Source organism: Amaranthus tricolor, chromosome 17 (assembly GCF_026212465.1).
Source record: "Amaranthus tricolor cultivar Red isolate AtriRed21 chromosome 17, ASM2621246v1, whole genome shotgun sequence".
Taxonomy (NCBI): domain Eukaryota; kingdom Viridiplantae; phylum Streptophyta; class Magnoliopsida; order Caryophyllales; family Amaranthaceae; genus Amaranthus; species Amaranthus tricolor.
In genome coordinates, this window is record NC_080063.1 from 9,358,432 (window position 1) to 9,488,431 (window position 130,000).

The following is a 130,000-nucleotide window of genomic DNA, read 5'->3' on the forward strand; positions in this document are numbered from 1 at the left end:
GTGTTGAACTTTGTATGATTGTTATTGAATCTTGTTATGAGTGAGAATTGGATTGACGATTTGAATGTACTTATGAATTAGGTTTTAGAAATACGAATAAAAAGTGTTGAGCTTTGTATAATTTTCATGGAATCTTTTTGTGGGTAAGACTATGTTTAATGAATTGAAAATATTTATGACTTAGAGTTTGAAGTATGAATGAAAATAATGGTTGTGTGCTATTTTTATGGTGTCTTAGTACATGAGTAACTTTATTTGTGTTGAATGTGGGAGTTTTGTTAGGCATGGTAGTCTTAATTGGCCTTGTTGAAGTAAAAGAAATTATTAATTTGGATTACAAAATACTCTCGTTAGGTTATCGAAGTTATAATTAAATGATATTAGTAAGGCTATGAACATAGTGTCAACTTGTTGAGAATTATTAAAGTTACTTGTATGACGTCTTGATTTTAGTTCTTTCTAACCTTGGTAAATATAATAAATGATATTGCGATGTGATAACTTTAAGACTCGTCCTTGTCGTCATATTAGCAGTACATCAACATTAAGTGTGAATCGTCGCTTTGTATTAAGATGATGTGAACCGTTATAACTCAAAGTTAGTTGGTGTAACGAAACAGTCGAAGTAATCCTTTTATTCTTTGCCAATGGAAAAACTTGTGTTATTGTTGAATTGACGATTATGTTTGGTGTTGAATGAGATGCGTACGTGCTAGAAGTAATTGAAAACTTGTCGTGAATGGATGATAGTGGTTACCTTGGTTTCTAGCTGGTATGACAAAGTAGTTAAGAGAACTTATAAGTTCTATTCCTAACTTGTATAGGTTCCCAGTTTATAAGAGGAAAGTAGACCCTTAGTTGGGTGATTTTTGTAACTTGTGATCGTGCAATGACGCTTGCAGGTACGTACACGCAGTGATTTATTATCATGTTTATCGTTACAAAGTATTATCAATATTTCATGAATTATATACATCGTATTAGAATTATAGAGCGCCAGAAAGTAAACTATGTTAGCGTATAGTCATAATAGTGATATACGCAAGTAGAATGAAAACATTAGGAGACTATGAGAACAAATTTCTAAATAGTAGAGAATGCACCATGGTTGTGTGTGGTATCGAAATGATTTCCTACTTATTGAGCCTTGATTTATGATTAGTTGGCGTGACTTAACTAGATTATGTCCGGTTGATTTAATAGTCCCTTAGGTGAGGTTCGACGGGACCACCGTAAGGGGGGTATGAGCATGCTTGGGTCATTGGGCGCCGGGTGGCCGATACCGCCCTTGACCGAGGTGATACCATGCGGGCCTTGCAAACCCCAATATGGTGGCCTCTTCACTAGTTTAGTACCCCAGTGTGTTAGTTTTTTTCCCGAAGGTAGGACCCGAGAAGGTCAGCTGGAGGGGGCATGAGCTCATACTTTGCCATGGGCGCCGGGTGGCCGATAACGCCCATGGTCGTGTCACTATGCCATGAATAGAGAAAAGATCCACTACCCTTGAATATACATCGAGAGATTAGTAATTTGAAAGAGAAAATTATGAGTAAATAGAGGTGTTTAAATAGAGGAGTAGACTCGCTATTGTCATACTATATCATTGTCCATAGTTTTGTTCAATGACTCTAATTGTTATAAGTTCATTAATTACTGACGTGTATGTGTTTGTTGTTGTTTGCTCATGACTCTCTATGATGTTCCTGCTATGACACATTTGACTATAGTCATTATGTTGAGCAGCAGGGGGATCATAGCTTGACATGACAGGTATAGGAGCTTCTTTTGCGTTGCATTGGGGAAAAGAGCGGAGTACGATCGTAACAATTGTGCATAAATTGTCTAATGCTTGTAGCTTCTATAATACTTGTAAAGTTTTCATTTGGGATTGCATAATTTCTTTTCTATGGAGCCATGTGACTCCTCGTATGATCCATAGATCCGCTGCGTAGTTTTTGGATGTATAGTGTTGAGAATACTCCTTTAGTATCCGGCAGATCGATGCGTTAACACTGGAACAACAATCCTCATTAGAGTTGATGAATTGAGAAGCCGACGATGATTCTTTCCGTCGTGACATATTCTTGAAGGCATTAAAGGCCTTAGATTATTATAGTTATGTTATCCAATTATATATTCTTGTCACATCCTCAGTTTTCAGCAGAGATGCTGCCGAAATTTCCACTTACTCACCTTTTCGATTAATCTTTAGCGTTTATTTTAATTATTGTTCTATTTTCTTTTTGTGTAACACCTGAATTTCCTCCCTTCCTTCACGATTCTGGTTTCGTTTAAGGGGTTGGAAATTCTGGGGTGTTATATATATCCTGAGGGAAATCCATGAAGGGGTTTGTAGTTATCACCAGGGCGCCAGATCTTTGGCCCATAGAGCTTTTAGGGCGGGGTGTTACTGGCCAAACACCCTTTCCGATGCAAAAAGCGTAAAATGTGAAAAATGCCAAAAGTTCGGCCCCAACATCGACACAGCTTCTGATGAGCTAAATTCATCCATAACCCTATTCCTTTGGCTCAATGGGGTCTTGACCTCTTGGGACCATTTCCTGTAGCCCCAGTAGGGGTCAAATTCCTTATAGTGGGTGTGTATTATTTTACCAAATGGGTCAAGGCTGAACCCCTGGCTACAATCACTTGTAGGAAGGGGAGCAAATTCATATGGCAGCACATCATAACCAGGTTTTGGTTACTCATTGTCTTAAGAATAGATAATGGAAAGCTGTTTGACTGTAACACCCAAAGAGAATATCTCAATGTCTTCAAGATCAATGTTGCACACTCCTCAGTTTGTAATCCTTAATGCAATGGCAAAGCCGAGGCAACTAACAAGTAAATCCTAAATGGGTTAAAGAGAAAACTTGATGAAGCAAAAGGTAGATGGTTAGATGTCCTGTAAGATGTAATATGGGCACTCAGAACTACTCCTAAAGAAGCGATAGGACAAACCCCATTCATATTGGTGTATGGAACAAAAGCCCTACTCCCAATAGAGATTGGAATTCCAACCCTGCGCAATCAGTGCTATGAGGAGGCTGAAAACAAAACAGTCAAGGCTGTTGGACCTAGAAATTATTGAAGAAACGCGAGAAGAAGTCGCCCTGAAAATGGCAGCCTATCAAAATAGAGTGGCCATACTCTACAACAGGAATGTCCGAGAAAGAACCTTTCAAGTAGGAGATCTGGTCCTGCGACACGCCCAAGCTGCCGAGATCCTAGATCACGGAAAACTTTCTGAAACATGGGAGGGGTCCTACATTGTAACCCAAGTTTTAGGCCATGGAGCTTATATATTAAAAAAGCCCGGTCAAAAAGAATTCAGACACAATTGGAACTTTAGAGTCTTAAGGAAATACTATGTATAATCCTGATGTAATCTAGATTTTCTTCATATAATGAACGTGATCTTTTAATGAAATAAATCGATTTCCAGCATGTTTAATCTTGTATAAATTGTATTGAGAATACCAACTCGACCTGCAGATCCACCTTAACACTGAAAGTCTAGGGATAAAAGTCCAACAAGAGACCCATGCTAATAAAATTTATTACCTTAACCTTGTAAACAAAAGCCTTTCAGTTAAGAGAGATACTAAGGTCCTGAATGTTATCCAAAAGAGGAGTTAGACCATCTCAACGCCAAAAGTTCAAGGTAATTCTGACTTATCTTCCTTGGGGCGAGCACTTAACAGGAAAGTTACCTATTACCCTAATAAGATTGTTTCCTACCCCAAACAGGCTTTCGGTATCCTTGGGCCAAGCATCTCTGCAGGAAAGTTATCTTTACTCCCTTGAAGAGAATGTTTTAGGGTACAAACAGTAGAGGCCAATAATCCTTGGGTCAACACTCTTTAGGGCGGACCATTTACACCCTCAAGAGACTGTTCTAGATCCCAAACAGACAGATGCGATTCCCAACACCTTACACTTCTAAAGTAACTACAAATTTTTACAAGTCAAAGAATTCTAAAATAGGGAATCACACGCTGATTCAACCTGCCTAGATTACAATCGCACAAACTCCAGTTAATCAATCAAGGTTATACCTCCTAAAGGAGATAGTAAATATGAATAATTATCTACCAGCTCATATCCTTTAGCCTAACCCCTAAAGCACATGAGCTAGGAGGCACACAGGGGCATTGGAATAATATTTCCTACAAGGCTATAACAACATAAGCAAAAGAATGGAAAATTTGAAGACAGTATGAAGACAGTATAATGCAAAAATAAGACAAAGAGACCAAAAATCTGAAATGTCTTCTCATTCCTTCAAAAGTTACAACTAAAGCAATGTACAAATTTAAAAAAATGAGATACACATTGCTAGATAAAAAAAATAATATCTACAAAGTATACAACGCAAAATACAGTAAGGGAAAAGTTAGACGCTGAAGCACCAGGAGACCCATCACTTAGAAGGCGGAGCAGAGGAAGGGCTTGAGGAGGCTGGCTTTTGAGACGAAGGCTCTCCTCCCGGGTTTTGGAGAAGAGGGTTGCTCTTCCTTAGCAGATTTACTTTGCGCTCAATCTTGGGCCTATCAGAGCTCCAGTCAAAGTCATGGTAACGGATGAAGCAGGCATTCAACATCATAACCCTGGCCTTAATAGCAGTGTCTTGCTGTTAGAAGGACGCAACCTTAGCGATCTTCTCCTTATGATTTTTATGTGCAAGATCGAGCTGCAGCAAGTTCCTCCTATCACCATCTAGCTCAAGTTGTAGACTTTTAGCATGGAGAGTAAATTCATTCATTTGAAGCTAGGACACCTGAAGATCCTTGTCCACTTAGAAAGACGAAGTTGATGCCCCTTCTCAGCCTGATAAGCCCTTGCAAGAGCATCTTTGAAAAATGGAGCTTGAAGTCCGAATGCACGCAGGGATAGAAGAGAAAGACCCACCCGCAGGAGGAGACCCAATGGTCTTCACCAAGCCCTGCACAACCTTGAGTTGATATTGTAGCTGATCTTTGAGCTCAATAATAGTTTTTGCCTTTACTACAAGCTGGCTCACTTGCCTCCTTGGCTTTGGCAGACAGAAAGGAGGAAGACTCCTGTAACTGCCTATGCAAGGCTGCAAGCTGGGACTCAAAGGCTACCTAACCCCACTTTCGGTCAGACAGTTCGTTAGTCAAGTGCTGCACCTTTGCCTTGAGACTTCCTAACTCTGCCTCATGCCTCTCCTTCTGCTGGCTCACCTCCAGTCTAAGTTGGGAACAAACCTCTTCAAAATGACCACACCTGCTCACCTATTGTTCCTTCTCTTTGAGTGCGTCTTCTAAGAGAGATGCATCTTTAAGGTGAATAGCGTGCAGGGCCTCCATCTCAAAACTTAGCTTTGCATAAGACTCATCCAAATACATCCTCTCTGAGAAATGGAGGTCGACGTAAGGAAAATAACTCCTATAGAAAGCATTATCAAAATAAGACTAAACTACGCACCTGAACGAAGAGGAGAGGGAATTGAAGCAGGTACCGACCTTTGCTCCGCCCCAGTCAAAACCCCTTATCTCGTCGGCGTGTAGTACAAACACAGAAGCAGGAGTCTCAAAAACAACCTGCAGCGCAAAGGCTTCAGGGGGAGCCACCACGGTTTCAGTGGTAACAGCTTCAAAAGCTATGTCATCCACCGCAGGCTCCACTAATCCAGCAGCTGGCTCGGCTATAGAAATAGGAACTGTACAACCATACAAAAAAGGATTCAGATTTAAATATATTAGAAGCTAATAAAGTAAGCTTGAACCCGTCACACAATTTACAAACCTGCAATAGCTAGATCAGGGTACAGGAACCCTTCGCCGTCGTCATCAGACACATCGACGAAGGAATTGAAGTTGGCAAACTCGTCCCCAAGGAAGATGCACTTCCTTGAATCAAAAACATCAACCAAGAGGACCCCACCCTTGGTCTGGGCGTCAGGTGTTGCCACCAAGGAAGTCGATTCCTCCCCTGGGAGGGGGGGGGGGGGGACTGAATCAACAGGAGTCTCAGTCGCACCTACCGCCACATTAGTTACCTATGTAAAAGAAAAAGAAATACTGAGGAGGGAGCAAATTTCTTACCATACCAAATCGAAGGACTAAAAGATATGATAAACAAGTAAGGGTAAACCTGTAAAAACCATGTTACCTAAAGAGGCAGGATCGGATGCAGCAGTTGTAGGGTGGTCACGCCTCTGCTTAACGCGGCGCTCCTGGGAAGGAACTGTAGGAGGAAGAGACGAAACTAATGCTGGGGGAGGGTTTTCCCTCTGTTTCCTCTTCCTCCTCGCCCCTACCGAGGGCAGGCCATTGAGAGGGGCCACCTCAGCCGATACCGAGGCCATGGACAAAAGAGCCCCGGAAGAGGAGGACACTCTCGTATCCTCACTAGGCGGAGGGTGAGGGAGAGCCGGAACAACCGCGACAAGTGACCTTAACCCTTCTCTTTCTAGTTTTGTGTGAAACTCTTGAGAAAGAAGGTTGAAGTCAGGATGTACCCAGCCAGGCACATCGTTGAACCTGCTCTGGAAGTAGAGAACCCTTCCCACTCCACAGAGCTGACAGTGCCTACCAGGAGGTACCCCCTAATCTATATCAAAGGAGGCAACATCCATGTTGCCCATTAAAGGATCTTAGTAGTAGTCATCAACAAGACGGTGATGGAAATCCGCCACGGTCACTTGAGCTGGGGCCTTGGAGATCTGGTCCCAGAGTTGGTAGTCGTTTGACGACCTCCTCTTTCCATCTCCAGGGCAATCGGGAGGACCGGGCCTGAAGAAATCCTCTGAAGGGGTTATATCCAGGTTGGTATAATGAACCTGACCCCCAAATTCTGCTGGAAAATAATAGGGAGAAGGACTGAGTAAAGATACAAAAACATTGGAAACGCACTCAAGCAAAGTTAATCATGATTACTAGAGGTAGAAAAATCGACATCCCTACTAGGGACAAAGCAGGCTCCCTGCGCAAAATAGCTTTGTGGCAAAGCCACTTGTGATCGTACTCCAGCCCGGTGAAATCATTCGTTCACTTCTGAAAATGGAGAAAGGCATACCTTTCCAAGCGAGTCAACTTCCTGACTTCATCCATTGTTAGAGGGGGATGAAGTATAGGGGTGGTCTAGTAAACTAGAGGGTTGTAGCGGTAAGGATGGTCAGTTGTAAGGGAGACCCTCATCCATATTACCACTTTTGCCGAGTAATATGGCTTGTTACTCCCCTGTTCGATCTTGAACAAAGACCTTAATAAATCCAACGTTAAGGGGTAGCCCATAAACTCATAGTGCCAAATGAAAGAAATGATTTTCCTCACATCTTGAGGCATCAAATGATTTAAAGACAGTTGGTAGAATCACAGTACCTTCTGAAGGAACCAATGCATGGGGAAACGAAGCCCAAAAATAAAACAATACAAATTTACAAGGAGAAGTAGTAACAATAACTTTGTGCGCCGGCATGCCAGGTTCTCCTAGGCGGCACCAGTATCCTTATTCACGGGATAGACGAAACCTATCCTAAACAAAAAACTGTAATAGTCCCTCCACCATGATATCCAAGATTTTCTAAGAAAGTGAAGACTGGAGCAACTTACCCTCAGACTCATCTACATCTAGAATGCCAAAGGTCATAGAGGCCTCAGTAGAAAGGTCCAAAGACGCTGAAGCTAGGAAAGCATCATCCCAACACAAGTGCTCCCACTCAGCGCGTACCTAACAAGGAGGAGCCCTATCTAGGTCCCCAACCCTATTTGCCAGAGGAAATGGGTGACGAACTTGATTGTCCGATTTATTCAAATGAAAGTCAAAAGTCAGGTCAGTAACTGTAGCCATTTTCTTCCTACCCATATTTTCAATGAAAAAGTAAGAATAAAGAAAGTCAACGAAGCAATACGATCCAAGAGCATCACAAATATAGTAAAATCACGAACAACAAAAATTCAAGAGCATACATGAAGAAGAAAAAGAAGTTCAAGAGTCGAGAAAGTTTTCAAAGCGGAAAACCAAAGGGTATTTATAGATTTCTCAATAAATGCGTCTACTACAACAATCAAGAAGATGAACGACCATGATTAAAAGAATTTTAAAATTGTTGAAATAAAGAAAAACAAATGGGCAGGAAAATGAAATAGTACAACGCAAGTGGCACCACGCGTCCATACGAGATTCAATTTGCAGAAAATCAAAGGAAATCCACCAAATGCGTGTTGAAACTTCTCCAATAAGCCGAAACTCACGTCGCAAGTTAAATTACGAAAGGGAGGAAAATTAAAAACTTTCACATCTATACCCTCATCTCTTAAGATAAATATTACCAAAGCTAAGTAGCCTGAATTTTCTACAAACCATGACACAATGGTCATATAGCGCTACAAATATCGTTCTGAGATATAACACCCTGAAAACCTCGCCTAGAACGGTCAAAGAAAAAAAAAAGGAAGAGAAACAGAAATACATGAAGAGCTCACCCTGAAGAAGCAAAATCAGGACAAATATGAGCAAGTACGATCCATGTCCTTTAGCATATCTGCTAAAACACACGGACTAGGGGGCATGTATAGGGATAGTACCATCACACACCTCATAAAGAACGAGTAAAGAAATGGAAATTTTCTTTCAAAAAACCTACAGAAACAGACACCCCAACTCTGAAGAGCACCCAAAAGAAGAACATAAACCAGAATTAGACCAGTTGACTCTATCTACCATGACTCAACAGGCCTGAGGGGAAAATTTTACGTGCTGGAACATGTCCTTAGTCCTAAGACCCTGAGAGAATAAAAAAAACCTAACCCAGGATAGCAAGATAACCAGCCAACAGTCCCTAAAAGAGGAGAAATCCTAATCACCACCATAAATGGAAGGCCGGACGAAACAACCAAGATCCCTTCAAAGGTCCCAGCTCCCTGGGAAAGACAACTTTGCTCCCTGGAGGACCAACCTTATTCCTCAGCTAAGCCTAAGGATGACAGGACTCACAGAAGCAGTAGGGTCATACCAAAAGTACCCTGACAGAAAGTAAAGAACCTCAATACTTGCAGGATGGTTGCAACGAAAATGATGACGTGTCAAGGGACAACTGTAGCCATATGCAGAAAACTGCAAATACTCGCATAAGGCAAGGCACCACACCTACCGCGTACCCTACCAATGTAGGTATACTAAAAGACAAAGAGGGGAGACCGTAGTGTAAGAATTAGCAAATCACCAAACCCGACGTAGACTTAAGTGATATCCCATTTCCCTTTCTACTGGTCCCAAGAAAGATTCTATCAAGGTAAAAGTCTGAATTGCCATTAGGGTTTTGGGAGACCCCTCTTAATGCCCACTATTATAAATATATGATGTCATGCATCACCAAAGGTAGGATATTTTTTTGCATAAAATACCAAGCATTCTTCTATCAGAAAAAGATAACTCTAAATCTTCAAAAGTAGTATCAGTGGTTCTATCACAATCTCTACTGACTTTATCATCGGAGAAGGACCCTTCTCTGGCCCTCGTTTGCTACCTTGTGCAGGATATGGAGTGAAGCAGCCGGAAAAACAACTCAATCCTCCCCAGTTGTTCATAACCATTGTGAACCTTGAAAGACATTCTCTTCAACTTTACTGAGGGTGTTGATTGTTCTCTTCGCAACCAAAACATCAGGTATATAATATCATATCATCCTATATGTGACCATTCGACTATAAGATAGACCACATAAGTAGTGAAATCTGTAATTAATTATTATAAAATTATATCTTTAGACATTAAATGAACATGGGTGAGCCCAATAAAGATACTATCACCATAAAACCATTGTTCATGTCTAGGATTGGATACAATTAATTAATGAATTAATACAGCATTAACTCTTCAGATTTTATCTTCAGAAAGATGATGCTGGATGTTTGAAGGTTTGTCTTTGCTATCAGCCAATCTTGCAATAAAGTCACCTTGAATGTTACGGAGTCCTGCATAAGTAATAGAAGGGACCGAAATGTGATTCCAAGGACCTTCTCCGATGCTTAAGTCAGTAAATGTCCCAAGTGGTCGCCTGATTAACTCTTACCTAAGTGCATAGTGGCTTTTAGCTTGGAGAATTAATGTCAGGACTTCTTTGTGGCATGAGGCCTAAATTCTTTAAAGTAGAAGTTTGTCTTATAGAATAAATGTTATCAATTCTATACAACTGATGTTCTTGTAATTAATTCCCTTCAATAAATGTTGTTCAAGTTCAATAAAAATGAGAGTAAATATGTTTGCAGTATTGAAGATTAGATACCTCCTATGTGAAGCTTGACTTAACATTTATATTCTGAGTTTTTCTCTTCTCTTTCCTCTTTTTGCCCTTGTGATAATATTGTAATTTTATTTTACATATTCCCTTAGGTTTTCGTGTGAAAAAGGACTACACAAGTCCACGTGGCTTTCTTGAAAAGGTGAGTCATTTCCAATTCTACGTGGCTGCGTTTGTTAGAAAAGTGATGATTATAGTAGATTCATCCCAAAACACTGTGTTGTCTCTACTTTTCATTAATTGCACAAATCCCTGCAAATCTTCCCATATCTTTTGATATTTTCAATTATGCTAGACACTTCAATTTCTATTCTTGCTCCCAATATATCAACCCTTTCCCTCCTGGTAATCCTTGTCCAGATTTCCAATATACTGGGTGAACCTTCCCAAATAAGTTCATTTCCCAGGTGATAAGATTTTAGGCGTTACCCGTACAACCGTCTCAATAAAGAATTTTTGATCTAATATAATAGTTGGATTTATTAAAAAAAGTCAATAGTTGAATCGAGTTTTGAGCGAATTAGCTTTATTTTTGTCTGTCTTGTTTATATTTTTCCTTTTATTCGCGCTCTTATTTTGTTGCTCATATCATAAAAGTAAGGATATTTTGTTTTGTTTCATGAAGGATTATTTTGAGGATGTTAGATTGAATAGATTGCAAGCCTAAAGCTTCTAAAATGGTTGATTATAATTGAGCTTTTATAGAATGGAAAATATATTATTGTATATGTTGGCTGAATCATATTAGAAATGAGTTTTAGTAGCTTTCTAATGAAAATTAACTATACTAAGAAAAAGCAACTCAAATCATCATCGATATTTACAATAGGGTTGAATATGAAAACCAATGCTATTAGGTATGTCCACTACTGTTGTGTTTGCTCCCTTTTTGTCATGTGAAGGAAGAAGTATAATAAAACCATCATTTAAACATGAAGTTTGTTATGGCGTAAAGGACGAAATAAACTGGGTCACGGGAAGAAGGTTGGTGGCTGAATAGGAAAGGGCTTGGAGGCTGTGTTAAAGGATGAGGTGTTTTTCCAAAAGAGAAAAAGGTCGCTGGAACAAAAAGGGATGGCGGTCGTCGGGAAAGGAGGATGGGTATTGTGTTTTTATAATTATTTTTTGAACTTTTATCGACAAATAACTTTTAAAACAGGACATAATTTACTAGGTTACCAATGACGAAATCAACACCTAAAATTCGAATTATTCATTGTTAATTAAAAGCATTAAAAGAAAGTTTCATATTGACTATAAATTCAACAGACTACACAGATAGTCAAGAGAATAATCAGCTGATTAATAGCAATTAAGAAGAAAAATAGAAACAAAATCATATTACTTGCTTTTCAAAAACATAGTTTACACTTTTTTAGATCAACATATCACTTGATAGTTACTAACATCATGTTTAATTCGATAAGAGAATCACATACTTCATGATTTCCAACACATTATAAGTAATCATTGCTATTATAACACTGCTGAAAAACACCCCATATTCAAAAGGCAAGCAGAAAAAAATTGCTGCTATAATTGTTTCAAATTGGAGCCAAGTGACGAATCAAACCAAGCAATAATCCCTAAAGAACCAAGATATTCTTGTTTGACTAACAAGCAGAAACTATACAACTCCAAATATAAGGGTAGCACCAGAGTTCTCCCAGAATAAAAAGCATCAAGCATCAAACATTAATCGACTCTTCTACACAGCTATCAAGGTGAAGTTAGACAAGCTGTCGAGAAATTATTTCAACCAAGGTCAGTTAGCAACGGCTGAAGCAGATCTGCTAGATTCACCTGTCACATTTACAGTCATCGCCTTCACAGATGAGCATTCACCTGAAGAAACTGGTTCCTCAGGGTGTTCAATATCCAATGCATCCGGAAGACTATCAGCCGACTGCAGACCAAAAAAAACCAATGGCAAAAGTCAAAGTCAATAACAGTTATACTGCTTGTGAAAATTAGATGTAATGCTAGTAGTGTGGCATCAGAGAGCAAAGAGAAAGATGATGTTGCAGATGTATTGTACCATATGGCTAGATCTTCAAGTAAACAAAAGAGATTTACCTCCAAGTCAGTCAGCATGTCAACTGCAGAATCCAAGTCTCCCAGATTGACTGCATAGACATCAGCAAGAGACTGATCAGAAACGCCAGGAAACATCATTTGGAGATAAGCTAGATCCATTTCTGAATCTTCATCCATATATTTATTGTCCCTTTCTATAAATTCTTCTGAAGACAAACCATCAGCAGCATCAGCCTGTTGACCCTTTAGCTTGTCGTCATTTACAGTAAGATGTGAATCAGAGACAGCAACTTTCCCTAACATGGTCTTAGAGTACTTATCCTCATTAATGACTTCTCTTTTAAAGAGAGGTACATATGATGCTGCATTTGGATTCAAGGTTGATGTGCTGGAATTCATTATGGTGTGTAACAAACACTGCAGAGAAAGTAAAAACCATCAACCAAGGCCACTAATTCCCAATATACAAAACTGACTAAAATGGTTTCACTTTCACATATTAAAGATAAGGTTCCAAATATCACACCAAACAAACAAAAAGTTTATTTCACGCAGTTGATTGCTAATGACTACAATTGCAAGTTCTGAAGGAAGGAAAAGGGTTACATTATTTTAAGATCCCGATACAAATTCTTATGTTAAGAAAAATGGGATGAGTAGACAGTTACATGACTATAAATTCCTATTTACAACTAGCAAGCAAACCCATAACTCTCTAAAGCCAAAAAAGAGTCTAGACTTTCAGTAACTCAATTTCTTTCTATCCACAATATACACCATCCTCAATCATCAATGTAAACAATGCAATGTCATATCAACTACCATTACACAATCCAAATACATAATTTTGAAGCAAAAGCGAAAGCGACTAACAATTGATATAAGAGACAGTGGATCATAGAAGGAAATAGGCAAATTCATATATTATCTAACAAAAACATCATTCAAATCAAATACTTTTATAAGGTCCATGAAACTTAGACACTCTACAAGGGGTGAAACTGTAACTCGTGGATATTTTTCATCAAATAGCCAAATATATACTTGGACACATAGCCATGTCTAACATAGTACCCAAGAATAATCAACAAAACTATACTATTCAATATATCAACGCAAAAACAAATGGAACATGACCTTCATGTTTTCACAATAAGCATATTTTAAGAACAAAGAGTAAACAAGAAACATATAGTCAATAGGTAATGGGGTGTGGCAAACGGCTAATAGCTGATAGCTAGTAGTTAATTGAGGTGGTAGATTAGAGCAGCTGATTTTATTAACTGGTTTGACCAACTGATTTTGAATCCGCCACTATAAGTAGCTTATTCAAAAAATATTTTTATTTAAAATAATAAGATATTTCAACTAGCTAATTCACGAAACACTAGAATTAGATTTTTTAACCAATCAACCCTCAATTTGTACTAAAATTATCCAATTTGTATTTTTCAAAACATCCAAAATATATTCGATGAGGTATGTATAAATAGAGCCACGTGACTTTTATGCCAAATAACACTACATGGCCTTTAAAAATAATAAACTTACGAAAATGGCTCCTTCATCTTCATATACAATAGGCATTGTATCGTCAATTTATGTGTTTTTTGTGCCGAAAGATGTGATCACTAAAAATGGTACAATTACACACCTTTTTAACGATTTACAGGCGTATATGATCCAATAAAATTAGGTCGGAGTAAAAATTCAAGGTTATCAGGTGAAATTTAACAACAAAAATTTGTATAAAATTCCTTTTTTTCACCAAATTAAATAAAAGTAGAGAAGCCAACATCAACAACTACAAACCTATATTCAAAAAGCACAATTTTCGGTCACGAAATCTCATTTAATAGTCAATTTTCTATGAAATTTTAAAACAAAACAGAGTTGTAATCATCAAGAGAACAGATAATAGATGATAAGCAATCATACAGCCAAGAGAAAAGATCAAAGAGGAAAACATTATTCGCCAAGTGTATAAATTAGAAAAACTCAAAAAACTACATATAAAAAAAAAACTCATTTGAAGTCAAACTCATACATAACAGACGATAAAAGAGAATGAAAATCATCGAAGAGAACCGCAAACAATAGTTTAACAGCAATCATACAACCAAAAGAAATGATCAACAATCAAAACATCATTCATCAAGTTATTAAAATGAAAGAATACATTAGAATCATAATATTTCAAACAAAAACTCATAAATTACAATTCCAAAAATTATCAATTGTCAAATTGATCAAATCACAAAAAAATAAATAAAAATATCGAAAAGTATGAAAGAAGAAAAAAAGAATTGCGAGAAATACCAAGGAGAGAAAACCCTAAAAAGGAGCAAAGAAGGTGATTGATAATGGCGATGAGAAATAAAAAGTTCGAAGGTCTACGAGAGAGAAAGAAAAAAAAAAAGCTTAAAGAGAGAAGGTCCTGAAATAATTTGATGTATAGATGTCACGTAAGGTTATATAAGGTTAATCCTCGTACCCCGCCTTTATAGAAGGGGTAGATTTTCTGATTTGTGAATCGTTCAATAAACGATTGCGGGTAAAGAGGAAGAATAGGTAAACAACATTATAAAAGAAAGTAGTAAATTAGTTTTATTTATCCTTTTAATAGAAACACTTTAAAGATTTTATTTTATTTTATTTTATTTATAGTATTATTTTTTTTTTTGTTATTCCTAAATAATCACTATTTAGAAAATTTTTTAGCGTGTAAATACACAATTAATCATGATTTTGCTGCTCCATTATTTCCTCATATCGTTTAATATTTAGAATATAAAAAGATCTTAAATAAAGATTCCTTATTTTGTGTATAATTCACATTTTCATTTTCAGCATTGTCATTGTGACTATCACTAGGCATATCCTTACGGACTTCATGTGTATTTATATTATGCGATACAAATTTATTCATAGCACCTCTTTCTTTCTCCAAAAGTTCTTTGGTTCGTTGTTTTTTTTTTTTTTGTTTTCCACCTCCAAATAAATACTTTTTAAACATCATCTTATCCAAATTTTTACGATCCAAAAACAAACGAGTGATTTGGATCGTTGATAGAATCTTTCGATTCTGATTACAAATAAAAATTGGTAGAGGTAGAATCATAATACGATTTTACGATCCTACAATTTTTATTAATTTTTCTTATGTATCATCTTTCATTAATTTTTCGTTCGATTCAAATATTCAACATCATAATTTAAAAAAAATAAATCTCTTCATCGATATGAAGATTCAAATAACCATTAACTGTTTTTCCATTTCATTCTTAAAAATCAATTGAATGAAACTTTAATACGTAAACTTAAACTTTTGGAATGAATAATTGTGACTAAATAGAAAATTTAGGTTAATCGTAGAATTGTGGAACCTCACGATCCTACAATTCGATTCTACGAATTCGATTCTACCTCTTTAAACGATTATAATTAAGATGTCAATTTTAACAACTATAATCTTATCTACTTCGTATTAATTCAACAAATCAAATAAAAATTACACACAATAGTTATACTCACAAAAGTTTACTTAAATTACTAATAAACAAAAAAAACTCAACAATACATCTAAAATAAGAAAAAAAAAAACTAATTAGGGCTAAAAACAATACCCACAACACTTAAACATCAACAGTGTAACGCACAAAATCAAAAAAAATAAAGGGCATTATTATTTATCGCCATCCTTTTTATTTTATCTTCATTTTTTTCATTTTCTCGCTATCCTTATTTTATTGAAATGACCAAACTGCTCTTAAACTTAAAATTTGTATAACACACTTCAATCTCACTCAATAACACTTTTTATCACTCTAAAAAGCACTAAATTAAAACGTAAAATTTGTGGAGCTAAAGCTAAGCAAAACAAAACGTGAAGAACAAATTGAAGTAATTTTTAATCGAATTTCTTATGTAAATTTAAAAAAAACACGAAGAAGCTCCAGTCGCACGTTTTGTGCGACTTGCATTTTCAATTTTTTTAAATATTAATATTTATGTTATTATTAGTAATAATTAATATTTATGTTAATAAATTATATTTGTAATAATAATTAATTTAATAGTTTTTTTTATTAATAATAATTAATGTTTATGTTCATAAATTATGTTTGTTAATTATTATTATTATTATTATTATTATTATTATTATTATTATTATTATTTTATATTAATTATAATGATAATAATAATAGAATTATATTAATAATTATTAAATAATACAATATATTGATTAAATGTTTGTTAATTTAACTTATTAATTTCATAAATATTGTTATTATTTGTAATAATAAACATTTAACAAAATAATAACAAATAAAAATTATTACAAATAATAAACACTTAAAAATAAGTTAAATTAACAAACAATTAATTAATATATTATATCATTTAATAATTATTAATATAATTTTATTATTATTATCATTATAATTAATTTTTAAAAAATTGTAATGATAATAATTAATTAACAAACATAATTTATGAACAGAAACATTAATTATTATTAATAAAAATAATATTAAATTAATTTTTATTACAAATATAATTTATTAACATAAATATTAATTATTGCTAATTAATAACATAAATATTAATATTTAAAAAAAAATTAAAAATGCAAGTCGCACAAAACGTGCGACTGGTTCTTTTTTTTTTTTTTTTTTTTTTTAATTTTCATAAGAAATTCGATTAAAAATTACTTCGATTTGTTCTTCACGTTTTGTTTTCCTTAGCTTTAACTCCACAAATTTTACGTTTGAATTTAGTGCTTTTAGAGTGATAAAAGTGTTATTGAGTGAGATTGAAGTGTGTTACACAAATTTTAAGTCTAGGGGCATTTTCGTCATTTCATTAAAATAGGGGTGGCGATAAAATGAAAAGGGTGGCTAAGTTTAAGGATTGAGAAAATAAATTGTAAGTAAATGTTAAGGGATTCCAATAAGATTAGGGCTCACAACCGGTCAACCCCAGAAAACCATCCTTTGCATTAAGTATCAACAAAACAAATGTATATTACAGATTTTAATAATTTAATAATGAAATTCTAAATATGGTGATGAATTATAATCTATAAATTAGGGATTATCAAGTGAATACAATGGAAAATCAAAATAGTAATTAAACAAAAAATACCTGTTGAATTCCGATTAGAATTTAAGGGCAAGCGGTAGCAAAGCAACGTTCTAACTTCTGGTGTTAGGAGGCGGTAACGATTGGTCGGTGGCGTAGGAAGCAATGCTGGTTGTTGTTCTCAACGGCATGAGTGGTGGCGAGGTTTGAGGAAGCAAAAATGTAACACCCGATGGGTCGGAAATTCAGGGGTGTTACAAAAAAGTCAGACGTGTGATATTCTACTTCCTTTGTTCCGTTTTAGTTACAACATTGGAAGTGCCGTTATGGGTGCTAATTAACAACAATACCCCATTCATATGGGTTGAATTTTTTAATTGTCAATACAAATACACTTTATAAAAGTAGAGATAATTGTTCAAATACAACAACTACTGCAGGTACACTTTGGAAAAAAAAAGATCAAAATTTACATAGTTTCCCACTAAAATTAACAACAGTTTGGGAGGCAAAATTAAGTTTCCTACAAAAATCAAAATACTTATTTTGTAGTCTATATAAACACTTCACTTCTTCCCCACACCATCTTCTATTCTTAGGGAATTTACTTCAATCACAAGCTTTAGGGTCTAACCCGATTTTAATCACAATTCTGAAAACCAAGAACCATAACAATGGTTAAATTAAGTAATTGGGGGGAGGATAACTAATTCATACAATTCACACACATGCACAAATTTCATTCAAGTGTTGAAGATTTACTAAAGCAAGGAAGATGGATGAAAATGCAAACCTTGATGAGAATTTCGACCACATGGAGGTATTCATTTCTTACTTTGAAAACCTTGGTATATTGAATAATTATGATATTTATGAAGAGTACACAAGTGAAACATATGGGAGTATAGATGTCAGTTAAAACTTGGGTGTAACAACAAGAACAATAACTTAATGAACAAGCACTAGTGGAAAAAAACGTATTTGCTGCTAATCATTTGCTGCGGTTTATGTGTATACGCAGCAATAAGTAGGAAAAAGAATTAGAAAAAAAAATAGAAAACATTAATTGCTGCGGTTTTATGTTTGACCGCAGCAAAAACCCACATTTAATTGCTCCGGTTCTTTATTAACCGCAGCAAATACTCCCATCTTCACTTAATTGCTGCGGTTAGTGCTTTGCCCGCAGCACTTGTTGTTTCAAAAACCCGCCATTCTAACATTAAAACCTAAACCCATGCACGCACGAAATGCTTTCATTTTTTACATATTACACGACTGTTGCACTTCTTCATTCACTCATCTCTGAAACTGCCGGTTTTCTTCATCATAATTTGTTCGATTATTGTCTTCAATCTTTCTTCTTCATCATCTTTTTGTTCTTGTTCTTCTTTGATCATCATTCTTGCTCTTCTTATTGCTTTTCTTCATCATAATCAAACTTCAAAACTGCATCTGTATACACATTGTTGTTGCTCTTCAAACCCACGAAATTTCGACTTATAATTAGTTCTTGCTCTTCTTCAAGGTATAATTTTTTAAAGCTTATTAGTTCTCAAACCCATTATTGTTCAAGCTTGTGTACGTTTAGGGTACGGTGCTTAGTTTTTTTTATACTAATTTTTATTTTCATTGTATAGGTTATACACTAACCCACCAAAACCCACGACAGTTTAAGGTATTTTTTTCATTTTGAAATATCTCATTGATTTTAATTTCTTTTTATATATGATTGTAAACTGTGGTATGTAATGGATTTGTTCAAACTAATACATATTGTTTGATTTTTTTTATATATGGTTGACTTTAAATAATGGGTTTTGGGACTGTTGTGTAGTTTGGCAAGGTGATAGTGACATTTGGCTTTTGTCATTTTTAGATTATTAGGGGTTGTGGACTGTAAGGGGAGGTAACACATCCGAGTTAGGTTGTTTTGAGATTGTGTATGGAAAGATGATAATGATTTTGGTATTTTGATGAATTGAATATGAAACTGGAATAATAATTTTGATTTTGAATGTGATATTGTGACTTTGTTTGTGATTTTAATGGTATGAATTGATTATGAATAAGGAAGTTTTTAGTGATGTCTAAACTCAATTTTAGTGTTGGAGTTCATTGATAAGCCACTAGACCGGATTTTAAGGATGAATTGGACTTATGCTTATTTGTACTCTACGTCTAGTTTGTAGTATCATAAATTTTCAAATAAGATCACTATTATTAGGTTATATAATTTGATGTATATTAAAGTCAATTATAACTTTAAATTTTATTTTTTTAAAAATTTTTAGAAAGATTATTATAATCAAAGAGTTTAATTAAGTACCTTCAAATAATTTGTAGCAATTCTAAAGTGACCAATAATTATAGTTATAAAGTAATCACCTACAAGTTTAAAATGATCAATTTTTATAGTATAATTGAAGTCATCATTAACAATCTTAAAAAACATTATTAATTATTAATTTTTATTGTTTTTATATGAATATTATTAATTATTGTTTTGTTTTGAATCAATTAATCACACTAATTAGGATGACAAACGATCGTTCTTGGATGTATGGAAGCATTGAATCGTCGGAATTTATTGATGGCGTATTAGAATTTTGTAGTATTGCGGTTGAACATCAAGTTAGGACGGGGGGAGTTGGTTTTTATTGCCCATGTGTCAGTTGTGGCAATGTATCAAAGGTAGATAGTGTTGATATCCTTAGGGAGCACATACTTCGACGTGGGTTTAGGCCTCAATATCATGTTTGGGTTTGGCATGGTGAGGAGGGAGTTTACAAAGAGAAAAGTGTTGTTGAGGACGTCAATAATGTGGCCGATGTCAAGGAGGATGTAGTAGATCATGTTGATGGGTATGAGACAGATGAAGAGAATGTCGATGAGGATGTGGATCGTGTTGATGAGATGATGGAGGGAGTCGAGGATGAGTTAGGAAAACGTCCTCGTGTTTTTGACTTGTTGACAGAGGCTTCTCAAAAGCCTTTGTAACCTGGATGTACAAAGTTCACCAAACTAACAGCAGTGTTGACAATTTTCAACATTAAGTCAAAGTTCAATTGGAGTGACGCTAGTTTCACAATGTTATTAGAAGCGTTAGGTGAGTTGCTTCCTGAGGGAAATGAACTTCCAAAGTCGACATATTATGCCAAAAAGCTCATGTGTCCTTTCGGCTTAGAGTACCAGAAGATTCATGCGTGTCCGAATGATTGTGTGTTGTATCGGAATAAAAACGAGAACTTAGAAGAGTGTCCTAGGTGTGGGTTATCGCGCTACAAGCGTAAAGGGGCTCGGGATGCTAAAGGGCCCCCGGCTAAGGTATTGTGGTATCTTCCAATAATACCTAGATTCAAGCGCTTGTTTTCTATAAAGAAAGATGCGTTAAATTTGAGGTGGCATGCAGATAGGGTGAAGAAAGGTCACTTGCTCACACATCCATCTGATTCTCCGGAGTGGAAGAGTATTGATAGGTTGCATAAGACTTTTGGGGATGAGGTTCGTAATTTAAGGCTCGGACTGTGTACGGATGGAATGAACCCGTTCGGCAATCTTAGTTCTCAACATAGTACTTGGCCGGTACTTTTAGTGATCTATAATTTGCCACCTTGGTTGTGTATGAAGCGTAAGTACATAATGCTTTCGCTTCTTATCTCGGGTCCTAAACAACCTGGCAATGACATAGATGTGTATCTTGCACCTCTCGTTGAGGATTTGAGAAAGATGTGGGATGAAGGCGTTTCAGTGTTTGATGCATATGCTAATGAGGAGTTCACCTTGCGTGCAATGCTTTTATGCACCGTTAATGATTTTCCGGCATATGGCAACTTATCGGGGTATAAGAACAAAGGGAAGAAAGCATGCCCGATATGTATCGATGACATGGAATCCACGTGGATTCCTAAGTGCAAACACGTATTCATGCACCATCGAAAGTTCCTCCTACGAGACCACCAATATCGTAAGAAGAAGAAGTTGTTCAATGGGGAGGTTGAGGACCGTGTAGCTCGTCGACCGTTGACCGGTTATGAGGTTTATGAACAGGTTAAGGGAGTTGAGACTGTATTTGGTAAAACGGGGCAAGTGCAAGGAGGTGAAGGCCGATTATGGAAAAAAGAATCAATCTTTTGGAAGCTTCCATATTGGAGAGATCTACAGGTTAGGCATTGTCTTGACGTTATGCATATAGAGAAAAATGTATGCGATGCCATACTCGGGACTCTCATGAACATTCCGGGTAAGACAAAAGATGTTAGGGCCGTGCGAGATTGGTTTGAATGTAAGGGTCTTCGTCCGGAGTTGTGGGCACATGTTAAGGTGAGTAAGAAAAGAAATAGAGCTGATGATGAAGTTGGTGACAATAAGAAGAAGATGCTTAATGACAAAGTTTATTTGCCTCCAGCTTGCTACACATTGTCCAAAGCAGAGAAGTGGACATTTTGTGAGTGTTTGTATGGCATTAAGGTTCCGTCTGGGTACTCATCCAACATGAAGAGATTTGTTAGCCTAAATGGTGAGCTGAAGTTGGGAAGCATGAAATCTCACGATTGCCATGTAATGATGCAAGTGTTCTTACCAATTGCAATCCGTGGAATACTGCCAAAACATGTGAGATATGCTATTACCGAACTATGTTCGTTCTTCAACACAATTTGTAGTAAAGTTCTTGATCCCTTTAAACTTGATGCACTTCAACTCGACGTGATTGTAACTTTATGCAAGTTTGAGATGTATTTTCCACCTTCTTTCTTTGACATAATGGTTCATCTTATTGTCCATCTCGTTCGTGAGATCAAACTTTTGGGTCCAGTTTTTTTAAGGTGGTGTTATCCTTTTGAAAGACACATGGGTGTTTTACAAAACAAGGTGAGGAATCCAGCACAACCCGAGGGGAGTATGATTCAAGGCACTGTGAGCGATGAGATTAGTAACTTTATAGCCGAGTATTTGGCCATGGCAAAGCCTATTGGACTTCCCACCTCTAGACATGAAGGAAGGCTTGAGGGAAAAGGAACAATTGGCTCCAAATCGGTCACACCTCCTCGAGAAAGCCTTCTACAAGCACACTTGTATGTGTTGCATCATATTCCGGAAGTTCATCCTTTTTTGAGTGAGCATTTTGATATATTGCGCGCAAAACATCCTTCTAAAGGGGATAGGGCATTGATGCAGTTGCATAACAAGACGTTTATTAATTGGTTTCATAATCGAGTAATATCCGAAGAACTCAAGGGTGTATCCGAAATTGTTAAGTGGTTAGCTTTTGGTCCTCGTGATGATGTCAACAAATATGAGGGTTACGATGTCAATGGCTTCACATTTTGGACTGAGGGTCAAGACAAGAAGTCATCGTATCTACAGAATAGTGGGGTTTCTATTTTGGCGTCATCTACATTTTACGCGAGTGCGAAGGATCAAGCGCCGGTTGATGCTAAATTGGTATACTACGGGCGGGTACATGAAATATGGGAGCTTGACTACTCTACTTTCAATATTGGTCTTTTCAAATGTAAGTGGGTAGATAATAATCGACGATGCATAAAAAATGACGACCCTTGTGGATTCACTCTTGTAGACTTAGCTCGTTTGCGTGATAGTGAGGAGCCATTCATACTAGCCACACAAGCCAAGCAAGTATTCTACATTGTAGACCCGTCTGATAAAAAATGGTCTATTGTTGTACCGGGAAAAAGAAGCATTCTTGGTATAGGTGATGTTGAGGATGAGGAAGAATATGAAGCTTTTGAAGACTCCCCTCCCTTTATCAATCCAATATCAGTGGATCAAGATGATGTAGATGATGTAGATGTTGGTTATATGCGTGTAGATCACACGGAAGGAATACATTTGAATTAAGTGATTCACAAGGTATGAATTTAAAGCTTTTAAAAGTTTTTTTGGCACTTGGTTTGTTTTGCATGAAACTTTACACAGAACACTTATTTGTTATATATTATTGTGTTGAACATACGTATTAGAATTGTAAATCATAGTCATATTCTTAATATTACTTAGCTTATGTTCTAATATATTTCTATTCATACTCTTTCAGGTACTGATATATAATGCATCTATTCAGAGACGAAATTGTCCCCGAGATTGAGACCTCGGATAATGAGCATCGTAGTTACGACAGTGAAGAGGACCAAATTGTGAGATTCGAGCGTATGGCTGAAGACGCTCCACCTCTAGACAATGATTTTGAGACTGAAGACGCCCCACTAGTGGATGCTCCCACTACCAGTAAGAAAAGAAAAGGGCGAGGTCCTACGAAAAACCTCAAAGTCACGGAACCAATGCATTTGGAATACAATGCATTGGGTCAACCCTGCGGAAAATGGCGTAGGCAATATGGAAAACAAGTGGGCCTATGTATCCGCAAGATTTCCATATTGCACGCATGGAACGAGGTTCCAGAGGGTTTGAAAAACTCTCTATGGAATGATACTGTGGTAAGCAACTTTACTATTTTTACTCATTTAGTTTCATTTTAAAATTAATTTAATTGACAGTAACAAATATAAATTTTTTTTGTAGAATCTTTTCCACATCGAGAGCGATGAGGACAAGAAGAATGTGTTTCTTTCAGCTGTTGCTGAAAGATTCAGAGATTTCAAATCCAAGCTAGTAACTGGCTGGATTACGAAGACCCGTGCCCGTACGACCAAAAAGGTCAAAACGGGAAACGAAGGTGGAGAGCAAGCACCTTCGAAGATGCCCTACGAAATATGGGGTCACATATCGAAGAGGGATTGGGAGGCCTTTGTTGCCAAAAGAACAACTCCCATAGAAGTTGTAAGTATTTCATATTATATTATAGTTTACCAATTTGAATTTAATTCTTTTTATTCAGTCATTAAACTAATACATGACATTCGATTTCTATTGATTAATTAGGAAAAGCGTGGTAAAGCTTCAGATTCTGCAAGCAAAAGGAAGTTTTACCATCGCTTAGGCCAGAAAACGTACGATGAGGTCCGAAAAGAGTGGGTGGATGCGGGTTTATACCCCAATCAAAGTTCATCCACACCCTCATCTACGACTACCTCCGCATCCGTAAATACTCTTGCTGGAGATCGGGTGCGTGATTGGTATTACGGGCTTCATTCCCGAGATGGAAGTGGTAAATTTACCATTAATGATCCGGGAACGAAGAAGGTTGCTGATGCTGTGGTGAGTTTTGAAATTATTAAGTATATTCTTCATTTGTTTTGTATTCTTTGGCTTTGATGTACTTATACTAATTACTATATATGTCACTTTTTATTTGAACAGATGGGCTGGAAGGAAAAAGAAGCTACGGGGGAGTTCATCCCAAAAGGCAATGTTGACGCATTGCATATGGTCTTAGGGAAAGACCACAGTGGGCGGGTAGTCGGAAAAGGAGGCGTCCGCGTGGGGTTACAGAAGGCATTCGGCAAAGAGTGTGTTGCTACTCAATCCCGAACGGCACTGCGGGAAGAAGCAGCAACCCTCCGAGCGGAGATTACGAAGGACGTTCTCGCGAAGTTGGCCACCGTGTTGCAAAAGATGGGTGCACCCATTGTGGACTTGGCAAACCTGATTGTCGAGGATCAGGGAAGTCAACATGGGGATTCTGACGCTTTGGTCGAGCCAACACCCGAGCCCATTACCCCCGTAGCACCCCAGCTCTTTACTAATACCCCCGTTGCTCAAAATCCGGAGCCAACTCCGGTGCCAGTGCTACAGGTACATAGTATTTAAATATATAAGCACTTATTAATTTAAATTGCAACGCGTAATTAAAATTTTATTATGATGCTTATTATACTAAACGACACAATTTTCAGGAGGCGACTCCTTGTTCTCTTTTGCTGCCTCAGTTAGGTGTTGCTAGTGATGGCGACTTAACTGAGGTTGCATATGGTATGGCACAGCCAAATAAAGAGGGCCAAACAGTGCATTCAGTGCCTGTTACAAGTGGCCACATCAGTGTGGCCGTGGAGACTATTGTAAAGGGGTTTGAAGATTTCTCACTCCCAATTCCAATGCCAGCATGGAGCCTTGAGAAACTATCAGACGCCCTAGGTAGTTTCGTCACATGGCCATATGCTTGGGTCCGATTCACTAACACGGTAAGAATCATTTGTACCTTATTTATTTTTATTTTTTAATTGCATGCTCACACTAATTTAATTTTTATTTATAAATTGAAATAGCAAAAGAGTCCAAAGGGATCTTGTAGAGAGGTCGGTTCCTCAGCAAAGGTGTCGACTGGGTCAAAGTCGATGCCAAGCACTCCAATTTTGACTGATGAGGAGCTAAAAGATCTCTCTCAAGATTGCAAATGGCTGCATTATTGTGCATCTCGCATAAGTGAGGAGGACCCAATCATGTTGCCCCTGCTGAAGGAGCAATACTGCTTTTCAGAAGACCCGTATGTAATTATTGGTCCTAGTGACATCGGGCAATTTTTGAGAGGAGAGATGCTGAACGTAGCTCTTTTCCATGTCTACATGAGGTGATGCTCATTATCTTACAAGTTAGGCATTGTTGTTTAATTGTTTTAATGACCGAATTACTAACAAAATTCTCTTATTTGTGAGTTTAGTACGGTTTACGAGGAGGTAAATTCTTGCGAACCTCCAATAAAAATTGGATGGTTTTGTCCGGAGACGATTTCGGGTAGTAAATGTAGAAATGATCCAGATGTCATCAGAGCATACATTGAGACTGCTTTGACTAATTCCCTTGCATGTAAACACACATTCATTCTGGCTCCATATTGGGAAGAGTAAGTTTTATTTTTGAAATTGAACTTATCTTTTGATTTTTAAAGTCACCTAATCTCTAATTTGTTGATTTTAAATTTGTGTTTGTAGTTTGCATTGGATACTTCTGATCATATGTCCTTTAACGAACACCGTGCACGTCTTCGACTCATTACAAAAACCTAACAGCCTACCTCGCAACACAAGATTCAAAGCATTGTTGAATGCGTACGTAATATTAATTATTTTACCAATTTGATTTAATTAAGTGTTATATATATATATAAATGGTATTACTTTTCCCATGCGTTTCAGCGCAATGAAAAGAGTGCGTGGACAAACGGGATCTACATCCAGAGCCACATTTTCAAAATGGATAGCAAGAAAGGTACACAAATTCGATTTTATGGGTTTTGTATAGGTTTGGTCAAATGATCATGAAAAGAACACGAAACAACCACAAACACTTAAACATAATTCTGATCTAGCAAACTGTCGACCAGCCCTCCTTCGGCTCAGCTTCTAGGAGTCCACGGGGATTGTTAGAATGGTTTTAGGACCTTGATAGCTAGATCCAAGTACCAAGATTCCATTTCCACTTTAGCCTAGGTCCTGGATGCATAGTTTTGGTCTCCACGTGTCGTGCAAGGTGGTCTGGTCACTAGTTTGATGCTGTCAATTTCGCGTTTTTATTTGTCAATTTCGCGCGTAAAGTAGGTCAAACATGGTTTGTTATGCACGAAACTTGGCACACAACACTATTTGGCATATATTATTGTGTTGAAATGGTTAGACTTGATAATAATAGTCATATGCTAGAAATTAGAAGTTAAGTTGCGATTTTAAGCGTTTTTAAGCGTTTTTGTCCATTTCGCGCGTAAAGTAGGTCAAACATGGTTTGTTATGCACGAAACTTGGTACACAACACTATTTGGCATATATTATTGTGTTGAAATGGTTATACTTGATAATAATAGTCATATGCTAGAAATTAGAAGTTAAGTTGCGATTTTATGCGTTTTTAAGCGTTTTTGTGAATATCGCGCGTAAAGTACTCAAACATGGTTTTGATGCGAAACCGGGGCTGATTAAGGCCTTGGTTATGCAAGGATTAATGTTGTGCGTAAGCTTTGATTAATGACACAGTCAAAAACTACAAATGATCATGAAAAGAACACGAAACAACCACAAACACTTAAACATAATTCTGATCTAGCAAACTGTCGACCAGCCCTCCTTCGGCTCAGCTTCTAGGAGTCCACGGGGATTGTTAGAATGGTTTTAGGACCTTGATAGCTAGATCCAAGTACCAAGATTCCATTTCCACTTTAGCCTAGGTCCTGGATGCATAGGTTTAGTCTCCACGTGTCGTGCAAGGTGGTCTGGTCACTAGTTTGATGCTGTCAATTTCGCGTTTTTATTTGTCAATTTCGCGTGAAGTAGGTCAAACATGGTTTGTTATGCACGAAACTTGGCACACAACACTATTTGGCATATATTATTGTGTTGAAATGGTTAGACTTGATAATAATAGTCATATGCTAGAAATTAGAAGTTAAGTTGCGATTTTATCCGTTTTTAAGCGTTTTTGTCAATTCTGCGCGTAAAGTAGCTCAAACTTTGTTTGTTTTGCACGAAACTTGGCACACAACACTATTTGGTATATATTATTGTGTAGAAGTTGTTAGAATTGAAAATCATAGTCATATTCTAGAATTTATGTGTTAAGTTGCGATTTTATGCGTTTTTAACCGTTTTTGACACTAACTTCTATTTTCTCTTAGTGCTTTCAACAACCTGCTTCTTCCGTTGACTGCGGCTACTACGCGCTGAAGTTTATGGACGATATTATAAATTCCGTGAAGGAATTTGGAGTCGAAAATATAGATGCCGTAAGTATTTGTTACGTTCTTAATTAAATATATTATTGGTAAAATCTAAATGTTTCTATATTAATAGCTTTTATTTTAATATTATAATATAGGTTTTAAACGACATTCCGAGGGAAACACGTGCTTTGAGAAGTGAAGAGATGCGCGAATTAAAAGACAAGATTGCTGTGTATCTTGCTAATATTTGTCCTTGATAAATTGTAATTAGTATATATATTGATTATTTTTTATAGTTTATTTAATGTATATATATATATATATATATATATATATATATATATATATATATATATATATATATATATATATATATATATATATATATATATATATATATATATGTACGTACATATTATATTATATATATATACGAGCGAGAGTTTATTATTACAAAGAGATTAATGTTGATTATCTGTGATTATCATTGGATTAATCACTGTTATTACATTGTAATATTATTGCATTATTATAAGGATTAAACGGAAAAAGAAAAAAAAAAAGAGACTTATTGCTGCGGTTCTAGACCTGACCGCAGCAAATAATCCTTCCCTTATTGCTGCGGTTTTACCCCCTGACCGCAGCAAATAATGCTTCACTTTTTGCTGCGGTTTTTGCCCATAACCGCAGCAAATAACACCACTTATTGCTGCGGTTTTTAACCGCAGCATTTAAATTAGGACATTTGCTGCTATCACTATTGCTGGGGGCCAAAACCGCAGCAAATAATGGCAAAAAAACCGCAGCAAACAAGGTTTTTTCCACTAGTGAAGATGAATAGCTTAACGAACAACCAGAAGCACAACCAAATGAACAACCTCAACCAACAACATTTCATGAAGCTCAACCAGAATGATAGACCAATGAACAACCTCAAGCAGATTTACAAGAAGCTGAACCAAAACAATCACAAACCCGAAGTAGGAAAATAAGCATTGAAACCAAAAAGTTAATTATACAAAAGTTAACTTGTCTATGTGAACCACCAACTAGAACATTGCCTAAGGGATCTACAAAGGCAACTGCACATGAACAGAATGTTTCATGGTGGACGGTTTGAAGACTTTGGGAGAATGCAAAAAATGCAATGGCCAATGGTAGATTGATGTTAGTAACAAAAAGAGTGTGGGGGGGGGGGGGGGGTAGTAGGAAGGAACAAAATGATTTTAACATGGATACACTCAATGCCATTCCAATTGAAAAAAGAACAACCATTAGGTCAATTGCTAATGAAATGAAAATGGGACATTCACAAGCGTATAGAATGTTAAAAGAGAACCTTAGATCGCACACGAATTCCATTAAACCAAAGCTTTCACATGAACACAAACTTAGTGACTTAACTTCATGTTGTCTCAAATTATTCCGACTACTGTTAACACATTACCGAAATTATGTTTGATGTACAACATTGTACACATAGATGAGAAGTGGTTTTATATGAGTAGAGAGACAAGACGATTTTGCCTATTCACATGGGAAGAAGAAAAGCCATATAGGTGTGTTCTAAACAAGAATTTCATAGAAAAGGTCATGTATGCTCATAATTGTTGTTGCTAGGCCACTTGTTAAAACTAATGGGGATATATTGGGATGGGAAAATAGGTATCTTCCCTTTTACAGAGACACAAATATCAACAAGAAGTTCAGGCATCAGGCCAACAGGTACACTAGAATTGAAAGCAATTACAAGAGTCACAAGTGATGTCATCAACAAAAAGTTAATTACTGAAGTGCTACCAGCAATCAAATCAAAATGGCCAGCAAATGGAGTTAAGAACATATAAATTCAACAAGACAATGCAAGGCCACCCATGTTAATAACTGATCATGCATTTAATGAAGCTACAACACAAGATGGGTTCAATATCAGGCTAGTTTGCCAATCGACTTCTAGTCCTAATATGAACATTTTGGATTTGTGTCTTTTTAATGTTCTTCAGTCAATTCAATTTAGAGAATTTCCTAGAGATTTGTCAGCTTTAATTAAGGCAGTAACTAATGCATATGATACTTTTAATCCAAGACTTTTGAATAACTCATGGATTCAATATCAATGATGCATGCTTGAGGTACTTAAAGTTAGGGGTGGTAATAATTACAAGCAACCAAACATGGTAAAGAAAAGGTTGGACAAGTTGGGTGAATTACCAACTCAACTTGAAGATTGAAGATTGAAATTATAGATTTTGGAACTTATAGATTCGAGTCATCAATATTAATGTCACGGTTTAATTAATCTTAATGTTCTTCCACCTGATGAAGATTGAAATTAATTATCTATAGGAAGTGACTATAGGCTACATGTAAGATAAGCATTTTGTAAAGTATTGAAAGGATACATGTAAGATGAAACATTTTGTAAAGTATTAAAATGAACGCATAACATTTTTTAATCATAAGATCATTCATCATTGATCACATCACTTGACATCTTTTGTTTACACATTTCACCACATAAGTCATTGAGGTGGTTTTAAAAAGATTAATTCAGTTAACATTATTCATCATTGTATACCCAATTTTCACATGTGTCATTTCCCTTAGAAAGAAGGGTTCACATCATTTTTATTAACAAGTAACAAGTTCAGCCTCTTCTCGAGTATAACCACAAGTGGCAATGACACAAAACATATTTAGGGTTTGCCATTATTAAACAGATTACTAACGTTACCATTCGAAAATGAAAAAATCAACAATCTTGTTATGTTGCAACTAAAACAGAACAAATGTATTAATTGAAGTGGCAATGTAATTAAATCACAGTAACTAAAAATGGCATGTGACAAATATATTGCTTATGTATCAGCCTAAATTGTAGTCAAGTCCAAAGTGGCAATGAACATGGTTACTCAATGATGCACTAATTTCATCGGTTTTAAACCCCCCCCCCCCCAATCCCTTCCTCAAATTCCAGTTTCGTCCTATACTCATATTTCTTATGTTTCTCCCAATCGCTTTGCTTCAATCACCACACAATTTAGAAATTCAAGGACTTTTGAGCATGTATCTGCTGTATTTGCTTCAATTGAGGTCAAAATGTTCTTGGTATAGGGTCAATTTTTTTGATTATTTTGTTCCTTTTTTATAAATAATAATGCTACACAAGTTGAACATTGTATGGATTTTCCTTTTTTTTTTTCTGCTCATTTTTGGGTCAATTTTTTTTAATTATTTTGTTTTTATTTTATAAATACTAATGCTACACAAGTTGAACATTTTATGGATTTTTCTTTTTTTGTGCTAATTTTTAGGTCAATTGTTTTGGATTATTTGGGATTTTTATAAATAATAATGCTACACAAGTTGAACATATTTAATATATATTTAATATAAAAAAAAAAAGGTCCTCCAGAACCGCGGGTCCGGGTCTGGGTATTTTTCCCAGATCCGGATCCGACCCGAATCTGACGGGTTCAATTTTTTAGGACCCAGATCCGTGAAAACGAATACGGATCCGGGTCGGGTCCAATACTCATTGCCATCCCTAGCTGTGACTAATAGCGAACAAGCCCTTCCGTTAGACTCGGACAAAAAACGCTTATTTTGAAAATTAAAATTTTACAAACTTAATTATTTAATTTTTCTTAATTATAAAAGCTCTTTGGAAATTCAATCTACAACTTCGTTTTCGATTTTCACCATCATGAATACGAATCCAAACCTAATTAATTTGATTTTTGAATTTTCAATCGAATTCCAAGCCTAATTTAAAAATCATCAAATTATTTTTCTCATTGTGTTTAGATTTTACTCTTAATAACATTCACCCCTAACAGTTGCCAACACAATCTCATAAGAATTAAATGACAATGTTTAGGAGCAAACATAAAATAACTCTTCACTAGCTTGAAAAAGCATATATAAGTAATTAAATGAATGATATATTCATATACACAAAATCAATCACCAACATACAAAATAGTTCATAAGCACTTGTTCATCAGCTGGATAGTGTTACAAATCCTAAGTTCCTAACAAAAATCCAGAAAAGAGAGGAAATGGGGTGGGGGAGCTACAAGGCATCATCTATGAACAAAAGTTTCATTTTGTGTACAAAAAATGGTTCTATGTACAAATTTTAATTCCTACCCGATGCACAATTCTTGATTTTTCGTGGGCTGGAGTGACAAGGGACGCATCAAAAAGTCTCGTAACGACTGAACTTGTATTTCTTACTTCCAGCAGACAATCGAAAACAAACTATTGATAGCCAATGAAGCTTAATCCTGTGATGTGGTAGAATATTCAAAAAGAAGTCGTTTTGATGGTGCAGATTGTAGCAGCACTCTTAAACGGCTAGTAAGCTGGTATATTAAAGTCCACTGCATTGCCATTTCCGATTCCTTCATTTGTCGAACAACTGAAGCCTGAAAAAGCAAAGCATTTCGCAATATTACACAACACGATAAAAATAATTACACAAGACGATCAAATCTCTAAATTTTCTTAGACCCGAAACTCTACCCCCCCTCCCCGCCACACACACACACCAGGAATGTACATTCTTTGTGTTTGCACCAAAAAAATAAATCACTTTTATTAAGGGGTCAATTTAAGAAATCATCAAAAAAAAAAAAAAAAAAGAACTTTTAGTTAAATGTGATTTTGATAACAGCCAACAGGTAATACAGAAAATTTTAAATTTCACTTGCTAACTTGAAACAATTTGTTTATTATTTTGGGACCGCAGAAGAAAATGGAAGGTGACATTTGTAGACGGGCGGAGTAAAAAGGATAGCAAAAACACCTGTAGTCGTTTGCCAAGTTGAACTTCGACTTCAGTGCCAAATGATAAATTGCTGGCCAGAGACTTGAGAGGATCAACGGTGGGATCAACAGACAGCAGACTCGGGATTTGTGGTGCATAAACAAGCCTCCATCTAGCATGCCCAAATTCACCCTTCCCTTCTATTCTTGGCATTAAGGTCGCGAGCGTTGCAGTCGCGAGCTTCTTGAGTGCAAGCTGGCCGTCACCTTCCAAAATTGACTCTGCCAACTGGCTTTCAAAAACTCTAGCAGCCTGCAGAAGGAGGGAATCAGGCATCAATTCTGAAAAATTGGACTGTCCGAGAGATACACGACAAGTAGTTAAACAGAAAAATGCAAGAATCACCTCTGTTGGAGAAAGAACATCCTGTTCAACAGATCGCGTAGATGTCACAACCAACTTTTCATGCCAATTACTAGCCCGACCTTGAATCCTGAATTGCCACTCTGAACCAACCAGAGCAAGGTCCAATGTCGGATCCAATCCATTATCAGGCTCAAATTTGGCAACATTCAAATGCTCTCGTTTAAGCCTAAACTGAAAGTTGAAATGTATATATGAGCAGATTCCGCCGCATACTATAGCCAAATTGACGTTAGAAAAAAAATTGAACTTTACCTGTGTTGCAACAAGATTAACATCACCATTCTCGAAGGTAAGAACTCCTCTAGGTTTAATCAGTTTAGGATGGGCAATACCATTCAGCTCTACCTCCCCGCTCACAGCAAAATCCAATATCAAGGGATAAACCATTTTCAATTCTGGTCCAAGAACAAGTTTTAAGTTGATCAATTGTAGATCTAATTGTGGTTTTTTATTTACTTGCTCAGTTTGCTTCCCAACTTCAGCTTGTTTTCCTGTCAACATAAGAGGTAAGTGAGATACTAGGCTAAAAAAAGAAAAAAATCAAGACGTTTAGGCCTGGGCTTGCTCATGAATTTGATTAAAACTCTGATCAAATGAACATGGTAATAGTTACCTAAGGGTTGCAAGAAGCTTGAAGTTGAGATAACAGGTTCGGCACCAAAAAAACGTGAAACATATCTTGCAGCAACCATTCGATTAAAAGTATCCTTTGGGAGTCTTGTTTGATTGGAGGGCAATCTATTAAACGGAGCAGTTCCGCTACCCTTATCGTGCGGCAAATATGCTTCTCCTTGACTTAGCTTTATATTGCCAGATATACTCGGTTGCAATATAGATCCAGTTATTTGTAACTGAGTATCAACCTGTCCACTATAAGCCAAAACCAAAAGGCCAGTCATCTTCTATTTATGATAATAATTGTTGAAGAACTGATTAGACTTGCATTACAAACAATACTTCACATGAATGTGGAATACTCATCCCCACTTTGAGTTAAAAAAGACAAAAAGCAATGAGGTACAGCTACAGGTACCTACCTCAATATATTTTTGGCCCTAACTTCCAGGACTTCACACTTCAAGTCAATCTTATCATCAGGAGAAGCTTCAGCTGATGTAAGCGGAAGATTTCCTTTGAGTAGTAGCTTTCCTCGTCTACTTACCCTACTTTCCAAAGAGCTGATGCATAGGCGATTGGATTTCACAAGAACTCTACCGCCTAAATTTGTAAGAGGTTTACGAAGTACTGGTGATGATACAGATGCCCTATGGAAAGTTGCAGATCCATCTAGCTCTGGTCGTTCAACAGTGCCTCTCACCTACTTATTCGAAACATATCACTACATTAGAGATGCAATTTAAACTAAATGAGATACGAAAACGAAAGATTGGAGAAACAAACCTGAAGAGTAATTTCTGCATTGCCATGAAGCCAGTCCGCATGAGGAGACAAAGCAGTTAATAACAGCATCCCCCCATCTTTTATGTCAGCATCAACTCTGACTTCTCCAGCATCTAATAAATTCCAGTTCAACCCCTTCAAACTCTCAGCAAGTTGGATGTCCCAACCATCTTCATTTCTGTCCCTTGATGCTTTTTTTTCAGCATCACCGTCGTTAGATTCTCTGCCTCTATTCTTAGCCCAACCTGGAGTCCAGCTTGTTCTGCCACTATTCGTAACTTCGTCTTCTTTTGAAATATTGTTGTTCGCAAAAGTTACTGGAATGCTTCCTTGAACATGAACATGACCATTTTGAACAATAGGTTCAAACTTGGCATTGAAGAGGAAACGACTTCCTGAGGTCAAAGAAGCAACTACTTCCGCTCGACCAAGATCTATACCACCAATAGCGCCATCCAGGAGTCTAACTTGAACATCACACTCTGGTTTCAGGAGATTGCCTCGTAGATCCCCCTCCATGTGAAGTATACCTTTCACTGGAGCTAAGAATTTTCTCAACGAAACAATTGCATTAGTGGTTGAAGATTCAATCACCTGCACAAGCATAGGTACTAGACTAACAGGAAAATTCAAAACGGCAAAATGAAGATTTGTCTTTGGTCCCAACAATGTCCCATCAGCATGAATGGTAGCATTGTCCTTCTGGATAAAAATCTTCTCAAGCCGTAAACCATCATCATTGCTGTATGCACCAATTGCTTGAACACGCTGGGTCTTATAAACTCCCCATTCCCAATCATCCCCATGGAAATCAAATTCTGCCTGTCAAGTACACCAAGTTAGCTACTTATTGAAATGAAATGCCTACAACTCTAGTTGAGAGTCTCGTGAAAATGCAGGCATATATGAATCTAAGAAAAATTCACAAGGTAAGAGAAAAGATAAAATATAACACGAAATATGAAGCAGCCGAAATCAAACTTCAATGGAAGCAACATTTCAAAATATATAACATACCCACCAAATGAAAGAGCAATCATTCTATATACAACTTGGCCCATCTCCACAAAAAGACAAAAATATTGTTGTTCTAGACACTCATCATTCTATTTACGAAGTCGGTGCTAACTTAATTTCAACCCCCCCTTTTTATTTTTGAAATTCAAACTCCAAAATTTTATTTGATTAAGCCTCAAAAATAGAAACTAGCAATGCATGGAAGATGGAACTGAGCAAGATAATTATCAAAAAAACTCAGGAATGGGGTTAGTTCAATAGTTATGTCGATTCTCGATGGTGTTAATGAGTAGCTGTTTCTGGATTTTGCATTATAAAGTACTATATTGAAATAGCTCATTAACTAACATGTACTTGTTGAACTGGCAAATGACGTTGGCTACCAAGGGTCAATCAGAAACAATATATATGTTATCACTAACAAGGTTACGGTTGTGCATCACCAACCCCAATCCAAAAACCCACTCAAGTTAGAGTCACTTGATGAATTATACATTAAAAGAGAAGAATCAAATATTCCTAACCTCAGTAAGGTTTTAACTAATCTTGCAAATGCAAGCTAACAATCATAAAGAACATAGGTTTGAAGATAAATAATTTTAGTTGAAAATAATTGCCAAAACCTATACAATGTTAAGAACTTTGATGAACGATAATAATTTCAATGAACTAACAAATGTTTGATAATGTAAAACTTGCAAAAAGGACACAAAGATCTAAGGAGGTTCACCCAATAATGGCTACGTCCTCCGTTGTGTGTAGTTTCTTGTTTATATTATTTCAATGGAGTAAAACACTCTTATAAATCAAGTATTACAATTGAGTAAGAGATAAAACAATAGGCTATGTGTTTGGCTTAGGGGTTGTGTTTGATGATGCTCTTGGAAGAGTATGAGAACTCTATAGTACTAAGCACACTCAATGATAATTGCTCACTTAATACATGCTTAATGTTGAATAATGAATGAGTTGAAACAGCCCCAAGGATTTGAAAAGACAAAAACATCATCCTAGGCGTATCAAAGGAACCGCTCGACCAGAACAGAGGCTCGCTCGATCGAGCGAGCTACAGGCAGCTTCTGGATACATTCTGTTTGTTCGCTCGACCCACCCAAGAGCTCGCTCGGTCGAGCGACCTTCAGTATCCCTTGACAGTTTCTGCTTGAGCAAAGCATCTTCCAAGACCCTTTGCACTTCTTCATTAAACATCATTAACACCAATAACTCCCATGATTACTTCACCAAAATAAATCACACTTAAACCCTACAAACATTAAGTTACTCACTTTAATTCTCCTATTAACCAATGCCATAGGATTCCATCCCACCAATTCCATTCATGAATGCATACATCAATTTTGTGCACTCAAGTCACACTATTCATAACAATCTCTACCTTTACTTGAGTTCACCCATGTCAAAGCATTCACCAATCCGCTTCATCTTACAAGAATATAAACAAAAATAACATACACACTTCAAATGCCCCAAAGGGCATTTCTTCAAGCAAGGAGCTAGACAAACCAAGTCAACCCACAAACCAAACTTGGTTGTAGGCAATGCCATTGTCATCATGTCGGCCGGGTTTTCTTTAGTATCAATTTTCTTCAAAATCACCCTTTTGTGCTCAACTTCATCCCGGATGAAATTATACATAATGTTAATGTGTTTGGACCTTCTATAAAATGTATTTTGATTTCTAGCCAAGTGAATTGCACTTTGACTATCACAATGCACACTTACCGAACACACCTTACTGCACATCTCACCAACAAGACCTTTGAGCCACTTTGCTTCTTTGAATGACTCGGCAACTCCTATGTACTCCGCTTCGGTTGTTGAAAGAGCAACCACATCTTGTAACGATGATTGCCAACTTACCGCCGAACGATGTGAACACGAATCCACTTGTGGACTTTCTATTATAAAGATCACCTCCATAGTCCAAGTCACAAAACCCGGTTAGCTCGCTTGAATCCTTCTCATACATGAGACAAACATTAGAAGTATTTTTCAAATACCTTAATAACCACTTAAGTGCCTCCCAATGTCCCTTCCCCGGATTAGACATATATCTACTTACCAAACTCACCGCATGAGCTATATCGGGTCTAGAACATACCATGACATACATCACACTACCAACGACACTAGTGTACGGGGTTCTTACCATTTGCTCTTCTTCCGCCTTTGTTTGTGGGCACAACCTTTGGACAATTTGAAATGAGAGGCAAGAGGAGTAGACATACCTTTAGCATCATCCATGGAGAAACGTTGCACAACTTTCTATATGTACTTCCTTTGGCTAAGGTATAAGACACCCTTAGCCCGGTCTCTCAAAATCTCCATTCCAAGAATCTTCTTGGCTTCACCAAGATCTTTCATATCAAATTCACTTGAAAGCAACACTTTCAAGTTCTCCACCTCAAACAAAGAACTACACGCTACCAGCATATCATCAACATATAAGAGCAAATACAACAAAGAACCGTCTTTAAGCTTCTTATGATAAACACAACTATTATAAGAACTTCTAAAAAAATCATGTGAAATCATGAAAGAATCAAACCTCTTGTACCATTGCCTTGGCGATTGCTTCAACCCATACAATGATCTTTTCAATCTACACACATGACCTTCTTTAACGGCGACCTCAAAACCTTTTGGTTGCTTCATAAAAATTTCCTCTTCAAGCTCACCGTGAAGAAACACCGTCTTTACATCCAATTGATGCAACTCCAAATCCTCCATCGCCACCAAAGCAAGTAGTGTCCTTATAGAAGAGTGGTTTACTACCGGTGAAAATACCTCATGAAAATCGACACCCTCAATTTGAGAGTATCTCTTTGCTACTACCCTTGCTTTGTAGATGGGAGGAACTCCACTAGAAGGACCTTCCTTCCTCTTGAATATCCACTTGCACCCAACAATTTTCTTTCTCTTTGGTGCTTCAACGATATCCCAAGTTTCATTCTTTGCAAGTGATTCCATCTCTTGCTTCATGGCTATCGACCATTTGCTTGAGTCATTTGAGGTCATAGCCTCCTTGTACGTACTTGGTTCATGTAACCCTTGAACTTCACTAGCAATGTTGAGAGCATATGCAACATAATCACACTCTTCATTGTACCTCCTTAGAGCCACGATCTTCCTTCTTTGCCTAGTTGTGGACAAAGTAGGAGACCTTTGTTGAACATCATCATCATCATCAATTTTATCTTCATCAATATTGAGAGGTTGAACCTCCACTTGTGCATCATTATTTACAACATTATTAATGGGCTTTTCTAGACTAGAGACTATCATGTTATTTTCATCAAATACAACATCTCTAGAAGTAATTGTTCTTTTTGACTCATTACACCACACCCTATACCTCTTTAGACCCACTCCATATCCCACAAAAATGCATTTTCTAGCCCTAGGTTCTAACTTTCCATCATATACATGAATATAAGCCGGACAACCAAAGACTCTAAGACTAGAATAATTTACCGGAGTGTTGTACCACACTTCTTGTGGTGATTTGAATTTCAAGGCGGTATGAGGTGAGCGGTTGATCAAATAACATGCCGTAGCCACCGCTTCGGCCCAAAATTGCTTTCCCAATCTGGCTTGGTTTAGCATACACCGAGCCCTCTCTAACAATGTTTTGTTTATCCTCTCCACAACACCATTTTGTTAAGGACGCCCTGCACAAGTTCTATGTCTAACAATACCTTCACTAGAACAATATTGAAGAAATTTATTATCAACAAATTCAAGACCATTATCGGTTCTTAAGGTCTTGATGCTCCTACCGGTCTTTTTCTCAATCATTTTCTTCCATTCTAAGAAACATCAAATACTTTATTTTCGTGTTTAATGAAGTAACACCAAACTTTTCTTGAGAAATCATCAATGAAGGTCAACAAATAATTACAACCACTAAGGGAGGGCTTTCTTAAAGGCCCCCACAAATTGGAATGAATATAATCTAGAATTCATTTAGTGTTGTGTATGGCGGGTTTGAAACTAACCCTCCTGTGTTTCCCATAAACACAAGGTTCGCAAAACTTTGCCATCAAATAAACCTTGTTTAGAAATTTCAAACATACCTCTTTCTCCCATGTGACCAAGTCTCAAGTGCCAAAGCTTTGTATCATGATCGGGCATTGTGTTTGGATAGTCGAACCTTCAAGAGCATACAAACTCCCATTCAACTTTCCCTTCATCACCACAAGTGATCCTCTATCAACCTTCACGACTCCACCTTCACAAGTGATTCTACACCCGATTTTATCAAGAGTACCCAAAAGATATGAGATTCTTTTTCAAACTCGGAACATACCTTACATCGGTTAAGGTTTTCACCATCCTATCAAATATTTTCATTTTTACGCTCCCAACACCAACCACCTTGCATGTTGTGTTGTTCCGCATGGTCACATTTTCCACATCAACACTTTCAAACGTTTGGAAGAAAGTTTTGTTAGGAGTCATGTGGAATGTGCACCCCGAGTCAAGAATCCATTCATCACTATCTTTGTACCCATGCGTGGCAACTAATACACCACTATCATCACTATCATTCACGTAACTTGCATCGGCATTGCTAGTTCCGTCCCTAGCCCCATCATCATATGCATTTTTCTTTTTTCATTTCCAACAATCGTACTTGATGTGGCCTTTAAGCTTACAATAGTTGCAAGTCTTAATTTTGCTAGGCCCCCGTGACTTCGATCTCCCTTTACCCTTGTTTCCACCCCCATCATCAAGCTTGACTTCTATGTTTTGTAAATCCATAACAATGGAATAAAACTCATCTAATTGAGGTTTTAAAGGTTTACCTTCCTCCAAGCGTAGATCATAGAGTCTACTTTTCAAAAGTAGCCTATTGGTAACACTCTTGGCCATGTAAAGTGATTTCAATTTCTCCCATATCCCCTTGGTTGTAGTTTCTTTAACAACCTCTCTTAGCACTTCATTGGAAAAGCATAATTGAATTGCCAATAGTGCCTTTGAATCAATCTCTTCCCATTTCGCCGTGGTCATTCCTTCCGACATCTTGTCTACACCATCAATGGCCTTTTGCACACCATTTTGGATCAAAATGGCTTTCATTTTGACTTGCCATAAGCCAAATTCACACTTCTATCAAACTTCTCTATGTCAAGCTTCATTGTAGACATGTTTCACCAACTACAACTTCTAAAACACCGTAATAACAACTTGGCTCTGATACCAATTGAAAATAATTGCCAAAACCGATACGATGTTAAGAACTTTGATGAACGATAATAATTTCAATGAACTATCAAATGTTTGATGATGTAAAACTTGCAAAAAGGACACGAAGATTTAAGGAGGTTCACCCAATGATGGTTACGTCCTTCGTCGTGTGTAGTTTCTTGTTTATATTATTTCAATGGAGTAAAACACTCTTACAAATCAAGTATTACAATTGAGTAAGAGATAAAACAATAGGCTATGTGTTTGGCTTAGGGGTTGTGTTTGATGATGCTCTTGGAAGAGTATGAGAGCTCTATTTATAGTACTAAGTACACTCAATGATAATTGCTCACTTAATACATGCTTAATGCTGAATAATGAATGAGTTGAAACAACCCCAAGGATTTGAAAAGACAAAAACAACATCCTAGGCGTATCAGAGGAATTGCTCGACCCACCCAAGAGCTCGCTCGGTAAAGCGGCTCGGCCAAGCGACCTTCAGTATCCCTTGACAGTTTCTGCTCGAGCAAAGCATCTTCCAAGACCCTTTGCACTTCTTCATTAAACATCATTAACACCAATAACTCCCATGATTACTTCACCAAAATAAATCACACTTAAACCCTACAAACATTAAGTTACTCACTTAATTCTCCTATTAACCAATGCCATAGGATTCCATCCCATCAATTCCATTCATGAATGGACACATCAATTTTGTGTACTCAAGTCACACTATTCATAACATAAGTCTATTGTAACACCCCGGCCCCTCGGACCGCTGGTGACTACTCTTGGAGACTGTAGACTAGCCCCACAAACCAACACAAGTCTTTCCAGCGCACTTTGGCCTCACTCGTGCGCACCCAGGATAACTTCCCAGGAGGTCACCCATCCTAAGATTGCTCTCCACCAAGCACGCTTAACTGTGGAGTTCTTAGCAAATGGGCTCCCACGAAAAGAAGATGCATCTTGTTGATATGAGTAGTCTATTAATCTTTTTTCAAGCTAAATCTGGGGTATTACACTCACCCCCACTTAAGAATACAACGTCCTCGTTGGACCGTAACTTCAGGATCTTTTCCCCCGCTAGGTGCACTGAACACTATCAGCCACGGTCGCAGGGTTGCTCTGATACCATTTGTAACACCCCGGCCCCTCGGACCAGTCTACAGTCTCCAAGAGTAGTCACCAGTTGGTCCGAGGGTCCGGGGTGTTACAAATGGTATCAGAGCAACCCTGCGACCGTGGCTGATAGTGTTCAGTGCACCGAGCGGGGGAAAGATCCTGAAGTTATGGTCCAACGAGGACGTTGTATTCTTAAGTGGGGGTGAGTGTAATACCCCAGATTTAGCTTGAAAAAGGATTGATAGACTACTCATATCAACAAGGTGCATCTTCTTTTCTAGGGAGCTCATTTGCTAAGAACTCCACAGTTAAACGTGCTTGGTGGGGAGCAATCTTAGGATGTGTGACCTCCTGGGAAGTGTTCCCGGGTGCGCACGAGTGAGGCCAAAGTGCGCTGGAAAGACTTGTGTTGGTTTGTGGGGCCAGTCTATAGTCTCCATGAGTAGTCACCAGCGGTCCGAGGGGCCGGGGTGTTACAAATGGTATCAGAGCAACCCTGCGACCGTGGCTGATAGTGTTCAGTGCACCCAGCGGGGGAAAAGATCCTGAAGTTACGGTCCAACGAGGACGTTGTATTCTTAAGTGGGGGTGAGTGTAATACCCCAGATTTAGCTTGAAAAAGGATTGATAGACTACTCATATCAATAAGGTGCATCTTCTTTTCTAGGGAGCTTATTTGCTAAGAACTCCACAGTTAAGCGTGCTTGGTGGGGAGCAATCTTAGGATGGGTGGCCTCCTGGGAAGTGTTCCCGGGTGCGCACGAGTGAGGTCAAAGTGCGCTGGAAAGACTTGTGTTGGTTTGTGGGGCCAGTCTATAGTCTCCATGAGTAGTCACCAGCGGTCCGAGGGGCTGGGGTGTTACATCTATAGTAGGTTATTGGTCATTGGCATGAAGAAAATTTTTTATTTATCCAATCCTAAACGGTATACATCAATACCCACAAATTATCACTTTCTTTGTCAACAACACTAAGGGTCAGGGTCCACGTCTAAATTTATCAAACCAAATTCGACTTTTGACCTTAATAATATGTAGCAAAAGTTTAATTCCTTTAGTTGATACCAAATTAAATTTTACAAAATTTCATCGTGACCCACTTAACATATACTCAATTGTCCCCCTAAGTTTAACTATTCCTAGGGATAGGAATAGTTGGAGACATCGGATTCACACTCTAGACTATTAATAATTTCTTTAGTTGTCTCTTTTGTCCTTATGCCTTAATTAATGACTTGTCCTTTTGAACTTTTTAATCAACGCTTCTATTATATTATCCCATCCCTTGTTTTGCCAAATGTTGTTTTTCTGTAGGTAGTTTTGATCTTGAGGCAACAACGTTAATCACATTCATCTCTATGCAAGACTCTCACCTTTTGGGGGTAAAATCGACCGCTTTCCTCCAGTACTCCCTCTCAAGAAAGTATGGGTATGGATTGTCTGTCACCTTCCCTCACCCAGACCTTGTCTTCGAGCAGGATATTGGGTTGATGATGATGATTTCTCACTATGGATTTTCTTTGGTTTTTTAATTTTAACATTGTACAAAGTTGCGGTAAAAAAAATTTTAATTTAAGTTGTGAAAAAGATATTAGACCCATTTTCAAACCTTGACCCTACATATGTGAATCCACAAATGTTAGGCTTTGGATCTAGGTCTTATGAGATTCGACCCATGACCATCCCTAGAAAAAATTGCACACGATTATTCAGGTAACATACAACAAAGGTTTAGTGTACGCTACCACTGTATCACCATTGCCACCACCACTTGCATCAAGGGATCCATGCCAGTGGCCTTTGAGTTCCGACAATCCAGGTAGACTAATATCTTCAGGTATAACTTCATCAGATGGAGTATAATCCAATCGAATGACCTGAGAGTTCAAACTAGTCCAGCATTAAGTTCTGTTAATAGTTTTACATGATTCCAGAATTATTCAAAATGGACCTACATATGTAAAATGAACACATTATACACTCAAAACATGGACGTTTTTATTGCACCATTACGTTTAAAAACAACACTCAATTTGTGATAAAACATAATCAGATTTATAATGCTTATAAGTCTAAAGTGAAGAGTGTAAGTAAAATAATAAAAATGGCACCATAAAATGTAGATTTTGATACTGAAAGAAAGTATACAAAACAGAACCACAATAGAAAATTCAGCACATGGTACCAAGATTTAAAACCTATAACTAATCTGGCATTCAACGAACTGTATTGCTTTAGCCCAAAAACGAGATCACCTTTAAGCATGATCACTGATTAGTATTTAAAGAAAAAATCATTTATTGACACTAATCTGTATCCAGACCATCTTTTTTAGCTTCAAAAAATGGGCACATGTTTGGAAAAAAAAGAAAAAGAATTACCTCAAGAAGTTCTTGGAGATTTCCAGCACTTAAACCCACTGTTTGCAAGCTTTTCATGAAGAAGTCCTGCAGACACATTTGAAAGAGGGGATTACTTTGGATATGTCAGTGCCTGTGACCGATTTGAAACAGTTCAAACTATGCAAGGTACTGATCTTGGAATTCATGAGGCTAAATAGTCCCAGAAGTTCTAGAATTCGTTGATTATACGACATGTATAAAATAGGAGGAAATCATCTGTTACAAGGGATATGAAAGGACATGATGCATATTTGAGGAGCTTAAAAAAAATACAACTAGATGAAACAAAACATATAGTGGGAACCAACTACAAGGCTAAATACTTCCTTTTCACGAGTGGAGTAATAAGATCGAACATAAAAAGACATCAAGTGGGTGTGAACAACTATTATATCATCACCTAAGCCACGACTAAGACTAATAGCAGTTCAAATTTATGCATGGGGCCGAAATCAACAATACCCTAGAGCCTGTAAACATAAATTACTTGACTTGGTTACAGGTGTTTGGCATAGAAAAAGTTTCCAGTTTGCCAAAATCTAAAAACTTTGCTAAGTGGCAGGCCTAAATTTGGACATGGACAAGAAGACACGCCATTAATTAAAATCTAGACAAGGTGCTCCATTGAGCCCTCGAGTTCAAACAAACACATCCCTTGGAAGATAATTTTTAAAGGAATCTAAGCATTTTTCAATTTTGCAATATATGGTTGTAGAAGATATTATAGGGTCGAATTCCTTCAATAAGTACTCTAAGTCTCAAAGTGCTCAAATGTTTCAAAGAATCATGGTCCAAAAATGCACAATAGAAGGTTACGACGAAAGACATACACCTATTTCCTTTTTACAAGTTGGATCCAGAAACAAAATATAAAATACCACTACCGGATATAAAAATCTCATAACGACACGTTCGGTTTGGAACAAGGAACATGAACGGAACAAAGAATACAACCTAGATTGACTTGGTAACAATTGTGTACGAGATACATAATGTAAATATATTTGAAAAAAAAATTAAACTAAAATGACTTTTGCTTTAATAAATTGTTTTTAAATGGAATTTTTTTTAGTTTTCTAGATTTTATCTCGTTTTTTCCTATCTTCTTTTTTCTTTAATTTGTAAACGAAGGCCAAAAACCTTTTCAAAAAGGTCTTCTACACCGGGACGTCACCATGAGTGATTTGTGGTGATTGGGGACGAACGTTCTTGGATCACGGAACGTGGTACGTTCCATGTTTCATGTAACTAGAATGTAGTGTTACTTCTGAAGCTAAGATAGATGCAAATGGATACCATGTTTCAAATTACCTAATTATTTCCTTCAAGAGGAACCATTTAGGAAAACTTTGAGGAAGAGCAACAAAAACATTACTACACATGTACTGTATTGCCAACCGTAGGCCCAATTAAGCATAGTAAAAGATATTACTACATAGATAAGATACCAAATGATTGTTTGACCTATTTTATAGCTTCAACAACAAATGCCTAGCTTCTATTAGTGTTGTTCATTTCATAGATCAAGAAAAAAAAAAGAACGACCGTATATAGTACGTAATATCAAAAACAAATCTTGTTGAGAAGATAATTCACGAAGTTTGCAGCACTTAAATCAATTACTTTTGTCCCTATAATAAACATGAGAGACAAGTCGTAATCAATTACTTTTTTTTTACACCAAATTTAAGCCTTAAGATTAAAAAAAAATAGCCCATACTCATTACTATGCTTGCTTAAAAGATGATATGGCTAAGACTGGTCCAGGTGTCTTGTGTGCCAACCCTTTTTTCTTCGTTCTCCTAAGCCCTCTATAGTGAGTAGCTTCTAAAATAATCTCATCAATCCATCAATAGTTTCTTTTTATGAAGACACTCCCTTTTTTTCTATCCTTTCTTCACCTTGAATAAATGAAAAAAATAATCAAGACAAAAGGAAAAGCAAAAAAATGTGAAGCATTCAACTCCGTGTATATATGTATATATATCGTAAAAGAGCCTCTAGAACCACTAAATGATTTCCAAACTAATGCAATTTGATTCATTACGGTTACTCTTGATCTCAAAAACACTACAGAGATTTTCAAACAATGTAATCATTACCCCTATGCCCCTTAAAACATTCCTGATCAACCACAAAAGGTAGATAGTAAATATATGTAAACTATCCCTGGAAAAATCCTGATGGTTGTTTCGCATGATCCGTAATCCAAAACAACTCGACCATCTTATTTAAACATAAGGGTAAAAAATGATGATTAATTTATCACAAAATTTTAATTTAGTGTTGTCATGATCCAAAGCTATAAAGTAATGAATCTTTTGGCTTCTTAGAAGTGCACAGGCAACTTTTCTCAAAAACTTATGTTAGAAACCATAGCAATTAGCATAGAACCCAATTATGATTTAAAACAAAAAGTAAGTTTCACTTTAAGAATAAAAGATATAACCTTTGATCTAGAGCGAACAACAGGGTCGGTACTACGGGAAAGGAGCCTTGCAAGTGGAAGCATTTCAGCAGCCTCAGCTCGAGGAACTTCAAGTCTCACTCTCCACCGACCCATTGATGATATAACACTACCCAGATGGCCATCCATTGCCCTACTGAAAAAGTCGCCACTCTGTTCAGAACTGGATTTCCGTTCTCGTGTACCAGGCAACACATATTCACCTTGAAGCTCATATCGGCTATAGCTTTGTTCCAAAACAGTTTTCTCAACAGTAATCTAAAATTAGCCAGAAAATATAACATATTAATTGTATTCCAAGGTATTGCAAAGAGGGAAAAAATAGAGTGCCATTTTGCATTCTATTCACCTATTGCACAATGAACATAACTATTGAAAAAGCTTCCACTTTTCTTGTCAATGTATATAAAAATTCCTGATGAACATAACTCATTATGCCCCCAATTATGCCATATAACATAGTGGTACAAGCATTTATCATGGGCTCATTTAGATCAATGATTTAATTCCTGATGAAGGGGAATAACGGAATACAATAGAGGTTAAAAAAAAAAGAAAAAGAGAATAAAACTAAGGCAACCCACTCCAACTGGAACAAATCCCACAGACGACATACAACGTCTTTAAAGTCCTGATGAATTTTGCATTGAGTTCAAAATACATGCTAAACTGAGAACCAAGAATTTTAATTTTCCAAAGACTCGATGACAAAACATGCCACTCTTATTCTCGGTTGACATTCATTTCTCTGTATCCTCAACAACTATATCTTTGGTAGAAAACCTACATAGATAGCAAGAGGGTCGAACAAGAGAATTTGGGGATTTTACAATTATCCAAAATTTAGCAATCCAAAAGAATAGTCAACTGACCCGGAGACCCTATATGGTGGGGATAAAGGTTTTTCCATTGTTATTAGCAAGAGTGATCAGGAGGTGAATATACACGAGACTGTACACATGTCACAACCTTAGCTTACCAATAGAGGCAGGTTGTTGTTCCTAAAACTCCCCAATGAAGTAATTTTGGGAAAGGAATAGTAACAAAGAGGCGTAAACAAGTAAAATAGCTATGCTTAAATATAAAGAAACAAAAGTAAAATGAAAATAAAAAAAAGAGTAAAAATACCCAAAAACATCCATAAAAGGATTTTACAAAGTGGATCTCAAATACCAAAAGAAAAAAAATAACGTTTGGAGTTTTGTATTCTCGAGTGTTCAGACTGAAATAATACATCTTGTACCATAACTTTTAGCCTTCCCACTTCCAAGCATAAATCCCACCTCATAGTTGTACAAACAAAGGGATTAAAAATGCAGACCTCAAATGCCAAAAGGTAAAATAGCATTCAGAGGATTGTATTCCTTAAGGAAAAATAAGTTCAGACTTCAAAGTATTCAGACACAAATAATCTATTTCTCTAACCTCCAAGAGTTAATCCAACCTTATAATTGTACAATCAAACCAGCAGACCTTTACTTAAAAAAGCTATTTCTTAACTTCATAAAAAAAAAAAAAGAAAGCTATTTCTTCTAAACTATCACTTTTTAACAAGATTCTGGATTTCCAAATTACTAATGTTCTTCACATTTCTACTTTTGTAAAGAAAAGAGATGTAGATTATCATTGCATACCCCTCCCCCAAACATCATCCAACAAAAATGTGAAGAGGAAAAAGAACAAAAATAAAAACATCAAAGAAACTTATTATCACAAAATAAGTAAACAACGCACGTATTAGAGTCTATTGAATACTAAAATATCAGCTATAGAACTCACAACATCTCCACTCCATCTGACAGCAACGTCCAAGGCTTCACCTAAGACTCCACTGAATTTTGGACGTAACATTGAAAGAACTCCGAGGCCCCTTCGTTTTTGAAAATTCAATTGAACTTCTGCCTGAAAGAAAGAAATGCGCAAATCTTTCAATATTTGGAAATGAATTGCAAAATCACAATATAAAAACAGATTACAATGAAAGATTCTTTTTTTAGAACAACGCTTCTTCACCATATAGAGTTTCCTTCTATTGATGTCCTTTTACCGTGTTTCCATGGATTTTTATTCCTATATTAATGTTTATACTTTATATTATATTGTCTTTGTGACAAAAAGTTTGAAAAAGGAAAAAATCAAGTAGATATTTATTCCATGTAGGTCTCACCTACGCGGGATTTAGGGGTCAGATGTACGCAACCCTTAACCTTGTTAGTGATAACAAAAAGGTGATTTTCAATTGACCCTTGTTAGCAAAAATCAATAGCAAATTCACATAAATAAGTGTACATGATTTAATGAGTTATATTAATAAAATCAATCGTAATCCCATAAATCCATTTTAATAAAATCATCAGCAAATTCACAAGGAGACATGCACTTTTAATCAAGTGTGTGTTATTAAGTGTGATATATTGGATATGAGGGTATCATGGGTATTTTATTACTCCCTCCTATTCGCTTTACTTGTCCCATTTGATTTTTCAACACTACTCATCAATCACACTTATTATGTGATTTGTTCTTAATCTATAAGTTACAACATAGTCATGTGGGATCTTGTTTAATTCGTCTTATTGTGAATTTTATTAATATCAACTTTTTATAATTTTTACTCAAGTATAAGTAGAGATATTTAAGATTGAAAATGTACATTGGCAAAATTTGCCAAAACCAAATGGGACAAGTAAAGAGAATAAGAGGGAGTATTAGTTAGTTATAGAGTATATCTGTATAAACATGGATGAAGGGAAGGGAAAAGAGAACAACTATTTTGTATACAAATTTATTTTTTATTCTCATGTCTTGGGAGAGTGCAAGCCGCCTCTTGAAAGCTTGTATATCGAGTATCCATTTATTGCAGTAAAACTCTATAATTCTATTTTAATCTCATTTATAATTTTGTATCCTTCTAATATTCACAACAATGGCGGAATCAGTCTATTACAACGGGTATTAGAGCATATCAATATCTGGTCAACGGCATAATTCTTCATTAATTACTGCCTTTGATTTTGAAGGAAATTTGGAGATAACAGAAGCATCGACATTACAACAATGAGAAACACAACAAGAAACGAAAGCTGCAATTGATACAATTGAAGAGTATTATGAAATACTCAAGGAGTACACAAACAGACGATTGCGTTACACACTCTAGTGAAAAAAACATCCAAAGAGATGAAAGCTGATTTAACGGAGTTTAAAGAGAAAGTTAAAGAAATTTCAAGATTATTGGAAGTCTTCTTTCAAGACGAAAGTGGATCCTAATTATAAAGAACCTGAAAGAGTGGGAGGAAGATCCAGATCGTGAAAAAGGACTATAAAGAAGACCAATGACGACGAAGGGGAAAAGAATAGTATCTGGAAGGTGGTCGAATTCTAGTATGAGGTGGTTAAGGTGAGGAGGGGAAGCTCCGATCAACGGTTGCAAAGCATAAGACAAAGAAGATGAGAAGAGAATTAGAAGAGAATCTTGTGTGTTGTGGGTCCGGGGGAAGACTTGGAATTCTCGTTGCAGGGAATGAATACCAGGATGGAAGGCACAATGCTACTTTGGATTGAGAAACTTTGGTGAGGAAAACTGTTAGACAAAAAGAGAAGAAATGAGTTGGCCCATCAAGAGGTGGTGGCTGAACTTCTTAAATCAGTGGCTGAACATCTTGAGTCAGTGGCAGAATTTCCATGGAATGAGAAGGGTTATGAGGTCCGTGTTGAAGAAATTACAGGGGTTGCCTTGTTCAGTAATGGTTGGAAATGAAGTGAAAAAATTGAGTAAGGAGATAAAGAGACAACTTTTTTAACTCTCCTAAATCCCATATTTCAAATGGTCTTAAGGGGACGCACCCACCTATTGCTCACAATATTCCCTTGCATGCTAGTGAATATACTTTTTGTCCACTTGTAAAGTTGCACTACGTTTTTTTGTAAGCTGTAAAGCTATCAATTGAGAAGGCTTTGGCTGCTACTGCTACTTCTCTTAATGCTCTTAAGGATATGTGCTCTAAATGTTCTAAATGATCACATACAGAATTTTGTATTCTTCTAATATTCACATCAGCGTTATCAGTCTATTACATAAACATTCTTCAAATAGCTAAGTATTGAACTTAATCAACATTTGTGATGGGGAGAACCATTGTGATATGAATGGACTCCTAAATTAAATAAAGAAAAAAAAATACAATGTCAAGCCAAAACTGATGCTCTTTTGCTTCAAGCTCGGTACAAGTGACTCAACTAAATGAAATTGTCTATAGGTTTGAATCATTTATCAATAAGATCTTAATAGAAACACAACCTCATCCATAGGTTTCCTTAAAACATGAAGCTCAAAGACTGTGTTTCTACTTAAGGGGTCACCGTCATTCTTCTAAAATGGAAAAATGGAACCATGGAGTAGGAACACAAAATTTCGTAATCTCAAATGTGTTTTTCTCACTAATTCCCTTTTGTTGAACCCAAATACAGGTTGTTTGAAAAAGAACACGCAATAAATATTGTTGTGTTTAAAAAAGGGAAATGAAGAAATTGTGTATAGACAGCAACGCCTCCCTTCTACAGTTTCATAACTTGTGAGAATTCAGTTTACCTATCAGTTATAAGAAGAAAGTTGAAGATTTCTCAATCAAGTTAACTGCAATGACATTACTTAACTTACCCTCTGCATAGTTCCCCTAAGTGAAGCCAGCTCTAATTCATCCAACGGCAAGTTACGAATCTACACGCCATAACAAACATATACTAATAGCTTAGATTGGCACAACATACTAAAAAAAACATATTTCAGAGCAAAAACAAATGAGAATAGAAACAAAAGGATGAAAAAAAAAATGTACCTCTAAGTTAGCTGAAACTGTCGGTTGATAGCAAATATTTGCTTTCAGTTGTCCTTTTTGAAGAGAAAATGATAACAATTTTCCTAATGATTCTTCAACTGTCTTGTGTAAGAGTCCTACGACCTCCAGAGAAAGACTTTCATCTGGCCTACCTGAGGCATCCAGCTGAATAGCAAAAATATCACTTAGTCAGAAAAGATTTCTTAGTGACTAATTGATAACCCAAGAAAAACACCTTATTGTAGTAACACATTATAAACTGTACGAGAATAAAATTTAATCACTTGAGTTATTGTCGTGTCTTATTGGAAATCATAATAGCTGGTTAAAGGACATCAGGTAGCTACTCAAGAGTCAAAGAGAGGACCACAAATTACGAAGTAAAAAAGTAGTTTCAGCCGTGATTGTGGTAAACAGTGATGCACTTTAACAGGGTGATGCAGCTACCTACCACCAGATATCGCAAAAACCGTGAAATATCCCCTAAACCAGCCCAAAACACGGTTTTTTAATAACTTTACAATGCAAATAAAATTTTGTTAGATTTGACAACACAGCCTATACAATACGAAGCGACCTTGTTTTTGCATTGTGCAGCAAATCAATCCATTTGGTGTCAATCACATGCCAATGAACTGTACATCTATACTATTCACATCTTCAAATATTTGATGCAGTTTGTGTAAGCCATTAGTTCTGAAATTCCTAATGCAACAACTAAAAAGCATAATCCAGGAATAATTGACAAGTGTTTGTCAAGTTCCCTTCCATATCCACTGTTTGGGATGGTAATTGGATATTGCACATGGTTTAGATACAGACAAAAGACAAATGACTTCAGTCTTCACACTAGGCCAAGTAGTTTTGCCACCATGAAACGGAAATCCAACATATTCCGACTACAATTGCAGCCGCCACCACCACCCCCCTCTCATAGCTTATTATATGTATTAGTAATTAGTAATTCCGACTACAATTGCAGCCACTATAGTTCTTGTATTAGTAATTAATTAAGTCTGTAAATTATTGCATTACGTTGTTATACGTATACTAGAAGTCAATCGGATCCCCAAGGTATAATACACGATTTTTCCAACTATGTATTCATTGTATCCATACAAATTCCTTAGAACAAAGATTCCTGTTTTACACGAAAGCAGTCTGTTAGATTCAAAATTAATCATTTATCCTTCCCATTTTTAAGGATATAGGAATTTAGTACTCAATGCAAATTTAATGTACCTAAAATAGGCTGTAAAGAACAACAAATGCACCATGTCTTCCACTGTGTAGTGTGTACCATAACAAGAAAAAGAGCCATTTAAATTTGCGATCTTCACAGATGATGATGATGATGATGATGATGATGATGATGACAGACAAATAATCATGGATACATGTGGAGGGAAAAAAAACTGATACATAAACCATGGAAACAGGGAGGAAATGGGTGGGACAGCAGAAAGGAGGCCTAATTGTTCATGTTATTGCTGAACTGAAACAGAGAGGAGCCGCTTACTTTAATACGATCACGTGAAAAGCTCATATGTCCAGCCAATTGAGGAGCCAGCATTAACTGATTGAGCTTCAGGCCAGAGACTAAAACATCACCATCAAGACTATCAACATTTCTAGGACTAGCATCATGTCCATCAGTAGCAGATTGGCAAGAAACATTTGAAATCTTGGTAACCTGCCCCTGAAACTTGATTCTACCAGTTGCTTTAACATTTACAGGTCTTGGAGAATCAAATGGATAGGACGAAATCATACTAAAAAACTCAAAGCCACGCATGCGTAAGTCTAATTCAAGTCCTTTTACAATAAAGGCTTTTGCAGTCTTCACATCATAATGATCTTCATTCAACCAGTTTTCTTCTGGATAGTACGTCAGGACTTTTGTATACAAATCAAAAGCAACCGATGATGAGTTAACAGCAATATAATCATGGCAGATTATGACATCTCCTCGGGCATCAACAAATGAACCCTCAGCTTTCGGTGCATTCCATTTCACATCAAATCTCCTATATTACCATGGACAACAGGTGAGTAAATATAAAATATGACAGAATATAACCAGCACCTTAACTGATGCTGCTGGAAAATCACATTAATCTCTCTACAACGAATAGTAACGACCAAATTTCCTTGTCAAATGCTCCAAAAGGGTTGGGTAACTAATGATAATTTAAAACATATGATTTACCCAAAAACCACAGAGTTGTTGGCAAAGTAAGATACTCGGACGGAGCTAGAATGCAACGTGAGGTGGGGCCAAATTTGTTGGAAACAACTCCATTTTAGATTTTTGCTCAGTCAAGTACGAAATACCTGACATGAGATTTGAAACCAAGTCCCTTGTGTATTTTTACAACGTTTAACCAATTGAGCTAGTAGATGCATGGAAAAAATATGATGTCGTGGATGCGTTTGAAGAAACGGTCGCATTGTCACTGAAACGGCTATAACAGAGTTATAACACAAAACATAAGGAATGTTTTGAGCTTATAATTGCATTTTTGCTGTAAAACTACTATTATCCTCTTCGTTCTCTTTTGTTCTTTTTCATATTCCTCACATGGATATTTCACAATGTACTTTCCATTTGGAATCATTCTATTTTAGCAAGCAATAGAATTCAAAGACATTATTGAATTACACTAATTCCCAATGTAATTTTATTTTATTTTATTTTATGTAATGAACTTTTTATATACGAAGTGAAATTTGATGACATTACTACACTTACACTTTAATCTATAGAATCTTATTTTTCATATTAGTTTTTATTCATCTCTAATGGCATCTAATGTATAATTATTATTAGTCGTTGTTCCTTCTTAACTTCCAAATAGGAAAATAAAAAAGCACAAGGAGTGTTATGGAATAATATGCTTATAGCTATTATATTTACACTATATGAGGTACTTTTAGTGGATAATTAATTAGTTTGTTAGTTGATTATTTTATTTAATGAATAAAATTTTAAATAACTAGATTTTAGGTCATTAATAAATTTTAATAAGGAAATCTTAGAATATTTTCGAAAATTTAAGGAGATACTAGAAGAAAAATTTCTATAAACTCTTCTCAACAGAGACGTTACACGTTACTGGTCAACGCGGCATCTTGACCGCGAAAATTCATGTCATTATATGACAAGATGTAATGACGCGGCACCTCTCAATCATGTTACATAATGACCGATTTTATTCCACGGGTAGATGAATATGTTGATTATTTAAGAAAATTAAATAAAATCACCGATTAAATCATTGGTTTAATTATAATTTTTATAAAACTAAATATTTAACAATAACCATAATTAAGAGAGTATCAATAACGAAAAATGATGTTCCCTTTGACTTTTTCATCCCAAAAATATGAACTAAAAAGTTAAAAAGAGTTAAAACAAAATTCAAAAATTAAATTCATACGGTTTAAGAAGGGATCCAGAAACTTTAGTCTCGCCCTTCAGTTCCCCCAATGTCATAGGAAGCAAATCCAGAAAACCTGGTAAATATCGGTGTAGAATCTTATTAAAGGATAAACTTCCAGAAAAATTCACATCCAATGCTGTCTCATCCACCTCAGCCTGTTCAAAAAACATGGATCAGGTACATAAAAAGAAACAACATGGGTGTACTAAGAAAAGAAAACTTCAAAGATTCTCATTGTCACATCTACATCTCAACCAAAGTAACGACTACAAAAAAATACTGAAATATCCCGTTATCAATAACAAGGATTTCAAGGCAGCCACTTTACCAATCTGCTTATACTGACATGATAATATATAAGTTATCAACTAACATACACAAAAAATAAGAATATTACCCCCAAGAGACAACTTTTATTAGAATGGTTGCAACGTTGAGTAATTCCTAAAAGTATAAGCAGCTCACTATCAGTGGTCATAAACACAATTATGATCTTCCTTTCAAAGCATTCTCTTTTCTTCCCCTCTTTCACGCCTCCTCCCTGTCTCACTCTGTCTTATGAACAACCTCTTCTAAATTTTTTGTTCTGGTTTACAATAACTTTCTTCATTACCTACTTTCATATATATATATATATATATATATATATATATATATATATATATATATATATACACATATATATATATACATATATATATACATATACATATATATATATATACATATATATACATATATATATATACATATATATATATATATATATATATATATATATATATATTTATATATATATATATATATATATATATATATTGACTATGCAGTGTTAACAATAAGTACCTAGGCAGAATTTCCTCAGTGCTGCAAATGATCTGGACTAAGCATTGACAATAAGGCGCACCCAGAGTGCAAAATCAAGGCAGCATCACTAGATCACAACCATATTGTAAAGGTTTTTGAGTTTACCGCGACCGAAATATAGACTGCTAAATCATCCGTATTGACCGATATATCCGTTTCGCGACTGTGACCAAAACCGTATTTTTGCACTATGAGCACATCGATGGAGAACTGGCTCTAATTTTTAAGTCCACAACCAGGTTTTTTTTCATTTATATTTTTACAAACTGTGCAGTGTTAACAAAATGTATAGGCAAAGTTGCCACAGTGCTAGAAATGACCAGGACTAAATGCTAACAATGAGGCCCACCTATGGAGAATTGCATCCAATTTTTTATGTCAGCAACTATATTTTTTTCATCAAACTTATAATTTATGGATTGCGCCTCATGCTTAGTGATTTTCTCCTACGCTCTAGAACTCCTACTGCATCCGTGCAACTTCAGCGTTCTTAAATCTCATTCCACGATGACTTCAAATTATTTATAATAAGGAAAGGTAACTCATCTATTTATACAGGTACTTAGTTATAACAAGCAAAATTCTTACCCGAGACTACATAAACAGAGTAGGGGTCTATTAGTCATTAGATTAAGAGAATATTATTATTTTTTTGGATTATAGGGTAGGCTGAGGAAAGGAAAAGGGCTAGATGAAAATCGATCCCAAGACCTTAACTGAGGAAGGCGATACTTGCTCCAACTAAAACACATCCGATCCTCAAAGAAAATATTATCAATAAGAATATATTAACAAATTGTAGGAGATATTGTTAGAGGGTTAAAGTTTGTTAGAATCTTCAGCCTATAAATAAGAAGGGACAGGATAATGTAAAGGGAGGGGAATTATTTTGTTATTGAATTTCAACTCATAAAGTGAGAATAAGCCTCTTTAAAGCTTATAATACCTTTTATTTTCTGCCATTAATATCATTTCTCTAACTTTATTCTATATTTCCTATTTTTCATGTATATTCTTGACTACGGCCAACTCAGGTCATATCAATTGGTATCAAAGCGGTCAATTTCCCGATGATCGAAGACATCTCAAAGGTCTTGCAACAAACAATTTGGAGTTTGATGAAGAATTACCGTTTCACATAAGAGAATTTCACGATGGGATCATTATGAAGCACAATACCATCAAGAGTCAAGACTCTTTAATATACAATAAATGCGAGGAAATGAATCATATATTTGCATATTACAACAAGACGGAGGAATATTTAGCCCAAATGAAAGAATCTTCGGTCATATAACACTCTTCTTGAGGAAATAAGAAAGAGGCTTTGGCAACTAAAGGAAGAAACCTTAGAATCTTTCGGTGATATTAGTCTCAAATTGATGAAAGTGGGTAAAAAGGCTACTTGTGTCACGAAAAGCCAAATGGACGAGAAGATTGAAGAAGAATCTGTGCAATAACTTAAAAAAGAAGGTGCAGCGGAATTGGCGTTTGCAGATTATAGGGACGTAATGGCTATGACAATGAATGGTGCCATTCTTAAAAAATTTGAAAATAAGAGAAACAAGATTTTGGTCCAAAAAGTTACTTTTTTGAACACCTTTCTAGGAATGGTTGTAATTTGACTGGAAAAATGGTGATTGTGAGAATTTAAGGATTCGGAAAAAGGGACAAAAGAATAGATTGCATAACTTACTCTTTCTTGTGTTAACAGAAAGAACAAACCAGTGATCCCAGTTTAGCACTACATACTATTAAGCACAAATGTTTTAAATCCCTCAATCGTTATATATTGGGGACACAAGCAATTTAAAGAAACACAAAACCTGCTGCAAAAAAATCAAATTATAATTTCTGATGATGACAATGGATCTCAATAAAAGTTGACATCACAATATCACATGTCTCTACAAAGGAAACTGAACTAGTTAAACATTTTGGGCAATGGATTTGATAACTATTTAATTGGTGTTACTTGTGCAAGGAAGCTGGAGTTGGCTACAATGATGAAGCCAACGTCAACGAGAGAGAAAGATGATTAGGTGGGAGGGAGAGAGGGGGTCACGGGTATTACTATATATTTAGCCATAGAAATTTTTTCCTTTAAAGAAAATTATAAAGAGATTTGCTTCTGCCTTCTATTCAAAGTAAATCTGCAACTGAAAATGTTATTTATCAACATATTTATCAACTAAATAATATATTTACCTCTGGGCAAATCCAAGCATTCCCTGCCCCTCGAATTTCACCACCATCCACAAGGCTAGCTCGAATTCCATATAAATCTGCAATCTGTACATAAAAAGTTTTGTTTCATTTGATTTTGGTTATATCCCAACTATTTGATGACTTGATCAATGTTCATATCTGCTCAGTTAATGGGACCTCATTACCATGACCTATCAACCTTATGTTTACCTATAAAAAGATTATTATGAAAACTAGATTTGATTTTATTAGAAAGACAAATGATACCTTATAAGATACAGCTATCAACTTATAGGCTTTCATTTTGCTGTCAAGGAAGGCTTATAATATAAAATACAAAAAAAAATAAAAAATAAAAAAAAAAAAAAGAAAAAAGAGCAGCTTCAGACACCACTCTTTTACTAGTGATGTCATGAAGCATTGAATCAGAAATTAATGAAAAGGAATTGATTAAAATACTCAAAGGACTACAGGCTAAAGGTAAAATTATCATATGAAAGGTACATCCCTAAAGTGAGACGGCTCAAAGGCCCCAGGGCGTTCAGTAATTATGCTGTTATCTCAGATATACTAGGGTCTTAGGCATGGAAACAAAAGATAACAAATCACACTGCACAACGATCACTAAGTGTAAGTGATAATTATACAGAAATTCCATACGTCTGAAACTTAGCTTTTAGGATCCACTTACACAGTTGTCAGTGTTAAAGGTGAAGTTCGCTGACAAATAAGAAAATGGAATACGATCCATTGCTGCCACAGCACCCACATCTTTGCTTTTTACTACTGCTTCAAAGGCCGATGATGCAATAGTATCAAAAGCTGATGTGCCCATCTTCCTTGTAACCATCCCACTGCCCACAAAAATAGGAGCATCCAGTGGGCCTTGACAGTTGAAGATTGCAGTTACAAATCCCGCCAACTGTAACCACAAACAGCAATTACTTCATCAAAATACTTAAAAATGACTTATAGAAGAAACAAAGATGAAGAGAACTATGAGACAACCGAAATTTTCAGCCAATCACATGATATGCTTCCGACATATGATAAACAGCTGATTTTTAGTCAGTTTGTATGTAGTCTTCTTAAATTGCCATAACTTAATTTGTCCTCCCATTTCAGAAATCAGTAACAGCACTCCACATATATTGATTCATCATTATTTTTATAGAGGCTACAGAGAACTCCAAATCAAGTTTACTTTCAAGTATATCAGACAATAATAAAGCATAGAACATCTCCAAAATAGAAAAGCTTTTGAGGAGCACATTTGAGCTCAATGTTAACTCAGATTAAGAGTAGGAACTTGGAACATAAACTCAACTCTATCAATCCACAAACAAAGATCCAAACATACTATCGAGGCATCAGTTAGTTAGTTATTACAATACCACCTCTAGAAAGTCAAAACCATCTTTACAAACTAGAATTAAGAATATCTGAGCTCCTTTTCAGAAACAGGATCTATTGAGTGCTTAAACCTTGGCTCAAAACCTGATGTACCCATTTTCTGGCCCATTTTCATTTGAACCCGGTGTATCCGCCCCATTGCACAAGCCTAACTTACAAGTCATTTAAAAGCCATTTCTCATTTCAGTGAATCACGTAAAGTATAAAAAAATGACAGAAACAGTTTTAGAAGCAAAATATATTGGACTCACTAACAATGCCACAATTTAGAAAAATCCAATATGAACACCTGTTATATCTTCTTTCCATGAATAGCAACCTAAAGACTAAACCTTCCAAATATTGTCAATAAGACAGGTTTATTTGACACCGTGTCCATCACCTCATATGAGAGACTAATTGACTCCAACAAAACAACAAAAAGAAAGTGTGCAGACAATTAACTTACTGGAAACAATAGAGGCTTCATCTTGAATGTTTTCATAAGAGCATTTACCTCCACACAAGGAACCTGGAAAAGATGCAGTAAATTATCAGAAGTATAGTTTAAATTAATCTTAACCCAAAATAATATAGAAACAAGAATGCATGCTGTAAATCTAAGCACACAGCAAGTCCCTTGATATGCCTTTCCCGTAGACCAGAATACATGCAGTCTTTAAAATGGAGCAGAGGTGATGGTTTAACTTCCCACTTTGTACCTTCTTTGTTAACAACTAGTGCATGTTAAGCGTGTCTAACACTCCAGGATCACTGGATCAATACCTGGCACATTAGATGGAATTCTCCTTCATCGGGATGAATGCCAAAATCTCCAGATGCTTCTAAAGGAGCACTTCCAAACCAACCATTAGCATTGTGCAAAAATACCCTTTGACCACGAAAGCATAAACTGGCTGACATGTCCTGGGAAATAACATTGAACATCAGAAGTCAATTACACTGCACCCAAGATCAGGAAAACATCTAGCATTAGATAAATCATGAGGTTATTCTATATTTCTAGCTTACCATTATTAGAAAAGAACTTAAATTCACCTCCCTCTACAACAAGCATAAGATAAGCAATTCTTATTACTATTTTTGGAATAATCAAGAATTGTGTTTAAGCCAATTGATTTTTCCCTCATTGTCATTTTCTAAATGTTATCCTTTTTTGCAGTGCATCACAACCTTGAACATATGCTATGAATATACGCATTTAAAAGATTATTGAGCCTTTAGTCTCCAGCCACAGTATAGTTAGTTTCTTTATTATAGGCATAGAAGTCTGAAGTTGGTTCCATATAACCACAAAAATTTAAATACTTCGCAATGAGCCTGCTAGTTTTCGAATAAAAATTTCACCAAATAACTCACAAACCATGTGAACCTGCTACGTATACTTATCATGCTTAATGTAACACCCCTCAATTTCAAATGATGACTAATTGACTAACCATAAAAGTTTTAGATTTGGCCCCCATACCAATACAAGTTTTTCTGATACTCGCAAGCGTCCGAAATTTCCGCAGGAGGCCACTCACCCTAAAGACTACTCCACACGAAACACGCTTAGTTGTGAACTTCTTAGAAAATTGGCTTCCTTGTAAAGAAGAGGCACCTAATTAATATGGTCCAATCCTTCCTTTACAATCTGAACTAAGCATATAGACTAAAATGATTTTCCTTTGCTTGTCGTTCCACTAAACCCAGTTGTTGGCAAAGACTGTGAATCAACTTGAGGCCTTTGAATAAATGTTTCCCTTTGTGGCTGCTCAAGTCACAATGGTGGGTGTTTGGAGACCTTATTTAAAATGTAGGCTAGATAGACTCCTTAGCAGTTAGCAACATTGAATAAATGAGAAGTTACCAAATTTAGTACTACTTTCGGGTGATAAAATGGTATGATCAATTTCCTCTTAGTAGAAATCTTGTCCCAATTCAACTAGAATCCTAGACCACTCTATTTTGCGAAAAAGATTAAGAGGTCAATCATTCAGATATTTAAAAACAAGGTTCAATTTTGGCTGGATTTCAGGTTATTAAGATAGTTTATGTTTGCTTAAGAAAAGATTACCTGTTGCTACAATTTCATGTAGCTTGTGGATGTTCAGCAAAGTAAAGCAGTTTTTAGTTAGCTTATGTTATTATCTCTTGCACAGGGAGGGTCAGCCGAGCCATTGATAAGATACTGATAAATAGATTGAGACAATGTGCTAAGTTTCCTATGTTAACCTGAATAGTTTTAGTTAATGTGTTCCAACAAGCAAAAAACCAAGGAGGAAAACAAAACAAAGTGTATTCGACTTACCGTATCAGGTAGCGTTAAGCAATTTATTTTTATTAAAACGCAACTTAATAAATGAATTTTAGTGTGTGGCAGAGTAGCATTTTAAGTAGTGTTTAGCATTTTGGCAGCTGTTTACAAAACGATGATTATTGTAGCGTTTGAAGTAGAGGTAGAAAAAAAAAAAGCAACGTTTATGAAAATAAATATCCAAGATTCAAAAGAAATTCATTATTGTCTCTAACAATAAACAAAAAATTCATTTCTCCGATGCCAATGTTATCCTAGGAAGGGTTTGGAATTCATTTCTCCGATGCCAATGTTATCCTAGGAAGGGTTTGGGACGAGTCAAATGTATACAATGTTATCCTTGTATTAACAAAGAGGTAGCTATTTCTTTATTTCTCCATCGAGAATGGACAGGTTTGAAAAAAAGAAAGGGGGGGGAGACTAACAAAAATGTGAATTAGTAAGAAAAACACAGGTCTCAGCACTGAAATTACAGCAATCACATGTGTACTCAAGCAATGAATAGATACATTCTCCAAGGCAAACTTCACCAAGATCTCATCATTCTGAAGCAGAAAATATACATGATGGTTGAGAATGGTACATACAAGCAAAATATTTTTTTTAAAAAGTTTGCTTTATGGGAAAGAAGATGACGATGATGCCGAACAAAACATAAAATAATTACAAGGTAGACATACTGAAAAACATGAGGGAGCATCCAGTATCTGAAAGCATAAGCCAGTGATATCTAGCTGACCATGAAGATTAGGAAATGTTTCCCCACTTGACATGCAAATGTGAAGCTGCAAAACAAAGAATCTGTCAAAGGAAGGAATGAAAATATGTCAAACCCACATCAACAATCTTGCAAATACAGGGTAACCTAAACCATTGTCCGTGAAAAGATAGACTACACTTTTGAATGAGACTAAGCAACCCACCCTAAAAAAGTCCCAATTAGACTAGTGGTGATATTAGATATGGATACTGTCACCTTTCCTGCTTTGCTCCCCATTTTTTGCCCATACAGTGAGAAGGGGAGCAAAATAAGCAATAAGCAGTTTCACATACCAGAGACAGCATGACATTCATCTCTAAAACATATAACAAGATAAAATAAATGATTAAATTGTGTAGTGCCAATTTTCAGATAAAGTCTTATTAGACATCTTCATGTCAATGCAATTACAGATACATCTATAAAGTTGTAACATTTTCAACTTTACGAGAATGAAGAATCAGCTCGGGCAAGAGTTCGAGACCAAATCAAAAGAGAAGGCATTCTGGTGCCATTAACAGTTTGGTAGATTATCAATAACAAAGAACGAAAGGAGAACGTCGAAATGAGCTTACACTTTCCTTACCGATCTTTCATCTTTCCAAATAAAAAGGCAAGCGAAAATGGGCCCCACCAATTCCTTTCCCCTCTTATTCTCCATATGTATTCAAATAAGGGAAAAAATGTCAATATCCTAGCCTCTCCTTTCTTTCATATTCCTCATCCCAACACACGATTTGAACTCATTCCCCCCGAACATTAGCAACATAGTGGCATGATAAAAAGAATGGACAATTTTGAAAGAGGAAAATAAGCTGACAGAGGCTGGATGTTCAATTTCCTCTGTTGTCAAGTAAAATTTGCAAGACACAAGTACAACCAATTAATAGATTGATGTCTTACTCATGTTAATATCCACCAAATTTTTCCACAGGTGCTTTTAAAAAAAATGCACCACTTTGTTCCACTCTTTCTTATTAAAACAAAAATCATAAAGAAAGTGCCTCATATCAAAAAATGCACCACTTTGTTCCACTCTTTCTTATTAAAACAAAAAGCATAAAGAAAGTGCCTCATATCTCTCATCCCTCCTCTCCTTTTCTGCTCTGTTCACGAAGGCTCTCAAGACATTTCGATGAACAAACAAAGCCATATCAAAATTTGAAATAGTAGACCAGAAAACATACTCTCAACCTATTAGGCCTTAAATCCCAAACATGACAACATACAGTAATTTCCTTCAATTCGATATTATCTTAAGAGGAACACATGAAATATTGTTAATTAATCACTCTTACACGTATAATGCCTAAGAAATCCCATTGTGACATGTGACAAATACTACACAAAAATCCAAAACGTAAGCCTTTCAATAACAATAGTAGTTTTATTTCTCTTGTCAAAATGATCACATTAGAGCACAAAATATCAAACCTGGAAAAACAATTCTACCCCAATCACTCCCCTCCCTAAAACCTCTCCAAAACTGATTAAAACCTAGTCTGCAGTTCAATTTGGTACGTGAAACAAATACTGAAAACTCTTGTTCTATATTTTGCTATTCAGGGTCTTGTTTTGATACAATTTTTGGATTGTAAGTCAACATTAAACTTTACTCCGATTCGCCAACTTTATTTATTATGTAATACTGAGGATTAATACTAATGAGTTACATGAATCAGTTTTTTATGTAGGTGAATTTATAATAGAATTTCCTGATCTTAATGATAACTTTCATATAAACTACTTAAGAAGTGAAATTGTGGAACGCATAGGAAACTAGGACAAGTAAAACTATTAAAGTTAAGTTGTCCTAGCGATGTGGGATTGCGGATTAGTACATCCAAGATCTGCCTGCAGCCACATATTATTAAACCAATGCCAAGCAACTCCCATCTTGACAGGGTACAAAGGTCACGCAACTTTAAACTTGTAATGACAAAGATTTTAATTCTGAAATATATCTTGCTTGCAAGCATTATCTCCAACTTCTCATATATAAGAAGTACAAATGATTTGATGTGTCATTTTACTATAGTTCATTATTTTCCAAAATCAAATAACTATTATAACTCCAATCAATATTAATTATAAGTTATAACAATTAACACATTAGTTCGGCGGGTATCACATCAAGTTCCTTAGTGTCAAAACTAGGTAATACTCCCTCCAATTCACAACTATTGTCGCATTTCCTTATTGGTAAGTTCACCTCAAATGTCCCATTTCTATTAATAATAAGGGAAAATTATTAAATTAAAAAAAAAAAAAAAAAAAAAAAAAAAAAAAAAAACTACCTATATACCACCTTTTGCAAAAAAAACTACATATTCTAATTTTTTTTTGAGAAAAACTACCTTATATGACCCAAACATATGCAAAATACTACCAGGTGACAGAATACGTTTGTTGACCGCTAAATTTTTTTTGACAAAGCACGTTTTTTCCACATGATGTTACTAAATGTACCTTTTCCTCCATATTTGTTCTATTTTTCAATCCAATTTCCTGTTCTTCCGTCTTTTCCCTTCCCTTATTAATTGAGTCCATTTTCCATATTTTGAAGTAGATTTCAGCCTTTGTTATTACCTAACTCTCACATCTTCTTCCTTATTTATTGCATTTAAACCATGCCTTCATCTTCTTCAATAGGAAAATCGAAGGTTGATAAGTGTGGTTGTGGTGCTCCTTTTGCAAAGAAAACTTTGTGGACCAAGGAGAATCCAAGAAGGAGGTTCAAGATATGCAAGTTATTTGACGCGGATACTAAATTGAGGGGCTAAGTAGGTTCATTTGGGTAGATGAACCTAATTGTCTATACTCTGTCTTGTAATTCATAGTCAGAAAAAAATCCCCAAAACCATCTAATATTGATTGGCTTCATTATCTCATAGGTTGAATAATAGTAGCAAAGTTTCTACAATTAAACACACAAAAGAAGCAAAAATCAACAATCAAGATTAAAGATGAGATCAATCAATTAAACCCTAACAAACAATCAAGAAATGTAAGGAAAAAAAATACCCTTGTTTAGTTACCCATTTGAAATCAACTGTAATTCTCTTCACCACTCTTCTCTTTTTAGCTATTATTAACAAATTAAAGAAGAAATTGTGCTGAAGATCTTTGTTATGTGATTAGATTGACAAAATCAGAGAATTTCATGGAGTAAGAAAATGTGAGAAACAGATTATTATACAAATACATGCAGCAGAGAAAAGAAGAAATCATAGGTTGTTGGTTTAATGCAATCAATGAAGAACAATCAACTTATCAATAGATTAGAAGAGTAAATGCAAAATCTTCTTCACCTTGAATGACTTGTTGCATGCATAGGTTAACTCCATGAATAGTGAGAAGCAAATAGAATGGAAGGAATAAGCTATGGAGAGTAGAAAATCGTCACTTAAGTGCAATTAATAACATCACGTGCAAAAAACGTATTTGGTCAAACCAACACTTGACAGTCAACAAACGGATTCTGTCACCAGGTAGTGTTTTGCATGCGTTTGGGTCATATAAAGTAGTTTTTCGCAAAAAAAAATTAGAATAGGTAGTGTTTTGCAAAAGGTGGTATAAAATAGGTAGTTTTTTATAATTTTTCCTAATAATATTGACCATTTTACCCTTAAAATTACAAAAATAACCTCATTTATTTTATTAACCCTTTAAACAACCCATTAATTCCCCCTAATGCCCATCTAATTAACTAGCCCTTCCCTTTATTATATTCCCCTCATCTTCTAGATTTATCTAAGCCCTAACTCCCTCGCTCTTTGCCTCTGTTCTTCATTCCTGTTCTTCATTTCATTTATGTCATTCATCTTATTCGTTCTCACTGAGGCGATGGAACTTCATCTTCTTCATTCTCACTAACGTTGTGTTCTTCATCTTCTTCGTTCCTCATCCTTCATCTATTTTGTCTATCTTCTCTTTTATCTCATAAACCCTAGAATCTTCTAGATCTACTTTCTGGGTAAGAAGTGGCGATTTTGCTGTTAAACCCTATAATTTCGATTATTAGATAATAGCCCTAATTTTTTGATAAAGATGGTGATGGTTTGTTCTTCCTCTTCTTCCTCTTCGTCTTCTTCAAGATCTGAGTGAACATTGATGATTTTGAGAATAATGTTGAAGATTTGTTGTTTATTTTTCATTTTTATCGGTCTTTTGATGAGTGGATATTACTGATTTTGTACCACTCTTGAAGAACTTTTCTGTACTACTTTTCTACCATTTTTGTACCTTGAAGATCTGAGTGAACTTTTCTAATTTTCATGTTTAAATTTTTGTTGGTTGATTTTGTACCACAACTTCAAAGTATGTTAATGATTTTGTTGATTTAGTTTGATTTGAAATATTGTACATGTAATCCTGTACATGTAATTCTTAGTTTAGGTTGAAATTTAGTTTGATTTTCCTCCAAAATGATGCACTCCTTTTGGGTTTGATTATAAATGGAAAGAATGATTAAAATCTTAATTACTTTGATTAATTCCTCTTAATTGCACATGTGATCCACTATTTTGGGTGGTCTCCCCAATTTCTTAATCTTTGAGCCCAAGCAATATGGGACAATAGATGTGAATTGGAAGGCGTATTGTTTATATTGTTAGGCAATTTAGATCACGTGATTGGGAAATCTGTATTATAGAGAAAATAAAGAAAAAGTTCTTGCGCATAGGGAAATCTTCATTATATAACCACAATTACAATACTTATTATACAGAAATAAGGCAAATTTTTGATATCCTACAAAACTTCTACACTCAATTCTGAACGAAAGTATGTATAATGTTCAATTTGATTGAACAAATAGTACGATCTCAAATTCTAAGCAACAAGCTTAATAAGAAATCAGAACATGGGAGGCTAGAATTTAAATGGAGTACTACTAAAACAGTGGTGCCTCTTTAGATGATTTTACTCCTAGAAATAAAACGCAATACATATTAGGATACAATTTAAAGCTAAAAGGAAGATAAGCACCTCACCACTTGCTCTTCCTTTTGACCATGCAATTGGAATTTCTAAGATCCTTTCGAAAAGCTGTAAAACAAAATAACAGAACACATTAACAATGTACACAAGTTTATGCAAACTTACAAATAATCCCCGTCATCACATAAACATCAAAAGATACATTACCGGCACAAAAAGATTATTAATTTTCAGATTGGCGTGCCACTTTTGCTCAATAATATCAACAAAAACATCAGTAGATAACCAACCACCATCATCCATTGTCCTTTCCGACCGCCACATCTGACAATTGCCACTAAGTTGCACATGTACTCGACTATAGTGGTTTTGAAACTTTATATGCCCATCAACATTCTCCATTTCCCTGTAGAATAGGAAAATGAAAGTTAAGATAACAAGTTATACATTATAAATCAAATAGAATGGAGGCGAGAAATCATTTTCTCTATATTCTTCTCTTCACAAGGGTATAGCTAAGTGTATCCAGATTATTGACAGAATAACATCAAATGTTGTAATTCTCGTTCTAATGAAAAATTAAAATTTGGGAATACCAAACAAATTGTCTTTTGTTAAGCATGCAATCTCCGAATTCAACATAGTGAAGGTTGTCAGGAACAGGATTCTACGTAGGATCGAAATCAACTAGTGGGATCGGATCGTAGGATAAGAAGATCCTACAAATTTGCAGAAATAACAAGTTGCATTATGTCTATGTTATTGTTTGATCATTTTCAATAGAAAAAACCATTAAGAACTCCTACATTTTCTTAAGATTTTGCTTCAATTTTAAAAATACATACATATCTTACATTTTTAATGCCGTTTTTTTCTCTGCTGTTATTGAAAGAAAGTGTGAGGAACAGAATACTACTAGAAAGGAACTTAGGAGGTGTTTGGTATAAAAAGTGAAAAGGGAATGAAAAGGGAACTCTTAAGGAGGGGTAAGGGAATGATAAGGGTTATTGTCGTTAGTTGTTTGGTATAATTATATAACGGAAACACTTTTTTACAAAAAGTGTTACCGGAGCTTTGAGAGTGGAAACAAATTGGAGGAATCAATTACCAAAAAGAAACGGAAATGATTATCTAATTATCTTAACAAACACAAAGTAATGAATTTGCTTATCCGTTTGCCTCACTTGATCCAAAAAAATGCATACCAAACACACCATTAATAACATATCTCAACAGGAAGTATGACATCAAACAGACACAATATATGCAATAGAAAGCTTAGAGTCAAACACCACTAAATAATCATTTAGAAACTAACATTGAACAATACAATCTCAAAAGTAATGCAGCCATAATATGGACAATAGAGTATATTAATTAGAAAACATTGTGCACCTGGGTTCTGCATCCCCGTATCCAAGAAGCATTAAAGTTCCTCCTTTAAAATGAACAGAATCAAGAATAACTGGCAGTGTTTTATCGATCCTTTCACTACTGATATCATCCACTTCTACTATATTTGTGGCAACATCCCCAAGTGTGCCATCCACACCATTTTTCAACTTTTGGATTGGATCAGAAACAAAATGAGAGACTTCCTCACCAATGTTTCCTTTAAAGAAGGACGAGTTTGACCTTAAACTTTGGGTCCTTGCAGAATGTGAATTATTGTCTTCAAGTGAAGGTTCTTTATTCGTGAGAGCTTGATCAAATGATTCAGTATTGCCTTGATGAGTAGATGTATTCATAGAGGATTCAAAACCTTGGATATCCTTTTTGTCAGATTCATCTGATACAAGTTCATCTCTGCTTATAACATCAACACCTCCTGAAACTCTGCTACTCTTATTAAAATCCTCCTTGCCAGTGACACCAACACGGTGGAATGAGTCATTGGTCATCTTAGCATCACCTACTTGAGGATTAGATGAATGGAATAAATTGGACCTAGCAGTATTTTCCAGTTTTTGATTCGGAAAAGAAAACAATTGTGGCCAATCATCATCATGTCTTAAATTTCTTGTGCTGTGAGTTGTTGCTTTAGACACCCCATAATCGTCATCTTCCTCGCTTATAACATCAATAACTTCACTGCGATTAGTGGCTGGCCTTATTACATCATTTACATTTCCAAGAGAAGTGTCACTCGGAGATTGGGCAAGTTTTTCATGTCTAATATCCCGGAAGTACAGGGAAGCTGCAGCAGCACTTTGCTCAAGAATCCTTCTTTTAGCAGTCACATCAGACACAGAGAGGTCTTTTCCATTAGCTTTCTTTTTAAACTTGGGCACTGTTGGACCTAATGCAGTTTGGGAAAGTGGCTTGAGCTCTGATCTAGCTAGATAACCAAAAGATTTCTCCAAATCATCATGTTTCACATCATATGGAACACCAGTATCCATGGAATGATGATCTTTCCAATGCATTCCTTCATCTCCGCACAAGTGTGATTGCTCATTCATGGATTCTTCTGAACCATTTTTACTTGCCTCAGCATAGATTTCAGTAGAGTCAGAACCATGGTTAGGCACAATATACCCTGTCTCGGCAGCTCGTCTAGCACCATCATCTCTCTCTCTAGCCCAGCAAGCACCAGCTTCTTCTCTCGCAGCCCTCCTGATCCTTGTACGATTATCGATACCATCTTCTGTAGAAGCATGTTTCTCCAAACCAACCTCTTCAATATAGGGTATCCCCAACCAAGTAAAATCCTTCTTTTGTGCAACCAACAATGTTGGGTGAGACAAAACTGCATCAATCACAACCTTTCCCCTCCTTAAGCTGGCAAAAGGGTGAATCCGGAGCTTTATCGTTGGTGCCTCACCACATGAAAATTCTTCTGAATGAGGCCCAAAAGAACACGACTCCAATGTAATGCTCAACGGTGAGATTCTCCGGACCTTACCAAAATTCGTTTCACGTTCAATGTATTCACTTAGCGCCGAAGAAACTGAAGGCAATAGCTTCAATTCAACATACTCCTTGGCCTTCGCACGGCCATACCATAGCAACAAGCACACCCCAGAAATCACTGCTGCGAAAATCGAGCATCGAAAAAGAAGTAGCCCTTCTTGCCACAATGGGTTAAGAGATTTCACCAGCTCTTTCCCCTGTGAGAGACGCTCCTTCACGTAATTCACCCTCAACCCATTCCTTAATTCAATATCGCCTTTCAGAAATTTCACAATTTTCCCATAAATTTGAGGAAACCATACCCCATTTGGTGGCCAATTACTCTTCTTATAACATTTTAAAAAACTTCTTCTTTCAGGGTGCCTCCATCTTCGTCCAAAATGGACAAGTTTACTATTCTTTCTTCCATCTAAAGAACTACAAATTGGTGTCCCAATAAAAGGGGAATGAAGCTTAATGCTCATTCTTTCTCCCTATCAAAAAGTTCGCCCAATTCATTTGTATGAACGCTGAAGAACTTTGTCAATTATCCCCTTTAAATACAAATTGCTACCCAATTACTAAACAATTCATACCCTACCTCACAACAGAAAACACCCGAGTTTTAAACATCCAAATTTAATAGAAGATTCTACCTTTTACCCTCCAAAGCGAAAACCCACCTCAAGTAAGGCATGATTTCTTAAACCAAACTAAAAGAAAAGATAACCCATATGAGAATACGGAAAATAAAAGTTTTGGGGGTAAGTTGTTCTCTTTAGAACAGTCTAATCTGTAAATATTAAAGCTCAACTGAAGAAAATCCAAATAATTAAATGAAAACGTACATTACAAACAGTAGACAGTATAATTCTGTGATAATCTACCAAACTGGGATTCGTTTCCCCACTATGTTCTACCATGAAAAACAGAATTAAATAGTTGTTGCGCAAGGAGACTGGAGAGAACCATTTCCCTTGGCCTCTTCTTGGCCTTTAATGAACACAAGGGACGAATATTCTTTCACAATTTTTTGTGAGAAACGGTATCTTTCGAGTCTATTGATCCAGTCCATTATATATTCTTTAAAATATTATAAATATGCATTAAGAATAACGTAAGTATTTATTTATAATATTAAAAGTAGATATTAAAAATAATGTAACTATTTATTTAAGATATTGAAAGTAGACATTAAGAATACAATAATTAAACATTAAAGATACTGTAAGTACGCATTAAGAATACGGTAAGTAGACTTTAATGTTTAATAGAATGGGCTTGAAATTTGTATCTCAAAGAGACGGTCTCTCAAAAGACTATCTTTTGTATTTTTGGAAAGGAAATACTATTCATTCATGATTTAAAACATCGAAAATCCATAGAAATTGGAGTATTCGAGAAACCATATATATAGTTCTCCATATATATTGTTGGAAAATTGAGTTTATTGGACCAGTTACTCATGTACACTAACGGTCCGTTTGGTTGATGGTAATGAAGTAATGGGAATGAAATGTTGTAATGGCAATAGTAATGAAGGAATGGATATGAGAATTGGTAATGAAGATTCTTTTGTTTGGTGTGCATGACTAAAGAATGGTAATGGAAGATAATATTCCATTGATTGCATTTGGTTGTTAGTAATAAAAAATGGTAATGACTCTTGTTTCATTATTGTATATTTGTATCTAAAAGCATTATTGTATCTAAATTATTCTATCTAATGATTCTTTTTTTAATAATAATATTTTTTTTGGATTATTACATACATTACCTTTTTTTTCTTCATTATTTTTTTTTTCTTCAGTTCGAAACAACATTACATTATTTTATTACCATAGTAATACTTCATTACCATTATATCCTAATACCAGGTTGTTTGATGGTAATAAAAATGGCCCTTTTTGGTAATTTCATTACCTTATTTTATTACCATCCATTACCATTGAAAGCATTCAAACAACCAAATTTTTTATTACTTAATTTTATTACCATTATCGCCCTCTAGTACCATGTACCAAACGGGCCGTTAAGGCTATAACAACTTGTGTTTACGGTTTGATTTTGATTTTGAATTTTTTTGTTTTGATCAGGTTATGTGTTTAAATATGGATACTTACGGCCTGTTTGGTTGATGGTAATGAAGTAATGGGAATGAAATGTTGTAATGGCAATAGTAATGAAGGAATGGATATGAGAATTGGTAATGAAGATTCTTTTGTTTGGTGTGTATGACTAAAGAATGGTAATAGAAGATAATATTTCATTGATTGCATTTGGTTGTTAGTAAAAAAAAAATGGTAATAACTCTTAGTTTCATTATTGTATATTTGTATCTAAAAGCATTATTGTATCTAAATTATTCTATCTAATGATTTTTTTTAATAATAATATTTTTTTGGATAACTACATACATTACCTTTTTTTCTTCATTTTTTTTCTTCAGCTCGAAACGACATTACCTTATTTTATTACCACAGTAATACTTCATTACCATTACCGCCTGATACCAGGTTGTTTGATGGTAATAAAAATGGCCCTTTTTGGTAATTTTATTACCTTATTTTATTACCATCCATTACCATTGAAGGCATCCAAACAACCAAATTTTTCATTACTTAATTTTATTACCATTACCGCCCTCTAATACCATGTACCAAACGGGCCGTTAGAGTAATGTGACTAGGTTTCTTTTTTTTTTTCAATGAAAGAAAAAAATGGTTCCAATTGATGTTGAGAAATCCAAAGTTGCTATTGTATTCAAATAAGTTGAGCCCAAGTCTGAGTATGAGAGGGCTAATGTATGTGTAGTAAAACTGAAAACTGAAGCGATAATGTAAGTATATAGTATGTGATTATGTTGTTTAATATAGTCGTTTTTACTTATTAAAGTAGTAGTTTATATGTTTTGAGTTTGCGTTTTCAGCTTTTACAATGGGCAATAATAGTAGGTCATTGCTCAAATTGTATCATGCCTTGAGACAGGTGCAAATGTCTCATTGGAATCTTTGTCGAATTGCTAAGAATTTTGACTACAAGTCTTGCTTTATATTTTGAAACAAAATCATTTGGATTAGTCTTGATCATGTAGATCTACTTAATTTTAATGGTTTTTTTTTTAATTGACCACTTTAAGATTGTAAGTGATCACTTTAAGGTTATAAGTAATTACTCTAAAACTATAAAAATAATTACTTTTTATAAGTGAAATATCATCGTATTACCTAGGGCTGTAAATGTGGTCAGAAACCTGTTTTATCGACTTGTTACCGACCGATACCGAACCCGTTTTTGACCGAATACAAGTGACCAGATACCGACCGCTACCGAACCCGAATGGTGACCGAAACCGTTTCCGACCTGTTTTACACATACCGAAACCGACCGGTACCGAACCTGTTTTAAACCGAAAACCGTTTTCGACCTGTTTTTATCATACCGTGACCGACCGATACCGAACCTGTTTTCAGACCGAAACCTGTTTTCGACCCGCTTAATACCCGTTTTTAACCGACCGTTTTTGACCGAATCTATATTGTACCGAACCTGTATTATACCGAACCTGGAACCTGTTTTGTACCGAACCTGTTTTGGACCGAACTTATCTACATAATTCTTCTAAGTTGTCAAAATATAATAAAATTTTATATAAAATAATTAAATTAAACTTAATTATATTATTTCTATATGATAAAAATTAAATTAAATATAAATTTTTATAAAATAAATATATAAATTATAAGTTAATATATATTAACTCAGTAATTTAGTAAAGCCTTTTTCATTTCTAAAAAATTAAGTATAAATTTTACAAAACTCAGAAATTGCAAAATTGCATAAACATAGTTCATACTTTGCAACCAATATAATTACTAAGTTCAGGTTAATTTCCTGACTAATTAATACTGTATTAAAATCAACATATAACAATATAAACCAATACAAAATATTAACCTATGAAATTGATAAACCACTTTCATTTCATTTAATAGTTTAGACGAAATTTAAAATAGATCCATTACATTTTTTTCCCTACCAATAATATAAACATCAATAATCCTAACTACACAAAAAGTCTTTTCCAAATTTTAGTTATGCATAAGAAATTGCAAAACAAAACTAAACATCAATCATCACTTTCATCTTCTTCCTCCTCTTCCATCACCACCTTAGATCTCCTGCTTCTAGTCCTCAATGCGACACCGCCTTTCAATAATCTGTAAGGAACTGCTCCACCAAACTTAGTGTACCTTAAGATCATATAAAAGTAACAACTTTCAGATACTGAGTATTATGATTAAGAGCATGAGATGGAAAAACGACAGAAAATTATAATAAATAAAATAAAAAAAATATAAATTAATTATAAAATATAAATTGGGCGAGTGTTGGATAAGAGGTAGACTGTCCCTTCCAATATTCAAGAACATCAAAACCATCATAATCAACAACAAGAGACATGGCCAAATAAGAGTCCACATCACCTCTCGCCGTCCTAGATGCAGAAATACGAGGAAAATCATGACGTAACTTGCGCATTTGGAACGGACGAGGAGGACCAAGGTTTGACGGAGAGGGTGCAACAGGAGCAGATTGAGTGGTATTCATATAACATTCATATAAAGCAACAAACGCAGCAAGCACATCATTTACCTTTTGTTCAACCGCAGTAGGTACATACAGCATAGAATAATAATCACTAAGGAAAGTCATCTTAAAACGTGGATCAAGTAAAAAGGCAAAAGACAGAACCATAGAATGATCAGACCAATATTTATCAAACATTTCCCACATAGGAGCAGCCATCTTTCTCACAGCATCACTAGGATCTTGGTGGGAATCAGTCAAAATCTTTTCAATACATATTATGCAAGAAAGGTACAAATTTGCAGTGGGATATTTTGAACCAGAAAAAAGCTTGGTAATCTCATAGAATGGCTCAAGAAAATCACAAATATCTTGAAGTGTATCCCACTCATTCTCAGAAATAATATCAACATCCTTCTGTTTTCCAAAAACACATATGACAACAGGAATAAGAAAGTAACTAATAGTAGTAATTCAGTTAAACTTTACAAAATATTGCAAGTGTTTCCAACGCATCTTCAATTTTATCAACAACTCGAAGAAAATTGAAAACAATACAGAAAATCAATACAGCAACAGCAATAAACCAATAAACCAATACAAAAAACAGCAATACAGCAAAAGAATACAGCAACAGCAATAAACCAATAAACCAATACAGCAAATCAGCAATACAGCAACAGCAATACAGCAACAGCAATAAACCAATAAACCAATACAGTAGAAGAATTGAAAACAGAAACAGAATAAGAATTGAAAACGGAACAGAAATCAAAACTTCCTCATTCCTCATTGAAAACAGAACAGTAATCAAAACCAATACAGCAATTCCTCATTAAAACAGAACAGTAATCAAAATTCAGCCATACCCATAAATTGAACCAGTAAAGCAAAATTGAACGAGTAAAGCAAAATTCAGCCTATTGATAAGTTATACCAGTAAAGCAAAATTAATATTAAAATCCACAAAATTGAACCGAATTCATTCTGTATAACTTATCAATATCATTATAAGACCAAAATGAATGAAATAACTGAAAATCAAACCAAAAAATTATCAAAATTCACCATATGAATTCATTCTGTATAACTTATCAATGAACTAAAACTTTACAAGAAAATGATGATTATCATTCTGTAAAACGACACTAATCATATTAAAAAACTGAAACTTGCTCATGAACACAGCTTTCACCAAAACAAAACAACCCACAAACCCAAATCAAGAAATGAACGAATTTCACATTTCAAAACAAAACCATGACAAAAATAGAAGAATATTGTAACCTTTACAAGAAGATGATGATTAAAATAAACTTTAAAAAAAAAGTAAAGACCAAAATGAATGAACTAACCCAGTTTACACCGAAAGAACTAACCTCGGAATTCGGATACACCGAAAGAATGATAGCTTAGAGGATTGGAGAAATGGAGCGAAAATACTTCGGCAGAGAAGGAAGAAGAAGAAAGAGGAAGAAGAAGGCGCGGCGCAGTTCGGGAGAGAAGGAGGAGTTTTTAGGTTTTTAGGGAGAGAATCAGAGAAGGCGCAGTTAAGGAGGAAGAAGAGGAATTACCGAATTAGGTTTTTAGGGTTTTTACTTTTTAGGGAGAGAAGGCGCGGAGCAATTAGCGAAATACACTTGGGCTTATCAACGGTTTAGATTAGATCCCTTGATCTAACGGTTCATATTAGTTTTTTTTTTTTTTTTTTTTTTTTTTTTTTTAAATATATTAGAGTATGTTTAATCAATGGTTTAGATTAATTGATTTCAAAATGAAGGGTTATGATTTATCATGCCTTTTGCCAAGTTGACAATCCATGTATTGAGGTTGTGCACCAATGGGATAATCTTATGTGTTTTTTTTTTTTTTACAACTAAATTTTTTTTTAAAATATGAGTAATTCATTGATTTAATGGTTTCTAAATAAACTTCTTAATTTTAATAAATAAACCTCTTTCTTTCTTATTTCTAAAATATATATATATATACTTCTAATTATGCAACTATTATTTTATTTGCCAAAAAAAAACAATGTTATAATGTTATTGGTATTTATATAATTCTATATTGAAATTGAAAAGTCTATAAATTACACCCAAAAAGATAATCGTTAGAATAATTCACGAGTTGATTTATCAAATAGAAATAATTAACATGATATGATCAAATATATTAATTAATTATAATCGATTTATCAAGTTGAAAAATTAGACTTATGATCAAATAAATTAATTAACTTAAATCGAGTTGATTAGTTTTCGAAAACCTCATTTAAAATCAAACATATCAACGTAGATGGATTTACATGTTAACTTGTCATGATTGACTTAGATAGGACGAAATAGAATGAAAAACCAATCAATTAACTTAGATCGCTGGCAGCTAGATTGATTAGATAGATTGATCACATTAGCTTAAAATAACACACCCATGGGCTAACAAGGGTCAAGTCGATCAATTAACATGTTATGATCTATTAATTAACTTAGACGGAGTTGATTAGTTGAATTTGATGTCATAAAACTCATAACCTAACGACATCTATAAAACTTGATGTGAGGTTCCACCTTCTATATATCATTCCCATCATGGATAAACGCATGATCAATGACATTATGAGGCAACACGATGCGATTTTTTACCAAATTGGAACAGAATAATTGGAACATAATTGAACTGAATTAAATCATGGTTTAAATGAATTGAACTGAACCGATATCAACCAAATTAACCGGAATATCGGTTTAACTGAATTGAACCGAACCGATACCAACCAAAACTGAACTGAACAGAACTGAATCCCGGTTCAACTAAATTGAACTGAACCGATACCGACCAAAACCGACCGATTGTGACCGACCGATTCTGACCCGCATATCGATTGTGACCGACCGATTACCGATTTTGACCGCCCGGTTATGATCTGTATACCGATTACGACCTGCAAAAAACCGTTTTTGACCGACCGAATGTGACTTGTTTCTGGTAATGACCGGACCGATAAATACCGGACCCATACCGACCGACACCCGCCAAGGAAAAAAACCGGATTCGACCGGATACCGAATAAACCGACCGATACCGACCGGTACCGAAAGACTTATACGACCTGCTTTTGACCGACCGTTTTTTACCGAACCTGTTTTTGACCGACCTGTTTCCGACCTTTTAACCCGTTTTTACAGCCCTAGTATTACCATATCATTTGAGAATTTGTGATAAATTACTTATACCCATAGATGAAATGTAGTTGAAATTCACTTTTATTTGGGTCATGTGGCCTGACATCCAGCATTTAGTGCGTCATGAATTCTCCTTTTTTGCCTCTAAAATACACATTTTCACAGGCTTTTCCTCTTCAACAATTATCAAAACACTTCGTTTAATGGTCTTAAGAAGGGAATGCAACTCAGTCCGAGTTCGACGTCATTTTGAATTGATCTGAGAAAATAATTCGATTTGAATCTAAGAAAAAGTCCGACTTGGTGTCGAAGATTGAATTTGAATATATATTTCGACTTCGAGTCAGAATCGAAGTTCAAATTTGAATATATATTTCGACTGTGAGTCAAAGTCGAATCGAAGTTATATATTTTATAAAAAAATTGATAACGTTTCAATTTGACATTCTACTATGAATTTAATTTGTTTTAATATTTGTATCTCTAGTTTATTTTAGATAAATTTGTATTTTTTAGGATTAATATAAACATATAAATGAGCCTATTTCGATTGTTGTTTATGTGGTCATCATTGATAGAAGATTTATTAATGTAACAACCTAATTTTTATATTTATGAAAATGAAATATTATAACATATACGTATTATTCAATGACAACAAAAGATATAAATGAGGTGTTCGCCACACTCAGAGAGTGTAAGGTGCCAAAAACATAATATACGTTAAAACACTCAAAACTTATGATATGTGAAATAAGGTTCTAACAATAATTTATTCTAAATTAAAATGCAATTTTGTTGTTATATCTACGTCGCCCTACCCTCATACATTAGATATGTCAAAAAACTTGTCATTACCTATGGAAAAGAAAAATACGAAATAAGAGTCACAACTCAGTGTATTGTTACTCTAACATGTCAAAAGATTTATACTTTGAAAACATTTCTCTTTAAAATAATACTTTGTCATTTGAAATCCATAAAATCATTATGTAAGTATTTATATATTTAGTATAAATCAAAATATACCACTTGAATTGTCTTACTTTGTAAATTTAATCACAGTGTACATAGTGTCACAAAAATTACACATTACTCTATTTTATAGACTCTTCCCAAAAAGTCGATCCACCAGACTGTAACACCCCTGAATTTCCGACCCCATATACAGAACCAAAACCGTAAAGGACAGAAGAAAATTCGGGTGTTACGTTAAATATTAAATAAAGAAATTAAATATTAAATAAAGAAATAATAATAATAATCTTTTAAAACTGAGAGTAGAAATTTCGACAACATCCTTGCTAAAAATCGAAAATGTCATAAAACAAGTAACACAAGAAAATCTATAACTAATCTAAGGCATCATTGCCATTTAAAAATTTCACACCACAACAGAATGATTCATCGCCGGCTCTTCTAATCAACATGCTAAGCATGGTTCGTGGTTCCAGTGTCGACGCTCGAGTTTTAAAAAAGAAAGAAACACTTTATACAAAACCATAAACTACGCAGCGGAAATATGAATAATACAAAAGGAGGACACAAGGCCTTATACCAAAACCTATACAATTTAGAGTTTACAAAGACATACAGAAGCTATGAAATCAAAATACAAATGCATACTCGATGTTTCGCACTCATTATCATCCCCAATGCAATGCAAAAGAACCTTCAATACCTGTTTCACCTATCTAGGATCCTTCTACTTCTCAATATCAGACCAAACGCTAATGTATCATAGCAGAATAATCATAGAAGGTCATAAATCAATCAAACATAAACACAAACACGTACACGTCAGTAACCAACACCAAATATAATAAGCCCAATATATACCGATGTAAGGATGATTTCATAAAAGCACAAAGCACAACTAGTGACAATTTATTAATCTATACTTCTTAATCTCATTTCTTCCTTTCTAACCCGAACAATGCGTTCCTGGCTGAATGCAACTCCTTTTCTCAAAACATAAACTCTTATAAAACACGCGTAGTATCAACTCGACCAAGGGCATTATCAAACTACCTAACACATGACCTTATGGAGCTTGTCTATCTTAATATAAGTACGATCATAGTCTATCCTTAGGATTGGTAACTCCCATGAGATAACTTAACTTAGGTTCACTTCTCATTAGCATAAACTATTCTATCAATAAATAAATTTTCTATCAATGAGTAAACTTTCTACTAATGTCTAAACTTTCTATCAATAGATAAACTTTCTATAAATGAATAATTTTCAATCAATGGATAAATTTTCTATCAATGAATAGCTTTCAATCGATGAGTAAACTTTTTATTAATGAATAAATTTTCTATCAATGGGTAAACTTTTAATCAATGAGAACCTTGGGGTTTGCAAGACCCAGCGGTAACTCAAATAAACTCTTGCTATAAATGAGAACCATGGGGTTTTCAAAACCCACCGGTAACTCAAATATACTCTTGCTATCAATTAGGACCATGGGGTTTGCAAGGACCACCGGTAACTCAAAATATACACTTGCTATCAATGAGAACAATGGGGTTTGCAAGACCCATCGATAACTCAAATATAATCTTGCTATCAATGAGAACCATGAGGTTTTCATGACCCACCGGTAACTCAAATATACTCTTGCTATCAATGAGAACCATGGGGTTTGCAAGACCCACCGGTAACTCAAATATACTCTGAATTCAACTATAAAGGAATCATTCTGAATCCAAGTAAACATAATGTAATTCTATCAATAGGGGTTTTGTTCTCAACTTCTACTAAAATCTTCGTTCTATGCATCTATACCATTCTAAGTTCAAGAGAATCACAAATAAATAGCTATCCATGTATAACGTTTACATGCTCGGTTTTCATAGTCCTAATACAGTGCATCTAATCACTACTATTGATAATAACTCAAAGCAATAACATATAGTAGTTAGTTACTGCGTGTACGTACCTGTAACTGCAACTGAAAGGAAGTAAGTCAAAACAATCATCAAGGAAAGATTTCTTAGCGCCCTCTTAAAAAGTGGGCACCTATACACGTTTAAAGTAGAATAATAAGCCTACTTAATACTTTTAAGAGATTCTTGAATTAAGAGAAGTCACTCTTTGACCATTTAAATAAGCTTCAACTAATGCTAATACACTTTTAAGTTTTAACCACTCCACACCAACCAATCTATTACTTCCTCTAAAGTTATAACATCAACCCAACTTAACAATGAAACAAGCTTTTCCAATCAATTCAATAACCAAGTATATCAAAGATAGTTGTGTTCGCATGAACCATATTAGAATTGTAATAATTCACCTAACAACATTAATATATTCCGCAAGACTTGAAAGTTATATATTTACCTATATATCCTTACATTATCAAGATACTATGAAATTGGTAAACTTAAGCTTGTACAATGAAATGTACTATACTAAATAAAGATGATAATACTCATTGTATTAATGAATTTCAATCCATTTCGCTACATTCTTTAAGTTTAAAGTAAAAATAAATAAGGGCACAATAACTTACGTGGATAACTCATAACAATAAGTACATATAATTTAGGCCAAGATTATGCAACTTAAACAATAATTAGCCAAATCAACAATGACAATCAACATTAACTTCAACACGCAACCAACGCTCAAACTTAAAACTACCATCATACAACCACAATACCACAACTCTTAACAACACATAAGGTTAATTAAATCCCACGATTGACTAATAACAATGATCAAGAATATTAATACCTAGCTTGAATCCCGTGCCAAGCACAAATAATATTTGACGTATGAGAAAATTTAAACGTATCATTTTATACTTCTATTATCTTGTGTATGTAATATAGTATTATAATAATTACAATTTAATCTTTTGAATATATACTTCTATGTGTATTTTTGTATATAATATAATATCTTAACTTTTTAGACTTATGCATGCTTTTGTGTATTCTTGATGACATAAGACAAGATGTTTCATAAATAATGTTATATTATTATCAATAGATATAGTAGTGTAGGAAAATTTAGTTAATTGAGTAATTTAATAAAACTTATATATGACGATTGGAAATTCTGACACCTTTTAAAGATATTAATTATTCAATATGACATTATATATAGCGTGATAGAATTCAACATTTCATGGAAAAACCCATATTTTTTTAATTTGAGTCAATTATTGAAATAATTTATAGATTATAAGTTTATTTTATATATTCTCTTCCAAAACATATATATATATATATATATATATATATATATATATATATATATATATATATATATATATATATATATATATATATATATATATATATATATATACATATATATATATATATATACATATATATATATATATATATATATATATACATATATATATATATATACATATATATATATATATACATATATATATATATATATACATATATATATATATATATATATATATATATATATATATATATATATATATATATATATATATATATATATATATATATATACACATACATATATATATATATATATATATATATATATATATATATATATATATATATATATATATATATATATATATATATATATATATATATATATATATATATATATATATATATATATATATATATATATATATTTGATTTCTTATGGAGCACTAACATGAAAATAAGAGATCTTTTGAAGAATAATGAAATTAATATTGTTCTTTTTTTACTTAATATACTATTACAAAGATAATTAAATACAACTTTGGTTCAAAAATATATGAGTTATACAACTTTAATATCATATTAAAATCAATTAGTGTAATTTATATGGAAAATAGAAAATCTTATTAGAAAATATAATCGATTTTTACATATAAAATTTTATGATAAATATTGTAGGTATAATTTCTATAGTAAAACTGTATATTCATTAAAAAATATAATATAGAAAATTTTCCTTCTTTGTTTTTTTAGAAAATCCCATATAGCATTTTTATAATTTTGATATTAGACTATTGTAAAAATTATTACGGTATTACTGTTAATATTTTGTTATCATGATTGATAATATTTCAAATTTTATGCAATAAACTTACTTAACCCCAGTTTAGTTTATTCTATTAATTGAGTTTAATGATGCAATTGACTATTATAGGCAGATTCTTTAGGCGGGAAAATTTTCAATCTTAGCTCGACACGTGTCAATAAGATACTTTTTTAGTTTCTGTTTTAGTATATTAGTATAGGTATCAAGTTATCAACCACCATTAACAAAATAACAATCACTAATAGCAATTAGCACTCTTAATCATAACTAGCAATTGTACTACCACCATTCATCAACAATGTACCCATAATTAACAAATTCTTCAACGACAACAATTAACTACCAAAGCAATAACAATGGTCATATCCATCCCATAGACATAATAAAATTAATATTTAACAACTATTAAAAGTAATTAACAACCCTAACCAATTCTAACCATCAATGTCACCACCATTAAACAACAATAACACCTATAAAAAGGTTCTATAAGGTTGTCCCAATACTAAAATATCACCAAAATACACAAACTAGTACATATTACTATTATTTCCATCCCTAATACAAACCCTAATTAATTCATGTTCAATTCACCATTCTAACACTTATCCGTACCAAATTTTATCAAGATTCAATAATTATAACACAAATAACATCATAATTCATGTATTTTGTGTTATTAAAGCCTTAATTTATAAAGGGAAGGAGATGCTCACCAAAAATGGGAAAAAAGAGAGGAGAATCGGGTGCAAAACCATATACAATATTTATAAATTTTCTATTTCTGAAATTTAAATTTATTTTTTTTTCCCACAAAAAAATAGCTGCAAAATGTTTCCAACACCTAGCTTAGCGACAAAAATGATGGCAAGACTCTTTTGTTGTAGATGGCGACAAACCGTTTTGTCATCATTTTGCAATTCCATTTTTAAAAATGGCTACAAAAATTTAATAGGTCAAACTAAATTTATTTGTTATGTTAAATTTGGGCAAATTATAGTTAGATAAAAAATATTATTATTGCGACTTTGTGTATTTGTTAAAGAATTTGATTCTCGAAAACAAGATGTCATGATCTAACTTTGTTGGAGGTCCAAGAGACTGAGTTGGCCAGCGGAAAAAATCTGAGTCTAAGTTTGAGGTAAAACAATGTTTGATTTTTATTCTGAGTAAAATGAGAATATGTATTATCTGATTCGTGATTGCCATCTTCACGTTTAGCCAATTGCTCAAATTTGATTGTGACAATTAAGCATGTCACGATACACCTGTCAAAATGGTCAATTGGGTGGGTTTTAGGACAAATCATATTCAATGGGGACATATTTGGGTTGGATAGATTTGGGGACAGATTTGGGTTGAATAGATTTGGGATTGGGTGAATTTTAGGTCAAGTCATGTTGGATTTGTGACAGAGTTTAGATTAATCAAACAAGTCTGACCATCCTACTAATATCATAGGAGTAATTAAAAAAAAAATTATTAGTTTAATAAGACATAAACCGGATTGAACTGTTAGCAGAACATAAAAAAGAAATGGATATGTTCCATGTAGCCATAGTTCATAAAACATTTTGTGAGTTAAGGTATAAAAAAGTGATCCTTGTCCCTTACCTTGATAAAATGGATGTGCACAAGTTTCAGATGAGATTAGATCATATTGTAATGCAGTACTGAAACAGATGGGTGGGCTGGGCGTTTTCGATAAATAGATGGATTCAAAGCTTAAATATGTATCCTACTGATTAGAGTTCCTTTTCTATGAGATCATGGTTTATGAAGATCAAGGTATGTGTAGGAATGCTAATAGATGATTGAATGCAACAAGAGGGGGGTTGAATTGTTGTGTATTAGGTTTAAGATTTTTGCCTCTAATTTTTGCGGAATTGTATCAAGTAAAGAACAAAACTTAAACTCAAAAACGAAAAGAAAAATAATAAAAGGAGACAAAGATTTTACGTGGAAACCTTCTTGGCCTAATAAGAAGGAAAAACCACGACCCCCCGGGATTTCAAAATTCTCACTATGTTTTAGGCAATCAATTACAATTACATAAAACAAATATGCTTCACTTGAAGCTTCTCTACTCTAGGCCTATTTCTCTTCTCTTCTTTTCTCCTTCTCTTTCTCTTCTCACGCTTCTCTTGAAGCTTCTCTATTCCCCTAGACTTCCATTAAGTCTAGTTACAACAAAAACACTCAATTACCCTTACAAGGCCAATTCTTAAGAAGATTAAAATTAAGTAGTTGCTCAAGAAAAATATAATGAATTAATTGGCATTAAAATAACTTTGAATATTTTTCTTAATTGATCTCCCTTAATGGACACTCTTAATGCATACTTCGCTTGAGCGTAGCTTCCCTCGTTTATAAAGGGAACAACCATCAGTGCACTCAACCCACGATTTCCATGTAGTGCACTCACACCATGACTTCCATTTACTTACTTGCTCCCAAAGAAAATTGGGAAGTTATTGAAAGTCGAGGTGGAAAATGACTGCGGTTCTCTTGTACGGTTAATAGTACATGAGTCACTAGGAAGATCCTAAATTATAGGAGACTTGTTCAAAGTAGAGAATAAATCTCTTGGGTGTCCGAATTTATAGGAGACTAATTCAAAGTGAGGAATAAGTCTTCATATTTTTAGGCGTTTTTTTTAAAAAAAAAAAAAAAAACTTTTTGCCAATTAATAAATTAATTTAATTAAGCAACTAATTAAACTTTTAACCTTTTACATTAACCAAAAACAGAAAACGTAATTTTCGTAACTTCCAGTCAATGTCTTCTTCAGACCTGTATCGTGGGGAACAGCGCACTGTCTCCATATACAACTTTCGTCAGGACTTTAACTCTAGGAACAGTAAACTGACTTCTAAAGCAATTGTCCAACTTCTTGGATATTTGAGACATGTACAACTTCCACGAACCAAGTCATAGGCTTCATCAACGATTAACAAAATCGGATATTCACCTACAAAACAATCTCTAAAACATGTTTGTTTATTTAGAAGTGAGGTCATCATCAAAACCTAAGAGGCCAACAGTATGTAATAAGCATTTTTTTAAAAAAATTTCAAGTAATAAGGAAACTTAATCCCAAAAATAAAATAAGCACATGTTGCTCAAAAACTAGGAATTAAATTCCCTGAAGCTTATTATTTGATTTTTGGAATTAACTTTTTCCGAAGCTTATTATTTGATTTTTGAAATTAAGTTTTCCCGAAGCTCATTATATGATTTTTGAAATTAAGTTCCTCGAAGCTCATTATTTGATTTTTTTTTTTGTAAAAAATGCTTTTTTGTTTCAAATTTTCAGCTTTTGCTAGTGATAAATTTGTTATTGAGCTTATATAAAACAAACATGCAAAAGAGGAGGATTGACTGCATACAAATCCGATGAGGTTCTATTTTAGATCAACTGGTAATAGAGGACTAGCCCATTAAGTTTTTATTATAATCAATCTCTTATTTTTCGATGTGGTACTGGTATGTACATGCGAGTTAAATTTAGAGGTGTTCAAAACATCCCTGACGACCTGATATTTACCGACCATATAAACGAACCCGACTTGACCTGAATTCAAAATTAATTTAAAATTATATAAAAATCAATTAAGACACAAAATTCGATTTTGAACCGACACGTAACACCTATCTCAAAATCAACTTGTGAGTTATTTTTCCAATAACTTGAGTTAGATCCTTAACATCATTCACATTGAAATCTAGGCCACCTGGATTTGCCTAAGCCATAATCCGAGTCATTGTAATAAAAGACCCTATCAATATTGAGTAACATATAACAAAAAAAATTACAGCCGAGATGGTTTAATAGTAATATTTTGAATTCGCCCGTAGCTAGTAGAAATCCAACATTTATCATTTTTCTTTAACAGGGATAAATAATACAGAAAATTACTTGAGAAAGTTGGCTAAAGATGTTGTTCAAGAGTTGCCTTTAATTCCAAATCCTGACATGGAAGGGCGCAATTTAGCGACAAAAACAAAGGTAATATCAATGGAGAAACAACAGGCTGAAGAAGAGATGATCGAAATATTGCTGTCAGAGGATTTCGATATCGATACAGCCCTTATTTCAGTTGTTTCAATTCTTGGAATTGTTAACACTGCCGAAAATTCTCTTGCACACCACATTATTCACGATCGAGAGTACAAGATCATTTCGATATCAAACTTTGGATAGACATTTCAAGAGAAAAAACTCGTGTGAACATAGTACGTCAAGTTATTGGTAAGCCTGCATTTACAATACATAGTTTTAACATCGAATGGCTTGTTTCATTGTTGCAATCGAAACTGAGAGGTAAAAAGTTTCTGCTCGTTTTAGAAAATCTGTCGGAAGATAATGTTGATTTGTTAGAGCCTTTGTTGTATTGTTTTTCGAAATGTAAACAAGGAAGCAAAACATTCGCCACCTCCAAATCAACATCAATAACTCCTCATGTCGTCCTTCGATTGCCAATGGCTAGAAACCAGTTAGGTTCACCCAACAAAAATGAGTGTATTTCTCTATTCCAGAGCATAGCATTTAGCGGAACAGCAGAAAGAGATATGAATTATCAGATGCTACATATTGGGTTTAGAATTTGTAGAAAGTGTTCTTATAATCTACAAGTAATTAGTATATATTGGAAAGCAGTTCACCAATTATATAGTTACATCATAATAAGCAGTTAATATTAGGCAGTTATCATAGCAGTTAATATTAGGCAGTTATCATAGCAGTTAATATTAGGCAGTTATCATATTAGGCAGTTATTCTTAAGTAAGTTACTATAATCAAATAGATGCTCATGTATATATGTAATATGATCAGAGGAAATGAATGATGAATAAGAACGAGAATCTTTCAAAACAAAAGTCCAGAAATCATCAAATCTTCATGGTATCAGAGCCCTAGGGTTTAGATCCGGGAAAGACTCGTCATCTACCGTTTTTTACCTTGCAAATGGCCGATGTATCAGAAGAGCAAACACAGTAAACCCTAATGTCATTGGAACAGATGGAACATATGTTTCAAATGTTCCAGAAACTCCACAAAATAACCAACCAAACTGAAAACCCAACATCACTCAAAATTTCAGAAAAACTCACTTACCATAATTATACGAAATGGTGCAAGCTAATGCACGTAGCAATTGGGGGCCGGGGGAGGCTCAATCACATCACTGCCGGACCCCCACCACCATCAGACCCGAATTACACCCAATGGGAACAACGAGATGTCATGGTTATAGCATGGATAATTGAGAACATAGATGGGGACATTGTCAATCAATTCTTAGACTACACGACTGCACATAGCTTATGGCAAGGAATCGAAAGTCTATTGGGATGTGGCAGAGACGAACTGCAAATATATGATCTCAGTTCAAAGGCAGCCACATTAAAGCAAGAAAACGACACCATCGAAACGTATTACAGTAAACTAAATACTCTATGGAAAGAAATTGATCGAAGAATGCCGAATCCAATGACATGTTCAAAGGATATCACAGAGTTTAACAAATACATTCAGAAACAGAGATTGTACCAATTCCTCACTGGGATTAACAACAATCTAGACAAAGAAAGAAGGGACATCCTTAACAGCGAACCATTGCCGATGGTAGAAATGGCCTATGCCTCAATCAGGCGAGAAATCACACGCCGGAGAATTATGAACGACGCCTCATCATCGGGAACCAGTCCCTCAGAGATTGGATCGGGGTTAGCCACGAGAAACAAACCCTTCTAGAGAAGCCGAGAAGAGGATGACCGGAGAAAACTCCGGTGTACGTACTGTGGTGGATCCAGGCATACAAAGGAGGGATGTTTCAAGATTGTGGGATATCCCGAGTGGTGGGACGATCTACAGAAAAGGAAAGCCGCCGCCAAGGCACCGACAAGCCGGACCGGCGGCAAGGCTAACCTCAGCACTGCCGATCAGTCAACATCATGGCAAAGGACTGGAGGAATAGGAAGCCGGAGCAAAGAGGAAGAAGACACAACAGTCACCATTGAACAGGAAGACAGAAATGGTGAGAAACAGAAACAAAGAGAGAGAGGCACCCCAGCCGTCAAACAGGGAGAAGGGAAAGGGATGGAATCCAACCCACCTCACAAAACCCCTTTTTATACTCAAAAAACCCTAAAACCCACCTCAGCCGTCAAACAGGGGAAAGGGAACGGGATGGACCCTAATCCACAATATTTCGGCCCATTACCACCCTCCAAGCCCAATTCCTCCTCTAGCCCGCAAAGCCTTCTTAGTCATCACACTAAATCTCAATGGAAATTTGATTGTGGGGCGACCGATACGATGACATTTGACCCCAGTGATCTTTTATCCACCAATCCTACTAACAGAACCCACATCCAGACAGCTAATGGGGCGCGTGTACCGGTCGCCAAAGCTGGAGCCGTCAATATCTCTTCCTCTATTCATCTTGAAAATTGCTTGTTAATTCCCAGTTTGTCTCATAAATTATTGTCGGTCAGTCAGTTAAGACTTAAACTGTACTGTGCTGCTAACCTCTGATAATTGTATTGTACATGATACTCAGATGGGGACGATCATTGGACGTGGTACTGAACGAGGTGGACTATACTATGTCGATGAGGTGATTCAAAATAGTAGTGCAATGCTTGCTCATGGATCTCCTGCTCACCAATTGCGGACTTGGCATCGCCGTTTAGGTCATCCATCCTTAGGTTATCTAAAACAACTTTTTCCTTCACTTAGTAGTTGTACTGCATCCCTAGAGTGTGAAACGTGTATCTTAGCTAAGAGTCACAAACAGTCCTATTTTCCTAATAATACTCGTGCTCCCACACCCTTTGATGTAGTGCATTCTGATGTATGGGGGCCCCGCCCCACATACTGATTCTCATGGTTTTTCATATTTTGTGGTATTTATTGATGATTATTCTCGAATGTGCTGGGTTTACTTTTTGAAACACAAATCTGAGGTTTTTGATGTTTTTGTAAAATTCTATAACATGATTCTCACTCAGTTCCATGCAAAACCTAAAATACTTCGCTCAGATAATGGTGGTGAATATATATCGGTCGCAATGAAACAGTTTTTTCTTGAACATGGACTTATTCATCAAACATCCTGCCCCGACACTCCACAACAAAATGGGGTTGCTGAACGAAAAAACCGTACCCTTCTTGAGATAGCCCGGGCCCTCATGTTTGACACTCATGTACCTGTACATTTTTGGCCTGAAGCCATTGCTATTGCCACCTATCTTACTAACCGCCTTCCCACAAAAATCCTCCAATTCCAGACCCCTCTTGCCACGCTCAATACGTTTACTCCTGTTCCTCTTCTCACTCTCTTCCTCCTCGCATATTTGGGTGTGTTGTGTATGTCCATCTTCCATCCCGAGCTCGGACAAAGTTTGAACCACGAGCAGTCAAATGTATGTTTCTTGGGTATGGCACTACACAAAAGGGCTATCGATGTTATGATCCTATCCATCACAAACTTTATACCACCATGGATTGTGACTTCTTTGAACAATCCCCCTACTACAACCAACCTCGATCTTAGGGGGAGAGTATGAGTGAGGATCTCAGCTGGTTGACTCATCCCTTGGCTGACAGTCGAGCTCCCAAAGAGCAAGTAGGCACTACCACCGATATTGCCACTGACATTGGTCCTAAATCATCTCCTCATATTACTACTCCAGTCCCTGAGCATCCGGCCGAATGAGAGGTAACAAGTCCTACTGCTCCTTCCCTTGATATATCCACTGACTATATTGTGCCAAGGAGTGTTGTTGTCCCCAGGAAATACAATTTGCCACCTCGAAGTACAAGAGGAATGCCCCCGAAGAGGTATGACCCTGAGTATGAATCACAGAGATCCCGATATCCTATTGGCAGACAAGATGATGAACAACTATCACAAACAGCTATTGCCTTCAACGCATCCCTTTTTTCCAGTACTATTCCGAAAACCATTGAAGAAGCCCTCCAAGAATCAAAGTGGAAGCAAGCTATGGACGAAGAGATCATGGCTCTCCAGAAAAACGGAACGTAGGAGAAGTGCAGATTACCAGGTGATAAGAAGACGGTTGGCTGTAAATGGGTCTTCTCAGTCAAGTATCATGCTGATGGAACCATTGAGCGGTATAAAGCAAGGCTTGTCGCTAAAGGGTACACTCAAACTTACGGGGTAGATTACTCGGAAACATTCTCACCTGTGGCTAAAATTGACACCATTCGAGTCCTCTTCTCCGTAGCAGCAAATAAAGAGTGGCCTCTGTTTCAATTTGATGTAAAAAATGCTTTCTTACATGGAGAGATTGAAGAAGAGGTATACATGAAGCCACCACCCGGGTATTCAGTTGGGTATAGCCAAGGAGAAGGGTGTCGACTTAAAAGAGCACTATACGGCTTGAAACAATCGCCTAGAGCGTGGTTTGGGAGATTCACTACAGCAACGAAAAGATTTGGCTACAAACAGAGTAACTCAGACCATACTCTATTTCTCAGGCGGAGAGGAAAACAAATTACATGCCTCGTGATTTATGTAGATGATATGGTGATTACCGGAAACGACTCTAAGGAAATTGATCGTCTGAGGAGCAAATTATTCCAAGAGTTTGAGATCAAGGATTTGGGACAACTGAAATACTTCCTAGGAATAGAATTTCTAAGATCAAGGAAAGGGATATTCATCAATCAGAGAAAGTACATCTTAGATCTCTTAGCAGAAACAAGCATATTAGACTGCAAGCCAGCAGATACCCCTATGGTAGCTAATCATGGCCTACAAATTGTTGAAGGGGCAGAAGCGGCAGATCAAGATCGTTATAGACGGATAGTAGGAAAGCTGATCTACTTATCCCACACGAGACCAGATATTGCCCATGCAGTAGGGATTGTAAGCAAGTTCATGCATCGACCTCAAGTGGAACATATGGCAGCGGTTCTGAGGATCCTGAGATACTTAAAGGGAACCAGTAATAACGGAGTTTTCTACTTGAAGAATGATAATCTTGATCTTATTGGTTACACAGATGCAGATTGGGCTGGTGATCGGGACGACAGAAAGTCTACTTCAGGATACTTCACTCTTGTAGGGGAAATCTAGTCACCTGGAAAAGTAAGAAACAGAAGGTGGTTGCTCTGTCCAGTGCCGAAGCAGAATTCAGAGGGATAGCAAAAGGAGTTACAGAGATTCTATGGATTAGGAAACTCCTAGGAGAGCTAGGTTTTCACCAGATACAAGCAAGCCTTCTATATTGTGATAACAAAGCAGCAATAAGCATCTCCGAAAACCCAGTACAACATGATCGAACGAAAAATGTAGAGATCGATAGACACTTTATCAAGGAGAAACTAGAAAGCAAGGTCATTCGTCTTCCCTTTATTAGATCTAAAGACCAACTAGCCGACATTCTCACAAAAGCAGTTTCATCACAGGTCTTCAATAGCACATTATGCAAGTTAGGCATCGGTGATCCCACGACCTAACTTGAGGGGGAGTATTGGAAAGCAGTTCACCAATTATACAGTTACATCATAATAAGCAGTTAATATTAGGCAGTTATCATAGCAGTTAATATTAGGTAGTTATCATAGCAGTTAATATTAGGCAGTTATCATATTAGGCAGTTATTCTTAAGTAAGTTACTATTATCAAATAGATGCTCATGTATATATGTAATATGATTAGAGGAAATGAATGATGAATAAGAACGAGAATCTTTCAAAACAAAAGTCCAGAAATCATCAAATCTTCAGTATAATAGCTTGCATTCTTTCTTCTCAGACTTCTGTACAAAAATGGCAGTATTTCTATGATAGTTTACTCAATAGTGTAACAAATCCTGTTACATTTATCATGTCTGCAGTACGCCGAACTTTAGATACCCTTGCATATCAAGGCCCGGTTTTGTATTACTCTTCTTTGTTCCCCAAGGATTACAGCTTTAGAAGGGTAGAATTGCTACAACTCTGGGAGGTTCAAGGATTTCTTAACATTTTACCATCAAAACATCTGTTTGATGCATATTTTACTAATGCTCTTTCCGATGGACATTTCGTTGTAGAAAATAATCAGAAAAAAAGAGATAAAACTGGTGTAGTATGCTACAAAGTACATGGTTTAATACATCATATGGTGGTGAATCTGTTAAGAGATGACTATTGTTTGCTGGATAAGCCCGCAAACGAGGTTGTTGGTAATCGAGTTCAACATGTGAGCTTTATGGTTGATGCTTCTTGGGAAGCTCCATCCTGGCTTCAAGGTGCAAACCAATTGAAGACTCTCCTTTTTCTGCCTCGTAGATCACACGGGTCTATCTCTATTCCAAACTTTAATGTAATATTGGCAAATATGAAGGCATTACAAGTTTTGGATTTAGCCGTTGTGGATTGTAGAAACTGTCACGATTCATTAAGGGAGATGAAGCAATTGAGATACCTCAGACTGGGAAAGTCCTTTGATTCGTTACCAGCGTGCATCACAAATCTAAAATTCTTGAGGACTTTGGATCTTACGCACACTTCTATTCGAGTATAACCAGAGGCTTTCATCAATTGGGTTGTCTAAGGCATCTCTATACAGGATGTAGATTGATTGATTTGCCACCGAAGTTTGAAGTGCTTAAAGAGCTACAAACCTTGGATGAATTCATAGTAGGAAAAAATAATGGGTTATATGAACTCAAGAATCTGACTATCCTTGCAGGAAAGTTAAAGATTCGTTATCAAAATGGTCGTAAACTAAAGTTCTGTATATCAGATATCATTGCAAATAGGAAATTACATGGTCTGTCATTAGTATGGTTGTCTTCAACTGAAGTCGAGCATAGTAATGTTCATGGTAAGAAATCAGAAGCTGTGCAGTTTGAATTCTTGCAACCGCCTTCAACTCTAGAAAGCTTAAAAATTCAGGGTTGGAAGGGGGTGAAGTTTCCACCATGGCCAACGGATAAATTTTCCATCATACTCAATAAACTTGTATCAATAAATATAGTCGACTGCAACAACTGCCAACATCTGCCTGACTTCAGTACACTTTAGTCTCGAGTCCCTCCAGCTTTGGGGACTCAATACTCTGGAGTGGGTGGAGCATTGTGATAGTTTTGGCAATGCATTAAATCCTGAACCATATTACTTCCCATTCTTAAAAGTATCTAATGTTGGCTAATTTGTCGCGACTAAAGGGGTGGTGGAAGGCAGCTGATTACGAGCAACAAGGAAAACATGATGTTCAACATTACCAACTCAAGCGCATTTCAGAACTCAGGATTACTGATTGCCTTAAATTGATGCCAATGCCTCAGGTTCCAAGCCTTGAGAAATTGGAAGTAGTTAACATCCATGTGAAGCTGCTAAACAAACTCATGAATTCCCAGCAACTGAAGGGACTCCAAATTAATTCAGTTGACGAGCTAGAGTCCTTCGAAATCGCTATATCTTCCTTGCAAGTTCTGTGTATCAGAAGATGCACACAATTGAAAAATGTGGTTGCTAAATCTTGCAACACTCTCAAACAACTTAAAATTCAAGCATGCCCCAGATTGAAAGATATATTGCAGACATTGAACAATCTATCCTCCCTCGAGGAGCTAGAAATCGAGAGTTGTGAGGCATTGGATTGGGTAGACCTGAAGGATGACATCGAGGATAGTAGAGCTGCTTGGGACGGCCTCAAAAATCTCCGATCATTGACATTGTAGAACTTGTCAAAGTCTGAACCCTTGCCAAGAGGTCTTAGTCATCTAACAGCTCTTAAGGAGCTTAGTATCAGTTGGCTTTACAACTTGACTGTGCTGCCACAATGGATTGGACATCTCACTCAACTGAATCTGCTTGCCATTCATTATTGTCCGAAACTGAAAGAAATTGCTGATTTTTTTGACCAAACACAAGTAGACATTAAAGACTGCCCAAATTTACACAGACGTAATCATGGGCGGACGAACCATTTGGCTTTCGATGCCTCTACTAAAAGGCACTGAGTTCTAAAAAATGTAATTTTTGATAGTTTTATGATAATTTTGTGGAATTATTTGTAAATTGGCCTTGAAATTTAAGACTTTTAGAAATTATAGCCGTAAAGTTTTTTTTTTTGTCAGTTATTGCTAGTATAAATTAGAAACCGTAAACAATTTAGTAAAGTTGCCGGATTCCGATGACTTTGACTTGAGATGACATGTTTTTGACTTGTATTTTACCTTTCAGTTTACATAAGTGACCTTTGACTTTTTTATATTTTTTTATATTTATAGTGTAGTCAAGTTTCCCCGATTCTGATGGCTAGTAATAAAACTTAGTATATGCGAGGTAACAATATTAAACATGTTACATAATGAAAGCTGTATTAGAGAAACAAACTTCACAGAAATGTTTCTTGATCTGGTATGATAAATCAACAAAATTATGTTACATGACTAACTATCTAATAACTGTATCGATAGAACTGATACATATTTTCTTACATAATATCTATATATAAAAGTTCACTTAAGAAGAAATTTTGGAATGTGCTCAACAACGGGCCAATCTTCGACATCCGGTTGCTGACATCTTCTCTTAAGTACAATACATTCTCTTATCTCGAATCGTCGCAAAGTCTTGAAATTATGAAATGATTGTGGAAGCTGTTTCAATTTGGGACAATACTAAATCACCATATTTTGTAACGAAGAAAGCTGACCAAGTGATTCGGGAAGATTCACCAAGTTTAGAAAATGTCGAATGGCAAGGCATTGAAGCTGTGTTAGCTGCCCAATTGACTCGGGAAGAACCCTCAACTTATAATCCCAATTGAGAGACAGCTTCTGAAGTGTTGCGAAACAGTTGAGGCCACTTAGCAGGAATTCCCATTTAAAGATGTTGGTCAGTTCTAACAAACAAAGACTCTCAAGATCTTTCCAAACAACCCCTAAATTACCTCTGATCTCTTCATCAACGTCATCTGTCAATGCCTTACAATCCAACTCTTGACAATTCTCGATTTTAAGTTCTTCAAGGATAGAGAAATTACGCAATACATGCAATATGTCTTTCAATCTGTTGCAATCCTGAATTTCTATGCATCTGAGAAGTGTTGTAGATTCAGAAACCACATTGATCAACTCTTTACACTTTTTAATTGTTAACGCTTGTAAGGAAGGCATAGTGATTGAAAGTGACTCTAATTCATGAACTGAGTTGATGTGCAGCTCCTTCAGGGTGGAAGGTACTTCTGATTCCTGGCCATTTAGAAGTTTTATAAGTAGTTTCGCGTGAGTGTTACTCGCTCTCAGAGTCTCAACTCTTCGAACTAAAGGTAATGACATCAAGTGAGGGCAACCAGTTATCCTTAGTTCTGAAAGCGATTTGAAAACCTTCTGGGAGACATCTTGTTTGTTAAAATTTTCCCATCCTTTAGTTGGGGCAAATTAACCAACTCGAGAAACTGAAGGGATGGGAAGAATGCTTTCACAGAAGAAGCATCAATAATATTGTCATCACAATTCTCTATCCATTCCAAGGCATCGAGACCACAAAGCTGAAGATACTCAAGATTTGGAATAGTACTAAAGGGTGGCAAATACTGGCAGCTACTGCAGTCTTTTACATGCAGTGATACAAGGTTACTAAGCAACGATGAGAATCGGTTCATGGCCCATCCCGGAAAACTCACCTTGTTATAACCTTGAACTACCAAGTTCTTGACAGTAGGAGGTGGTTGCAAGAACTCATACTCCAAAGCTTCGTTCTTTTGGTCAATTTTACCAAATGGTTTTGAATTTGAAGATGACCACACTAATGACAACCCATTTAGCTCCAAGTTTGCTAAAAGTTTTTCATTTTCAGAAACTGCTTTCCTATTTGATACTGGATCTTCAGTTTTTCACTTAGTTGGAACAAATTGACCATTATGATTAACTCATTGTTTTTTCCTACAATAAAAACATCCAAGTTTTGCAGATTTGTAAATTCCTTAAACCTAGGAGGTAGATCGATTAATCTATCTCCGACATACAATTGCCTTAACGAAAACCTCGACCATTCATGAAAGCAATCTGGTAGCTGTTGAACCCCAGAGTGGCGTAGGTCTAAAGTGTGCAAGTACTTTATATATGTGATGCATTCAGGCAAAAATTCAGAGGAAGCACCAAGTCTGAGGTACCTTAAGTTCGTTAACTTTCCTATAGAATTTAAACAGCTTCTACAATTAACAATGGCTAGATCTAAAGCTCTCAACTCCATTTTATTTTCCAGTATTTCATTAATTTTGGGTATCATAGTCAAGCTGCATGATTTACTTGGAATAAAATGGGGAGACTTCAATTGTTTAGCTTCAAGAAGCCAGGAAGGAGCTTCCCAAGAGGAGTCCACAATAAAGCTAACATGTCGAATTAGTTTATGATCAACTTCCTCAGTAGGGCTATACAGTAAACGAATATCATCTCTTACAAGATGTTGATATTTCATCACCTCATGCATTAAAACCCCAGCCTTGTAGTACACTGTGACACTTGTTTTACTGCTCCTGCTGATATCTTCAACAAAATTTCCCCACCTAAGAAGTGTCTGAAAATACTCCTCAAAAAAACCACCGCTAAATTTTTTCTGTGCTTTCCATAATAGTTGCAGTTCTACCTCGTCATTTAAATCGTGGTGAAGTAGCAATTCACGATTTTCGAATTGCAGTCAAGTTGCCTTTTACGATAATTGAAATCACAGTCAAATAGCGATTTACATTCAATGAGCTGTTTTCGTATGAGGTGAACTATAAAGCTAATAGAATCAAAAGGATTTTCTACACTCGGGAGCAAGATAAAATTGAGATACTGCCACTTTTCTGGGGTAGTATTTGAAGAAAGGATAAAAGCTATGGTTCGTATAGCATGTAGATTATCAGTACAATTGTCAAAAATCTTAAGACCAAGGTCTTTCAAATAAAAGTTTTCTTCTGTTCCTTTGAATGCTATGCTCTTAAACGTAGCTAGGCAGTTATCCCGGCTAGGTGGAAGTAATAGAAATGGTGCGCATTTAGCAGTCGGCGATGAGAGGAAGAGGTCGGAGTTCAGTGATGTGCACCTAGAAGTAACGAATATTTTGCTACCAGGTTTACACCGAATGAAAATCAACAAAAATTCAAATAAATCAAAAACATTTGGAAGGATTCTTTTCTTGGAAATCATCCAAAACAATCAACCATTTTTTTGTTTCGCACTCAAATGTACTATGAGTCCTAAAATACTCATTTTTAACTTCACGAAGTAAATCATAAGTATCATGGATGATACGAGAGGCGTCAATCCAAATTTGATTATCAAAATTGTTAGTAATTCTAACGTCATGATAGACAAGCAATGCAAGGGAAGTTTTACCGGAGCCAGTATTTCCAATAATCGGAACAACTGACGCAGTAGCAGGATCATGGTTGGCGTCGACTTGTAGCAACATATGAACAATCTCCTCTCTTTCAGTGGTTTTGTCAATGATAAATTGTTGGATTTGAACTGAATCGCGTGCATCACGTTCAGGATCTGAAAATCGAGGTAAGTCCTTGAGCACATCCTTAGCCAACTTAAGCAATTCATCATTATTTAGTAGACTCCTTCGGTCCTTCCTATCAACAAAGACAAATGAACATTATAAAGAAATCAATATCCAATGGAGTATTATAATTTATCCAACACCATTTACATGAAGATGAGATAACTTACTGTTTTCTATTTGATGGCGGAGATATTGGAAAGTAGTTTATGCAGTCACATTATTAGGCAGTTATCTTTTGTTGAGCAGTTATTATTTTGCCAGTTAATTTTTATGTATATATATTAAACATACATTCCCTGTAATAATAATAAGAAAAAGAACTGTAATTTTCAGAAACAAAAACTTCATTATCATCGAATATTCATGGTATCAGAGTCTTAGGGTTTAGATCCGGAAAGGCCTCATCATCTACCGTTTCTTACCTGCAAATGGCTGATTTTCCAGAAGAACAAACACACAATAACCCAATGTCCTTGAAACAATTGGAACAGATGTTCCAGATGTTTCAAAAACTTAACAAAGCACATAACCAAATAGAAAATCAAACCTCTGTCAAAATTTCAGAAAAACTTACATATCACAATTACACTAAATGGTGCAAATTGATGCACGTGGTCATTGGAGGTCGAGGGCGGCTCAGCCACATCACTGCCGCCCCTCCACCCCCATCAGATCCCAATTACGCTCAATGGGAACAAAGAGACGCCATGGTCATATCATGGATAATTGAGAATATAGATGGAGAGATTGTCAATCAGTTCCTAGATTATACGACAGCACAAAGTCTATGGCTAGGAATCGAAAGCCTCTTGGGATATGGAAGGGATGAACTTCAAATTTTTGATCTCAGTTCCAAGGCAGCGACAATGAAACAAGGCAATGACGCTATTGAAACTTACTATGGTAAACTAAACATGCTGTGGAAAGAGATTGACCGGAGAATGCCAAATCCGATGAAATGCTCACAAGACATAACCGAGTTTAATAGATACATACAGAGACAATGGCTTTACCAATTCCTTACTGGAATTCATGATAATCTTGACAAAGAAAGGAGAGAAATCCTCAACAGTGACCCCTTACCGACGGTGGAGATAGCCTACGCTACAATTAGACGAGAAATAGCACGCCGGCGGATTATGAATGGCGTCTTATCACTGGGAACAAATCCCTCAGAGATTGGATCGGGCTTGGCCACAAGAAACAAATCCTTCCAGAAAAGCCGAGAAGAAGATGACCGGAGTAAACTCCGATGTACTCATTGTGGTGGTTCATGGCATGCTAGGGAAGGATGCTTCAAGATTGTGGGATACCCTGAGTGGTGGGATGATCTACAGAAACGGCGGGCCGCCACCAAGGCACCGGCAAGCCGGACCAGCGGCAAGGCCCACCTAATTACTGCCGACCAAACCAACTCATCATGCAGCAAATCAGGTAAAGGGGAAGGAGAAACAGTAACCACAAGAGAGGTGGGCTACAACGGCGAAAATCAGAACGAGGAAGAGAGAGGAAGTCCAGCCGTCAGGGAGGAAGAGAGAAAGGGGGACACCAAAACCCTTACCGCCAACCCTTTTTATAACCCAGCAAACCCTATTCCCACTACAAAACCCTTCAGCCCAAATATGAAGCCCAATACCAGTTCTAGCCCACATCACCAAATCTCCACAAGTCTCCTTAGCCATAAACGTCGATCTCAATGGATATTTGACTGTGGGGCGACCGATACAATGACCTTCGATCCCAGTGATTTTCTATCCACCCATCCTACTACCTGAACACATATCCAAACGGCTAATGGGGAGTGTGTACCGGTTGCCCAAGCTGGAGCAGTCAATATTTCTCCCTTTCTTCATCTTAAAAATTGCTTGTTAATTCCCAGCTTGTCTCATAAATTATTATCCGTTAGTCAGTTAACCAAGGACTTAAACTGTACTGTGCTTTTAACCTCTGAAAATTGTATTGTACAGGATGCTCAAACGGGGATGATCATTGGGCGTGGTACTGAACGAAGTGGACTATACTATGTCGATGAGGTGATTCAAAATAGTGGTGCAATGCTTGCTCATGGATCTCCTGCTCACCAATTGCGGACTTGGCATCGTCGTTTAGGTCATCTATCCTTAGGTTATCTAAAACATCTTTTTCCTTCACTTCATAGTTGTACTGAATCTCTAGATTGTGAAACTTGTGTACTGGCTAAGAGTCATAAACATTCATATTTTCCTAGTAATACTCGTGCCCTTAACCCTTTTGAGGTAGTGCATTCTGATGTATGGGGCCCAGCCCCACATACTGACTCTCATGGTTTTTCATACTTTGTGTTATTTATTGATGATTGTTCTCGCATGTGCTGGGTGTATTTTTTAAAGCACAAATCTGAGGTTTTTGATGTCTTTGTAAAATTCTATAACATGATTCTCACTCAGTTCCATGCAAAACCTAAAATCCTTTGCTCAGATAATGGGGGTGAATATATCTCTCTTGTAATGAAACAGTTTTTTCTTGGACACGGTCTTATTCATCAAACATCTTGCCCCGACACTCCTCAACAAAATGGGGTTGCTGAACGCAAAAACCGTACCCTTCTTGACATAGCACGAGCTCTCATGTTTGACACTCATGTACCTCTCCATTTTTGGCCTGAGGCTATTGCTACTGCTACCTATCTCACAAACCGACTTCCCACAAAAATCCTCAAATTCCAGACCCCTCTTGCAACACTCAATACCTTTACTCCTGTTCCCTCCTCTCACTCTCTTCCTCCTCGTATATTTGGGTGTGTTGTGTATGTTCATCTTCCATCTAGAGTCCGAACAAAGTTTGAACCACGGGCAGTGAGATGTGTGTTTCTTGGGTATGGTACTACTAAAAAGCGCTATCGATGTTATGACCCTGCTCACGGTGGGGGGGAAAGGCAGGCGACCTGTGGTGGTGAACTGAGCTGGTCGTGAGCGGCTGATTGAGGCTAGCTGGTGGCGGCACAATAAGGGGAAAGGGAGATGAGAAAGAGAGAAGGGAAGAGGGGGGAGTGACGCGTGAATTGAGTGAGGGATGGAGTGACGGCTTGTGGGGAAGCAACGAGGGTTTCGTGCCCTTTTTATCATGGTTATTATTATTATTATGTTTTATTCATTTATTAATTGAATCTAGATTCATTTTCTTGTGAGGCTCAACTAAGAGACTCGCCTTTGTGTACTCACACATATTAATAAAATAATAATTTTGATTCGAACCTCTTTATTTAGAAATTAATTGTATTTTTAATATAAATATATGTTAATATTTAAATTCGCATATGAAATGAATTTATTAAAACTACTTCAAAATTTATTTAATATAATTATAAAATACCCAAAGTCATTAAAATATTAATTAATGACGTCAGAAAATCTCGGGGTGTAACAAAAATTTTAATTTGTTAGAAGGAATTAAAATATATGGGTCAATTTATATAGTCACTCATGAGTTCATAATCCTTTATCAAAATTTAATTTGCTTGAAGGATTGTGTTAACATATCTTGATTGAAGAAGTTGTTTTTTTTTTAGATTATGATTCTCTAATAAAATCTTAATTTGTTAAGAGAATTAAGTGTTGTGGAATTATTTTATTTAATTGTCACAACTTATGGGTTCATGATTTTCTTCAATATTTAAAGAAAAAAAAAATTGTATTTATGATTTATGGGAATGTTTTAATTGGATGATTTTTTTTACATGTCTTGATTATGAATTGTGTTAAAAAGGAAGTTTTGGATATGAGTAGATGTATATATATATATATATATATATATATATATATATATATATATATATATATATATATATATATATATATATATATATATATATATATATATATATATATATATATATATATATATATATATACATATATATACATATATATATATATATATATACATATATATATATATACATATATATATATATATATACATATATATACATATATATATATATATATATTTATATACATATATATATATATATATATATATATATATATATATATATATATATACATATATATATATATATATATATATATATATATATATATATATACATATATATATATATATATATATATTTATATACATATATATATATATATATATATATATATATATATATATATATATATATATATATATATATACATATACATATATATATACATATATATATACATATACATATATATATACATATATATATATATACATATATATATATATACATATATATATATATATATATATATATATATATATATATATATATATATATATATATATATATATATATTGAGTTGTGTAAGTGTTAAGAGTTTTGGTTGGTTCACTATTGAGATTCAATTAGTAGTAGTGAATGTGGGTTGGTATGTATTGCGGTTTAGTCATGTAATTATAAGGATGAGATTAAAAGGATTTAATGATTTAAAAAAAATATATAAAAAAACGGGACAGCAGCTACTGTCTCGGCAGTCGCGCCTCGATCCGAGATGTCGAGTGTGTTTTGTTGTCGTTTCACTTATCATGGATGATAGAAATTATGAAATTTGGTACCCAAGGTAATTGATGCCTTCCGGACGCAGTGGTGAAGTTAGATTTTTCATTTAAATTTTATAAACTGTCCGAAATGGTCGTTTAAGTTACTGGTTAGATTTTAAATTTTGGAAATTTTGAAATTTGGGTGAAATCATTTAAAAATATAAAGTTTTAGTAGTGCCTTAATGGTATGGAGTGGATTAAATGTGTAAACCCGTTCTAATACGTGATTTTTGTATGTGTGTTTTGTTTAGGACTTCGATTCATAAGAGGTTGAGATTCAAATCGCAAAGTGCTTGAGTTGCTTTAATCGTGCTACTAAGGTACACGCTTAGCCCACATATTTGTAATCGGTTATGTAAAGTAATGTTGTACTCATTCTATATTGTGATGTTGTGTATCACATAAAATTTAAACCCCCAAATAATTTGTAAAGAGTTTTAAATTGGAGTTTGAGGATGGTTGTGTAGTTACCCAAATGAGGCTATTTAATTGGATTTGAAATATCATTGTTATTGTTCCCATGGCAGTTTTGGATCTTTACGGTCACCATGGGGGTATGCATACTTTTGCCTTTGACGACCCGAACAGGACGGGCAACGTCTTAGGTCGGAGGTTGCCTTGGGATTAGCTCTCCCTTGTGTACTCCTCCCAGATTTTGAGAATACTCTGTCGACCCGAACTGGACGGGCAACGAAAGGAGTTGGGGCTTGGAAAGTCAAACGTGACATTTAACTAATAGAGCCTTCGCATGCTAGGATGAACTCATTGCTTGTGTGTAACTCATATAATACATTGTATGTTGTCTCTGACGTGTATTGTTATGTGCTTTGGAACTTGCTATGATGTTTTCATACGATGACTAGTAGATTGACTTGCAGGTGGGGACTAGTGTGTGAGAACCTGTAGTACTATTAAAATTTTATCCATCCGAACTTTATTATTTTTCTTTTTATTTCAGTAAGTACATTTTGAATCGGAATGTATTTGGTTTGAAGAGGCCAGTAGGTCTCAAGTTGTAATTTTAGATTTTCGATGTCTTGTTATTTCATCATTACTATTTTATTTCTTTATCACTAGAACGTCATCGGTCCTAGAAGTGGTTTAATCTAATGTCCGAGGTGTGGACCGGAATTCATATTTGTGTGAATTTATCCGGTTCACTTTAACCCAGACTATTACATAAACCCAGATCTAGGGTTTGAAGAACAATGGAGGATTGGTTTGAGGAAGAAGATGACGAGGAAGATAAAGGGAAATGGGTAAACAGGCGTGGGGTGGGTAGGTTAGGGTTTAAAAAGGAAGGGAGTGATTAAATAAGGTTTAGATTAGGATTGTTAAGGGAAAAAAGAGAGTAAATTAATTGAGTTTAATAAGGGTATAAATGTAAATAAGTTAAGTGAAGTAAGGGTATAACCGTATAAGGATAAAAATTTCATGCCAAAAATAGAAATGGGACATTTAGGATGACTTGACCCTAAATGGAAATGAGACATTTAGGCTGAATAGGAAGGAGTATTTCTAAGCGCTTTGTTTGGTAGTTGGTAATCAGTATTAAACCATTAGAACGATAATGAAAAGTTAGTTTATTTTGATTGGAAAATCATCTTTTAATAAATTTAATAGTTATGCTTGTTCTGTTTAATCTCATTTTCTTCACATCATACATTTTAATGTATTGTCAGTTAAAAATATGATAATATGTCGTAATGTAAATTTGTGAACAATTTTATGATCAAAAGTCTAGTAAAATTTACACTTAGAATTTATTTGAATGATATTGTCTATGTGCCCACCAAATTATAAAATAGTGACTATGTTTTGTAATTGGCAACGTACATCTATAACATAGACAAGAAGAAGCAAAAGTCAAATAATTGTAAGCCCACTTACACATGGTCACATCTGCCTTGTCGACTATGTTATGATGGCTTTCCCATCTTGTCCATCTGCCTGTGGATTAAGTAATGCTTAGTTTGCTGTGTGAGTGAATTAAATAAACCCGTGAAATGAATGATAGTGATTGAAAATTCTCATCAAAGATTTATGTGGGAATAATCAAAATGTTTTCCTTGCAAGTGGGTTGAAGTTTATTTGGATTTTTGTTCTGTATCAAACATCCTATGGTTGCTGATGTTAATTCTATGTCATTTATTGATTATTATCTTGAGAGACTTTGCTCTTTTTTTTTTTTTTTTTTTTTTTTTTTTTTTTTTTTTCTTTTGCTTTTTGGGAATGTGCTACTATTTGATATACTATACACCATAACACCAACTCATAGACAATTATTAAGTAATATGTGAAGCCTTGAAAGAAAAACAGTGTAAGATGTACGTGGATGTACGTGGACTTACAAGATGAAACTAAGAACACAACACCATATGTAAGTGGGCTTATAATTATTTACTATAATTTAACAAATCTCTAAAATGTAAATTTAATTAAAAAAACAGGAAATTCACATAAACAATAACAAATCTCCGAAATGTAAATTTAACTACAATAAATTAATGTTCCCCAAGAAATTACACAAAACAAGTGCAGGTGAATCTCTAATTTAAATCACAAAGCAGAAATTCTTCAGCAGTATCATTTCTGAATGATAAGCTTAGTCCACCCAAAGCCTTGGTTTTGCAAGAAACGTTCTCCTAACCCAAGATGTGCCATAAAAAGCCATACCAGTGTAATAAGCTCCCCACCTTTGCTTAACTGTGCTATATGCAATCTTGGCGAGCAACGTACAGCAGAATAACAAAGCAATTCTACCCACACTTTGCTCGTTATCATCCATTTATCTTCCCCAAACATCTCCAATTGTTTCGCAAGACGACAGGCATCAAACAACACCGATTTACTCTTATCCCCCTTTGCTATTATTGGTTTTACATCTGCTTTTACATTTAGAACCTTCTTACTGAACTGCTTGAAGAACTGATCCTCCACACTTTCAAAATGAGTCTCGTTATATGTACGACAGCAACCACGGATGAAGTTCTTCGTATTAGACCAACATTCCGACATCCAATTGATGTTGATTCTCTTATGGTTCATGAACTTCTCTGCATCCGCACAAGTATCTTCAAATCGATTATCTGCCATACCCACAACGGAGGATACTAATGTTTGCTGCCTCAATAAAAGATATGACATGTAATCTGAGATCGACTTGCTTATACTTCGATAATCAAATGGTGTTGTGTTCTTAGTTTCATCGGTTGTCCAATAGCAGATGTCGGTAGCAAGGTGCCATATTAAAAGACTTTCATCATAATCAACATCTAATGTCCAAGGACTTAAACATTCAGATGCAAGGAAATAATCATCTTGTAAAGCTAAATTACCTCTAGCAGAACACACTTCTTTGGCAACTTCTATTTCAGGGGCTAGTTTGGCTTTACTCTGTAACTCTTCGATCATGAAATCGATGAGTTCATCCTTAGCTTTATGATCTTCTACATAAAGAAATTCAATCACAAAGTCTCGTATCCTCTTTATGCTAGAAAATAACTTGGAAGTGAAGAACGAGGGGGGGTTTCTGAAGCATCTTTTTAATAAGTTGTATTTTGGGATGGATTTAGACCATCGTTTTCTTTGATGGAGTAATCTTGCCCATCTCGAACCCTTAAGAACCGATGTCATAAGAGATTTTATGTACTTATTGAGCTTATCATCTGAAGAGATGATGATCCACCAGTCCGATATTATGAACATAAGAGCAGCACAAATGTCTAAAGCTATAGCTCCACCAAGCAACACATATGTTGTTACAATATCAAATTTTGCTGTATATTTGCTTTTGTCTTTGAGTGAGAAGATCACTAAGGATGCAATAACTGAAAAAAAGCAGAAAACTCGAGCAAAAGCCCGTTTTCTTTGCACCAAAAATAACTTTGTAAAGAACACATCATAGATTAAGTTAAGTTCGATTTGGATGATCCTAAACGCTTCATTGCCAAGACTACGAACAAAAAAGTCTCGACTTACTTTTCTGTCCTTTAAGCTTAAAAAACCGTCTGCTAAGAGGGCTTTGAACTTCTCATAAAAACGATGAGCTTCTCTAACCATTTTCTCCTCGTTTTCTAGATCGATAAGAGAATTTCCAGCCATTTCTGGATCTCTATTTATGATCACAGAACTTGTTGTTTGTCGATCAGTTGTAGAATTATCTGAATCGTTTTCATCTCTACCTTCTAAACGACCATCTTTACCTTCAAAATCAGTAGGAATATGAGCACCTTTAGCAGAAAAATACTCTTCCATGAGCCTAGCATAGTTAGGCCCTGGTTCGGGTTTAGCCACCAAAGAGTCTCGAAAACTATCAGTACTAGCGAAAAAAAGAGCACAAGTACGCTCAAAATACTTGATTAATCCATCCACAAACATCAATACTGTCGGTATCCATAAATTGCTATGCCGAAATGTTTGGAAAAAAACATAACAGGTTATGAGTACCTGAGTAATGAGCTGAAGAGCATGTCGATTCCACAGCTCATTATCTTCCAAAGCCAGAGCAGTGATTGTGTCTGGACCACCCAGATGTAAAAGAAGAAATGGAGCCCAAAATGCATGGAGCTCCATTTCTGCAGCTTTACCCGGATCATCTTCAGTACTAGAGATAAACCCAATTACCAGCAATGCCACTGCATCAGCTGATAGATAAAGTATCCAAACTGTGAACCTTAAAATGCTGCTTGACTTTGATTTTCTCAAGGGTGCAAGAAATGTGAGAGATGCTTGGATAAACAAACTTATTAGTATGAAGATACGGATATCCCAGCTTTCCCATATCTTTATCACTTTGTCTATGGCTTTATTCTCCATGGATGGTGCAATCTCACAACAAAATTATAAGTGGGGTTTGTTCTGTTTTTGCATCTTTTGTTAAGTCGACTTTCACCACTTCAAAAATGCAAGTAACTGCTTTGGCATTACAGTCTTGGTCAACTTTCATTGGATATAATATTCAAGTATGAAAATCATTGATTATGGGGTGCATTTACATCACAACTAACGCGCAACTTATTTGAATATGCCAAATTATCTTAATGATATGATGTTCCTTTGTGTGGACCAAACTGCCGTATTTATCTTTATTGCCTTTGCTCCTGTCGATTTTATTTTTATTTGTCCCACTAATTTTGTACTATTTTTTGGCAACGGCTCCACTGATCATTTTCTTTTAATCTTATTTGCAAACTTATTCTCTTTCTATCTGCATCTCAACCATTTATTTTTATCATATAATTTTTTTTGGTCTTATTTCCCCATTTTAATAAATTTCACCCATATAATATGAGAGATCCAAAGAGACTAAATATTTCAATAATTTAGTAGCATAAACATTACAACTACCAAAATACGTGAATGCGACAACTGCGAAGATATGCAAGTTGACTACACATGTTACAGGTTGTGTTGCACGATTCCCTAATATAAAGTAATAAGACATGAACATTTAAGGGTGTTATTAAACAAATGAAATTATGAATTTGCCCCTAATTTTAAAAAAATTACGAATTTGTTACTGGACTTAAAACTTGCTTAACAAATGTAAATCGCACTTAATAATACTATTATTATTATAATCCCGAACATTTTTATCGCGACCCTATATATATTGAATTTTCAGACGCGTCCTTATATGATATACGAATTCAAACACGGTACTATCTCTCTAAAAACTCTCTAAAAACGTTCTTCGATTTTAAACAAGCTGTTAGTTGGAATCGATTAACTATGGCTAACGAAAGCGACTATTGATAAATTGCTATACTACAGGGTTATCATTGATAAATTCGCTAATAATAATAATAATAATAATAATAATAATAATAATAATAATAATAATAATATTAATAATAACAATAATAATATAAATAAAATTAATAATAATTATTCAAAAAAACGAAAAAAAAAAATTAAATAATAATAATAATAATAATAATAATAATAATAATAATAATAATAATAATTATAATAACAATAATAATATAAATAAAAATAATAATAATTATTCGGAAAAAATGAAAAAAAAATTAGGAAGTCGCAGGAAAACCGCGAGCCAACTGCGGTTCAGTAGTAGGAAAACCGCGGCTCAGTCGCACGTTTTTAAAAAAAATTTAAAATAATATATATAAAATTACCTCGATTAATTGTTTGCGGATTGAATTTCTTAGTTTTTGCTCCAAAAATTTTATGTTGTAATTTTGTTTTTTGAGTGTGATAAAGGAGTTATTTAGTGTGATTGGAGTATATATAAGAAATTTTAAGTCCAGTGGCAAATTCGTAATTTTTTAAGTCTAGAGGCAAATTCGTAATTTTATTAGGGGTGACGATAAAATGAAGAGGAGGTCGATGTTTAAAGATCGGGAAATAACTAATAATAATACTAAGCATTTATTATTAACTTATTCATTAGCAGCCAGCATGCAATTATGCTGTCAACTTAACAAAAGTCTAGCAACCTTTGGAAATTCCTTGTATCGTTTAATCCTTTCCATTACTCTTTAGCATCCTAATTTGAGCATGTCCATCTCTTCTTCTGTGAACCCTTTAATATCTTCTCTGATTGAAGATGGTAAAGCTTTACCACAGTTACTTCGCGACGCTAAAAAGCCAGATAATCTACCAAACATTCGTTCTAAACTTACACCGCTCATCAACAACATTTTGAAAACACTACAACATCCTCAAATTCCATCTTCTTGTCCTGAAAATGTTATTCCTAAACTGTTTGATAAAATCCAATCTACCCTTCAAAAATTCATAGATCTTGACCATATAAATGCCTCATTTTACCAAAACCTCGTTTCAGACATCAATGATATCAAATCCAGGACCAAATTTTCTACTGCCGGAAAATCTTCTCCTGTCGTTGACTTACCGAGTAGTGGTGCACTTGCAGCAGACAGTGAATCAACTCATGAAGCTTTAACTGATGATGATTATCCAAACAGCGATAAACTTGGGCAACTTCATGACAACGAAAAAAGATGTTTAATCTGTTTCTGTTTGTTTTCTGCTGGAATAGAGGTGAAGAAAAGAGAACCAATCCATTTATGGATCGGTATGGATTTGATTAAGGATTCGATTGAGGGTGCTGAGATGTTGGGTAAGCTTGTTGCAGAAGGGTTTATTGAGCGTACTATTGGCAAGAAAAAGTTGTACAATAGGTACAAGATGAATAAACATGTTCTTAACATGGTGGTTAAGGACATGAATATTCATATTAACAATAAAGGCTCCTTGTCGATACTGCAACAAAAACAACAGCATGAGCAGCCAGAGCCTCAACAACAACCACTGCAACCTTCAAGTTCAGTTATGACTCGACGACCAACATTCATTGAGCGTGTAGAATCATTTATTTTTAAAGAAGGTCAAGATGGGATCAAATATCTGGCCGGAACTTTAGTGCTCAACAAAACTGAGAATACGCTTGATGCTCGAACATCAGACCGTATCCCTACAAAAAGGAATAACATTAAAGCGTTGCACCTTGGAATTTGGGATAATAATCCCAAAAGGTACATAATGGTCGAGGAAATGGACACTCTTAAGGGATTGTTGAAGTCGATGGGGCATGTATGCTTCTTGAGTCTTGAAGGGATATCAGGAATCGTAGAGCTGCCGGATTCTGTTTATAAGCTGGACAATCTGAAGGTTTTGGATCTGAGGGGATGTCCCAATTTGGAGTCTCTTTCAGAAGGGATTCAATCATTAAAGCAGCTTACACACTTAGACTTATCAGAGTGTTATTTGCTTGATCATATTCCTGCAGGAATTGGTTCATTAACTGAGCTGAGAGTGCTAAAAGGATTTGTTATAAATCCAGAAGAAGAACAGGGCATAAACGAAAATGACAACGAAAACGAAAGTGGAAATGAAAATGCAGATCAGGAAAGAAGCAGTACTATTTCTTCATCTGCTTCATTTAGTGAGTTGTTAAGGCTAAAGAAGCTGATGAAACTGACGATTCGAACACGAAGAATGAACTTCCCAACAAGTAATGATTTGGATATACTAAATGAAATGGATGAGCTCACAAATCTAAAGATTGCGTGGGTTTGGAGTTCAATAAAGAGTCCAAGTGCAGGAACATCAGGAAGATTTCCAAAGAGTCTTAAGAAATTGGAGCTTCAAGCTGCTCCAGAACATACAATGTCGCGATTGTTAAGGTTAATAAGTCAAGATTCAGAGAATTCGTTAGAAAAACTATATATTAGAGGGGGCAGATTGTGGGATTTGGATATGGAAATGCATAGTTTTAGAGAGGTGCACACAGTACGTCTAAGGTATTTGCCAGAGTTGCGCATTGATTGGGATGAGTTTAAGATGTATTTTCCAAAATTAAGTACATTGGAAATATTGGGATGTCCTAATCTCATCTTTTTCCCTTGTGATGAGAATGGATTGTGGGAACAATTTTATGTTGAGTAATCATAGTCAAAGGAGGTTTATATGTTTGAAACTTGAAAGGATATTGGTTTTACTTCTGCCATTGTTATTCACTTAAGTGTTTATTATTTATCATGTATAATTATCAATGATTTTGATCGGTAATTAACAAGTTTCTTGGCTAAATTGTATTACATTTTCATTATAATTTCAACAATTTAATATCAATAATCAAATTGAATGTAAATATAGTAAGTATTTATAAAAAAAAATGTTCTCGGAAAATGTGGCAGTAAAAGGTGACTCATTTTGAAGATTACATTTGAGTTTCACGGAGTTTCATATTTTCATCAAAACAAACAATAGACATTTCTCTAAATGTTTCCCTTCCTAAAACCAACACTATGTGAATACCATTTTAGAAAGAAAAGGGAGGAATTTCGGGAAACTATCATGTTTTTAGACATTGGGGATCAAAAAATGTACCCAGACCTTATAATTAAGGGCAGGTCTGTGTCGGTTTTGTTTTGGAACCATGAACATCCAGAAGAGTGCAACACAATTAGCCGAGAGATTCCTGGAAAATACTCATAGCTGGTAAGATACCAAGCATTAATCAGTAATTTTAAGGTGGTGAATTGGTTGAATCTGATGAATGGTGAAAGTCGACATTGCGCGTTGTTGCAGCTCTGTCATTTCATCTGATTTCAGCGAGAGAAAGCAGATATTTGATCTTTGTTTGCTTAAAGAAAGGAATGGAAAATAATGAAGTCTCGCGTCAGTACTGGTTACTGTCCTAGAGGTTAGTACCATGTCTCTTTGAACTAGCTACATTTTGAGTTATGACCAAAATCTCTCAAAAATGTTGCGTTGTAAATTCAAAGATACAACAGAATACTCAACACCAAACAAATTAAATAACAGAAGCATTAAGATTTAAACATCACAAATCACAAATCACAAATCACAAATCACAATGAGAAACATTCAGAAAACTGGCTTCCAAAAACATCATCCTCACAAGGAGACAAATGTACATAACCCGTATCTGATCAGCCAGATTCAAGTAAACATTTAGTAAAAGATTATTATCATGAGAAACTGTTGATAATATTACCACATTACAAAGTAGGCAGTAGTAAAGATCTGAGACTCCAAAAATGGATGATTTGTTCTAGACTATTACATAAACAAGGTTGTCCAAAGCAAAAATAAGTAGAGCAGATTCATTCCCAACACCTTATTTTGTGCACCAACAAACAAGCAAAAGCGTACATTTGACCTGTGTACAAGGGATAAAAAATCCTTGATGCTTTACCTTACAGGCTGCTGGTTGTAATGGTTCTTCTCTTTCTTCTTTGCAGCTGCAAGTTTTGCACTCCTCGCAGCAGCCTCACTTGCTGCTGCTTTCACAGGAGCCATCTCCTTGCTCGATTTCTTCTTCCTAGACGCAGCCAATTTCTTCAACCTTTCTTTCACGTTCACAGATGTTTCATCCTCTTCTGCATGTTCAGCTGATTCAGTAGGCTCAACATTCACCTCTGGGGTATTATTAGGCTGATCTTGAGTTTCCTTAGATTCCTTGGAAGCCTTGTCTTTCTTCTTCTTTTTCTTTGCACTTTTAGGTTCTGCAGCACCACTGTCCTTCTTCTCCCCATTCTCTGAATTGCCTTCTTTCTTTGACTCCTCTGTTCTCTTATCTTGTCCAGCATCTGCAAACACTCTTATGTAAGAAACTAGTGGTTTTGAACTCTATGAAATGCCTAAACTTTAAACAGCACACATACGTCAAGAAAATTGACCTCGTAAAAGTTTTAAAGAACAAGACAGTTGGAAAATCAAAGACACAGTTTCATGTATAAAGACCAAATATGTAACGGGACGAACATAGGGGGCATCCAGGCAAGCCATGGACAACCCTTAATTTTTTAAAAAAACCCACTAGTATAAAACAAGAGAAAAAGTTAGATGAGTTTAAGGCTTCGACTTTGAGAACCATGAGTCTAGATTCAAAACCCTTTTGCGATTTTTTTTCCCTATTTTTACGAAATTCAAAACACAATCAGTGCCTATCACCTAACTCAATTAGGAGTACTTGAATTCTGACTCCTCATTGCTCACAGTCATCGAATTCTGATGGTCGCTTTTAAGTTGCATTCAATTTCTTCTTGGTTGCTTGCTAGGTTAGTTTTTAAAAAGCACGAGGTGTACCAAGACGCAAAAGGTCCTTAGAGCTTAGGCGAAAAATGCAGGGTGAAGGATTAAGCTTTTTTAGGCGAGACGCACTTTTTGCTAAAGCTTAAAAACTCAATTTTAGAACATACATAATACTTCAAACAACATGCTATTCATGTTTTAGTATTAACAAGCTTGAAAACATTCATTACTCTTGCGGTAAGCAGCACTTTAGCACAAAACAATTATAATGAAAATATGAAGAACTCCCAAAGTTATTTTCTTCTTCGCATGTTTTTTATTTTTCTTAAAGCGGTGGTCTTTTGAATTTCATATTCAAGTACATTTAGTTTTGAATTTTATTTCTTTTTGAACAAACAAACATAAGTTAATTAGCCAGCTCAACATGGAGGCACCCAAGCGCACAACGCGTGAAGCGCATGGAGGCTCCCAAGGAGCACGCCTCTTGCAGTGGGCTTTGCCTCACCTTAACAAGGCGTTTTCACCCAAGCCTGAGCTTGAGACGCACAAGGCGTAAAGCAATTACAACTAAGTTGGCTAGGCAATTTTCTTACTTAATTTTTTTAATTAAGTTTGTTTCAATTAATTTTATTTGTTTCAATATAATAGGTAATTGACTAAATGTGTTAAGAGTCACTACTCAATACGTAATTGTTTAAACTTACAATTATTTTTCTTACTATAATTCCATTGAATGATTGAACCATACTCGTTTCAATTGTTAAGATTAAATATATTTAGGTATGATACTACTCATCACTCATAATTCTTTGATTCACAGTTTTTAGAAGTTTTAGTTAGCATTTGTAATGGGATTATTTTGAATTTTAGTTAGCATATGGGATTTGTTCCGTTTCAATGACTTCTCATAATCATATTTTTGAGTGGAATAAAAGAGTATAGGCATAAGAATAGTATGGGTAGCACAATTGTTCATATATTTCAAGTTATTTCAGTTCTGTGAAAAAGCTAAGATGCATTTGCCTAATGATGTGAGCTTCTTGTAAAGAGCAAAACAAGTAAGTTTCTTAATTAAGACTTAATTTTGTTCATTAGGAAATTGATCAAGGCAAATAAGGAGCAGAATAGTCAATATAATGAAGCAATCATCATAATAGAATCAAACAACGACATAAACACTTCAGAAGATCGAATAATTCTGAAATAAACCATTTGAAATCAGACTTTTTATTCAAATCTCAAGGAATAATTAGAGTATTTGGGTAGATAACTAAATAGTAATTTTTAGGGGTCTTAAACTAAGTAAAATTAAAAAGACTAGAAATGCAATCGTCTCTAAAAAGAATCAAGTGTAAAATAGAAATGTGCTTTAAATGTGATTTAGATCAACTTTGTCAAATGATGACATCATTTTCCAATTTTAAAATATAAAAACTCAGCATGGACGAATTGAAACATTGTTCAATGTTTTACTTTTAATCGAAATGATTGACATCACGTTTTATTTCTGAAACTGGCACTAGTACTAGAAAAGACATCATCCATCCATAACAAAAGAGTATGCCAATTCGCATTTGATTCTCAATTGATGAGCTCCTATTTGAAGTGACAACATTCACCCTCTCCTCACAATCACCTTGATAGAATAGAGAACCCTCCAAATCCAAAAATCAATATACAATCAAAGAAAAATATATCTTGTAGCTTCTTTAGAGTGCTTTTGCAGGATAGCGATACAATGGGAATTTTAATTTTTGTGGTTGGTGTATACAATATGGTGGGAGAAAATATCAAGTAGATAAAAGAGATTTGACAAGCTGAGGAGAGAGGATGTGAGCCCTATGACCCCTTTGTCAAAAATAGAAGTGTTGCAAAGTCAAAAGGGACAAACAAAATACTATAAGAAGGGGACATAGTGAGTTTACGGCAGATCAACCAACTCGATTTACAACCACTTTTTCCTATCTCCTTTCTTCTTTCACTTGCAAAGGATGCCATATAAATCACTGTGAATAAATGAAAAAGTAAAAAAAAATACCTTGACCATTGTTGCTCTGGAATCTTAAATCAGCAAGAAGGGCATCTAGCTCTTCAAGTTCCTTCTTCTTCCTTTCCTTCTTTGAAAGCTGCCTCTCGGTTTCTTTAGGTGGAGCAGGGACTTCAGACACTTTCTTAACCACTGGATCTGGGTGTACAGGAACCTCTGTTTCATGTTCATGCTCTTCCTCAATCTCCTCATCATCTAGATATAAAATATCATCTTCACTTTCACTATCCTGATATTAGAAGTAAAATCATCAGTTACCAGTTTCATCAAGTGCTAAAATGAACAAAAAGGCAAAACAAAAAACAAAAAGAACATAAAAATGAAGAGGATTGATATCAAAAGTAAAGACATCCATTACCAGATTCAACAAGTGCTAAAATGAACAAAAAGTTAAAACAAAAAACAAAAAGAGCAAAAAAATCAAGAGGATCCCAAACAGAATAATACCCAATACATTTCTTCAACATTGCATAAGAGGAACAATAAAAAAAAATCCGTTTTAAGAAAGATATTTGGTTCTTAATTTTCAATTTGTCATTCCCTTGCATGTCATTTAAAATCACTCAATCATGTCCCCATTTTAAGCCATTATTTTAACTTGTAGCCACTAAGATCCGCAACTTCTATTTAAGCTGTGCAAGATTCTAAAAGTTACAATTAACTAAAATCTTCAAACTTGTACCACAAAATTTGAAATAGAATACCGAGATAAAATGAATCTTTATCAAGTCATAATTTCACGCCACAAGTGATATCACGGGAAAGATGTTGCTTATGGAATACTGTGATAAACTGAATCAGCATAAGTTTTCTCATTGTGGAAGAGAAGCTTAGCGCATGTACGCTCATGAAATCAACCCTATTAACCATTAAACGCATATCATAATTAGATCCAAAAGGAACCTGAATGGAATCGAAACTGCTTGACTCCCTCTAGAAGACAAAAGTGCACACCAAAACTCCCAGTTACAGCACACATACTTTCAGCTCTGTCATGTGGCAGCGTGCAAATGAAGATAGACCCTTAAATTCTAATGCTCCAACGTTATAAACCCTTCTTACCTTAAAATTGCAAAAGTATAACAAGATCATCACAGTAATACTATAATAGATATTACTAATGACCAATATTTTTATGCCTTAATGCCTAACAGAGTAATGATACACCACAAAAATTGCATTACAAAACCAATATTAATATTGCATTACAAAACAAAAATTCAATGGACAACTTCAATATAATTTCGAGATATTATAAAAAAAGGAAAATTTGTCTACAAATACCTGAAAAATTGATCTTTTGACAAAAACTACCAAGAACATTTTTTTTGTTAAGACAATCTATTAACTTCAATATAATTTTGAGATATCATAGCTTTTTCATTCTAGTTTAATTTGGGTACACAAAATTCCATTACATAGCTTTAACAAAGCTTTCAATTTAATCAACTTAGCAACTAGCTATTGCTACATAGTTGAAGAAGGATTTTCCCTTGTCCGTGACACCCTCTTTGCACATGAAACACCAAAAAGACATGAATCTCTATTCCAATTACCAGTAGATTATGATGCCATTTGATACAATTGAGGTAAGTAGATGAATAATTTAACAGCATAGATGAAGAAGGAGCGTGATTTTCAAAGCTTGAACACAAAGGATTTTAAAGGGGAAGAACTCAGAAGGGCACGACTAATTTTTGGAGAATGAACATGCTTCAATCGCAAATTAGGGTTCATCACAATAGTCAGTGAATGAACCTGCAATTAAATTTAAAGAGGCGTAATCACAAGATATTCATGAGAGAGCAACAACAGAAAAATTGGATGAAAACCGTTAAAGGTAATCTTTAAACAAAATACGTTTTTAGGTACTTTTTGACAAAAGTTAGATTTTTCTAGATTGTTACTGAAAATTTTCTCTATATAAACATAGAATGTTAAACTCCTCATCAGCCACCGAAAACAAATAGACAATCCAGTAAAATACTCGAACAAGCGACATATTTATTTACTCAACAAAACTAATTACAGCAACCATCTAAAAGGATCAATTGGAAATTTTTTGTTATCATTAAATGGTATAGACGCGTAAGCAGCTTAATCGCATTCAAATAATGGAACGATATTGTTGTAGTCCATCTCAAAGCGAAAAAAGGAAGCAAACCTCTTCAGGACCAGCGGCCTCCTTGCCGGGCTGCGATTGCGAAGCTGTAGCACCCCAAGGAGACTGCAAAGGAGCAGTAGTGGTGTAAAAATCATCATCATCCTCATCCTCGACATCTGCCCATGACTTAGCACTCAATTGAGTGGGTTGCCAATAAACTGGAGTCTCTTCCTGTTCCTTCTCAGCAACCTTAGAAGAGCTCTTACTACTACCACTCTTACTCTTATCCTTGTTTTTCTTCTTCCTTAAAGTATCAAGAGCTGCAAAACCATTTGAATTGATAATAGTAATTGAAGCTTCATTGTTTTTCCTGCTTCCTCCACCCGCCATTTGTTTCCTCTTTGATCTTCAATTCACTAATTTAATCCCCAAGAAAAAACTTGTCAACCCACTATTTCTTCCCAATAATTGATTTTCCAGTGGAAAATCAGAGTTTAGATATTAGGGAATTTTTGTTTTATTAATTTCTAGGGTTTATTCTAAACAAAGATCTAAAACAAGTTCAACACTTCGCCCAAAAAAAACTAATATAATAATATACAATCAATCTTTAAAGCAATTTCCTAAATTTCGGATAAACGAAGTTCTTAGCTTGAAATGTCAAAATTGTAAAACCAGATCAGAAATTGAATTCAATAATCGAAAACCCCAAAATGATTCACCTAAAACAACCTTAAAAGGATAAGGAAAATAAATTTCCCTCAATTAGTAATTACAAACCTAAAGAAAACAAAAATCAGAAGTTAGGGTTTTCGATAGTAAAATTAGAAAACAACCCAAAAAGATGATGATGGAGTTGAGGGAGGAAGGAATGATTGATTGCAAAATCGGGTGATGAACGGAGAACGGAAAACGGTAAAAGCGGAAACTCGGCTTTGTGTGTTTTTAGGGTTTGTAGAAAATTTGGGGAAAATCGGTGGTGAATAGGGTGAGATGAGAAGGCGATGAGGGGTGAGAGATTATATATAAAGTATATAAGGGGAGGGGAACCTACAGTATTCTTTATGTATTCATGCTAGGTCTCTCCTTGGTCCTCATCTAATGACTGGTCCCTTTTTTTAAATTATGGTTTTCGATTCGGTTTAAGTTTTGAAATTTTTAGATCAGATAATCGAAAAACATAATATTGTCAAATGCGCTGAAAATAGGGTTGAAAAAATAAACTTGACCAGTAATACCGTTCGAAATCTACTTATATCCGATCCGTTGGTTGACCCAAGGTGCAGTGACCTATAATCGACAGAAATTCGCCCTAATGTTGACCTGTGTACCCAATGTTGTTAATCGAACTCAATTTACACACGATCACAACTCAACTTCGTCTTTAACCCGATAGGTACTCGACATAATCCCACCGAAAAAGATCCATAATCCACACCCGAGATTAACCCGAAAATGTGGTTAACCGAACTTGATTAGTAATTAGTAAAATAAGCAATTAGAATGTGTTTAGGGTGATGGGTTTTAGGGAGTGACGTAGTGGGAATGAAGGTGGGCAACATGGTTTCTAAGAAGCACTGAGAATATGGTTTTAGTTTTTAGTTTTTAGGGAGTAGGATTTGTGGAAATGAAAGGGGGCAACAGTTGAAGATTGTTAACACCTTATTAGTATTTTTGTCAATCTCATTTTACACCACTTTTTATTTTAATTGATCTCACTAATTTTACATTATTTCCTCTTTACAAAGGTCTCATTATTATTATTATTATTATTGTTATTATTATTATTATTATTAGAAAAAATTACCCAAATAGTCCAATCTTTCTCTCATTTTCCTACAATAATCCAAATATTTGATTAATCTTGAATAATCTCAACTTTTGACTCACTTAACCAAGAATGTTGTTCCACAAAAATTAACTTACTATATAGGTTACCTGTATTAAAAATAAAGAAAAAATACTAAAAATTAAAAGAAAACCCACCTTTCCCCTTCTCCTTCCCCTTCCCCTTTCCCACTACCACTTCATATTCAAATAATAAAAAGATATTAATAAAGATACAAGAGTGAACAAGTAAGGGGAGATATGGAGGAAGAGGGAGAGAGGGAAAGGGGGAGGGGGAGGGGGAGCGGATGGGGGTTGGTGGTGGCGGCCGGATATAGGGTATGTGTTGAATTCTATCAAATGAGCTGCCTTACCATGCAAACTTGATGTTACAAGAACCACCATTGGTGTGAACATTTGAGGTTTAAGTATATGTCAAGTTGATGAAGGTGAGGGGAAGAGGTAGATTTTTTTTACAGTTTTTTTTATCAATTTTAATTCTTTTTTTAGTTTTTATTTTACAAAATAACCTGTTAACAGGTTAAAGGTCATCCGTGAGTACTCTTGGCAAACACTATATAAAGCTGAGATTATTCATGATTAATCAAAAGTTTGGATTATTGTAGGAAAATCAATGAAAGGTTGGATTATTCTCGGTAAATTTTCCTTATCATTCTTATTATTATTATTATTATTGTTGTTGTTGTTATAGACTTTGTTTCAATCATTTAGCCTCACTATATTTTGGCACAAAGACTAATAAAATGAGCATAATGAATTATAATTGTGGGATATTCAGTTTAATCTATTTTAGTTTAATGAAAAAAATGTTCGATTAAGCTAAATCAAGTTCAATCACAAACAATTATAACCCCTCCAATCACAAAATGAACATAAAGCTAAATCGACATAAACTCAATGGAACTTGGTTTTAATCAACATGAATCTGAAGAATAACCAATGCATAACTCTAAAAATGATATAGCCGATCCGAAGTCAACCTGAACCCAAATAACCCGACTCGACGTTAACCTAAAATGAAAATTGACTCGACTACTAGTCTAACCGAACTCAATTCAACCTATAGTATAAATGATTTGGATTCAAATTATATAAACCTAACCCATTATATATCTGATTTGAAATTAAACTGATCCAAAATTGAAATCGACCCAATATGATATAGACCTGTACCTGAATTGTCCCGATTCAAAATGTTATATTACCTAAAAACCCAAACTTGAGAATATATGAACCCGATAAAACCTGACCCAAAACTCGATCGAGCAACCGAATTTACAAGCCTAGATGAAAATCGTAAACCAAACAACATAAATCATGATAATAAAAAGGCTAGAAGGCCCAACTTTTAAAATAAAATTACATATGCTTATGAAAAGTAGATGAAAAACCCTAAAATTGTATAGAAAATCTCATGTGAGACGGGTGTACGCATGCGACGAGTTCAGCCCATAGCCCACTTCACACTACAGCCCACTTCAATGCATCTCCCACTATAATTAAAAGCTATCTTCCTTCTTTACCACAACAAAACATATTTTCTGATTTCGTTAAGTTTCATCCTACAAACTCTTCTTCTTCTTCTTCTTCCATATCACATGTAACCCCGAAAAAGCTTTAAATGAAACAAAAAATCACAAACATGAATTTTGAAGATATGATGAAAGAATTTGATGTGATATCAAATCAAAAACAAATCCAAACATCAACATTATTTGATCAAGGTATGTTACTCTGATTTACATTTCAATATTTTTGTATCTTAACTGGAATTAACAATCAATTGGTCAAGTTAACAATTGATTATGATTATGTTTGGATGAAGGTTTTATTATTGACAATGTGATGCAAGAGTTTAATAAGCAACAAAATGTGCTACATGAGGATAATTTACAAATGGATGAAGGTATTATAAACTTGCATTAAGGTTTCTATTGATTGCTAATCTATGAATCTCTATGAATTTATAGGCGTATAATCTATGAATTTACAAGCGTATGAACTTGCATTGAGTTTTCTATTGATATTATCAAATGATTGATCTATGAATTTCTTAAATGTTTGAAATGAAGGTTTTGTAATTGACAAACTGATGCGAGAGATTGATAATCAACCAATTGTGTATCATGAGGATACTTTAGAGCTGCATGGAGGTATTGTGAACTATTATATCAATTATGATAAATGTCATTAAATATGCTAATTATATACTTTATTGATTTCACTGAGAATTCAATACCAGTACTTAAAGTACCATTTTCATTATTTAAACTACCATTTTCATTATTTAAACTACTATTGCTTTACGTACGTTGTCTATTCCTAAGCATAAGATTCCAACTCCAAGCCTTAAATCAACAATTGCATGAGTTAAAGTACCATATTCATGACTTACATTCTCGATTCCAAAAGCATGAGTTCAAACGCATTTTTAGAACATTAAGAATCCAACGCCAATACTTAAAGTATCATTTCCATTACTTACAATGCGTAATTTAAGAGTTACATTGGCTATTCTAAAGTTTAAATTTAAATCATATATAAATGATTAAATATCCAACTCCAAGCCTTAAAGTAGCATTTAATTTACTTAAACTGTCAATTTTATGACTTACATCGCTTATTCCAAAGCACGATAGTAAAAGCATATTTATAATAGTAAGAATCCAACTTTATGACTTAAAGTAACATTTTCATTACTTAGGATGTCAATTTTATGAATTGCATGGGTTATTACATTGCAATTGCATGACCAAATTTTGTGTATTAACTGACATTCCTATTTTCTTATTTTTGTTATAAAAGCCGAAATGAAACTTATAAACAATGAAGATATTTCCATTACTAACAGTGGAAATTTTGGTGTCATGGGATCACTTGAAGGGGTAAAGTGTCAAACTAACAAGACATCGAAAACTATACTATAAACATACAAGGGCAATTGGTTTGGGTGTAAGGAAGTCAACAGTGCGTTATCGTAAGGATAAGATCAGTGAAAATTACTTTGTATGTGCTTGTGAAGGCTTAAACAATCAAAAATAAGACAAACAAAGGATGAAAGGCAAGCTTGTACTGCTTACAAGATGCAAATGTGAAGCTAGAATCAGGATAAAGTTGGATTTCAAGAGTGGTATATCATTTGTCAAACAACATATTACATTGCACAATCATGATTTAACTAGGGTTGAATGGCAACGCCTTTAAAGGTCTGAGAGATAAATTCCAATGACTGGAAAAGTAGATTTAATTATTGCCTTTGAAGAAGCTAATATTAGACCAACTCAAGCTTACGCATATTTAGCAAATGAAGTTGGTGGAGATGAGTTTGTTAGTCATACAAAGCGAGATCCTCTAAATTTTGTAAACAGATTAAGAATGCAAGCCATTAAATCAGGGGATGCTCAAAATATGATAAATGTTATGATTGAGGAGAATACAAAGGATTCAGAGTTTTATTCTCCGATATACTGATACAACATTCCCATATATTAAAGTCCATGAATGTGTGATCACTTGTGTGCATTGTTTGCCAAGTACAAAGTAGTACTACTCCTGCACTATGCCTTACTAGAGAAAAGAACTCGACAATGCCCAATTGTGTGTAGCGCTTTTTATGGATCATGATACAATAATTAGCAGCAGAGTAAGCCACTAATAATCAAGTTCACCACATTATCACTTTCATGGGAATAAAAGAATACAAAATACATTATCACTCCTTTTTTCTTTCCTACAACAAAATTTAAACTAATTCACTTCTCCGATACACTGATACAACATTCCCATATATTAAAGTCCATGAATGTGTGATCACTTGTGTGCATTGTTTACCAAGTACAAAGTAGTACTACTCCTGCACTATGCCTTACTAGAGAAAAGAACTCGACAATGCCCGATTGTGTGTAGCGCTTTTTATGGATCATGATACAATAATTAACAGCAAAGTATGCCACTAACAATCAATTCACCACATTATCACTTTCATGGGAATAAAAGAATACAAAATACATTATCACCATAACTAGAATAGAGAAAAACAAGGAGATGAAGCTTCATGTTCTTAACGGCTAGTTAGAAGGCGTGGCTTATATATAAAAGCTTCATACAAGAATCAAAGAACACACAACTCACAATACAACATACAACTATGTAATGACTTTGAGTCTAAAATCTAAAAGAGTTGTAAATATAGTTTTTCATACATCATCTAACTCTCACAATTGCAATAGGATTTAAAGTTGAAGAGAGTTAGACTTATAATTTCAATTACGCCTTATAATACTTTTAGAAGTATTAGTTCGTTTTCTCATTTGTGAGATTGGGATTAGATCTTTTATTAAGGTAACTTGTAGATCATATTTCAAGGGGAAGAATATGGTGAGAGAAGATAGCGAGATCTTCTTAGTGATCTAGGGTTCATTAATAAAAGGTGCAAAAACGTAAGGGTTGAAAAGGAACACATAGGCAGGGAATAGGCTATTGATAGGTGAACCTCATTAACAAATCTCTTGTTTTTGTCTAAAATTATTTTCGCACTTAAGTTTTCGATTTATTATTCGACCTAGAACGGTTCCCCGAAAACTATTTGAAACGTCTCCCAAGCTCTTGAACTAAATCTTCAAAGGAAAAATTTTATACTCCGTATTCACCCCTTTAGAGAATATTTAATCTCTTATCAACCTTCATACTTATTAGAAAAATTATAGCTTTTGGAGCATTACACCTTATACATTTCACTTATTAGAGAGAATTATAGCCATTGGAGCATCGCACCACACCTTACACATTTTAGTTATTAGGAGAATTTTAGCTATTGGGGCATTAAATCATACACATTTTACTTATTATGATAATTTTAGCTATTGGAGCATTATACCTTACACATTTTACTTATTGTTTAGTACTTTGTAATTCAATACCATATAAGAATTCAATCCCAGTTAGAATGGGGTTATATATAGGGAAAATTGAAATGCATAGTGGAGTTTGGTGAATTATCGTGCACTTTTTAAACTAAATAAGTTATGTTGGTTACAGTGGCGAATTATCTTTCATTTTTCAAAGATAATTTAAGTATTTCACTTGCTACATAATGCATTATTTTCCAATTTTTATGTTTCTTGCATATAAGAGCTGACATCTACTACATATCTTTAACAAATTATTGTATGAGACGGTCAAAATTAAATGAGAAACGTGCCTCGTACAATTGTTAAATAGCACATCTCATGCATATTATGAGAAAATAGCTAGACTCCTTATTTATGATTATCTCCAACAAGAGTAACTCTATTCCTTTTTCTTCTAAGAAAGAGTTAGTGTTCAAAATAAACAATGTATTTATATAGCACTTCACTTATTTCTAACTTTCTCATATGCTTTATCAACGACATAGGAGGTTTTTTTTTTTTTTTTTTTTTTTTTTTTTTTTTTTTTTTTTTTTTTGTTTACAAAAGAATTTACATATTGAAATTGAATAAATAAGAAATGTATATGATTTTTAATATCTTATTTCCTCTGTTCCGAAATTCTTGAACCATTTGACTTTTCACGTAGTTCCATGTACTAATTCCATCCTTAATATCTCTTGTTATGAATAATAAGAAGTTAAAAAATTTAATATTAATAATCTTTGCATTGAGACGACTCAAACAAGATCTCACTAGACTATATTTCAACTTATAAAAATTAATTGAAAATTAAGGGTGACGAATGAATAGCGCATTATCATGTAATGTAGCAAGTAATATGGAATGAAGGAAGTATTATATTGTACTGTGTCATTTAATTTAAACTATGAATTCTTTAATGCTAGATTGAATAAGGTTCTTAGGGATGGCAATTCAATCCGAATCCGACCCTAGTCCGACTTGATCCAAGGAAAATAATCCGATTCGAGTTCGAGGAAAAGGTTATCCGACTCCAACTCCGACTTCACCATCCGAATCCGAGTTAGAGACGGACCAGAGTTGGACCTTATTAGCCCAATATTTTGTTTTCTTTAAAACTCTAGACGTGATTAATTCGAGCTCTCTCTCATACTAATTGTAATTTTCGATTTTGAAAAACTACTTGGTATTTTTATTTAGATCAATTAATCAAAATACGACAAATCAGATCAAGAGAAATAAAATACGCCAAATCAAAATGCGAGAAAATTTTGTTAAATTGTAGTATTAGGAATATTTCTCATGTTGAACTTAAATTCAATGTACATATTTTTTGTTAAATTGTATTTGAAAAATATATTTTGTTAACTTCGTATGCTTTAAATCATTAGTACAATATCACAACGATAAAGTTTGATAATAATCTGACTCCGTTGGAAGTCCGAGAGTCCGAGTCGGGGCAAACTTGGAGTATGCATAATCCGACTCCGAGTGGAGGTGGATTGAAAAAAATGTTCAACTAAAATCCGGATCAAAGTCGAAGTATGTATAATCCGAGCCGAATCCAACCCATTGCCATTCCTAAAAGTTCTATAGAGCATGATACCTAATAAGCTACTATCATAGAAATTGGAATGCATTATACTTAGGAGAATTATAGCTTCTGAAGAATTACATCTCACACATTTTACTTATTAAGAAAATTATAGCTTTTAGGGCATTACACCTTACACATTTCACTTATTAGAGAGAATTGTAGCTATAGGAGCATTACAAACACCTTAAACATTTAATTTATTAGAAAAATTTCAACTGTTCGAGCATCAAACAATACACATTTTATTTATTATGATAATTTTAACTTTTTAACTACTTGAGCATTAAACTATACACATTTTACTTATTATGATAATTTAAGTTTCAAATATTGGAGCATTAAATTATAGATATTTTACTTATCATGATAATTTAGGTATTGGAGCATTATACTATGCACATATTACTTTTTATGATTATGAAAATTTTAGTTATTGGAGCATTATACCATTACACATTTACTTCTTATGATAATTTAGCAATTGAAGCATTATAATTTATACATTTTACTTATTAAGAAAATTATAGCTATTAGAGCTAGCATTATACCTTAAACATTTTACTTCTTACGATAATTTTAGCTATTGGAGCATTACATCTTACACATTTTACTTATTATTTAGTACTTTGTAATTCAATTTCATATATAAATTCAATGCAATTTAGAATGAGGTTACATATAGGGGAAATTTGAATGCGTAGTGGAGTTAAAGTGAATTATTTATCACTTTTTAAACTAAATAAGTTATGTTGGTTATAGTGGCACATCTTCTCCGGTTTTTAGAGATGATCTAAGTATTTCACATGCTACATGCGCTATAAAAGTTGACGTCTATTATATGTCTTTCACAAATTATTGTATAACACCGTCAAAATTAAACGAGAAATGTGACTCATACATTGATTAAATTATCCATCTCTTCGATATATTATGAGAAAATATTTAGACTCTTTATTTGTGATCGTCTCACTAAGAGACAAATTCTAACAAGAGTAGCTCTATTCCTTTTGCTTCTAACAAAGAGTTAGTGTTCAAAATAAAATATGTCTTTATATAGCACTTCACTTGTTTCTTACTTTCTCATATGCTTTATCGACAACATAGGAATATTTTTTTGTTTTAAAAAAATTTACATTTTGATCAATAAATTGTATAAATTATAAATAGTCACATAAAAATGTGACCTTTTCTTATTGTGGAAGACCCAAAATAGGTGTTGTAGATTTAATTATTTACTGCAAATCTATCTAATATGGTAATCAGTTTACACAGATGAAAAAAATACAATAATAAATAATAATATCTTAAATTGGATGACTTTCAAATAGTCACAATTTTTATGGGGCGGAAGGAGTATAAACTTAATAACCATTTATATTATCATGCAAAAATATATTCATTAGTTTAACAAAAATGTATAAATATTCCTAAATTTCGTTAGATCTTTATTTTAATATAAAATTTTATATAATAAAATCTTTTGACTACATAACCTAATTGAGCTTTAAATAAAATTAGGAAAATTAACTGCTACGCAATCAGTTCTACTATCAAATTAATTCATTTTGCTAAACTTTAAGAAATTATCTATTGTCATTGTTAAATTTTTATATATGTATTAACTATTGAAGCACTATTTGTATTTACTATACAAAATTAATATTTTTATATAAAAAATGATAAAATATAAGAGTAAACAAGAAATGCAGAGTTGGCACCCTATTAGAGGTTAGTTAGAAGGTTGTTATAACAACCATCTCTTCTTGTTTTTCTTCCTATATATAGGTAGTATGTTTATAGCTTTAAAAGTTTTCTTTTTGGTAATATTGTATTTATCTTCTTTCCTTAAGCGTGTAAGACCGATCTACACGTAAGTGTAATACATTTCTGCTACCAATGAATCAATACACAGTAGCCTAGTTAATAACAAAGTTTTGTATACATTCATCCATTGTTCTTTGTCCAAGATTGCTTCTGTTTATTCTAAAATTACTGATCTTCCTCTCATTCTGCAAAGTGTAACATGGAATTAGAGTAGTAGTATCCTTCTAGACTCTTCCTCCTTCTTTTCCCTTCTTCTCTTTGTTTCTTTCTTGTTGTTGATTCCTTCGTTTTTTTTTTCTTTCATTATGACGAACACAAACCTAACTTTGGATGCTAGTAGTGTGTATTATTTTCACCCTTCTTGTTATACTGGTCTTAAGTTTTTTTCTCAAGTCTTTGATGGAGTAGGTTACAATGATTGGAGACGTGATATGTTCTTGCTCTAACATCCAAGAATAAATTAGGCTTCGTTGATGGTACTTTAGAAAACCCTTGTGAAGATTGTGAAACTTTTCATGCCTTGTTTAGGTGTGATAGTATGATTATTGTATGGATAGTGTCTAGTCTTGGAGTCTTGATAGCAAGAAGCGTGACAATTTGAACACAACAAGGGAGATTTGGCTTAATCTTGAAGAGAGGTTTTGACAAGGATCAACTGCATAATTGTATTCTTTAAATGAAGAATGGACTTTATTGTCTCAAGATAGCGACATGAAAATAGCAAAATACTATACTAGGGCTAAGGTCATCTGAGATTAAGTATACAGTATTACCTCCTTCCCTACATGTGTATTCAAAGGTTGCACATGTACCTTAACACAAAAATTCCTAAAATTGCAGCAGTAGTACAGGCTCATTGAGTTCCTTATAAAACTGCATGAAAGCTATTCTCAGATTAGAAGTAATATTCTTATGATGACACCCTTACCCAACATATCACAAGCAAATAGGATTCTTGTAATAGAACAAAAGCATAAAGATATTGGAAACAATCTTTGGTTTCTAATGATGCATTAGGTTCTGCCACAGAAAGAAGTCCCCATCACAGCAGACAATTTTTCTCTACTGAAGTCACAAGTAGGTATAAAGGATCCAATGGTGGGGGAAAGAATCACTCAGGATGCAAGAAGCAGGGTTTCTTCCACTGTGATCATTGTCATATAATAGAGCACACTATTGACATATGTTATAAGCTTCATGGGTACCCCTCAACACATTCAAAACACAGTTTTCATAAAAAGGTTGTTAATACTGCACATGGGCAAGATTCTGATACTTTGAGTAATTTCAATCCTTCATTCACCTCTGAACAGTACTCCTACTTAATAACACTCAATAATAAAGAAAAGGAGTTGGATCATATCAAGAATGTCACTGCAAATGAATCTTCTAATTCAGCCTTTTGGACACAAACCCTCCTATACCCACATGAAAGCCTTTGGGTGCTTATGCTTAGTTGGTACCCTAAAACAAGGGAGAACTAAATTTGACACTAGAGCACACCCTTGTGTATTTCTCGGCTACCCCTTTGGTCAAAAGGCTTATAGAATTTATGACATCACAACAAAAAGGGTCATAATCACTAGAGATATCAAATTTTTTGAAAACATTTTCATTTTCATTTCAACCCATAGAGCATGGATTCCCATCCTGCACCTTTTTTTCTTCCTACTAATACTTCTGACTTGGCTCATTCATCCAACTTCTTTGATAACTTTTCTGCTGCTGAAATTCATCCTCATATTGTTTCCCCATTTGAAAATGAGGAACATTCAT

At 34.9% G+C, this 130,000-nt stretch overlaps 7 protein-coding genes across 7 annotated transcripts; 2 read left to right on the top strand and 5 right to left on the bottom strand.

Annotated features, from left to right (window-relative positions):
- Nucleotides 1–11,589: 11,589 nt before the first annotated feature.
- LOC130804657 (polyadenylate-binding protein-interacting protein 5-like) lies at nt 11,590–14,833 on the bottom strand. Its single transcript, XM_057669180.1, has 3 exons — nt 14,627–14,833; nt 12,347–12,724; nt 11,590–12,176 (listed from the first exon to the last, which is right to left on the bottom strand). Exons 2-3 carry the CDS (start codon nt 12,704–12,706, stop codon nt 12,036–12,038), a joined length of 501 nt encoding a protein of 166 aa, XP_057525163.1. The 5' UTR covers nt 12,707–12,724; nt 14,627–14,833; the 3' UTR covers nt 11,590–12,035.
- Nucleotides 14,834–31,861: 17,028 nt separating this feature from the next.
- LOC130804678 (protein TIC236, chloroplastic) lies at nt 31,862–71,409 on the bottom strand. The gene is made up of 23 exons (XM_057669209.1): nt 68,943–71,409; nt 67,755–67,953; nt 67,596–67,655; nt 62,527–62,631; nt 60,313–60,453; nt 59,996–60,058; nt 58,826–59,056; nt 58,135–58,218; nt 55,057–55,214; nt 53,136–53,643; nt 51,617–51,781; nt 51,439–51,498; nt 48,558–48,680; nt 46,761–47,036; nt 44,291–44,356; nt 43,655–43,786; nt 34,555–35,376; nt 34,191–34,471; nt 33,767–34,023; nt 33,406–33,644; nt 33,133–33,324; nt 32,767–33,039; nt 31,862–32,386 (listed from the first exon to the last, which is right to left on the bottom strand). The coding sequence occupies exons 1-23, from the start codon at nt 70,922–70,924 to the stop codon at nt 32,240–32,242; spliced, it is 6,564 nt and encodes a 2,187-aa protein (XP_057525192.1). The 5' UTR covers nt 70,925–71,409; the 3' UTR covers nt 31,862–32,239.
- Nucleotides 71,410–87,391: 15,982 nt separating this feature from the next.
- On the top strand, nt 87,392–95,425 carry LOC130804143 (uncharacterized). Its single transcript, XM_057668479.1, has 2 exons — nt 87,392–87,515; nt 93,137–95,425. Exon 2 carries the CDS (start codon nt 93,403–93,405, stop codon nt 93,805–93,807), a length of 405 nt encoding a protein of 134 aa, XP_057524462.1. The 5' UTR covers nt 87,392–87,515; nt 93,137–93,402; the 3' UTR covers nt 93,808–95,425.
- A 1,172-nt stretch (nt 95,426–96,597) lies between these two features.
- On the bottom strand, nt 96,598–99,316 carry LOC130803720 (disease resistance protein RGA2-like). Its single transcript, XM_057667920.1, has 6 exons — nt 99,212–99,316; nt 99,081–99,085; nt 98,443–98,859; nt 97,919–98,324; nt 97,228–97,814; nt 96,598–97,105 (listed from the first exon to the last, which is right to left on the bottom strand). The coding sequence occupies exons 1-6, from the start codon at nt 99,314–99,316 to the stop codon at nt 96,598–96,600; spliced, it is 2,028 nt and encodes a 675-aa protein (XP_057523903.1).
- A 6,244-nt stretch (nt 99,317–105,560) lies between these two features.
- LOC130804344 (uncharacterized) lies at nt 105,561–108,428 on the bottom strand. The gene has a single exon (XM_057668748.1). It carries the CDS (start codon nt 108,180–108,182, stop codon nt 105,951–105,953), a length of 2,232 nt encoding a protein of 743 aa, XP_057524731.1. The 5' UTR covers nt 108,183–108,428; the 3' UTR covers nt 105,561–105,950.
- A 1,345-nt stretch (nt 108,429–109,773) lies between these two features.
- On the top strand, nt 109,774–111,994 carry LOC130804773 (uncharacterized). The gene has a single exon (XM_057669363.1). The coding sequence runs from the start codon at nt 109,887–109,889 to the stop codon at nt 111,798–111,800; it is 1,914 nt and encodes a 637-aa protein (XP_057525346.1). The 5' UTR covers nt 109,774–109,886; the 3' UTR covers nt 111,801–111,994.
- An 825-nt stretch (nt 111,995–112,819) lies between these two features.
- LOC130804774 (DEAD-box ATP-dependent RNA helicase 42-like) lies at nt 112,820–119,095 on the bottom strand. Its single transcript, XM_057669364.1, has 3 exons — nt 118,127–119,095; nt 115,954–116,191; nt 112,820–113,470 (listed from the first exon to the last, which is right to left on the bottom strand). Exons 1-3 carry the CDS (start codon nt 118,454–118,456, stop codon nt 113,073–113,075), a joined length of 966 nt encoding a protein of 321 aa, XP_057525347.1. The 5' UTR covers nt 118,457–119,095; the 3' UTR covers nt 112,820–113,072.
- Nucleotides 119,096–130,000: the final 10,905 nt, after the last annotated feature.

What these genes read in the sequence shown, in the direction of transcription:
- LOC130803720 (XM_057667920.1), bottom strand. Translation starts at nt 99,316, where the DNA reads ATGTGCTTTGTTAAGTTTTTGAAACATCTGGAACATCTGTTCCAATTG. An exon ending in TTGACTGCAATTCGAAAATC is followed by an intron (nt 97,815 to 97,918) that starts GTGAATTGCTAC and finishes GAGTATTTTCAG; the next exon opens with ACACTTCTTAGGTGGGGAAA. An exon ending in TTAATCGATCTACCTCCTAG is followed by an intron (nt 97,106 to 97,227) that starts GTTTAAGGAATT and finishes AGTATCAAATAG; the next exon opens with GAAAGCAGTTTCTGAAAATG.
- LOC130804678 (XM_057669209.1), bottom strand. Translation starts at nt 70,924, where the DNA reads ATGAGCATTAAGCTTCATTCCCCTTTTATTGGGACACCAATTTGTAGT. An exon ending in GTGGCAATGGTGATACAGTG is followed by an intron (nt 35,377 to 43,654) that starts GTAGCGTACACT and finishes TGTACTTGACAG; the next exon opens with GCAGAATTTGATTTCCATGG. An exon ending in AACTTGGCAAACGACTACAG is followed by an intron (nt 32,387 to 32,766) that starts GTGTTTTTGCTA and finishes TTGCTTTTTCAG; the next exon opens with GCTTCAGTTGTTCGACAAAT.
- LOC130804657 (XM_057669180.1), bottom strand. Translation starts at nt 12,706, where the DNA reads ATGAATTCCAGCACATCAACCTTGAATCCAAATGCAGCATCATATGTA. An exon ending in ACATGCTGACTGACTTGGAG is followed by an intron (nt 12,177 to 12,346) that starts GTAAATCTCTTT and finishes TTTGGTCTGCAG; the next exon opens with TCGGCTGATAGTCTTCCGGA.
- LOC130804143 (XM_057668479.1), top strand. Translation starts at nt 93,403, where the DNA reads ATGGTGGTGAATCTGTTAAGAGATGACTATTGTTTGCTGGATAAGCCC.
- LOC130804344 (XM_057668748.1), bottom strand. Translation starts at nt 108,182, where the DNA reads ATGGAGAATAAAGCCATAGACAAAGTGATAAAGATATGGGAAAGCTGG.
- LOC130804774 (XM_057669364.1), bottom strand. Translation starts at nt 118,456, where the DNA reads ATGGCGGGTGGAGGAAGCAGGAAAAACAATGAAGCTTCAATTACTATT. An exon ending in AGGCCGCTGGTCCTGAAGAG is followed by an intron (nt 116,192 to 118,126) that starts GTTTGCTTCCTT and finishes TTCTAATATCAG; the next exon opens with GATAGTGAAAGTGAAGATGA. An exon ending in CCAGAGCAACAATGGTCAAG is followed by an intron (nt 113,471 to 115,953) that starts GTATTTTTTTTT and finishes GAGTGTTTGCAG; the next exon opens with ATGCTGGACAAGATAAGAGA.
- LOC130804773 (XM_057669363.1), top strand. Translation starts at nt 109,887, where the DNA reads ATGTCCATCTCTTCTTCTGTGAACCCTTTAATATCTTCTCTGATTGAA.